The 134677-nt window shown below is 49.6% G+C and overlaps 13 protein-coding genes and 1 non-coding gene across 26 annotated transcripts in view; 5 read left to right on the forward strand and 9 right to left on the reverse strand.

Annotated features, from left to right (window-relative positions):
• The first annotated feature begins 1017 nt into the window (after positions 1 to 1017).
• LOC127587990 (fibroblast growth factor receptor 4-like) lies at positions 1018 to 10780 on the forward strand. 2 transcript variants are annotated; one of them, XM_052046472.1, is made up of 20 exons: positions 1018 to 1236; positions 3215 to 3384; positions 3455 to 3605; positions 3704 to 3754; positions 4175 to 4435; positions 4575 to 4664; positions 4745 to 4911; positions 5007 to 5130; positions 5922 to 6112; positions 6200 to 6338; positions 6421 to 6614; positions 6686 to 6831; positions 7063 to 7184; positions 7281 to 7391; positions 7473 to 7663; positions 8926 to 9048; positions 9312 to 9382; positions 9455 to 9592; positions 9687 to 9792; positions 10098 to 10780. In XM_052046472.1, exons 1-20 carry the CDS (start codon positions 1146 to 1148, stop codon positions 10272 to 10274), a joined length of 2814 nt encoding a protein of 937 aa, XP_051902432.1. In that variant the 5' UTR covers positions 1018 to 1145; the 3' UTR covers positions 10275 to 10780. The 2 variants fall into 2 exon arrangements, with proteins under 2 accessions (XP_051902432.1, XP_051902433.1); XM_052046473.1 differs by lacking the exon at positions 3704 to 3754.
• A 13669-nt stretch (positions 10781 to 24449) lies between these two features.
• Positions 24450 to 28803, reverse strand: LOC127588038 (zinc finger protein 346-like). Its single transcript, XM_052046531.1, has 7 exons — positions 28683 to 28803; positions 27712 to 27815; positions 27521 to 27616; positions 27121 to 27259; positions 25651 to 25902; positions 25468 to 25570; positions 24450 to 25231 (listed from the first exon to the last, which is right to left on the reverse strand). Exons 1-7 carry the CDS (start codon positions 28783 to 28785, stop codon positions 24940 to 24942), a joined length of 1089 nt encoding a protein of 362 aa, XP_051902491.1. The 5' UTR covers positions 28786 to 28803; the 3' UTR covers positions 24450 to 24939.
• A 527-nt stretch (positions 28804 to 29330) lies between these two features.
• On the forward strand, positions 29331 to 29403 carry trnav-aac (transfer RNA valine (anticodon AAC)). Its single transcript has one exon. It is a non-coding gene; the product is annotated as a tRNA-Val (tRNA).
• A 566-nt stretch (positions 29404 to 29969) lies between these two features.
• Positions 29970 to 33077, reverse strand: LOC127588020 (15-hydroxyprostaglandin dehydrogenase [NAD(+)]-like). The gene is made up of 7 exons (XM_052046509.1): positions 32865 to 33077; positions 32195 to 32318; positions 31099 to 31205; positions 30844 to 30940; positions 30602 to 30678; positions 30366 to 30523; positions 29970 to 30242 (listed from the first exon to the last, which is right to left on the reverse strand). The coding sequence occupies exons 1-7, from the start codon at positions 32955 to 32957 to the stop codon at positions 30104 to 30106; spliced, it is 795 nt and encodes a 264-aa protein (XP_051902469.1). The 5' UTR covers positions 32958 to 33077; the 3' UTR covers positions 29970 to 30103.
• A 3806-nt stretch (positions 33078 to 36883) lies between these two features.
• On the forward strand, positions 36884 to 53411 carry LOC127587984 (la-related protein 1-like). Of its 4 annotated transcripts, XM_052046467.1 has the most exons (22): positions 36885 to 37595; positions 43490 to 43554; positions 44165 to 44230; positions 45860 to 45931; positions 47349 to 47502; positions 47835 to 47957; positions 48031 to 48180; positions 48782 to 48944; positions 49161 to 49305; positions 49515 to 49683; positions 49822 to 50006; positions 50090 to 50173; positions 50262 to 50588; positions 51124 to 51247; positions 51332 to 51537; positions 51626 to 51732; positions 51810 to 51967; positions 52054 to 52198; positions 52277 to 52386; positions 52638 to 52765; positions 52877 to 53046; positions 53145 to 53411. In XM_052046467.1, exons 1-22 carry the CDS (start codon positions 37220 to 37222, stop codon positions 53155 to 53157), a joined length of 3240 nt encoding a protein of 1079 aa, XP_051902427.1. In that variant the 5' UTR covers positions 36885 to 37219; the 3' UTR covers positions 53158 to 53411. The 4 variants fall into 4 exon arrangements, with proteins under 4 accessions (XP_051902424.1, XP_051902425.1, XP_051902426.1 ...); XM_052046464.1 differs by having other exon boundaries at positions 36884 to 37595; positions 51124 to 51537; XM_052046465.1 differs by having other exon boundaries at positions 36884 to 37595; positions 50093 to 50173; positions 51124 to 51537.
• Positions 53412 to 55409: 1998 nt separating this feature from the next.
• Positions 55410 to 60190, reverse strand: LOC127588012 (fatty acid hydroxylase domain-containing protein 2-like). Its single transcript, XM_052046500.1, has 9 exons — positions 60040 to 60190; positions 59584 to 59615; positions 58737 to 58834; positions 58496 to 58599; positions 58289 to 58410; positions 56907 to 57112; positions 56646 to 56751; positions 56137 to 56303; positions 55410 to 56066 (listed from the first exon to the last, which is right to left on the reverse strand). Exons 2-9 carry the CDS (start codon positions 59611 to 59613, stop codon positions 55910 to 55912), a joined length of 990 nt encoding a protein of 329 aa, XP_051902460.1. The 5' UTR covers positions 59614 to 59615; positions 60040 to 60190; the 3' UTR covers positions 55410 to 55909.
• Positions 60191 to 61482: 1292 nt separating this feature from the next.
• Positions 61483 to 67767, forward strand: LOC127588005 (core histone macro-H2A.1-like). 4 transcript variants are annotated; one of them, XR_007958937.1, is made up of 9 exons: positions 61483 to 61899; positions 62922 to 63121; positions 63352 to 63458; positions 63531 to 63722; positions 63812 to 63919; positions 64387 to 64486; positions 64875 to 64965; positions 65671 to 65760; positions 66058 to 66124. XR_007958937.1 is itself a non-coding variant. In XM_052046491.1 (9 exons), the coding sequence occupies exons 2-9, from the start codon at positions 62950 to 62952 to the stop codon at positions 66819 to 66821; spliced, it is 1101 nt and encodes a 366-aa protein (XP_051902451.1). In that variant the 5' UTR covers positions 61516 to 61899; positions 62922 to 62949; the 3' UTR covers positions 66822 to 67767. The 4 variants fall into 4 exon arrangements, 2 of the variants coding, with proteins under 2 accessions (XP_051902451.1, XP_051902450.1); XM_052046491.1 differs by lacking the exon at positions 64387 to 64486 and adding an exon at positions 66656 to 67767 and having other exon boundaries at positions 61516 to 61899; positions 66058 to 66232; XM_052046490.1 differs by lacking the exon at positions 64875 to 64965 and adding an exon at positions 66656 to 67767 and having other exon boundaries at positions 61517 to 61899; positions 66058 to 66232.
• Positions 67768 to 94269: 26502 nt separating this feature from the next.
• Positions 94270 to 103183, forward strand: LOC127588006 (pituitary homeobox 1-like). 2 transcript variants are annotated; one of them, XM_052046492.1, is made up of 5 exons: positions 94270 to 94408; positions 94825 to 94869; positions 98996 to 99220; positions 100257 to 100501; positions 102209 to 103183. In XM_052046492.1, exons 2-5 carry the CDS (start codon positions 94836 to 94838, stop codon positions 102812 to 102814), a joined length of 1110 nt encoding a protein of 369 aa, XP_051902452.1. In that variant the 5' UTR covers positions 94270 to 94408; positions 94825 to 94835; the 3' UTR covers positions 102815 to 103183. The 2 variants fall into 2 exon arrangements, with proteins under 2 accessions (XP_051902452.1, XP_051902453.1); XM_052046493.1 differs by having other exon boundaries at positions 94276 to 94408; positions 98640 to 99220.
• A 3019-nt stretch (positions 103184 to 106202) lies between these two features.
• LOC127588032 (pterin-4-alpha-carbinolamine dehydratase 2-like) lies at positions 106203 to 112509 on the reverse strand. 3 transcript variants are annotated; one of them, XM_052046524.1, is made up of 4 exons: positions 111741 to 111821; positions 111534 to 111665; positions 106689 to 106769; positions 106203 to 106529 (listed from the first exon to the last, which is right to left on the reverse strand). In XM_052046524.1, the coding sequence occupies exons 1-4, from the start codon at positions 111804 to 111806 to the stop codon at positions 106434 to 106436; spliced, it is 375 nt and encodes a 124-aa protein (XP_051902484.1). In that variant the 5' UTR covers positions 111807 to 111821; the 3' UTR covers positions 106203 to 106433. The 3 variants fall into 3 exon arrangements, with proteins under 3 accessions (XP_051902484.1, XP_051902485.1, XP_051902486.1); XM_052046525.1 differs by lacking the exon at positions 111741 to 111821 and adding an exon at positions 112311 to 112509 and having other exon boundaries at positions 106205 to 106529; XM_052046526.1 differs by lacking the exon at positions 111741 to 111821 and adding an exon at positions 112090 to 112231 and having other exon boundaries at positions 106205 to 106529.
• A 457-nt stretch (positions 112510 to 112966) lies between these two features.
• Positions 112967 to 115329, reverse strand: LOC127588037 (thioredoxin domain-containing protein 15-like). The gene is given in 6 exon segments (XM_052046530.1): positions 112967 to 113257; positions 113345 to 113475; positions 113912 to 114075; positions 114169 to 114306; positions 114367 to 114664; positions 115122 to 115329. Coding segments are annotated over 6 exon segments (1023 nt in total). The 5' UTR covers positions 115217 to 115329; the 3' UTR covers positions 112967 to 113060.
• Positions 115330 to 115924: 595 nt separating this feature from the next.
• LOC127588024 (UPF0461 protein C5orf24 homolog) lies at positions 115925 to 120308 on the reverse strand. 2 transcript variants are annotated; one of them, XM_052046517.1, is made up of 2 exons: positions 119990 to 120308; positions 115925 to 118858 (listed from the first exon to the last, which is right to left on the reverse strand). In XM_052046517.1, exon 2 carries the CDS (start codon positions 118853 to 118855, stop codon positions 118238 to 118240), a length of 618 nt encoding a protein of 205 aa, XP_051902477.1. In that variant the 5' UTR covers positions 118856 to 118858; positions 119990 to 120308; the 3' UTR covers positions 115925 to 118237. The 2 variants fall into 2 exon arrangements, with proteins under 2 accessions (XP_051902477.1, XP_051902476.1); XM_052046516.1 differs by lacking the exon at positions 119990 to 120308 and adding an exon at positions 119142 to 119231.
• Positions 120309 to 120659: 351 nt separating this feature from the next.
• LOC127587987 (probable ATP-dependent RNA helicase DDX46) lies at positions 120660 to 128127 on the reverse strand. The gene is made up of 23 exons (XM_052046469.1): positions 127991 to 128127; positions 127563 to 127733; positions 127024 to 127146; positions 126848 to 126935; positions 126562 to 126733; positions 126223 to 126488; positions 125901 to 126008; positions 125656 to 125821; positions 125456 to 125576; positions 124881 to 125056; positions 124676 to 124797; positions 124503 to 124581; positions 123859 to 123941; positions 123621 to 123785; positions 123336 to 123498; positions 123062 to 123255; positions 122850 to 122987; positions 122628 to 122777; positions 122284 to 122511; positions 121958 to 122176; positions 121698 to 121842; positions 121026 to 121099; positions 120660 to 120951 (listed from the first exon to the last, which is right to left on the reverse strand). Exons 1-23 carry the CDS (start codon positions 128005 to 128007, stop codon positions 120904 to 120906), a joined length of 3216 nt encoding a protein of 1071 aa, XP_051902429.1. The 5' UTR covers positions 128008 to 128127; the 3' UTR covers positions 120660 to 120903.
• Positions 128128 to 128781: 654 nt separating this feature from the next.
• LOC127588014 (guided entry of tail-anchored proteins factor CAMLG-like) lies at positions 128782 to 131931 on the reverse strand. 2 transcript variants are annotated; one of them, XM_052046502.1, is made up of 4 exons: positions 131571 to 131931; positions 130759 to 131192; positions 130614 to 130679; positions 128782 to 130429 (listed from the first exon to the last, which is right to left on the reverse strand). In XM_052046502.1, exons 1-4 carry the CDS (start codon positions 131737 to 131739, stop codon positions 130184 to 130186), a joined length of 915 nt encoding a protein of 304 aa, XP_051902462.1. In that variant the 5' UTR covers positions 131740 to 131931; the 3' UTR covers positions 128782 to 130183. The 2 variants fall into 2 exon arrangements, with proteins under 2 accessions (XP_051902462.1, XP_051902463.1); XM_052046503.1 differs by having other exon boundaries at positions 130759 to 131189; positions 131571 to 131930.
• A 1002-nt stretch (positions 131932 to 132933) lies between these two features.
• The window catches only part of LOC127587986 (protein transport protein Sec24A-like), a 10634-nt gene continuing 8890 nt past the window's right edge, over positions 132934 to 134677 (reverse strand). The window contains exons 20-23 of the mRNA XM_052046468.1: positions 134560 to 134664; positions 134198 to 134290; positions 134004 to 134107; positions 132934 to 133916 (exon numbers count right to left, since the gene is read on the reverse strand). Of these exons, the coding sequence (XP_051902428.1) occupies positions 133802 to 133916; positions 134004 to 134107; positions 134198 to 134290; positions 134560 to 134664 (417 nt within the window). The 3' untranslated portion in view covers positions 132934 to 133801. The remainder of the gene's footprint in view (positions 133917 to 134003; positions 134108 to 134197; positions 134291 to 134559; positions 134665 to 134677) is intronic.

Raw genomic sequence — 134677 nt, forward strand, 5'->3', positions numbered from 1 at the left:
GGAATCCGCACAAGAAACGTGATTTTCTGGTCGCTCCTTTTGCTTTGAAACAGACACCGGTGGACTACCCAAAAACGAAGCTAAATGAGGATTTCAGCATTTCAGGACTGGACTAAGGAGTGAGTCCTCCCCAAAAAACAACAACAACAACAAAAAGAGCCGGTAAGCAAACAAGAGCTTCAACGTGTGCTTTCATTCATTTCCTCACCGCAAACTTCACCCGCCGTTTCAAGTTCATTTGCGTTGAAAGGCGAGGCTGGTTTTTGGCAAATCCAAGCCAGCGAAATGAGCGCCGTAGACATTGAACCCGACCTGAAGAGCGCCGGGCTGCAGTGCGCGGAGTTTGGACTTTTGGCACGTTTGCACGCTTCACAACTGTGAAAAAGTGTCACCAAAAAAAATGATGTTCCTCCCGACTCGACTCTTCTTCTCCGACGCTTCAAAAGTTATTTTCTTGTTTCTCCTCCGATGCGCTTTTTGCTCCTGGAAACCACTCGTTTCATCACGTTCTGAGGCCGATTGGCCGCCTGTTGCGACGAGAAGGGCCCCGGATAACTCCGGATTTGGCATTTAAGAGAGCCGAAGTGTCACGTGGACGGAAAACGACGGATCCCGTCGAGACTCCGATCCCAGCGCGGCTATTTTGCAAAGCCGAATATCAGCCAGAAGGTTTTACGGCGTCGCCGTCGTCGGTTTGCCTCAAAACGTCCACGAGAAAGCGCGCGGATTGATCAATTAGCGGGAGGCGCTTCATTGACCTTCATATTCCTCGTCTCCCTGGCAAGTTTCAAGTGTTTTCTTCCCCCGCGGTCAGGGGTCGGCCCTTAGCGCCGTCCATCGACAAACAACAGGAGGTAACAGCTCGGCCCCTCGTTCATGACGCAGAGGGGAGAGCCCTGGACAATGTAGGACTGAACAGACGAGCGGGGACAGCTCGCAGGACATCTGGTTCAGAACGCAGCTGCTCCCAGTCCAAGCAGTCGCTTCCTTAAGTTGGATTGGGTCCCAAATTTTTCTTTTGCCTTCGCAGGTTCCGGGACTTGAGGACCGGCGGCGTCGCCGATGCCAGGAGCCGGCGGGTGAGGCCAGGTCCGGGCTTCCCGCGTTGACGTCGTAGCCTTGGAACGAGCCTGGAGAAGATCGGCATGGCGAGGCTGTGCGCCTTGTGCCTGCTCCTGCTCTGCTGCTCAGACCGGGTCTGGGCCAGGTCCCGCGACGGAGCGGCAAGAACCAAAGGTAAAGAAAAGAAGGAAGGCGACGGGACTTTTGTCGAGGCGGGCATTGTTTTCACCAGCGGGAGATGTCTGGGTGACCGGCAGCAGAATCTCTGACACCGAATTGGCTCTTCGATCGGGTACTGGCACCAATCTATCAGCTGGAACGCTTTGCTCAAGAGCCCGAAGACAATGCCGAGTTGGGTGGTTTGGATCTCTGCCTCAAAGCAGGAAGAACGCCGCTTTGGTTTTCGGGTTTCGTTCCCGCGTTTGTTTTCTGTCGCCCCCGCTTGGGGGGCCTTTACCACCCGACCTCGGGAGAGAGAGGCGCGGTGCAGCCTAGACTTGGTTTTCAGACACGATGCATTGACGTTCACACCGATGTACAATTTCGAGTCTTCGGTGAACCCGACGTGTGTTTTTCCAATGCGGAAGGAAGCTGGAGTACCCGTCGAAAGCCACCCTAAGCGCCGAGAAAACACGCAGACTCCACACAGCGCGACCGGAGCCCAGATTCAAAGAGGCACTCAGAATCGTGAAGCAGACGTGCGAAGCACCGGGCCACCCCTGAGTGAAAAACATGTTCATTTCCGCCCAGTTCCCTTCACTCAACCACAATCTGGATGCGTTCCTGCATGGCAAAAAGGAGATATGTTGGATGGAGCCGTGGGGGGGTGGGGGTTCTCCGCTTGGGTCTATTCCAAAGTAAGTTAGGTGCTTCCACTGTAAATTCCAAGTCTCGTCACCTCCTGCGAGATGGAGAGCGCAGGGAGCAAAGTGTGTTTTGGCTGCTGGGAAAAGTGCTACCCGATCTGCCGCCAGCCCTGAGGATCGGAAGTGTCAATCTGCCAGGTCGCACGCCGGCTGCGGAGGAAGAAGAAGAGGAGGAGGAAGGCGGCAGTGATGTTTTCCACAGATGGAATTTAATATCGGGTGTTTTTGGGGTGTCGACGGGACCGGCAAAAGACAACGTCGGTGCTTGCTGGGTGGCATCAAGCACGGAGGCGGGGCTAGCTGGGGCTTGATCCAGAGACACCCAGCCGGTCACTTTATTTGCAAGGGCCATGAATGAAGATGGATCAGAGACAGACCAGGACTTTGAAGATGCATTCCAGCCTTCCGCGGGAACGTGTTAGAACACAAGCAAAAGTGGGGAATTGGAAATTGCCAAGTCAACCGGTGGATCATGGCTGATGGACTTGGCGATGGAACTGCCGGCCCTCCACCCGGTCGCCTCTGTCTCGCAGTTTGTTTGTGTTTGTGCCTTGTTTCGCTTGCCCCCTCGCCTCTGGGTGATTATTCACACCCCGCCGCAAGTTCAGCGGCGGGGCACGGCTGTCCCCGCCCCCTGCAAGTTCATTAGCGCGAGTCCCGGCGCGGCGACGACCCAAGCGACGACCCTGAACTTTGGGAATCAACCGATTTGTGTTTCCGTGCAGTCTGCCGTTTTGTTGTGGGTTTTTTTTTTCCTCCCCCTGCAAGGCTCAATGTTGCGATTGTGCATTTTGTTCCCGAGTACATTAGCGGCGTGTGTACTTTGGGGCAGTTGGTCCGCACTTCACTCTGACAGGAGAACAGATTGCCTTTTCACCAAGTGCTCGCAGGAAGCAATCAAACAGAAAATTGCCCTGGAAAATTGCTCGTTCTGAGTGACTGAGCGGTAATGGAGGTCCCCGGCCGGGGGGGAGCGCATATGCTGCGAGCGCAGCGAGCGAGCGAGCACATGAATGGAGCGAGTGACCCGATGAATGGAGTCCACTGTGGCCGATGGTGACACGATAGGAGCCGGGTTATCTGCGCACTCTATCGCCACTTCCTAGTGGCATGAAGCGGCCTCAGTTGGATAGGAACACAATGTTCTTCCGCTGCCGGATGTTTGGGGGTCGGGTGGGCACCTAAAACTGGCGGGATGTGCAACAGCGGTTTTGTTCTTAACACATGCAGGTACCCGGATTCTAACAGTAGCTCTAACATTCAGCATGTGTTTTTTCACCTTCCAGTTCTTCAGATGTCCAGACCTCTGATCGTGGCAGGTTACCCGGAAAACATCACAGCGACGGTGACCGGTCAGGCCAAGTTGCTGTGTAAAGTCCACCGGCCGGCATCCACTCGGGTGCAGTGGCTTAAGGTGGAGCTCGAGGGACCGGGCCGGGGCCTCAGACCCCTGACGGTGAGCGGCAAACCGCAAAAAAAGTCGCCTCTTACCCAAGGCGCCTATCTAAAAGCTGCCTTGCCTTCAGCCCCTGCGGAGCAACGCATCCAAGTTGAACGCCTTGCATCTGTCCGACATCCGCCGAGAGGACGCCGGCGAATATGTCTGCGTGGCCGAAAGCAAACACAAAGGGAGAACCGTGCAAGCCATGCGGTCGGCGTGGCTGGAAGTCCTGCCAGGTAAGACCTTAAGGACCTTAAGGACCTTAAGTCCGCTGGCTCACTAAGGTTCAGACATCAACGGCCGTCACTTGCAACACGACAACCCTCTAGCGCAGGTCCCATCGTTCCCAAAATGGTGGACATGACAGAAACAATGATCGCACAAGGTAACGTCGTGCGTCAAAGCTTTTCCCAAACTGAAATTAGGTGGACACGTTCATCGGAAATGTGAGAGGGACGGAAACAAGTGAGACCTAGCGGATCTCCAGTGAACCTTCACCACCCCGCCTCCTTGGCTTTGCGCTCGGTGTACTGTCACACTGCGACATGTTCATTGGCTTTATTCTCTCCTCCTCACTCCTTGGCTCTGTTTGTTTAAAATGAACTGAGAGGGGAGGGAGCTTCACGGCGTTCGCTCGAATGCTCTCCACAAAATCCACAAAATGAAGCGGCTCAAGGGAGCGGGTGGCGGTAGTGGGGTCAGGTCGTTCGGTCATCAAGTAGTTGATGTCCAGTCCTGAGGTCAAACCGCATTGTCAGCCTCGGTGGGAATTGCACCCTAACCTTTTTGTACTCATTCTAAACAGACGTCCTGATTGGGGACACGGCACAGCGTGTCCTGCTGGAGCCGGGCCAAGTCCTGAAATTGCGCTGTGACACGCCCACTCGGCCGGGCATGGCGGTCAACTGGTACAAAGAGGGAAACCGTCTGGTGCCCGCGCCCCGAATCCAGCTCCGCGGCGCTGTCTTGGAGATCGCCGACATCACGGACGAGGACTCGGGAGTCTATGTGTGCACCCTGCGCGGAACCAGAGGGCCCGTGAAGAACTTCACCGTCACAGTGACCGGTAAGACGCAAAAGGAAATAACCAATCCGCACCTTGGCGTTCGCCGTACAGTGCGAGTCGTATCCGCCCGGGACGCGGTCGCTCAGGAAATCACGCCGTGGCAAAGGATCGGCTGCCATTCACTCGTCTCACTTTGTAGACTCGCTGGGCTCAGGAGACGATGACGAGGACAACGGTTTGGACGACTCATCGTCCGAGATCGAAAACGACCAAGTTGACCTCTCGAGAGGTGCGTTGGTGGTCGGCGATGTAACTTCTTTGTAAAGTCCACCCAAAGCTGGAACTTGATGCGCGGTCTGGTCTTGGCAGGTCCTTACTGGACCCACACCCAGAGGATGGAAAAGAAGCTGTACGCCGTCCCGGCGGGCAACACGGTGAAGTTTCGTTGCCCGGCCATGGGGAGTCCTTTGCCCAGTATTCGGTGGCTCAAAAACGGCAGGGAGTTCAGAGGCGAGCACCGTATCGGGGGCATCAAGGTAATATGATTTCCTTTCTTCTTCGGATCGCCCCTTTCAGGACGAGTACGAGTCGTCGCCTGATGTTTTTTGTTTGTTTTGGTTCTTTTTGCAAGCTGAGGCATCAACACTGGAGCTTGGTGATGGAGAGTGTTGTGCCTTCAGACAGAGGAAATTACACCTGCGTGGTGGAAAACAAATACGGGGCAATTTCTCACAGCTATGTCCTTGATGTCCTAGGTAAGGTTCAGAGATTTGAGGTCAGTCCGGGCCGGGGGTCGGTGCGTTGTGGGGGTTCGCCCCCTAGAACATTTTTACAGCTTCGGAACTGGCTGGTGCATGCAAAAAAGCTAAAAAGTAATGTTTCCCCGGGCTGAGGTTATAAACACTCGGTCCATAAAACGAATGGGATCTTAAAAGTTTGGATTTCAAGGCAAGCCGTGCCATCTGACTGAGCGTATTCATGGCAGCTCCAGTGGCGGTCATTACTTCGCTCTGGTGGAAAAAGCATCACACCTCCAAATGAAAGCCTCCAGTGTGAGGGAGAGGATAATCGGGCGAGGGGACGGGGGAGGGGGGGGGGGGAAAGGCGACGCCGCGCCTGGCGTCAGCCGTGGCGCGCGGGATGCGGACAGTCAGGCGTCCAAAGCAGTTTTCTACCTGACCTGTGACTGGAGATAGAGGAGGGTGGTGGGCTTGTTTGCTCATTTGTTGGCCCTGCATCCACAGCGGGGTCAGTTTCCCTTTCCCGGCTGGCTGGGGGGTTGGGGGGGGACTAACGAGACACTTAACGAAATCAGAGAATGAGACCAAAGGGAGCTGGGTGGCCTTTTTGTTTTTAATTCCCCAGCTTGAATGTGACCCGGACAACTAGTTGAGGAAGACCGTGACCAAGTCTGAATAGTTGTCTTTCACATTACACCGCGGAGCCCTGCGATGAGCGGTATTTCTGAAACCCTGCCCCCAGAATCCCTTTTCAACCCCAAATAATGAAGGTAGCTCGGGTTGGACCTTTGCTCTTTTGCCTTCAGAGCGCTCGCCCCATCGGCCCATCCTGCAGGCGGGTCTACCGGCCAACACCACGGCAGTAGTGGGCAGTGACGTCCAGTTCCAGTGCAAAGTCTACAGTGATGCGCAGCCACACATCCAGTGGCTCAAACACATCGAGAGGAACGGGAGCCGATACGGACCTGACGGGACACCGTACGTCCAGGTTCTCAAGGTCGGTGGACCTTGGCATGCCCGCGGGTCTTGTGCTGCGGCAAGCTTCTGGGTTCTCACCTCTCTTTTGTCTTGGACATTTCACTAGACCGGCAGTCTCAACATGTCTGAGGTGGAGGTGCTCTACCTGTCTAAAATCACCACGGAGGACGCGGGAGAGTACACCTGTCTGGCTGGAAATTCCATCGGTTTTGCCTACCAGTCGGCTTGGCTCACCGTCCTTTCGGGTAAAGGCAAAACCTCATTCTCGGCCGATGCGACAACCCCTTTGGGCGCCCCGTTTGAATAACGGTTCCCAACTTTCCGCAGAGGAAGAAGCCGCAGACTCCCCGGACAGCATCGAGACCAAGTACACGGACATCATCATCTACGCCTGTGGCTTCCTGGCTCTGATCATGGCCGCCGTCATCGCGGTTTTGTGTCGGATGCAAGTCCACCCCCGACGGGAGCCGTTTGACGCCCTCCCGGTCCAGAAGCTTTCCAAGTTCCCGCTGCGCCGGCAGGTGCGCATGGTGGTAAAAGTTGGTCTTCCTGAGTCGACAGCTCAAGAGCTCAAGTTGCCTCTTGCTTTTAGTACTCGGTGGACTCCAACTCATCAGGGAAGTCCAGTGCGTCTTTGATGAGGGTGGCCCGCCTTTCATCGAGCTGCTCTCCCATGCTGGCCGGAGTGATGGAGTTTGAATTACCGCACGACCCCGACTGGGAGTTCCCCAGGGACAAGTAAGATAACCCGAGAGGACGTCTTCCATTGTAGCTTGTGCTAAAATCGCTAACGTCCAATAGCTGCGTCTTGAGCCTCAAAAGCATTTGTCTTCAAATGTAAATTGCAGCTCATGCGGCGGGACCTAAAAAGGAACCTATGTTTGAAGAAATCGTAGCCCCAAATTATGGCGGCGCAGAATTTTCAAGCGGACGCTCTTATTTTTAACCAACTGCCGTCCTGTCCTCCAGCTTAACGCTGGGGAAACCTCTGGGGGAAGGCTGCTTCGGCCAAGTGGTTCGAGCCGAGGCCTACGGCATCAACAAGGACTCTCCGGACCAGGCCACCACTGTGGCGGTGAAAATGCTCAAAGGTAAGAATGTTGCATTTCAAAATTCCAACCTGAAGAGATTACTTTGCGGTTTGTGCCTGTTCAAAAAGCAAAAAAGGTTTGTTTCGACTGCTACAGACGATGCCACGGACAAAGATCTCGCTGACCTCATCTCCGAAATGGAGCTGATGAAGGTGATGGACAAACACAAGAACATCATCAACCTGCTTGGAGTCTGCACGCAGGAGGGTGAGTTGGCGCCACGATGACGCCCCGAACACGGGGCGGCCGCGGGCTTGAGCGGTTTCCACCTTCTCTTTGCGGAACCAGGACCCCTGTACGTACTGGTGGAGTACGCCTCGAAAGGCAGCCTGCGCGAGTACTTGCGAGCGCGACGGCCTCCGGGCATGGACTACACTTTCGACGTCACCAAGGTGCCTGAGGAGCAGCTCACCTTCAAGGATTTGCTGTCTTGTGCCTACCAGGTGGCCCGAGGGATGGAATACCTGGCCTCCAAACGGGTACGTCTCGACTTGAAAGAAGATTTGGCCCAGTTTCTCAGTACAGTCTGCCAGACTGCCCCCATTTTATAGTGGCGGATACGATCCGAAGCTTTTCTAGACTTCCCAAAATCGGTGAGATGGCGGTTGCCTGAAGCATGAGCCACAAGGCTGTATCGAGTTTGGAGATTTTAAAAGTTGTTTATGTAGCGCAGAAGCCGGATGTTTTCTGGTCGGTGGTTTTGGACCACTGGTTGCGGGATCCGATGCTAATGCGACCACTAGAATGCCTTTATGAGCCTGGATACCAAGCGCAGCCAACGACGTGGGAACACGAAGCCTCATAATTGGATGGCCCGAAAGGGTCAAAATGCACAAAAGTGCTCTAGTCCAGATGGGTCTTTTTTGCAATATTCTTGATACCCCCCCACCCCCTCCTCCCATCTTTCTTTTCTTGTCATTTTCACCAGAGTGCCCTCTGCTCTCACTCATCAACACGCTTCTTTGTCTGCCAGCCGCCGTCTCAGACTCCAGTCCTGTTTACTCTTCTCCGTCCATCTGTCCGTCCCCGCCGTCTTCGGGCTTTTGTCCCTTTTAGCACCGCCATAAATCTGTTAGCAAACAGACTGTCTGGGCGGAGGCATCGGGTTTCTGGGCCGTGAGGCCACTGCCGGAGCCTCAAAGTAACCCTCCATTATGGGGAGGCCCGCAAAAACCAAGGCCGCTCTTGCAAAAAAGCAAGAGTCTATTTCCAACGAAAACCAAAATAAACTTAAATGATGGCCATTCAAGTCGCATAAACCGGGTCTTTCAAGCCCCCACGCCCCCCTTTTCCTTGACACTCACGCATTTCTCCATCAAGGTGTTTGCCTTGAGTACAAGTCGGCCTGCTTGATGACATTTCGCTTGGCAGTAAAAATAAATAAATACATAAAACACCAATTTGACATGAACCAGTCGTAGACCAGGGCTCGGGTTTAGCACATGGGCCTTATAGTTTTCAGTTTCTGGGTTCGAATCTGGGCCGCGGCCTCCTTGTGTGACGCTTGCACGGTCCGTCCGTGTCCTCGTCCTGCCACATAACCGTCGATGTCTTCGGTCAGTCCATCTCAACATAACAGGTCGAGACAAACGGTCGCCCCATAGACAGTCCCTGGGTTCTGCTCTCGGTTTGTTAGTTCGAGGGAGTTTTTCTGACCCTTCCAGAGTCTGAAACGATCGCCCCTCTGCCCCCCCGCACCCCCCCCCCCGCCCCTCCCATCCCTCTGTTTTTATTTTGGCAGTGCATCCACCGAGATTTGGCGGCCAGGAACGTCCTGGTGACCGAGGACAACGTGATGAAAATCGCCGACTTCGGCCTGGCAAGGGGCGTCCACCAGATCGACTACTACAAAAAGACCACCAACGTGAGTCTTGGCTCCTCCTACTGTACTTCCAGACGCCAGTCAGACGTTGAGCTCTTGATTGGCAGGCAGCGGAATGGGACGTAATTAGAAAGGAGGGAAAGGCGCAGGGGGGGCTGGCTGGCTTTGGCCAGACTTGAGCAGGGACGCCTCCCTGCTTTTTTACAGTCAGACAATGAAAGTCGGCGTTTTAAATGCTCGCAGCTGTGTTGGCACGGCAACCCGTGGAGGAGGGGGGCGGCGATCTAATCTGTATCTGTGCGCAGGGACGCCTGCCGGTGAAGTGGATGGCACCCGAGGCCTTGTTCGACCGGGTCTACACGCACCAGAGCGACGTGTGAGCGCCACATACCGCCGACCGTCACAAACGAACCGAGTGTCATTCAGAAGCGCTCACCTTATTTGGCAGGTGGTCGTTTGGCGTGCTCACGTGGGAGATCTTCACCCTGGGGGGCTCGCCATATCCCGGCATTCCCGTCGAGGAGCTCTTTAAGCTGCTGAAAGAAGGACACCGCATGGACAAGCCCTCCAACTGCACCCATGAACTGTAAGCTGAGAAAGGGGCCAAAGGGAAGGTGTCGGTTCGCTTTGTCTACTGGTGAATATTTATTGGGGGGCTTTTTTGCGTGTGTCCTGTGAAGCTACATGATGATGCGCGAGTGCTGGCATGCGGTTCCCATCCAGAGGCCCACCTTTAAACAGCTGGTGGAGGAGCTGGACAAGGTGCTGCTGTCCATCTCCGATGAGGTAACCGCGACGTCTGCAAGGCTAAGATGAGAGAAGGGGAATGTTAGCTAACTGACGCAACGCGATGAACCGGTTTTTCAAATTGCATCTGCCCATTACAGCGAAACCAAATGAAGCTAAGCTAACTAGCTAAAACACAAATCGTTAACAATTGTACACGTTGCTTTTACAGCTGAGCCCCCCCCCCCCCCTCGACCTATTAGTTTGCAAATCCAAACGTAGCCGTGAAGCCCCCACCCGAAATGTGCCCACTTCTGGCAACAGAACCATCCAATGGTTGTTTCCTCTTTGCGGTCTCTGTGCAGTACTTGGACCTGTCGACACCCTTCGAGCAGTACTCGCCGTCGTGCGAGGACACGTCCAGCTCGTGCTCGTCCGACAACGACTCGGTCTTCACGCACGACGCGCTGTCCACTGAGCCGTGCCTGCTGGGCTACCAGGTCGCGCGCCCCCGCGGGGACACCAAGACGGCGCCCCGCTAAGGCCCCTGTGCCGGCAGGACGCGTTTTGGCTTTTTGAACGGAGCACTGAGGACAGATGGATTTTGGACAGCAACCGCCGGGACGTTTTTGGTCAACTGCGGCACAAACACACAAAAACGTGCCACGAGGAGCTCGGAGCGGGGGGGCCCGCCACCACTCGCCCGCCTCTCCCCCAAATGTTATTTTGAAAGACATTTTATTTTAACAAGGAAAAAAAAAAAAAGATAAATAGATTTATTTTGCTATGTTAAAAAGAAGCGATTGTTAATTATAAATCTCTCTATATAAGATGATTTTACTTTCGTCTTGCTTATTTAAAAACAAAAAAGTCTTAAAACTCAGGATCTCTTGTGCTAAAAAGAAGAAAAAAAAAGTTGGAGGAAGTGTCTGAATTGATGATTTCCTGTGAATATATTAGAACAATAAAATATTGTATGTATATATCATCAGGCGGTAATGCAAATACACCTTTAATGCCTTTATAAATTATTTTGTATGACACAAAATGGAGTGAGCCTCAAATGTTTGGACCAAAAACCTCCACGAGAAGTTTTTTTTTTTTTGCTTCACCTTATTTTATTTTTGTTAATAATGAGGTCACTGATTGTCTGCAGTAAAGGTTTGGGGACACTGTGAGGATCCCAAGCCCACTGCACCCCTCCAGTGTGTGTGCATGGTGAGGAGGGAGGGGGGGGGTGTTTAGGGTTGAAATAGAGGAGCATAGATGGAGGAAGGCAACGGGGTGGGACCGGTCAGGCGGGGGCGAGCTGGGCTACCTCCTTTGTGAGGCACTAACCCTTCACCCAAGTCCCCCCCCGAGAGCCACCAAGGGGGTCGCCGGGCGAGAAGGTTCTCGGGCTGCTTAAACAATGAGGGCCTTTAAAATGGGCGTGCACGTGGGCCCGTGATAGCTTATGTGCAAATGAAGAAAGGGGCTCTTTTTATGCCCCCCCTCCTCACCAACACACACACACACACACATCCAGACCCTCAAACAAGCCCCGCATCTTCATCAAGGGCGCCATCTTTGAAATGTGAAAAACTTAATACGAGCAGCTGCATTTTTAGTGACTTTTTAAAAATAGCTTCTTTTTTTTTTTTCTTAAAAATATTTATGAATACCATTTAATATTTCATAAATAAGATTTTTTTTAAGTTCCTGAAAAATATTTTAAATAAGATAATTTATTAGATTTGTTAAAAGTACTTAAGATTGTTTTGGAATATCTGTTTTCAAATATTGACATTTTTGATAGCATTTAGTTTTTATTTTTTCTGAAATATATTTTAGGTTCATTTCAGCAATTTTATTTAAATTATATTCTGTGTATTTTTTCTATTTTATCATAAGATTTAAAAAAAAAGTTTGATTCTTGAATCTGAATCGGATTTTCATAAGAATGTTCATGAATAGCAATCATTGTTTTTCATTAATAGCAATGTTTTTTTTAGACCACTAAAACCTTTTTCGTAAATGAGTGGCCAAGTGGCGTTTGTGGCACCGGGAGAAAGCGGGACAACGCAGCTTCTGTGCCTGCGAGGGAGAAAGAAAAAGCAAATGAGAAAGAAAGTGACACGAGGCAGACGAGAGGCAGACGGGGCCCTCGAGAGGGCGAAACGGCGCGACGGGACGTGGGGGGGGAGGGAGAGCGGCGGCCAGGGGTCAAAGGTCAAGAAGCGGGCAGTAGCCGTCGAGGCGTCCTCGCCGGCCGGCGGCTTTCCGTACGCCTGCGCCTCGTCGTTGGCTCTGTGTGTGCTTCGCGTGAGCGCATCGGAACACGTGTGCACACACACTGTGTGGTCCTCCGCCTACGTGTCCGCGCTTGCGCGTAAAAGCGCTCGCGTACGATAAATGTTGGTCTGTGGGCACCCCGGGGTCTTCCTGACTTCCTGACAGCCCCTCCATTATATTTTATATAGATAACCCCCCCCCCACCCCGTTTCCTTTTTCTTTACTCGTTACCATTATATTAAAAAAATCAATCAAAAATGTGCGGTTGTATAATTTCGATATCAAATGCAAGTAAAGCACGACCGCACGTTGAAACCATTCAATGGGGAAGAGGGCCCGTCGGCCATTTTGGCTCAACGCCCGCATCGCGCCAGAACGACACCGTTGTCAACGTTTGGCATTCCCGGTGTTGTCGTTTTAGCACTTTCGGGAGCTGGGGAGAGAGAGAGAAAAAAAAAATAGGGCATGTCGAGTTTGAACAGAGTGCAGAACACGTTGGACAGAAAGCTCAAGCCACATCCTCTCCGCTTGGCTTTTCATCTTCATTTCCTGCTTGGCTTTTCTTCGCAACCACTTATTTCAGCCACACGCATGCAGCATTTTGCTCACTTTGTAAGCCATGTAGCAACTTGAACATCCTTGATGGCTTTTCGTGTAAAAAAAAAAAAAAACTGGAAAAGTTCCCTCGAGCAGGGCATGGGGTTGGGGGTGGGCCCGAAATTCAGATATCAGGGGGCTGATTGTGTCATCAGAAGATTGGAACAAAGAGACGGGGACACTGGAAGAGTCACAGAAAGGGATGGATAAGATGAGATGTGCATTTTGCCCCTTTGGGGTTCTTGGAGTTTTTCCATCCAGATCACGAGCCATCACCTTTCCGGCAAATTCTGGGAGGCTCCATGAGAAGTTTGGAGAATTATTTGAGGGAGAGAGAGAGAGAGAAAAAGCCCTCAAAGGCTGTTGGACTTCAGAACATGAAATTTTCTTGTCAAGTCGCAAAAACTGATGTCTGGGGGGAAAAAAAAACCCCAACAACCCACAGGAGGTCGGCCATTTTGTTTGAAGGTGCCATTGCGGAGTCATTTTGGCCTCAATGGAATGACGGCAAAATTGGCTCAATCGAGCACATCCGATTTGTTTAATTTGGACACAGGTGGCAGTTGCACTGAACAAGATGAGATTTGGTCGGGACGGTATGTCGATCATGAGGAGAGGGGGAAAAAAGGAAAAAAAAGTTTTTTAAGAACAAATCTCTGACTTCACTTTACAGGCAAAAAAGACTTGATTGTAAAAGTCCTTCGTCTTGGAATGTGAACAGTCGCCAGAAGTTTTAGGAGTCATTCAGGCAAAAAAAACCCCAAAAAACTCTTGCGGCAAATTGGAATGTTGCGTAAAGCCTCGAGTGCCACTTTTAGCTTCTTAGTCTGTAAGAAAACAGCCAAGAACATTTTGAAGCCTATATTTTGGAGAAAGGAGAAACAACACGCTCAGTGTTTTGGTTGAAAGTTTAAAACAACATGTTCCACTGCAGCGTGCGTGCGTGTGATTTTACAAGCCTGTCATTATGCTTCCATGTCTGTACGTTCGGGGGGGCCAACCCAAACAGCCTTTAACTTACATTTCACGGTCGCCAGGACGGCCCAAAATAGCGCGGCGGTCCCTGGCGCCGTCTCGCGTGCGAGCCTCCGTTTTCATTTCGGTCGGCCAATCACAGGGCGCGCACGGCGCGTTACCGAATTTGCACCAATAGACAATTCAAAGAAGCTAACGCGAATGATTTTTTGGAACGAGAAAGATTCCGACCCGGATCTCTGGACTGCGAGGCGGGTGCGGTAACCGCAACGTTGTCGTGCTGCGATGCGGAGGCGTTGCGGTCAGCCACGAAGGTCAGTTTGCTGCGCCCGCCTTCCTGTTGGCCTGCTTAGTCATTGTCTCCAAGACTTTGGGAACATTTTGAGCCGGGATCTCGGAGCTGTGAGGCGGACGTGCCAACCGCGAGCCAACCGCGCCGCGCCGTTGCCTTACAATACCGCAGTGTTGCTATTTCGATCGGAACGCACGAGTAAATCCACTCAATAGGAATGCCGTTGGAGGTTGGAGACCCCCCCACCTTGCTGACAGGAACCCCCCCCCCACACACACACCTCCCAGCCGTCACCGTGTCGGCCGACTGCTCATTTATTGCTGTGTAATTTCAGCAGACCGATTCATTCGGGGCGTAGGCAGGAAGTTGGACAATAAGGAAGATGACGACGACGACGGGGGGGGCTTTGAGCGGACAACGAGTGTCGAGGCCGCATTCAGGTGTCGAGAAAAAAAACGGAAAAAAAAACGTCCAACTGCCTGTGGTTTGCTGACATTTGGGGAAATGAGACGTGGAGTTTTATCGGCCTAATCGGGCGGATCTGCGCTTCCTCTCCGCCTCACTTCTTTGGCAGGAAAACAGGAAGGCGGGATTAGTCGCGACGCGCGGCGGCGTGGGGATCCGGAAGCGCTCGCTGGAATGCGCACACACACACACGCACACACAGTCATCGCGTTGACATCTCTGCTCGAAAACAATCATTGCGACTTTAGCCAAGAGGTAGCCAAGCTGCCAGAAGTGCTCATGACGGACATTTTAGAACAAAGGCAAAAAAAAAAAATGTATATTAAAAATAATAATAAATCATTCATTCATTCATTCATTCATTCATCTTCCGAGCCGCTTGATCCTCACTAGGGTCGCGGGGGGTGCTGGAGCCTATCCCAGCCGTCTCCGGGCAGTAGGCAGGGGACACCCTGAATCGGTTGCCAGCCAATCGCAGGGCACACAGAGACGAACAACCATCCGCACCCACACTCACACCTCGGGACAATTTCGAGTGTTCAATCAGCCTGCCACGCATATTTTTGGAATGTGGGAGGAAACCACAGCACCCGGAGAAAACCCACGCAGGCCCGGGGAGAACATGCAAACTCCACACAGGGTGGCCGGAGCTGGAATCGAACCCGGTACCTCTGCACTGTGAAGCCCACGTGCTAACCACTGGACTACCGGGCCGCCCTAATAATAATAATAAATCATCGTCATCATTTTACCCCAACCCCCTCCCAAAAAAAAAAAGCAGGGAAAAAAGGAAGGCCCACAAATGGCAACAAGTTATCTGGGACAAGATATGCGTGACCTTCAGAGGTCTTAATTGAGTGGAAAGGAGAAGGGCATAGAGAGGATACGCACACAGTACACACACTCACACACACACACACACACACAATCTGGCTTGTGTGTGTGTGTGTGATGATCTCATAGCCTGAGCACTCCCGCTGGCCGCACAGAAGCATGACGCGCATCTGCCTCGCGTTAGCCCACAAATTGTTACGACAACTGCGCGTCAAAGGACATTAGCGCACATTTTGCTTCTCGTTTCAATACGCAAGGAAAAAGGCCAACGTTTTTTGGGGGGGGGGGGGGGGGGTTTGCTCTTTAAAATCTGCCCCGGCCTCCAAATGTCAAGCCCAGAGACGCCCGTTTGTTGTGACGTCATCACCGGGGAGGCACTTGTTACCGTGGTGACCGTGCCACATTCCGGGGCACCTCGCGGATAAAGTTAGCAAAAGATTATTTTTTTTGTTTTTGTTTTTTGCCGGGAGTAGAAGATGGTGAGGAGGAGGAGTTTGGAGGACTTGTTTTTTTTTTTGTAGGATGCGGGAGCACGGTTAGCATCTTTTGCTAACTTTATCCACGAGGTGCCACGGGAAAAAGGGGTGCGCTAACTCCGTCAGGGTGTCGAAAGCGGAACGTCGCTTAAAGAGTCGGGGGCAAGACGGTCGTGCAGGTTGCGCACGGGGGGGGGGGGGGCTATCTTTGGCTTCAAATTCGAAAAACGAAGCGCTTTTGCCAAATGTTCACATTCTGACACTCATGGTTGCACCCCCTTACCTTTTTGCACACCCCCGAAAAAACTTGCACCTCAGTGTTCAAGCATGTCCAGAAAGAATCATTTGTCACTTGTGCACTCAAAGCCATCTTTGGCAATCAAACAAACAGCCTTTTTTTGGGGGGTGGGGGGTGGGGGGGGGGAATCCCACCCCCCGGGCACAGGCCACCTTTCATTAGCGTCCAGCCCCGCCGACAGCGGTGCAAAAATCGCCTTGTGAGGTTGAGCATCCAATGAAGGAGATGATTCATGATCTCAACGAGTGTTCCGTGACTATGTATGTTTTCTTTCTTTCTTTCGTTTTTTTTCTTTTTTTTTTTTGGTGGAGAGCAAAAATAGCGAGCGCTCGCCGGCCGGCCGGCTGGCGAGATGTGTCAAGTGGGTGGTTTCCGACTAAATAAGGCACTTTAGGGGTGCGAGCGAGGCACCGCTCGGAGACTGGAGGGCCTCTGTTCAATGGGCCAAAACTCATTTCAAAGTAGTCACTGTGCCATGAAGAAACAAGCCCCCCCCACCCCCCCCCAAAAAAGGGTTGCACCTAATTCGAGTATAAAATTAGACTCGCACTCACTTGGGCAAAATCTGATTAAAAAAAAAACCAAAACAAAGACTACATTTCACGTGTTTGATGCAAAAAAGTCAGGACGGGGGGGGGGGCTGGAGTCGGCTCGTGCCCAGCAGCCGCCGAGGGGGTCTGTTTTTTTGGAGTCTCATCTCGCACGAGGCTGGAATTGCGCGGCGGCCGCTTCGTTGCCGAAGGTACTTGGCCAGCCTTCGGCCCGCTTCAAGTGCCGTGTTGACAGTGAAAACAAGCCCCCCGTGGGGTGGGGGGGGCAGCAAACGGCAGGAGGGATCTCAGGCTCTGGACCTTGGCACGGCTTTCCGGGGTTGCAACGAAAGTGGCGGCCAGAATTTGGAGCCGATGTTTTTGTTCAATATTGCGGCTGGACTCTCACCGGGAAGTGCGGCGGGATTGTGGACGGCCGCCCCCCCCCCCCCCCCCCCCCCCCCGCCACCCCGGAGGGGCGGCGACCCGCCAACGCTTCTAATGTACTCGCACTGAAGATGGGGGACGGGAGGGGGTCAAATTTTTCAAAGGGGAATTCAGTATCGGAGTGATACAGGTACCCGGTATCAGTACCGGGTACCTGTATCGATCCGATACTACGCACGGTATCCCGAGTACAAACACGGGACTCCGATGAATACTGCGCTTGTAGAATACGAATGAATATCGTTTTGATCTGTCTCTCGAGGGGGGGGGGGGTCAAATTTTTCAAAGGGGAATTCAGTATCGGAACGATACAGGTACCCAGTATCAGTACCGGGTACCTGTATCGTTCCGATACTACGCCCGGTATCCCGAGTACAAATGCGGGACTCCGATGAATACTGTGCTTGTGGGATACGAATGAATATCGTTTTGAGCTGTCTCTCGGGGGGGGGGGGGCATCTGGAAATGGCCCTGCGTGCGAAATTTGCGACGCGCGTCCTCAAGTCAGATGCCGCTGCTTTGTTTACTCGTTTTTTTTTTTTTTAATGGCCGCGGGAGAAGCGGAAGGGCAACGGAAGACGTTAAGGTGCGGGAGGTGGACCGAGGATAAGAAAGGAGATAGAAAGAGAGGAGGAGGAAGGAAGGGAGGAAGGGAGGAGGGGTGAGGGGGGGGGCGGTTGAAGCCCGAATCGCCAAGGGAACAAAGAGGCACTTATCCAAGCAACAGCTGAAAACATCTCGAGGCCCCCGCGCGCCAATTCATGTTTCAGATATTGAGCAACTGCTCCGACAAGCCACTCCGTGGCCACTTCATTAAGTACACCTCCGCGATGGTCACGTTTTTTTTTTTTAACCGTCACCTGATTTAAAGATATACGGTATCATTTTTGGAGGCAAAATAATAAGAATTACCAAAATGAATAATGAAGAACTCTTACGGCACCGCCGTATTAAAAAATAAAGCAACCCCGCTGGGAAAAAAAAAAAATCTTGCGGTGAGCAGTGCAAAGCGACACGAGGAGAGCGAGCGTACCTCGTCGTTCCTTTCGGCTTTGGCCTTGCCCTCCCCTCTTTGCTTATCTGGCCCCCCTTCCTCCGACGCCAGCTGTTGTTTTGGAGGCGGCCAGCGTCGCCGGGGTGCGCGGGTCAAGACCTCCGCCTGGACAAACGAGACCATTGTAAGTTGAAGTGCGCGGTAGGGGGGGGGGGGGGGGGGTGAGGGGGGCGCTAGGTGTCTAGCATGTGTGCTTCTTGTCGGAATCTCCGGCGCAGCAATTAACATCTTTTACGCGCGCAAAGAGGAGATGACACAAGCCGTCGAGCTTTTTTTTTTTTTTTTCGAACGCCCCCCCCCAATTGAAACATGCGACTTTGTCCCGTCGAAATGAGCGAGTGACCTGCTTGGATGCAGACGACAATTCGTTTTGGTGGAAGCAGAACGCCAACGACTCCGGCGCCGGATTTGTGGCGGGCCGGAGGCAAAAGGAAGGAGTGCGGCTGGCTGACCTTTGACCCCCGAACCCTTTCCGGAGGTCACAGGGCCCCGGAAGCCATTTCGGAAGTCGCGGACCGACGCGAGAAGTTAGATTTGGCCGGTGGTGCTCGCCATCATCCAATCTATCGGTGCGCCGCGGCTGAAGGCCGCAACATGAGCTCCTGTCCAAAATACGCAGGAGGGGGTGGGGGGGCGGGGGGGCTTTTCTCCGGTCCATTTCCCCTCTCTGATTGTCAAACTCGAGGCTCGGCGCTTGTGCGGCTAGATCATATCTTTTGGTTTCGTTGCATGACATTCCGTCACGTGCTTTCGTACAAATAATAATAATAATAATAATACATTTTTCTTTTTAAGCCTTTCACAACCCCTCAAGGACACTTTACAATCAGGAACAAGAACAATAAAAGCACAGATAAAATGATAAATAATAAGAGATGAATTTAAACTTGAGAATGCGATACCGCAGGGTTGAAAAATTTGATCCGATTTGCAAAAAAAAAGAAACTGACTGGCAAGTGTTTATGACAAATTTCAAACGAGGTATTCCCAGAATTCGAATCCCAAACCACATCATCATCATCATCATCATCATCATCATTTTACAACTTTAAGCAGGCAAATAAATGATCATTGGATTTTTACCCACAAAAACTCTTCTTGTCCCTTTCCAACGGGCCACATGTTTCCTTTTTGTTTTGTCTCAGTGACCGAGATGCTCTCATTTATCATCACACTGTTTTCAGGGGGCCCATGTTCTACTTGACATGCCCCCCCCAAACCCCAAACTCACACATTTAAAAAAAAGCTCATTTTCTCCACTTTTGGGTCAGAAACTGGGATTTGGGGTGAAAGAAGAATCTATTCTTTCTCTGCTTGTATCGTCACCGAAGATGATATTCCGTCAGTCGTGAAAATGCTCTACAGCGTCCGGCGGATTTTTATTTTTCTTTAATCCCTATTTGCGAGTGTGAGTACTTGTCGAGCAACCGAGAGCACAGCTGAGAGAGGAGAAAGTCCAGCTGACGGACGCCATAGGTCCACCTGTTCCCTGTCCTCAGAGCTGCTTCCTGGTCCCGGATGTGGGAACTTGGGAATACAGATGACTCCCACCAAAAAAAATAAAATAAATAAAAAACAAGAGCCTTTTGTTGTGTTTTTTTTTTTTTTTTACAATCCCACGAGCCCGTTTTAATAACCCGCCGGCCCGGAGTTTTTGTGGCAAGACGTGGCAGCGGCGCAAACCTCGGTGTGCCTCAAAAATGCCGGAAATGGAATCGATTGCGTTTGCGTTGGCTGGTCGAGCTTAAAAGCATTCAACGGTGGGTTTTGGAATTCATGCTTGGTGGGCCCTCAAAAAAAAAACAACAAAAAAAACCTCCTTCCTCTGTGGTTGCACAACTTCTAACATTGTGGTCAACTACGCGGATTTTCCTTTTTGCTTGAACAGCAAAAAACACAAACAGCATCAACGATCAGTCCTTGTTCAATTTTACTCGCCTTTCAGCTGGATTGTGGTTAATGATTTTTTTTGGGGGGGGGGGTCTTTTACTTTTTGTAACTCACATCAATGCTGTGACAAACATTCCAGTTTGTATTCTTCACGACTGCTTTTACAGTGGCGCCATGAGATATACGTTGAAATTTGTTCCGTGACCACGCTGGGAAAGAAAACGCTCTCAAATCGTCTTCCGCCATTGAAAGCAATGGAAATGCCATTAATCCGTTCCGGCCCATCCGAAAAAACAAAAAAAACTAAATTTGGTTTCCTTTTTAATAAGAGAAATAGCAATCCATAAGATTTGGTTTGCACTCCGAAATGATTAAACACGCATCAACGTTGTCTGTTCTGAGGGGGGGGGCGGGGGGGGGGGATTGTTGTTTTAAGCTGCTTTCCATCTTGCGTCTTAATCATTTTACAGGCGAGGCTGGCCAGATTCAACAAACCAACGGCGGCGTGTCGAATGGCCTGCATCATTAGCGATACTGTCAGCACCGGCGGGTCAGGAGGGAGTCAGGGGAGGGGGAGAGTTGAAGGTGCGCTGGTTCGGGGAGGGGGGGCAGGGCAGATTAGGCAGTTAAAGAGCTTGCAGAGGAAGTGGAGTTTTAATGCTGACAAGGTTCCTGTGGAGCGTGTTATGCTAATCTGCTCGTGTTAAGCGCTACAAAATGTCTGCCGTGGAAGAAGGGGGGAAATGCACCATGAAAACATCCAGCTCCGGCCAAGGAAGGAAGGGGGGGGCACATTGCGTTTTTTTTTTGCCTTCCTGTAACCTGCGAGGGGATTCGAAGTCCCGATTTTTCGCCAATCACGATTAAATGAAGCCGATTGCCGGCGAGATTCGCATTTCTAGTTTGGGCTCTGCATCCGTTACATTTTAGTAGAACGAATGATTTAAGATTCACGTCACTGCCTATATAACGAGCGCTGCTGGCACGCCGGAGCGGAAAAGCCTCGAGTCACTTTGGGGGGGGGGCTAATGGGAGCGAGTCAAAACGAGAAAACGGATCAAAAGTAGCACTGTAACTAACGGTTTTTCATCATTCATTAATCTGACGGTTATTTTTCAACTCATTAATGAATCCGAAGGGTTCTTTTGTCACCCCCCCCCCCTTTATTCCAAATTTCCATTTAAAATTTGACGATGATTCACCAGGCTGGTCAGAAAAATTGGCAGAAATGTTGATCTTTGTTCTCCCAAGTAAAAGCAGATGATCACAAGTCTGCTTCTTTCCAAATTTACTGCGGAGAGGGCGTAATTCCGCAAATCGCCACCGGTTGAAACGCCCGCTAGCCGACATCAAACACGCTCGAGCCTGAGCCTTCCTGTCGCCGTCATCGGGGAGCCTCATGGAGGCTTGTCAGGCCTCGTTAGGTGGGCAGGGGGGGCAGCGGGACGGCGGGGGGGGCGGAGGGTGTCTGCACACTTCAGCAGCCAACCAAGCGTCCGTCCGTCCGCAAGCTACGGCCTGCGCCTGACTGTCGCCACCCCGTGACACGTGCCTTTCAAACCGGTGCCGACTGTCACAACAAATCAAGAGGGGGCAAGATATGTACGGCCTTCTGTTGATTCGGAATGCCATTGTTCAAAACAAAACGTGGAGCCTAACCCGGTTAACTTTAGCCCAGAAGCACGGTACACCCCTGGGCTCATTTGGGTTGCGGCTTGGGGGAATTAGGGGTCATTGGGTCAAACCCGGGTCTGGCTGGCTGGATGATTTCGTTATTTGTTTTTATTTTTTTGCAGAGAGATGCAACGGAGTACACCCCGGACTGGTTTCCAGCCCTTTGGGCTTGTCGCCCCCCCCCGTGACACACTACTTCATTCTGATGATGATGAAAGGATGAAGTGCGATTTCATGAGAATGACAGGGTAGATCGTACCAAGATCTCCCAGGATGCTTCGGGCCCTGAGCTATTTTGCCGGCGGCACTGTGCGCCCTCCTCACGAGTAAAATGAGAAAAGTCAAAGAAAAATAAATCAAGCCGACCGTGTTGCTCTCACCTTTTGAGTCGCGGTTCGGGGACAGGGGGGGGATTCTTTCGAGTGTCCTCAACGGGGCTGTCTGGCCTCCAGGTAGTAAAAATGGCCCTGAAAGATCAACAATAAGGTCCAAAAAGACCAACAAAAAAAAAAAAATGTCATAGCACAGCTACGGAAAGTGTTTCTACGGATTATAAGAAATTCTGCATCAAAGCCGACCTGAATAATTACATACAAAAGTGTAAAGCCCCCTCTCTGGGCCACCCCCCGTTCCAAATCACCGATGCACCTTTGAAAAGTCCGAGTGTGGACGGCAAGACAGAAGCCTGTGAAGTATTCCTCTCACATCTTCACCAGATTTATCATTTGCAGACCCCATACATAAAGATGAGGGGGGGGGGGGGCATTCAACAGTTCGAGTCATATTGTGTGTGCGGTTTACTCCGATTGTCTCAACACAGAACACACACACACACATTACGATTGTCTTCCAGCACAGGTTTTGGAACAAGTTCTCCAAGGCAGAAATCATCCATAATTCCCCCCAGCAGAGGGTTTAGTCATCACCCCCCCCCCCCACCCCGCCTTGGACAACCCGACGGATGGACCCGACTTGATGGGAGGGTGGACCTGGCAAGTCCAGCTGGGAGCGGAAACCCGAAGAGGAAGCGTCCAGTTGATGCAGCTGTTTTCTCCCTCTCACGCCTTCTTCCCCCCCCCCCTCCCCCCCCCCCCCCCCCCCCAACGTATCAAGTGTCCGAAAGGGGGTGGTGAGAAAGGCTGGGGCACGCAGTGGGCTTGTAATGGTGCGGGTGCAGGCCAACAGGTGTTTGACAAGTCCAGCAGACTGCCGTTTGGTCAGGGGGCTTGTGCTTGTTCCTGCACGCATGGACTTGCGTGGGTAAACTTTTTACTGGAATAGTAACGCAACGTGTCAGCCGTCCGTGGCAAAGCATCGCGGCGAATGACGAACACGTTTTACAGCCCATGCCTGGGTGTGGGTTTTCTCCGGGTACTCTGGTTGCCATATTCTCAAAGATTTCAGGAGATTTCAAGCTGTCCGAGGTGGGGGGTCGGGGGGGTTCAAGAGATGCAAGAACCTCACCCAGTCACTTGCCTGCCATCGACCGTGAACCTGGGCCAACGCGGACTGTGCGCAAGACACACGCACACGCGCGATCGTCACGATGGGAGCTCAGAGGCGATCGCACTCGGGCCTGCCGCGATATGAACTCCCCATTGGAGCCAAGCTCCTTCTGGCGAGGTGCAAGGGCGCCACCGTGTGGTCGTGGTGTCAACCTGAACTGAAACACTCCTTTCTACTTGTTGGAAATGAAAGCAATTAAGGAGAGGCAACAAAACTGTGGGAAAGTTTTGTTTTTTTTAATGTAACGGATCAGGATGACACCAAAACGTACAGCGGAAAATAAAACAGCACACACACACACACACACACACCCAAATAGCGCAAACATTCGGTTGTAAAATATTGCAGCAAGTCGAGAGCCGGCAAGACTTACTTGATGATACTCACTGACATCACTTGCCTATTTTGACATCACTTGAAGACGATGTGAAATGCAGGACTCGTTTGTTATCGATCGCCATTGACTGCAAAAGTGGAATAAAAACCAAGTCAACCAGACAAGAAAAAAACGAGTGCAGAAGAAGCGCAGCTTGGAACGATTTTTCTTTTCGGTGACGACGATATTCCGGTGTGAGGGCATCACGATTGAAAGCAGGACACATTTGAATGCGCGAGTGCACAAAAGCACAATTTAATTATTATTATTATTTTTAAAATGCCACTTTTCCACTGCTCCATTTGCTGTTGCTGCTCTTCAAGATGTTCTTCCTGCCCGCAATCTACTCTCGGACACACAGGCTGATAATCTGTACGATTATCCTGTGGTGGGGGTGGGTCAGAGTGATTTTTCGTCTCTCATCTGCTCGGAAAACGGCCGAGGGCGACAACTGTCAATGTTAAAGGGAAGGCCAAATTTAAGCAACAGCAATCAAAGCCAGCAAACGTCAGATCGGAGGTCTCTGAAAGATCATCCGTTGGTGTGTGGTGTGTTTAGAGTGATCTTTTTCCCCACCACCTCTGATCTGTTCTGCAAAAGGAGACATGGGTTACACTACCACTGATAATTAGTATTAATAATAAAATAAATAAAATCTTTTTTTGGACCGCTTCCGATCAAAATCAGCAAAAGTCCAATTCTGGGAAGTCTCTGAAATCTTATCGTGAGGGATTATCCGGTGGTGTGCGTTGCGTTTGCCGCTTTAAGGAAATACAGGAGACCCCTTGTTCTCCTCCATTGTTGTTTGTTAGCACATCTTGTGGCGAGCGATGCGTTTCAGTGCGGCGTGGTTTTCGCAGTTTCCCCACAAGGCCTGGGGAAAAAAAACACCTTGTTGGTGACGTGCAGCAGAAAAGATTTTTTGTTTCGAGTACGTTTGCGCTACCTGTTGGGGGGACACTGTCAATTATTTTGGGTTTGGTTTCTTAACATAATTGCGAAAAAAAACAAAAAGGAAAACCAAAAAACTTTAGATGTTAATCATTTTAACACATCAAGTTTCTGAAAGACTTACAAAAAAAATAAATACAAAAATAACAGAGATAAAAGCGTTCCACACAACTTTAAATCTAACGGAATCTGCGCTGTGACACGACGACGGAAGTCGTTTTGGTAAAAGTAACAATATCCAACAAATTTATCGTTTCATACGCTGACTTTTGGGTTCTCCACTAAAACGATGGTGAGGTTTTTTTTTTTTTTTCCCCCAAGGGGAACGCGTCTTCATTTAGCGCATGCTGAGAGACCGTCACCAAAAGCCTTTGGTTTTAAAAGACCTTGAAATAAAACGCAATTAAACTTCACATTAGGGGTTCAGTTAGAAAAAGATTCTTTTTGTGGGGGGAGGGGAGGGGTGGGATGCGGGGAGCGTTCCGGTGGGTTTTGTTATTGTTCCAGGTCCTGACTGAATCCTCCATAGTCCAGCGCGAAAACCCAGTCCGGCGGGTTCTCGTGGTACTCATGAGTCAAGAGTGGCGTACGAGCTGTCCTCATCGTATTGGTCATCTGCCGCGGGGAAAATGTCGCCTCCGATCCCAAAGAAGTTGTCTTCCGTCTCAAAAAGGTTGTCTTCCGTCACAAAATCTTGGTCCTCCCCCGACGCCAGAAGCCGGCTCGGCAAGCCGCCCTGGTAGGAGCCGTTGCCGGGCCGCTCGTGGTCGTGGTTCTCGTCGTTGCCGGCGGACTGGCGCTGGTTTTGGGGAGCGGACGCCTGCCGGCTGTCAGACGGGGTCAGGCCGGATTTTTTCATTCTGTATTCAAGTTAGAAGGAGTGTCATTCGGATCGTGTAACGCCGACTCATTCACGACTGTCCCGCCCCCGATACTCCATTTTCACCTTCTTACAACGGCTTGGCAAATACTACGAAGCGTTCGATACTTGATGTAACGCTTTGCGGAGCGCGGGCGTGCGTACGCTACATCCAACGGGTTGTTTTTCCAACGCGGCCAAAAGTTGAACGAGAGAAAGGCTGCGGGGTGCACGTACTGGTTCTTGTGTTTGGCCCCGCTGATGTGAGACTGGTACTGATCCACGGAGTTGAGCTCGATGTTGCAGACCGTACAGGGAAAGCCTTTTGCTGTGGACGCCGCTTTTAAAAAAACAAAGAAAAAAAGTTAGATGTCGTGATTTCTTCTTCTCCTCATGTGACAATTGCGTCAAGGTACTGACTCGGAGTGGCGGGCTTGCCGTAGAGCTTCATCAGGTCCTGCTTGGCCAGTTGCTTCTTGTGCTTCTTGCCCGCGTAGTGCTGCTGGGCCATCAGCGTGTTGTTGAAGGACGCCTGGCAGATGGAGCAGAAGCGCTCGGGGTCTTGGTCGCCCCCGGGACCGCCGTTGCCAGTTGCCGCCGCCGCCGCCGCCACCTCCACCTCCGCTGCTTGCTTCTTGGATTGAGATGGTGCGGCCTGTTGGCCTACTGGTGAAGAACAACGGTAAAAGCGCAAAAGAGTCTTCAACAGCCATGTCCAAAGTCCGGCCCGGGGGCCAAATCCGGCCCGCGGTCGAATTTCATCCGGCCCTCGGCCCCCGTCATAAAATCAGTGCCGTCTGGCCCGCAGGTTGGGCGCAATGGAACACGTGTTGCATTGACTGAGGTCTCGTAGACTGGTGAGTGATGTTTCATAGAGTACTGCTTCCCTCTAGTGGCTAAATGAGTAATAGCATTCACTAAATGAGTAATAGCATTTAGACACTAGAGGGCATCACTCACGAGTTAACAAGACATCACTCCGTGTTTATATTGACTGATATGTCATATTTCAAATTCCTGTTTCAAATGAACCAAAAGAAATTCTTACGATTGTTGAAATTAAAATAAAAATGGAAATGTGAAACAGACTGGCTTACTAAAATTTGCTGAACAATATTGTTGTTCAATGTAAAGAATGTCAGCCAAGGTCGGCCCCCCGACATTTTACCACATAAAATCTGGCCCCCTTGGCAAAAAGTTTGGACACCCCTGGTCTTCAAGATGATTATGTCACGTCCCGTGTTTGCCAGCAGGGGGCGGGCTTTCTGCCCGCCGTTTACACAGCTGTCACCCATTTGGCAGTAATTGCTCAGCCTTTATTTGAAGGCTCTGGCAGTCTACTCACAACCGCCGCGCCAATATTCTCTCGCTAAAATTACTATTTGGATTACTTGTTGCCTCTTAGCTTTGTGGCTGTGATTACGCGCCATTATTTCCTATTACATACAAAATGTATATAATCGTCTAATCAGACTTCCTTGCCATTTGTTTTCCGCAAGCGTTTTCTGTTGTTCCCTTTATTCTATCCCTGGTCCTTATTTTGACCAGCGTTTTTTGTTATTCTCCCTCTCGGGTATTTTGTGTTCGTCATTAAAGACTCCTTTTGTTCTCTGACAAAATCTCTTTTGTGTCTGCTATTTCGGGGATTCACCTTTCAGTTATTTTGTTGTGCACGAAGGAATAATTCCATCGCTTCGGGCACAAGGTGATAGATTAATGCCACTCCCAGTCCAGTTTACTGTCAAACAAAACAAAACAAAAAAAACAAAGAGAAAAAAAAATGTGTATTTCAAATAACCACATAATTCGGTCTTACTTCATCGGGGGATGAGATGAGTGATCTGAGTTTCTAAGTGCGATTCTTTGTTGGGTTGGTCGTGTACGTACAGGTCTGAGGGTCCACCGATTTCAGTTTCTTGGCGTGGATCTTGCCCTGGTAGTGAGACTGTGCCATGACGGGGGACGTGAAGGTCATCTTGCACATTTCGCAAGCCTTCATCGGGTCTGACTCGCCATTGTTGGCGTCGTACTGAAAGACAAACACAAACAGTCAGTCAAGTGACACTCTTCCAAATGCAAACAGACCAAGGTGAGGCATGTTTGCTATTCGCGACTCCCGAGGTAGTTTAGTTATTCGCATCTAAAGTTTCCCATTTGGAATAGAGCCAAAATATTGAACATTCGGTAGAAATTTTGAGGTCATTTTCCAATGTCCAGTCCTCATCTCACCTGCACGACAATCGGCTATGTGTAAAAACAACCACAAAAAATAGAGAGCGACTTTGCTTACGCTGACAGAGGATAGCGACTTGAACTTTTTTGTCTCTGGCTCCTTTTCATTTTGGATGGAAAGGTAACGTCGCACCTTGTTGCCATGTTTCTTACTCTAAAAGAGAGCAAAATTACCAAGACAAGTTAGAACGACCCCAACCGGTGATCCACAAGGACAAATGCTCGCCGCTCAAAAAACAGGACGCCGACCTGATAGTGAGCCAGCTTCTGCGAGTCTGAGATGAGGACGGCATTGCAGACGCTGCACAGGTTGTCTGTGAACAGGTTGCCGTGCTCCTTGATCATCTGATCGACTGCGGCGGAGAGAACAAACGAAAAGAAAGACACGAAAGACAGTTTAAAAGAAGACAATGCCTGAGAATTCAACATTCAGATCAAGGAAACGAAATCGAATGATTTTCATGAAACAATCAGTTGTGTTACGTTCCATTTTAGGAGAATCATCAAAATGTACGAGTGAAGCGGTACTTAACTGTGTAGAGTGTAATAATAGTGTGACAAAAAGGTTTGGAGGTAGACGAGCCCCCCCCCCCAAAAAAATAGGTTGACAACCAAACTAGATCTTCTGTTTTGATAACCAGGTGGTGTTGCTAAACTGATTCGATCATCCCGTTTTCTTGTAAATCAAATAATCTTTTCGATTTTACACAGATGCCTTGTTCAACCCCCTCACAATCCCGAAAAGCACCCGTTTAGCTTGACCAAAGCCTCCACATCAACCTCAAGTGTGACTGTGAGTGTCGAGGGTGACAATAATACAGCAAACGAATGGAGGTTAATTGCAGCGAGCCAGCGGAATTCAACGTGCGGTGAGCGAAACCGCGTCATCGGCCCGCAAGTCGCTCGTCAACGGGGCTAAACGCAAAACATTTTTTTTTAAAACGCCAGCGAACGCGAGCGGGCGCCGAAGCACCGCCGTTCAAGGCCATTCGCCGTCATTGGGCGAAAGCTGCGACCTTGACGACCAGTCGGCTGCGGTTAGCTTAGCTTATCGTAGCTCAGATCACACAGTCGAGCATAGCATCGCATAGCTTAAGTTAGCTTTATTCATCCGGACTTCGGCAACAAACGACGCGCGGGTCGTGAGAGATCCAACAAAGAAGGCAAAACATTTTTTTTGGGGGGGGGGGGTGTTTAATCTTCAATGAGAAAGTGGTCACCTTGGTCTGGCCCCGACGGCAAGTAAGGCAATTGATCAGTGTCCATAGCGACCGCCATCATAACTTGAGCTCGAGGTTCGAGCCAGTGCGCGCAAGTGCGCATGCGCAGAAACTGGCTTGGCAACGCAGTGGAAAGCTCGAAGAGGAGCGGAATTTGGCAGGCGCCTGACATTTTTGGTTTGTTTTGTTTTTGGGGGCTTTTTGGAGCCATGAGCAATGTAAAAAAAAAACATGCAAAAAAATGAATAATGATATTGTGTACAATTGAAACAAATTCACAAAACTCCACAGCTTCTTGTTTCTTAAGTCTCCCTGTTGCAACACTGCTGCTGTTGTACACGCGCTATATAAATAAAGATGAGATGCATTTAATGTGCGCGTGTGTGTTTTTGTGTGTATTGTTAGTCTGAACAATAACTCGCACCCTTGCGCATGCAGATAAACATTTGACCTGTAAGTGTCGCTGTTGTAACCCTTAGCTGTGATGAATGGAAATTCAACCCCTTCACTTTCATTGCTATTTCAAAAAGGCAATTGACGATAGCAAACGTACTACACAGTAAAGGACCGGCATCGGTATGTCTACAAACCGAACACAAAATGGTGTTTATTTTTTTATAAATACACTTATTAAAGACATGTCCATCAGTTTCCGTAGTGTAGTGGTTATCACGTTCGCCTAACACGCGAAAGGTCCCCGGTTCGAGACCGGGCGGAAACAGTCCTTTTAAAAATTTTCAATTTACGAGGCAAGTTCAAAAACTATTTCTGACACTAAAATAAAAATATTTTCAATTTAGACGACCTCAATGCCCACGGAGAAAAAAAAAACATGGCAAAACGTACATTTTATGTCAATTTCAATGCATGTTGATGGGCAAAGTGGACACATTGGAATCCATCTGCAAGCCTTTTTATTTAGCAGCATTAGATTCTTTCCCGATTTTAACTTTTACAGGAATAAATGGGTCCTTGTCTTACTCGGACTAGTTTTTCATCTATTCGTTTTTACAGTAGATATGATAATGGATTGAAAATGTTCCGCAATAAGCTCATTTACAGTGCTCTCATGCTAGCACTGGTATTTTGAATTTATACTTCCAGAGTGAACCTAAAATGTTTTCTTGCACCATTCATTAATGGGCTATACTATCCCAAGGGTAGGACAGAAGAGACGAAAGTGACAAAAAAAAAAATTTTGAATCAACCGACATCATACAGCAGTACAACTTTTTGCACTGAATGAAATTATGGCAATTATAATGAAATCCAATCATGTACCTTCTTTGAAGCAAGTGATATTTAATACAGCGTTCAAAACACATTTAACATCCATCCAACTGGAATGCCACCTGTGGATAATATTGTACAAGACAATCATACATTCAATAAGCAGACGCGTCAAATTGGACAATGGAGCACTACGAGCGCTCCACTTCGAGGGGAGGGATAGAAGGAAACGTGGCGTACATCTTTCCATTGGTGGACACCATCAGGGCTTCTCCGTTCTTGCTCTCATCCGTCACCAGCTCCAGAAGGCACTCTGCCACATCGGACGTCCTGAAAATGAATAATGGCACTGGAGGAAGTGACGCTTAAAAATGACCACGGATCTTCGCCCTACCTAGCTTGTAGTGAGGTAAATTGGTCAAACTGTTACAACAACACACTCCAGTAACTTACTTGATCACGCCATGAGTATCTAGGAGTTGTCGGGTGGGCTGCTCCAGCACGGTGAATTGTCCCAGTTTTTGTGTTAGAGTGGCGAGCAGCTCAGTTTCCACCAAAGCCGGACAAATGGCATTAAAGCGAACTCCGTAGCCCGCCATGGTGGAAGCCATCTAGTAGATACACACGAAAAAAAAAAAAAAAAATACACATTGGTTGTACGGCGTTTCATGTCGCTGATAGAAGCTCACCGCCAGGGCTCTGGCAAAGCCGATCACGGCACTCTTGGTGGCACTGTAGACCGGGCAGCTCGGTAGTGGTTTGATACCTGCGATAGAGAGCAACACGTTCTATTACAGTTTGCTTAGAGATGTCAGGAAAATGCCTACGAGTTTGTAGTCTTGAGAGGTCAATTGAACCAAAAATGACATGTGCTATAGACTTTTTCCAAGAAATAATCATTAAAAAAAAAAAAGTCAAGTGAGACCTTCACCTGCCATTGACGCAGTGTTGACAATGACACCTCCTCGACCGCCATTCAACTTGCTCATGTGTTCTAGGGCAGCGTAAGTCCCCTTAATGACCCCCACCTATGGCAACAAAGCCATAGAAGGCAACAGCGGTTTGTTGCATATGAGGAGTGAGGACGTAAAAAAAATTTTTTATATTCAAAAAAGCCCGACAACATGCTGGCTCTTATTTACAAGACATAAAATTCAGCAGATCTGTCTCATGAATATGTTCTTACAAAGTTGATGCCCACGGTTCGCTCCCAATCTTCCTCGTTCAGGATTCCCGCATTGTTGCACAGGATGTCAATTCCTCCGAAGGTCTCGGCGGTCGTCTTGAAGGCAGCTTGGCCGTGGGTGGAAGGAGAAAAACAATTGCAGTCAATTATAGTCTGAACAGACCAAGTCAATCTCCAGGCTGAGACCAGACAGAGGAGTGATTCCCAAGTGCAGTGTGACAAACGAAGAATACCAAAAAAACTGAAACTCATTTTATGTGCTCCCTTGTGTTAATTAAAAGGTGGTAATGCATCATCTTAAAAAAATTCAAACTTAACATTTCTAGAAAAGATCGTTTGTAAGCCAACCAGCCCGATAAAAATGTTATCTGGCTTCACATAGCATCATAGCACAATAACAGCTATCCTGAAAGTGAGAAAGGATACATGGCTGATCTGTGCTGCAACATTTATTGGGTGGATCACATTTATAAAGCTAAATTTATAATACAGTTCCTCATGGCTCAATCTTAAACCCACTAATATTTTATATAGACTTCATTTAAATTAGGTTTTGTCTAATCATCCCAAATGCAATGTGTGTGCAGTATGTGTGTTCACAGTGGCGGGGTGAGCAGTGGCTATTTGCATGAGATTCGAGCACTCAGTCAAAACAGGCCGAGTTAATTGAGGCCAAAAGTTGTGCTCTACAAGTTTTGGGGTTATTTGACCAAAGAAGGTTTTTAGACCGTTGCAAGTGGTTTCAAATAGTGACAAAAGAAAAATGTCTCATTTATAATCGTGTGTTAAATACAACAGAATGGAGTCTAAGCAATTCTTCAGGGTTCTCCTTTCCACCACCCCCCCCCCCCCCATTGCTCATCAGTAACTCACGAGGCACACTTTCTGAAGATTGCGCGCTTGCCGCTTTCGATGCACTATGGGTAATTTAGAAGGCAGGTTTGAACAGGGAAAAGAATGCAAACCAGTCAAACGGACACCTTTCTTTCCATTCAAAGGCAATAGGACATGTGCTCCTGCGAGCAATTTCTCATGCTTCATCCCGCACCATCTTTTTTTTGAGTCTTTGTTGCAATGCAAAGTGAGTCGACACTACCTTTCAGCTGCTCCTCCGACTGGACATCGCAGCTGAGGAAAAGGGCTCGATCTTGCCCGGCCTCCTTGTTGAGGGCCTCCATCACACCCTTTCCGACACTTTCGTTCACGTCCAACAGAACAACCTGGCGAGATGCATGCGGTTGTCAGATCAACAGTTTTCCCCATGACGTCACTGCAGAGGTCTTCACATTCCTTCCTCAGAGGATTTCATCAATCGATATTGAATCGGTTTATATCCGAAGGGGCAAGTCTGCACTTGTCAATGAAATGAATGAATGTGCAGCAAAACAATTTTTTAAAAAAGTATTTACGCTCATCTTTGGAAACAGTTAAGCAGTGAGAGATGTTTGAATACCTTCGGGATCGTAGTTGTTTATGAGAGCGACTGTGGGTGTGTGCGTGTGGACTTTAATTCTTGATACGTTATATATTTTGCCTGAAGAAAACACACCCGAGAACGGTGTGTGTATAAAGATACGCACACTTACGCTGTTGTGTAGAACTTATGTTAATTTATTCCGTTTTAAGAGGTTGTTATCAAGCCAGCGCAGGGATGATAGTTAAAGAAACTGTTTTAGTATCCAAGTTCAACTTACAAATGAAAACCAATAAGTCCTACTCGAATAATTGCAGTCTCAAACGCCGCAATTCTCTTTCTTAACGTTTACCTTTGCGCCATTCCTGAAGAGGATCTCGCTGAAGGCTTTGCCAATTCCTGCTGCAGCTCCCGTCACCACGGCTACTTTTCCCTCGAGTGACATTTTGCGTGCTTCTGCTTGAAAGAGAGGGTGCGTGGTCTGGTCAAGGTGTGTGCGCGGTTATAAATGGGGTGGGTGTGCGTGGACTTGTAAGTAAGTATTCACATCAGGCACCACCCACAAAGCCAAACTCGGTGACCGGAGGATTGCGCACAAGCAAAAGCTTGTTTACCTAATTACTGTCAATGTAAAGCAGTTAGTATTTAAGTGTGACGGCTTTTAGTAATGCCGAATTGATTTAAATATTTTACATCTGTAGAATCTTTTCATGTCATGTAATAATAACGAGCTATGTGACGTCCAGCATCAAAAAAGGCATTTTTAAAAACGGAGTTTGGTTCAATCCGTGGGCTGGGCGTGTGCTGTTCCACGAGCAACCGCAAGAGGACGCTAAAACGCCGCAACAGTGATCCACCTAGTCCTAGTGGACTCTCGACTGCACTCAGACTTATATGAATACTGTACTAAATCCGCGCCTGCAACGCACTCAGTGGCGTGGAAAGCACACTACATGCTTGGGGAGGGGGCATGATTATGACAATGTATCGACAGGGCTCAAGGTACCACTGCAGAAGTTGAATAAAACGTGTGCCTTAATAAATGTTTAAAAACAATCTATCCAACATCTTTAAGATGAAATAAAAATGTTTTCAATTCAAAGTGTAATACAACAGAACTGTTGATGTTGCCTCGATAAAAGTGTATCACAACTACTGTGCTGGAATAAAGTCATCTTGAAAAATGGCGCCACGTTTACATCGATTCCCGCGTGTCACACGGCTGAGCATGTCAACAGCCTATCGGGAAAAGATCACATCGCATTTAAACGGGTGACCGGAAATCTTCAACCAAATCGAAAGGAAAAAAAAAAGTCACCATGTAAATATTGAATTAACCATAAATATGATTAGCAGTCATGAGGTTCATTTCAGTGAGGTCACATCAGGGTGCCCTTGTGCTCATTTGCATACTTTTGCGAGTGAGGGTCGTTGGATCTCAACTCCTATCAGCTTCTTTCAGGGAGGACACTCCCTGACACTTGCAACACACACACACACACACACTCACACACAAACAGAACCTAAAGAAGCGAGGACGTGTTGCTTCAAGGGCCACGCAGGTTGAAACAAGCTTGGCAAGACAGCACAAGTCACTGCCTCCATGGCAACTGCACGGGAACGCGGCCATCTTTTAGCACACCTCCAATTCGACAGGTCTCGCGTCCTCTTCCCATCAGAAGACGCAGTTCAACCTTTAGTGAGAATGCAGCAAAATGCTTCCCGATAAGCACACACATTTAATGTGAATAAAATCTCAAATAATCGTGTCGCTCACTTTTATATATTGACAAGTCTGAAGTGGATGTGAGCAAGGCTGCGCACCCAAATTTTGCTTATGATTGATCACATTTTTTCAGACAATAGATGATAACCAGGAAACAAGTTTGCAATGCGTGCCTCCTTTCTTCAATGACGCAGTCAGGCTGATGTGTGGAAATTAAGCAGGCCCCACCCATGAATTAGGGCGCTCATTAACATGTGCTGAAAGTAGTCATAAAAAAAACTGACGTCAAAGATCACTTGACTTTGTCAGGAGGGTCAATTTTAGTGCTGATAGCATTTTTATTCCATTTTATTCCTTAAGCGACAAGAATCAGCCCAATCAAGAGTCCCTTTAATGCTACCGCCGGCCGGGCCTTGGATTACATTCATTCATTCATCTTCCGAGCCGCTTGATCCTCACTAGGGTCGCTGGAGCCTATCCCAGCTGTCTTCGGGCAGTAGGCGGGGGACACCCTGAATTGGTTGCCAGCCAATCACAGGGCACACAGAGACGAACAACCATCCATGCTCACACTCACACATTGGGACAATTTTTTTAGAGTGTTCAATCAGCCTGCCATGCATGTTTTTGGAATGTGGGAGGAAACCGGAGCACCCGGAGAAAACCCACGCAGGCCCGGGGGAGAACATGCAAACTCCACACAGGGAGGCCGCAGCTGGAATCGAACCCGGTACCTCTGCACTGTGAAGCCGATGTGCTAACCACTGGACTACCGGGCCGCCCCTTGGATTACAGTGGGAGACAAAGTGACCCACCATCCACCATTTACAAACTGTATGTTGGGCCGCGGTGGGAGTTGTGTATGTGTGTGTGTGTGTACATAAACCCCCACCCGACCCGGTCCTGCTTACGGGGCAAATGTGCCATTTACTGGCTTTCAACTGCGACTTGCTGACCAGCTGCTGACTTGTTGTGTTTTCACTGGCGATTACGACTCCAAAAAAGGTGCGGCACCGGCGGACAATGGCACCGAGCTTTACATGTCCCTGGAGCGGTCGCACACAAAGAGCGCAGCGCGCCCACCATCCCAGTCCCGCGGCCACCCGTTTGCCGTCCGGGGGCCCTCGGCGGGAGAAGGAACAACCTGGATCTAAAGCGTGCTTGCAGCCTGAGAGTGATTATTGATTATCCACCATTGGCTGTCTTTGTTGTGCTCATTGAGTCCTTCATAATGTAACAAAGCAATCATACGAACAATGCAGGCAGAAATCAAGTGTCAACAATAAAGCACTGCACATGTACACCCACTGTGTTTGAAAACAAGTGTTAATTGAGTTTTTTTTTTAAGTGCAATCGAATCCAATGAGAAAATGCCGCTGATGCCTGAAGGTGTCATGTGACTTCCATTTATTTTGGACTCATAGATGTTTTTTTTCTGGTTTACATGCAGTTTGGACTCGCCCTCTTTTGTACAGTGTTGGGAATCAATTGTCTTCCTTAAACCACTGCCTCTAAGTTGAATTCCGCCATGACCTTGGACTCCAGTGAAACGCACTGCTCTGTACTGTCCACTTTGGCCTGCATGACCCCGTGTACATTACATACAGTATTACATAAACCAGACATGTCTAGCTCCGGGTCTGGAGGGCCACTGTCCTGCCTGTCTTCCAGGACACCGGCCCTTGAGGACCGACTTTGGACACTCCTGACATAAACCCATTACTAAATTATGCTTTTTTTTTTTGCACCCAGACACTCTTTGGAGTGCATACAATGGAACATGACAGGATGCTTTGTTGTCATTGTGTTACTGGCGATTACAAAGTACAACATCAAAACATCAAGACAACAAAAATTGTGTTACTTTGAGAGAAATACGCACACGGCGTGGACACGTGCTTGGTTGGGGGGAGGAGGGGGGGGGATCACGAAAGAGGCGTTCATGGACACGCTACTTCAGATATGTCAATTCTGTACTTGTTTATTCAGTCAACGTCCAACAAAGGGTTCGCCTGTTCCCATTCCGTTGTGTCAGCTGACTTTTTGTTAAAGTAATTAAAGTGAGTTATAGACGCGACAAATTCAAAAACCGTTTGGCGCTGCGTTGGACCTATAAGAGACAATACAAATTTATATACTGTACATGTAAACTACCATTACTTAACGGGATTACGTATCAGTACTTCCACGTTAATGGAAGTATGTATAGTATAGTAATTTAAAACGAGCAGTTTGCGAACGTTGTTGTTTATAATTAAAACAGGATTGGTCTAAGGGGGGTTTCAAAATGGAAAAGAAAGTTGCAAAAAAAAAGGTTCTGGAAAACTGGGGGGAAAAATCGCATTCTTTTTACCCGAGGACAGTGAACGTAGCATTACTATGACGTGTGCCGAAGCTTTGGTGCTGCGTTCGCACGCTCAGAAAAATACACTTTTAAATCAACTGCGATTTGTTCAACACGATTACGGGGCGGCAGACATATTGTGAAAGTTGTAATTTAAAGTTACACATACATGCGATAACTCCAAAAGCGTTTCAAATTGGATTCGATTCCTATTAAAAGGGCTTCATGTTTGAAATTGCGTTTTCTTTTCACCAGAAAACGATGAACGCAGCATTATTATGACGTAGCACGTATGCGCGCTCCCGACCGGACGGACCTACTCCCCCAAGACGACGTACATGCGCGCCCCCTGGAATCGCGTGGTGGAGAGCGACCATATTGCTGCTATCGGCGGAGATAGGGTTGTTTCCCCCCCCCGTAAGGCCTATCGGACGCGGTTATTTTTGCTTTTGTTCATGTTTGGAATAACCGTGGACGTGTCCGTGTCTTGGACTGAAGCTCGGTTCGTCTAGGAGCTAGGAGTGCCACACTCCCGCCGAACAACTTCACTTTTCCCCTTCGAGCGTATTCGGACTGGGGGGGGAGGAGGAGAGGACTGGTAATCTCGAAGGGGGTGGGAGAACCACGGCGCTTGCAAATGGCCACTCAGGTGGAGGCTCTCCTGCCGGCCAACGCGCTTATCAAAGCGGAGGAGCGGGGCAAAGTGAGACACGGCGAACCGGAGTCGGAGCTTGAGGTCGACGGGGCCAAGCGGGGACGGGCGGGGAGGGTATGTGAGGAGGAGGAGCTGGAGCCCGGCAGCGACAACGCAAACAGGCTCGGAGTGAACCCCGGAAACCCCACGCGGGACACGAAGGAGAACGAGGAGGGCTTTGACAGCGAGGTCAAAGCCGACGAGGACGACGGTAAAAGCCGGAAGGACCTTACGGAGGCCCCCCCGCCCAAGGTGAACCCGTGGACTAGGAAAATGAACGCCGTGACCGTGGTCAGCGTGAACGGACAAGCACATCACGGTGGGTATTCCTCCGTCACTCCCCACCCTCATGTTTATTACCCCCCCTGTCACTCGCGTATCCGTGGGTCGGTCCAGCAGCTGACTTTCAGGTAGGCCAGGTAGCGTTCATGCCGTTTAAATGTCAAGCCCTGCTGGATATATTCGAAGCGCATGCATACACCCCCTTCTCCACTCGGGGAGTCTATTCCTGGAATTCAGGGTCGGTCAAACGTGCCCATGGGGTGTCTCGTTGCACTCGGAACGCCATCACACGCGCACACTTTTCAGAAGTGACTTGTTAAAAAAAATTGCCTCAAAAGTTGTGATGCATGAAAGTGCTACGTCACAACCGTGCACGCAAAATCGATAAAAGCAGGACTCGAGTGGACATTTCGTCGGGAATGACACCCAAGTTGAATTAAACTAACTGACACGCAGGGTGAGCTCGAGTGGCCGTGACTGTCGGGAGTCCATCTTTAAAAGAGTGGAGACGCCCGCCCCGGCTAACAATAGCACGGGCCTAGCTCAACCCACCCGACCCAAACATTTGCTTTCATTGCCACTCTCTACTCTGAAAAACGGCTCCCCGTCGTAAACGCTCTCAACTTTGCGCTTATTCCTCGATTATTCTGCCGTTTAATCGTCTCAAAAAGCTGAGCAGGTTTGTTATGAGACATCACGTGTTCACCGCACGTGTGGAAGGCATGGTCAAACTTAGCTAGCCGACACGAGCTAGCTGGCTAAACGGACCTGTGCTGCAATCGCGCCCTTGTTTTATTGTTTTAGCATCGGTTGTTTGCCCCCCCTCTGGATTTATTTACGCGGCTGTCATGTGGCCTGTGCGTCGCCAACCTCTCCCAGGCTACCAGTTAGCCGGCGAGGCTAACGATGCTAGGTGCAAGTCATCCTATTTCGCTCACGAACGCGCCACATCGTGATCAGTAACGTGGTTTTGGTGTTGGTTTTGTTTTAGGGGGAGGGGTGATCGGGAATCGTGTTCGTCCAAACAAAGTTGTGCTGGTCGAGATGAGGCGCTTTTAAACCTTCCAAAGGGGCCTCGTGTGCGGAAAGACAACGTGTCTCTCAACCATTTGCCCACCCCCCGCCACGCTGCCGCTTGTGTTGGAATTGTCCAGCTGTTTCATGAAGCATCTGGCAGTCTGGTGGATTTTGAATGTAAAATCGCTGAAGATTGAACTCTTGCGGCATTGCCAAGTACATCCGACGTATTCTCCGAGTATATTCTAGTGTAATAAACTCGTCACTGACTATGTTTTGACATCTGCCCTCCCCCACCCCCTTTTTTCTGTGGCCACTGATTATTCACTGGTCAGTTGGGAGCCAGACAATGCCAGAATGAATTTGTATTTGATCAGAATGATGTTTGTGTTCAAATGTTACATGGAATACAAACACTAAGCTACTTTGCGCACATTTGGACACGCTCCGCTCGGAAAGTGTTCATTAAACAGGCACACACTAACCGACTGCAGTGTGCGCGTGTACACCTTTGTACTTTTGCATGTCTGAATATTGAGTTGTGGGCTCTCCGCTCAGGACCGTTTTTTTTTTCCCGCAACCCTTGATTGGGGACGTGCCATCTATCCAATTTCAAGCGAGTCCAGTCTTCTGTGTCAAGTCATACGGTCTCGCTGAGTCACGACACACGAGTCGCTTTGGATTCAGTATCTGTGCCCTTGTTAAGCTAGCTGTGCTAACGCATTCACAAAGGGAGGTTTTTAATCGTTCGAAAACCAGTCGCAGCACTCGGCGTCACAGTATGCCGGTGAGTTGCCGTGGTAGTGAGTGCTGACGACAACAAACAAACAAATTAGATACGAGCCAAAGCGATAAAAAGCGAGTGAAATTGTATTCAGGTGGGGCACGGTGGTTGCCTGGTTAGCGGGTCCGCCTCACAGTGCAAAAAGGGGCCATGGGTTTGAATCCGGGCTCCTGTCTCCATGTGGACTTTGCATATTCTGCCCGTGCCTGCGCCGGTTTCCTCCCACATTCCACAAACATGCATGGCAGGTTCATAGAAGTCTTGAAATGGTCCCTGGGCGTGACTTGGGTGCAAATGGTTGGTGGACTTTGTGTACCCTGCGGTCGGCTGGCGGCCGATTCAGGGCGTACCCAGGGGCCTCCTGCCCCGAGTCAGCTGGGAGAGGCTCCGGCACGCCCGTCACCCTCCTGAGGAGAAACACACTAGAAAATGGATGGATGTGCTATGTTTAATCTTGTATATGTATTTTGGTGTTCCGGAATTTTCACAACAGCAGAGTTTTAAAAAAAAATTGAAGGGGCGATAGGGACGTAAAAGCGATGTTGCAACATTGCATCAAAGCGCACGTCAGGCATCCAATCTGATTGCGATTGGACTTTTTTTTTTTCCTGACTGTGCAATAAGTGAGGCTTTGCCAACCACACACACACACACACACACACTTCCATCATCCATTTCCTCCTTTTGTAGCCATCCACTTCTTCTCCGACAATCCTGCCATGTTTTGGTGGTTCGGTAAACATAATACAATTGTAGTACGTCCGAGAAGATGGCAGACTTGCCGTTATTGATCTCCCACTTTTGCAGACACCCCAGAGCAGGTTTTACAGCGGAGAAAACGGCGATAGTCAGATGATCGCACACGCGAGCTCAGCCGCTGTTGGCAAGTTTGGGAATTCCACGTTGACCCGCATTAGGGCCGCTCCCCCCATCTCAACATTTCGAGTTATTACACGATGCAGACAGGAATTCAGGCCTTTTCCAAGTCCAGATTAAAATCTTTTAGTATTTCTGAGACTTGACTGACTGGACTGGATCGGATCGGCAGATATTTAGCATTAGCATTTTCTGCTAAATCCTTGCTCGGGTATTAGGTCCTAATTAGCAGATCTGGTCAATCAAATCGGTGAAAAGAAACATGAGCGTCCAGATCGCAGGTGACCCCACCCGCCCATCACACAGCCCCTTTGACTGCGGAGTTTGTGTGCTCGAACCAGCAGGCACAAGAACAGTTTATACCAGCAGGCTAACGTGCTAACTCAAAAGCCAAATTCCATTTTGAAAGTGTCATTTGACTCCACCTTTTGCGTGCACGCAAACACACACACACACACACACACACACACACACACACACTATCAGCTGTTTGAGACGAGTTCTTGTGTCAAGTGATTCCGCTCAGGCTGCTTTATCTGCCGCAGGCTGAGTCTGCGCTCGGCGATAGAGCTCGGGTGGGTGTGGGCCGGTCACACCGATGGCGTGCCGGGTCGGCTCGGTGTCGGCATCGAGGGACCTTCCGGGGCCCTCACTGAAGAGCTCGAATGCAAAACGGTTTTAAAAAAAATAAATTAGGATGTTTGTCCCTCTCGACTGACCTGCAAATTGATCGCATGAGCATGCGAGTCATTATCGGACATTTTGAAGCGATTGCTTGTTCGTGGGGGTTTTAATCGTTTTACGAAATTTGTCAAATGTGTAAGATGTGTACTTCAAATGCATCAAAAATCCTCCCTCAGCCAATAATTTCTCTTTTTGGGGGGTAGATGGGGGGAACCCCACCCTCCCACCAATTCATGACTGAACTTCATGCCCCCTCCCTCGTCACGGCCGTTTTGACACGCCGTCGAATCCTTGCGCCACTTTGTCCGCCAAATGAGAAGTGACGAGGCGATGTCATCACGTGCCGTTGCGACTCTGGCGAAACGGCCCCGTCCGTCGTAACTCATTGACTGTTTCGTCCATATTTGGGGCTCGCGAGCCAGGGGAGACGGACCCGCTTCCCTCCCGACGGCGTTGGAAGTGAGCGTGTTTGGCCTGAAAGCTGCTCCGCAGGTATCACCTCTGCTTGTTTAAAATAGTCGATGTTTACTCCGTCGCTTCCAGTTGGCTGAATTGCGGCTTCCTAGCGGCTCCGTCGTCATAATCTCGCCGTGAAGCCATTTCCAAACCGGCGCGACCCTTTTAATGTGACGTTCCGGCACGGAATAGCAGTGCAAAAGTTTCTTTTGCGGCGCTGATGAAAAAGATCATTCCAGCGTTTCTAAGCCGCGACACGCAGGGGATCCGGCGAGACAAAGCGCTTGTTTGTTGGCCGCCGCGTTGCGGAATGCGCGCCGCTTGCCAGCACCGGCTGGCGTTCTCGTGCTTCGCCGCGGATGTTCGGCACTGCCGTCACCTTTTTCCACCAGCCTCGCTCTGTCCTTTCCTGAACGTCGTCTTCGGAACGAGGAGCGAACGCCAGAGGTGGCGGCCTCAATTTCAAAATAATCTGCTTTGGTTTTGTCCCCAAAGTGTATTTCTGGACTTAGCGCTAATTCACGATTTTGGTCCTAGCCAAAGATGTCGCCGTGCGTTTCACGATATTTTTCGTAGTGCATACCAATACCATACAATATGCTCGCAGGGAGGGAAAAAAAACTCACCACGTCGTGTTTTTTCTTACATTTCTTGTTCATTTTCATGTCATTTTAGAAAGTTACATTTCGATCAATTTAGCATCGAGCCTCGACGGAAATCGCGCTTCTGTGTAGCTCATGCTTTTTAAAAAAGACATTTGTGTTTGGCTGGTCAGGCCGGCTTCCCTCAAGCCCCCCCCGTGGTGGCTCGACGCGGTGCCCTACTGACGCAGGGCCATCGGGCCGCTGTTATTGCCGGCCCCTTAAGATATATTTCGTCTGCCTTATTCATTAACAAAGCGCTTGTATTCTATTTTCCTCCATGAAATATTTGTCATTTGTCTTGCCAAGAGGGGAGGTACAGACTTGATTCCGTCTGCGAGGGCTGGCCCGCGGGGAAAAACAGGTTTTCAAGTGACTCTCCGGTGATGCTCGTGACGTCGTGAGTGACTCATAGTCGCGGCGCCTCCCAGGCGGGAGGGAGGCGATCGATGGCCTTCCATGACAACCTGCCGTTCCGCGCTCCGCGAGTGCGTTTGTCGCAAACCAGCACCTCTTCCCGCAATTTCGCCGCCCTTCATGTCGGACGTCGCACCCTCGGGCGCTATTCCGTCTTTCTTCCCGCTCGACTTTCCGCCCACGCGCGTCTTTTGAGTTCCTTTTGCGGGAATCCCAAAACGAGACGAATATGCTCTGAGAACCGGCAACTGTTTTGAAGTCGTCAAAAAGTCAACCCGGTGCATGTCGAGCCCTTTTTTTTTTTTTTTTGGCCGAGACTCGTCGTACGTGTCAGGAAAACGAGTTTCCTGTTTTTTCCGCCACCAGATTATTGAAGGCCCCGTTTCGTATTTAGTTCTGGAATGTGAGGAATGATTGAGTCCGATAAGCTGATGAAGAAACAACTCTGCTCCCAAGATGTCTCTTAAACCGCAAGCGTACCCACGTGCGGGACGGCGAAATGACGTCGGCCTTCCAAAGATTCTTTGTGGAAGTCGTTTTGAGGGCCGACGTGTTCCGTCGGTCACGCCGACATCAGAGCGAAAGCCCGACAAATTTCCAGCAAATCTCAAACCGCAGTCTTGCTTGCAGTATTTGAGGGCAAAGAGCATATTTGTGCATTTTGTCTGCAGCCAGAACAAACTTTAAGCCCCAAGCGAGTACGTAACGTCGCCGCCAAATCGTTTTGCAACTGATAACCGAGCACAAAGGTGGGCAGTGTTGGCAAAAAAAAAAAAAGGATTTCCCCATTTGATAAGTTAAGCAACTTTTTAGCAGGACCTTGAGTATTTCTTTTCATGGAACCTTTAGCGGGTCAAAAAGGAACCTGCTTTCGAGATGGCCGGGAACCACAACTCGGATCTTTACGGCTTGAACCCCAGATTGAAGGGCTGAAGTCCAGGGAACTCGCATTTCCTGGAACTTTGTGGATCCGCAAGCCGTCGTAGTGGTTTCTACTTTCGGGGGGGGTTGGGGGCTGCCATTTGGGAATTTAACGCCCGCGTCTTGTCTCCACAGAGTTGACCGGTCCCGCCAGGGTGGTGAGAGCAGGCAACCCTCCCAAGGCCAGACGTGGAGGCAAGGTAGAAATGGATTCTTCCGTTCCAGGCTCTTCAAAGTCGACATTACTCCGCATGCATCTCCACTCAACTCGAGTGTATTTCGAGAACACTTGAGAACAACCAAGCGCTAGCATAAAAGCTGTCAAACTAAAAATCATGTCTCATGCCGAGTCAAAAAGCCAAAGAATAAAATTGAGTTTTAAAGAAGGGCAGCCAGGATTTTTGATTCCAAAAAGAGGGAGCGGCAACGGAAAAGGCTCCCTCAGTTAGGTCTCGGTACGTCTACTGGTGTCCGGTCCGCAGACCTGAGATGTCGGGCCTTCCGGAGGAGCCTCCGAGAGGTAAGGTGGGGCCAGGCCAGTTTCAAGATTTGAAAACAAATCATTAGATCTTCAAAAGAACTCGAAAATGAGCCAGGGAAAGGGACGCCAGCGCAGGAGTTGCGGCATTCAGGAGCAACTGGAGACACTTCATGGAGGATCAATCGGCTAACTCCAAAAGAAAGTCCTCTGGAATGTGTTGGAATTTGCCAAAGCGCCGCCATCTTTGGCACTTTCCCCCTCATTGTTCCGCGTTGTCACCTTTGCCGAAAGGACTCACTCAGACCGCCGCGCTTTGCTGTGTTGCTCAGGTCGGAGACTTTGGCGACACCAATAGTTGGCCCACCCCGGGGGAGATCGCAACGAAAGACATGCAGGTAGGCTTTTCATGGCTTTTCATGTTTGAACGTGGATTGTGGCCCATGGGTTTTTGCCGCCCTTGCCGAACCGTCGGTGGAAGGCGATCCCCACAACTAATAGAGCGTTTATTGATGGCCCTTGTCCACAGTGCCCGGGTTAGCGCCAGTTCTTTCTTTTTCCACAAGCTCTAGCTGTGGCGCTCAAGCTAGCGCCGATAATTTGTTGGGCCAGGCTCTGGCACCACCTGTGGGTGGGAGACGGCTGGCGCTAACCCGGCTAGTGCCCGGGTTAGCGCCAGTTCTTTTTCCACAATTGGCGCGAGCTCTAGCTGTGGCGCTCAAGCTAGCGCCGATAATTTGTTGGGCCGGGCTCTGGCGCCACCTGTGGGTGGGAGACGGCTGGCGCTAACCCGGCCAGTGCCCGGGTTAGCGGCAGTTCTTTTTCCACAATTGGCGCGAGCTTTAGCTGTGGCGCTTAAGCTAGCGCCGATAATTTGTTGGGCCAGGCTCTGGCGCCACCTGTGGGTGGGAGGACTGCTTTATCGTGACGATCACCGATGGAGAGGAATGACGGCCTGGACACGCGGAAGTTTTGCACAAACTTGTTGAGTGGTGAACTCCGCCATCGTCTGCAACGATTAAGAAGGACGCGTTTGCTGATCGCTTGTCTCTGATTGTGACATACGACAGACGAGTTGAATGGATGCTATGCTAAGTTGCCTAGCAGATTGTGACGGCGCACTGTTGTTCTTATTAATGGCGCAGACGCTCTCGGGTCAATGTTGACGCCAGCGAGGAACGTTTGGATGCTTTTCGATGACGGCATGACGTCACTCCTACTCGGCTCTTTTGCTCCTCACGTCTCGACGCAGTGACCCCCCATGCCCCCCTCGCCTTTTGGTCGGAGCGGTCTGCTATTTTTGATCCCCGGATCGACTGGCGTGTCAGCCACGGCGCGCACAAGCCGGTCGCTCGGCAGGAAAATGTGGGTCGGCATCATCGGAGCCCGGAATAAATGGCGCTTGGGGCGTTTGGGTGCGCCGGCCAATGCTGCGGAAGGTTTGTCCTTTTTAGGGATCCCCCCCCTCCGTCGATGATGCCGCTGCTATTTTGGGGGGACTGTCCGAGCGTCGCGTAATAGGAGTGCGCGCATGCTGACGAGAAGGTTGATCTTTCGGAGCGGAGCGCGGCGGCTTTCGGAACGCTGCCTTTTTTTCTCTTTGGCTGCGTAGCGCCTAGTTGAGCTTTGTCGCTTGGATCCGTGTCCCAAACTCGCATTGTTCCCCCCCCCCAATTGAGGGTCCCCATTGCTTTCTGTTTTTCTCATGACATTTTCTCCGCCGTCCCACCGCACGACGACGGCGCTCGCTGTACTTGCGTTACTGAGCGGCGCTTAGCTTAATCCTCGGCAGTTAGCCTAATCGCCCGAAGCTAACGGGTGTCTTCTAACGGGCAGGCGTTAGCTTGACATATTCCCCCCCCCCCCCCCACTCTCCCTCATCTCATTTGTGTCTGTGAACAATTTTGTTTTTTTTAATTTGGGGGTGGGGGGGGCGCATTGTTGGTGTGTTTTGTTATCCCGGTCCACGTCATTGTGTCCTCTAAACTGCTCTTCCCCCCCCCCCCTCCCCCCCTCCCTCTGTTCAGATCGAGGCAGTGACACGGACCGTGTCCTGCCCACCGACTGTCAGGCAGGGCAAAGACTCGTGGAGATCCACTGTAAGTTTCAACCGGCAGCCTGCCTGTTGAGAGGCCCCCCCCCCCCCCCCCCCATATGATTAGTACACCGGCTTTATATTGTCGAGAGAAGCTGTTGGCTCGCATTCAAATTGAAGAGTATCAAACTTTGGAAGAAATCCTTCTCTTTTTTTTGCCTGTTTTCAAACTAACTCTTAATCTGTGAGACATCTTCCGAGCGTCGGACTAACATGAACAAAGACGTCCCGAGATTTTTATTTTTATTTTTTTAACATCTAGTTTGGTCATCTCTCCACAGTACTGTAAAGATTAAAATGGGCACACTTATTTCTACTTTGGTGCCAATTTTTGTTATTCCCAACTGAGCCCTGCCAAAATTGGTGGCCTCCCCCACCCCATAAAATGGATTTAAAATGCCGCCGGATGACAGAAAAGCACTTTTTTCTTAGTGCGGGGTTTAACTGTACTTGCGCAAACGGTAACTGAAAAAGTTTTCAAAGTCTTTCAGTGGTGAGCAAAAAAAATTACTTTGTTGCGTACGTGAACAAATGTCACAGGCAAAGTAAAAAAAAAAAATCCTTCCTCGGGAATAACTTTAGGCAACATGACATCAGTGTCTTGAATTTGACTTTTTGACCTTTGAACCAGCTTGTTTGGCAAGCGCTCAATCGCTGAGTCGACACCCCCCCCCCTCCTACTCCAAAGTTGGTGGTCATTAAAACCCCTTGACTGTTTCTCCTCACCTTCATTACTTGTATTCACCATTCACCATTCCAAGCGTGGACGGCGAGCTGCGTTTCACGGATTACGGCGACTGGACGGACGCATGCTGCGGTTGAGATCATCTGCGTTGCGTTGGCAAATTAGATAAGATAAGATAAGATAAGAGTGGCGGCGCGCTAATCCCGCTGCTGCCATTTCACGCCAGGTCTTCCTTTTTCGTGTAAATTGTGTCGAACGAGATGCAGTGATAAACCTTTTTTGTTTGGATGGCTGCCGATTGGGGGGGGGGGGGGGGTCGTGGCCCCGTAATGTGTTTTTGGCGGGATGTGGATTTGTTGTGTGCATTCAGGCCCTGTACTTTAATCCACTTGGGGAGAGAACGCCTTGCATGAGTTCCTGTGCGAACAACTTGCATGTTTGTCGTGTTTGTAGTGTCGCTGCTGGCTGTTTAAAAAAAATATTAAAATTTTTTGGGGGGGGGCACACTAGGCCTAATTAAGGGCTCTATAGCCCCCGTCAGAAATCTGTCGTGCCAGTAAAGACCCTCCAGCATTTTATTTGATATTCTAAAATCTACTACTACTAAAGGCATTTTTCTAATTGAACAAAACGGGGGGGGGGGGTCAAACTATTTTGTCGTCAGCCCACTTAGAGAGCAGGACACGCCAGCCCCGCTGAGTGTCTCTCTTTAACGTCGGCCTTTTCATCCCATCAGGCCCACAAGAAGATATCCACCAAGAAGGAAAGCAAGGAGAAGCGCGAGAGCAACGAGGAGAGCAAGGAGAACCTCAAGACCAACAAGTTGGACGACTCTGGGGAGGAAAAGAACGGAGACGACGAGTCCCACAAGAATGGCCAGAAGAAAAAAGGTCAACTTGGGTCAATGAAACCCAAAAAAATTTGGGACAGGGGGGGTTCTGCGTCCAAATTTGAATTATTATTGTCATCAAATATCAAAATGACATATTTTACCATGGCGGGTTTCACTTTTCTGGTTGCTACGTTGCTCCGCCTCCTTCCAGATTAGTAGACAAAGATGAGTGCCACGTCACTGGAAAGTAGCTGTGTCATTCCCTTTGTTTGTCCTCGTCGTCACCGCAGGCTCCAGCAGATGCCGCACGCCCCCTGCTGGCCGGCCGCGGTCCTGCAACACACGCGATCATTGTTAATTTGCCTCAACAACTTCTGTGACCGCATACAGGAAACAAACAGAAGTGGGTTCCGCTGATGATCGAGGGGCCCCGGGAGCGTTCGGCTTCCCGCAACAACAGCAGGCAGAACGAAAACCCTCGCCTGCCGCCCAACGCCAGGAACGACCTGCGAGGTGAGCGCTCGGCCGCCGAGTCGACCCCGCCGGGAAAAGTTTGGCGGCGCTGATTGCGCAACTGTCGCCGCAGACTGGCACAGTCAGAAGTACGAGCGGGAGTGGCGCGACGACCACGACGAGGTGTCCAGCGTCAAGAGCGAGGGGGCGCCGTTCCGCGGCGGCGGCTTCAGGGGACGCGGGCGCGGCCGAGGGAGAGGCAGGGGACGGGGGAGAGGCAGAGGTACGGCAAAGATGGAGACGCTTTTTCGAACCGTCAAGCCAACATTTTGACCTTTTTGTTTCTTGTCTTTGCTACTCTTGTGCTTTCTGTCATCTAAAACAAAAAAGCCCCGCCCACAATTCCATGACGCATTTTGATGACCTCAGAGCTGGAATGCTCTCTGAAATAGATTTTAACAATGTCACCTTAGAATGAGTTTGGATCAAACCCGATGATAACATGAATTTTTTTTATTATTATTTTTTAAATCTAGAATTGCAGATGTGCTGCAGACGTGATGAGGTGTTCATGTCTCTTCTCTGACTCAAAATCAATGGAGAGGACTTTCACAACTCTGATCTCGTGCATATCTCGAATTGATTTATTTATTAGTATTTTAGATTTGAACAAAAGTAATTGAGACTCAGATCAGTTGCGCTCACAATGCAGGAGAATGCAAATTTCACATCGCAAAATGGCCACCATTGAAAATAATTTAAAAAAACGGCTCATCTACTCTTTGATGGCCTGACTATATCCCAACAGGATTTTTTTTTCTCTCTCTCTGAGCGTCGAGAATGTCATTTCTAAACACGTCTGCCCCCCCCCCCTTCCCTCCCAGGCCACTACGACTACCACCAAGGCTACAAGTCGTACAACACGAAAGACGCCCCCTACGGGCAGAAATTCAGCAACTCGGTCACCTACTACTACGACAACATGAGCAGCAGCGACCTGTACTCGGTGGACCAGGACCTGCTGAAGGACTACATCAAGAGGCAGATGTGAGCTCGGAGCGGTCGCCGCCGCCGGTCGCTTTTGTAAACCGCGGCAAGAAATGATGAGCATTTTCATGTCTCTTCTCTGACGAAAAAAAAAAAAAAACACACGATGAAGAGCGCTAGTTGAACTCTGATCTCTCCGCGAGGGATGCGCGTCGTTGAGAGAACCAGCGGCAGGGATTTCAACTCTTGGCTCGTTTCTTTGTGCTTTGCCCGCAGCGAGTACTACTTCAGCCTGGACAACCTGGAGCGGGATTTCTTCCTGCGGAGGAAGATGGACCAGGAAGGCTTCCTGCCCGTGGGACTCATCGCCAGCTTCCACCGCGTTCAGGCCCTCACCACCGACGTCGCCGTCATCCTGGAAGTAAGGGGGACGCTTTTTTGCTCCTCTCGTCGTCGGCGTTCTCGCGCGGAAGAACTGATGCGACGTTCATGTCTCTTCTCTGACATCGCTGGAGAGATTTTTTTTTTTTACACAACTCTGATCTCCGCACGGAAAACCAAAAAAAAAAAAGGCTATTTCTCATCGAGCATCTGGCGTAACGCGTCCTTTTCTTCTGGCTTTCCCGGCAGGCTCTGAAGGACAGCAAAGAAGTGGAAGTGCTGGACATGAAGATCCGTCGCAAGTTGGAGCCCGAGAAGTGGCCCCTGCCGGGCCTGACGCTGCCCAACCACACCGACTTCTCCCAGCTCATCAACTGCCCCGAGTTTGTCCCCAGGCAGCCCGCCGAGGAGGCCGCCGGTAAGGACGCCAGCGCGTCCGTTGATTGACGTTTTAGCCACGCCCCTTTGGTGCCGCTTCAAAAAAGAAACGAGATAAATAAGACAAAAGAGCGCTAATGTCGAAAGGTGATCAAAATGGCCGCCGTTTGTCTTTCAGGGTCTCTGGGGGCCTCGAGCCTGACGCCACGCCCGCCCAGGGCCGAATGTGACGCGCCCTCCAACCTTAAGACGATGCCCAAGGGCCTCTCGGCGAGCCTGCCCGACCTGGACTCGGAGTCCTGGATTGAGGTCAAGAAGAGGCCCCGACCTTCGCCGGCTCGACCCAAGGTCAGCCCGGAGAAGGTGACCCCCTGGCGCCGGAACATTCCGTCGTTTTGCAATTTTTGCCCCGCCGTCCCTCATTTTCGCCGGCGCCCTCCTCGCAGCAGCAGCGGGAGAAGGACAACGCCGGCCGTTTGCCGCCGCCTCAGTCCGGCTCCTCGTCCTCCCCCGCCGTCCCCGGAAACAAGGTGAAAACGTCAACCGGCTTTGCGTGACCTCGCGGTCTGATAAAGCGAAAAGTCCGGACGCCGGTCTCATCGGACGCTCCCAATGTAGGAGAGCGGCGAGCAAGATGAGCCCGAGGAGCTGGACTTCATGTTCGACGAGGAGATGGAGCAGATGGACGGGCGGCGCAACACCTTCACCGACTGGTCGGACGAGGACTCTGACGGCGAGATCGACGACCGCGACGTCAACAAGATCCTGATCGTGACGCAGACGCCGCCGTACCTGCGCAAGCACCCCGGCGGCGACCGCACGGGCCACCACACGTCCCGCGCCAAGCTCTCCAGCGAGCTGGTCAAGGTGATCAACGACGGGCTCTTCTACTACGAGCGGGACCTGTGGGACGACACGTACGAGCCCGAGTACGCCACCATCAAGGTGAGCTCCTGCGACGCTTCCAACGAATCGTCAACGGTTCGGTTCTCGTCTGTCCTTGAGGAAAGTCCTTAAAAAGCGAGTCCTTAATTTTTTTTTTTTTTGGTCCGCTATGTTGCGGTGTAAGAGAGGCAAAGGTCGGTCAAGGTCGCTTCTGAGTCCTTCCGCGTTGTGGCCTCCGCATTGGAGACATTTTTGTCCCAAAAGCCAACACCGGAGCCCAAAAGACTCTCCTTGGCTTTTGAGCGGTTTCTGGATGCGGCAACAGAGCGAGATTTTGTTTTGGGCCGCTCCCCTTTTGTTTTCGGGCTCTTTTGTGAGGCTTTCACGTGCTCGTCCAGTGTTGTGTGGAACAGTTGGTTCCAGTAGATAAATAAAGCGGAGCGAACCAGGCGTCGACGGAGGTTCGGGCAAAGATGGACGCTCCGCGATCCCGAGTCACTCGTGTAGAATTATTTATGATAAGAATGATTTCTTGAGTGTTGTGCCCCGTGAAAAATAATCTTGACTCGTTTTCTTTTCCATCCCCCCTTTGCAGCAAGAGGTGGAGAACTTCAAGAAGGTTCACCTGATCAGCCGCGAACAATTTGACTGCCTGACCCCCGAACCCCCCGTCGACCCCAACCAGGAAGTTCCCCCGGGGCCCCCGCAACCCCATCAGAGTAAGTTGATGGAGATGAAGCGGCTCGTGCTTGTGCTCCTCTTTTGGGAGAAAAATCACATCGTCGCCCCCTTTTGGTCCTCAGTCCCGACAGACGCCTTGGCGAACAAACTCTTCGGCGCCCCCGAACCCTCGTCGATAGCGCGGTCGCTCCCGACGACCGTGCCCGAGTCGCCCAACTACCGCGGCGCCCGCACGCCGCGCACACCGCGCACGCCTCACCGGAAAGACGCCGCCGTGACGCCGCGCTTCTACCCCGTGGTCAAGGAAAGTCGGCCCGTGGACGCCAAGGTGAGAGGCGGTTGGGGGGTGACCTGCTGCTAAAATGGCATTTCTGGGCCTATTCGTTTCTTTCTTTGAAACTCTTAATGTCCTCTAGACCCCGAGGAAGCGCAAGACCCGGCACAGCTCCAACCCGCCCATGGAGTGCCACGTGGGCTGGGTGATGGATTCCAGGGAACACCGCTCCCGAACCGCCTCCGTCAGGTGACAGCCGCGGTTCCGCCGCCGCCGCGTTGAGCCGCGTCCCCTGTTCGCCGCCGCTAACTCTGCGCCTCCCCCAGCTCCAACGCCAGCCCCTCCGAGGGCACCCCCGCCCTGGGCAACGTGGGCTGCACGCCGCAGTCCCTGCCCAAGTTCCAGCACCCATCCCACGAGCTGCTCAAGGAGAACGGCTTCACGCAGCACGTCTACCACAAGTACCGCCGGCGCTGCCTAAACGGTAAACGCCGAGCGGAACGGGGGGGGGGGCGGCCTGGGCCGGTTGTCGCCGGCGTACGAAACTAACCCCCGCCACTCGGATCGCAGAGCGCAAGCGGTTGGGGATCGGCCAGTCGCAGGAGATGAACACGCTCTTCCGCTTCTGGTCCTTTTTCCTGCGGGATCACTTCAACAGGAAGATGTACGAGGAGTTCCGCCAGCTGGTGCTGGAAGACGGCAAAGAAGGATACAGGTGAGAGGGGGGGGAGGGCTGAGGAATGCCAGCCGGGATGCGGAATAACGCCCCCGACCCCCCCATTGGCGCTTGCAGGTACGGTTTGGAGTGCCTGTTCAGGTACTACAGCTACGGTTTGGAGAAGAAGTTCCGGCCGGACATCTTCAAGGACTTCCAGGAAGAGACCATGAAAGACTACGAGGCCGGTGAGACCAGAAACGGACGCTTACTTCTTTTGGCTACAGATTCGTGCGAACGCCTTTCATAATAGTGCCCACGAAGCTGATCTTGTGAGCGATTTCACGAGTCCTCGCAAAACAACCTTAAACCTCGCTCGTCTTTTTTTACGACCAATCACCAAATGACACCAAAAGACGCAAACCGGCGCCACATCCAATATGGCCGATGGGTGCAAAGTCTCGTTGAACTGTGTGGCGAAACGTTTGCGCCTCTGCAGGTCAACTGTACGGCCTGGAGAAATTTTGGGCCTTCCTCAAGTATTCCAAAGCCAAGGCCTTGGACATCGACCCCAAGCTGCAAGAGTGTCTCAGCAAGTTCAAGCGACTGGAGGACTTTAGAATCGACGTGAGTCCAAATATTCCACCTGGGCCCAATTGTGACTTTTGCGACCGATGCAACTACAGTTAAAAAAATAAAATAAAATCCGGTCGGTCCTGTCTTGTCGCTCCCCCGCAGCCCCCCATGGAGGAAGGAGGCCGCCGGAGGCACTCGTCCAGCGGGGACGGCCGCCGCCGCCACCCCTCGCATCCCTCCAGTCGCCCCCACAGCCAGAACAGCAGCGGCTCCAGCCCCCCCGCCGCCGCCGCCGCCAAGGACGACGCCAAACTTGACACCAAGACGCTCAAGTAAAGAGGGGGGGGGCCTTGCACATAAATATCAAGTCACATGACGCCGGTTCTTCATAGACACGTCACTATTTTTTTTCTCCCCCCCCCCCCTTTAGGGTTAAGGAATGAGGGCGAAATATATCATGATGTGCTTGAAGAGGATGAGTTACATTTGGGAGATTTTTTTTTTTTCTTAACGAGGCAAGCAAGCAATGAGGTGTCAAACACGCATTTTTCTTTGCACATCGTTGCCAGTCCACCAGGTGGATGTTTTTTTTTAAATGGTTATCCAACCACAATTTTTGTTTCCTTCCCTTCCGAGGATTGAATTACATATCTTTTTTTTTTTTTTTTTTTTTTTTTTTTTTTTTTTTTTTTTTTTACCGGGTGTGGGGAGTGCGGCATCCAGAGACAATTTTCCGAAGCGCACGTACGATGTCGACGACATCCAAGCGGACCAAAGCGCCTTCGAAAAAAATATTTGATTTGCTGGATTTTTTTGGGGGGGGGGGGGTGAAGAGGAGGAAAATAACCAAATGCTTCAAAACGAATATAGAAGAGGTGGACGAAGAGACTTGGTTTGAGGAGTTGCCTTATCTTGAATGCTTTTGAAGTTGTTGTGTGTCCCCCCCCCCCCCCCCCCCCCCCTTCTGAGCACGTCTTGCCAACTGCTTGAATCGTCTTCCCAGTGTCATTTGGGTCCTGTTACGAGTGCTGCGAGTCCCACCTTGGCTTTTGTCGCCTGGCTTTGTTCGTGCTTAAGCGCATCCGCGTTCCATTGGAGGAGAGTCCCGGACCTTTTGAGGGGGGGCGTGGGCGGGCGGGGGGGAGGTAGGGGCGGCGTTTCCTGATAATTGTTTTCGTACACATCCCATCCATGAGCTTCATCCATCCATCCGTCAAGGACTGGAAGAATCAATAAATCCGGATTACTTGAAGAAACAGGAAGTGACACAGGTGCTCTGGGCGGATATTTTGGCGGAAGGGGGAGGGGGGTCATCCTCTTCCTGTTTGACTGACACCCCCCCGACCCCACCCCCCGCACCCTCCTCCACACACACACACACACACGGACGGACGGCTCCATGTCTGTGGCCAAGTGGACTCCTCGCGGACGCCCTCCCATCAAAATGTAAATGTGAACTCGATCGATGAAGAAGAGAACTTTTTGCCGGATGTATTTTTTGCCTTACACGTGTACGTACTCCTTAACTTGCTAATGCTTCTGGATTCTTGGGGGTGTGGGGGGGGGGTGGGCAAGGAGGTAGCATATGTTTGTGTGACATGGGCAGGATTCCTTGGAGGGTGGGGGTGGGGGTGATTGTTCCTTTTGACATCTGGAACATTGAATGTGTATTTAAATCGACAAAAGGGAACGGAAAAAAAAAAGCTCAAGCAAATTTTGTTTCATGTTGAAATCTCTTAAATTTCCCTGTTCCCTTTTTTTTTTTAATTGATTGGCACCTCCACCACAACTGGATTCAATTTTCTGGGGGTTAACGTAGAGAGTCTTAAAACATATGTGTGTGTATGTCCCTGTCCCATGTCAAAAAAAAAAAAAAAAAAGCGATTATTTGCCTTCTTCGTGTCTTCTGATGTGGACGTCGCCCTCATTTTATCTTCCAACGCAAGCAGAGCTGGACTTTTTCCTTCCCGTTCTTCTTCAGGGAGACTCGATGTTTGCATCAGTGCTTTTTTGTGGCGACTTGACGACAAATGAGAGCCGGAGGTGTGAAAAACAAACAAAATGGATACAAAGATGAAATTGCGCTCACTGCTCCACCTCTCGGGACATTTGGAGGATTTCGAGGCCTTGTGGGAGTTGCCCACCCCCCTCAAAGAAACTCTAGGAGGTGCCCGCAAAAAAAAAAAAAAACGGTGGAAGGGTGACAAAAACAAAAAACAAGCGTGTGAGGATTATGGCTGTTTATGATGTCTGCAGACTGAAAAGTACAAAAATGTCATAAAGCCATATGAATATAAGAAAAAAAACTGTATATGAAGCGTTGAAATTGTTCACTGCATCACTGAAAAATCTCTTTAGGCTTGTTATGAGGAAAAAAAAAATGTGAAAATGCCCGGGGGGGAAAAAAAGCAAGGAAAAAAAAAACAAACTAAAATGGAAAAAAATGTAAACTACTTGAATGAAAACGTGTATTATAACATTTAATATTCGCTATCCGCTTTGTAGGCTGATGTGATTGGCTATTATTATTATTAGTGTTATTTGTAATTTGTAGTAATTATGCTTTTTTTTTTCCTTTAATTAAAAAAAACGGACACAAAAAAAAAACGCCTCAAAAACCTTGGCTGCCGAGTCATCATTTCCTCACTCATATTGTCAAAATGATCGTTTATTGACAGATTTGTCAGCAAAAAAAAACACTTATTGACGGATTTGTCATTAAAAAAAAAAACAATCGGAGCAGCAACGTGGGCTTGTAATACGCAAATGGTTCATCGTTACAATTTCGACAGGTTTTCACCACGTGTACAGCGCGTCCACAAAGTTGTGCAAAGGCCTTGATTGTCTTTTGGTTTTTTTGAGCGGGTATCCTCGGCTGAGGAGTATTTTGCCTGAGATGACTGAGATGTGAGATTCTTCCTCCAATGATCAGCTCAGAAAAATTGCGCGCGACAATCATGAATGTGGAACTCGGTTATGCTAACAAATTAGCATTGCGATTATCGCAACGCTTAAAGATTTAGCGCTGGATTGTGTTGAATTTTTTTTATTCCCCTCCACAGTTTTTCCCCAAACTGTGAATGGGTGTCAGTCAGTAAAAACAAAACAACAACAATGATAGTGCAAAAGAATTAAACAAAAACGGATCAACAGCTTTTAAAAGAAAAAAAAGGAATCAAGATGGCGTAACGGCGGTCAGTGGGACTTAGTGGGCGTGTCGGGAATGCTCTCGGTGAGCGGCGTCAGTCCCAAGAGCAAGGTGTGGCGTTCGTACTGCTTGGTCTGCCGGAACTTGGCGTCGGTGCCGTGCAGGCGGTCCAGCACGCCGAAAACGCCGAAACACTGGTTGAATCTGAAATCAACGGGGCCGGGTTCAAAGTCAGAACATCACCACGACCCGGAAAGTTCCACGGAAAACTGACCTGAGGTGGTGAAAGTCGTGGAACTCTGGGGAGGGTAGAAAGGGCAGGTGGTACCCGCAGTGGGAAACGGTGGTACTGACCAGCGCCAGGCAGTACCACACGCACGTGCTGGACACGTGCGAGCCCAACAGCACCGGCCCGATCACCACTGGCAGCAGGTTGGAGAACTGATGGCGCAACAGAACATGATCCTCTAGCTAGGTGGCTTAATGCCTTTTTGTGACTCCTCCAGTTTCTCTCTTTGACGCAAGCTGCCGGTGACGCACCGAGTCCCTGACATCGGGATTTTGCTTTGATTTATTGCCGCTTCTCTCCCCGACATGACACCAGCGTGGGCAGCTGGTTGAAACGGTCGTTGGAAGAGCCCTTTGAGCAAAAGGGGGGGGAAGCGGCAGCAAAACAGGCCAAAATCCAGATGGCAGTGACTTATGGTATCGCCGGCGGCTTTGCGACATTTTCAGGGAGAACTGGAGCAATCAGAGAAAGACGTGAAGAAAGTGCGCATTTACCAAATGTTCCAGCGGGTGAGCGTAGGTGGCGACCACGCCGATGGGGGCGGTCCACTCGTGGTGCTGCTTGTGGAAGCGCTTGTACAGGCTGGGATGATGGAACAGTCTGATGGCAAGACACCCAAAGTAAGAATTTTTGTTTGCATTTCAACATACAAGTTCCTCAATGGCGGTGACTTCAACCTTAAAAAAAAAATGCTTACCTTGACCATAAATGAGTTGCAAACAAAATGTAAAACAAATGCAGTCGGTGTTTGCTACCTGTGCGAGTAGTAAAAGAGAACTTCCTCCAGGATGGAGAAGATAGTGAGCTCGGCGAGGGCCCAGTGGAGGGTGGGCAGCTGGGGTCCGCAGGGGTCTCCTCTCCAGCGGGTCAGGTGGTAGGCGGCCACCACGGTGGGTGCGGAAATGAACATCTGGTTGAACAGTACCGTCTTCAAAGCGTGCCGCAGCTTTTCCGGGTCCACCTGGACACGGCCGATCGTCGGCCAATCACAACACCGTTTTTATTTTATAAACCGTGGCTCTATTTTTTTTTTCATAATGATGTAATTAAAAAAAGAAACTGTAACCACTGTAATGCAAATCCATGTATCATCTTAAACATGTTTTATCTTATCATTACAGGGCGTAGATGATCGGAAAGAAATGGATTGACTTGGCCTTCTACCTCCAACTAAAAACATCGAAGGACATGTCACGTATGTGAATTCTTATCAAAATTAACAATACATGTTTTGTAACCAGAACGGTGTTTATTAATCCATCGACGTGAAAAGGGATTTTAGATGGGACACACTCAATGTGGCCAGAAAATAAATCGACTGATCAATGTAAATAAGCTAGCGACGGACTTTGCTCCGGCGTCAATACTGTCCTCGACAACACAGACTCATTGGCTCTTGTTTAATCTGAATTTGACAGCCAATTTGGTAATATTGCGGCTGAGTGTGTGTTGGGGGGGGGGGGGTTGTTGGGGGGGGTAGGTGGGCGTAACGTCGTAAATCGAACCGAAACAGGCGCTGGCGAGGCTCACGTTTCCGGGTTTGTTTTCCTTACGGGTCCCAACACGTCAGCCCCATAGTAGCACGTCGCCCCCTGCTGGAATGGCGTGTCACAGCACCAGCAGCTTGCTTGCCTTCTTTTTTTTTTTTTTTTAAGTCTTGCTTCGTTTCGGGGAGAAAAATAAACCTCTTTAATTCGGCCAGTGAGGTAAAAATACAAATAGGGAAATAAATAAAAGTCAATGTCTACTCTGATAAGATAACGCTTGGAGAGTAACCTCCGGCACGCGTTATCAGACATCGATCATGGAGGAGATAAAAGGACTTTGAACTTCTATGCACAGGCGCATGCGCACAAACACAGAATGAGTCATCGCAATATTTGTTTTGCAATTTGGTGTTACTAAAAAAAAACAAAAACTTATGATTGTGATTTCTTATTTTGCTCAAATTCCCAGTCTCAAAGTAGCCGTGCAGTACCTTGAGTCACTTTCATGCTCCATCGATACCGACTAAAAATAAACCACCCGTGCAACTTTCTAACCAGAGTGACTCAAGCATGACTGAGCGCACTGACGCATCACGCTGTTGCATCACATTGGCTGTACGTAGTCCGAGAGGGGCGAGCCAAAACCTTACCGGGTCGTTCTTGTCGGCTTGGATGCGGTAGCGGGTGATGAAAGCCGGTTTCCCCGTGGTGTCCGCCAGTAGCAGCAGAGCGTTGAATGTCCACAACACCACCATGGGCACCAGCATCGTGCCTGCGGATGTCACGCTATTACGGCATTTCTTTCTTTTTGTGAAATAAAATGACCACACATGACCAAATCAGTCCATCCTCCTTACCCATGTAGAACAACGCCTCGTTGTGGCCCTCAAACATCACGTAGACTTTGGTCCACAGGTTCTGCCAAAAGTTGCCCGAAGCTCCCCAAAACTTCTGAAGATGCCTGCAACAAACAAGACCCCCGCTGTACCTCGTCGGCCATCTTTCTGTAATGTTTCCGTGTTACGGCAATGGGATTTTTTTTTGTCCATGACTCTGACACCCAAAAAGTTGCTGTGCGGCCAAGGAAGGAAGTCGCACCATGTCAGCGAATTACCAAACGCCGCCAGGAACAGGATTCCGGATCCGATGACAATGACGGCTTTCTTCACGGAATCCCACAGTCCTCCCGAGGCCTCCTGAGAAGACCAAAAAAAACCTCACATTTGGTCACGTAACATCAAGTACAAGCGACAAGTCCCTTAGCCTGCCCGATTCCCGTGGCATCTGGATTTGGGTCTGCTTTACTGGTGCTTCACTTTGAAAATTCTGAATTGGGCGCTCATGATCCCGAAGACCACCGCTTCCCCGTTTTTGGTGGTATTGTGAAGCCCTTACGAGACTCTCGAGAAATCAACTTGATGTTGTTGCGCAACCGTGTCTATTCTTTCATCTGGCGGGAGGGCGCCACCTTGCAGGAAGAGTCCAAGCCCAGGTTAGGGGAAACGCACTTGGCGGAGCTATTGTGTCGAAAACAAAAAAGAGGTTTTGCTGGGATGTTGTTCTATGAAAAGTGATCAACATGCTCATGTGCCAGTCACAAAAAAAAAAATAGAAAAAAAAATGTGAGGGTGGTTTTCCGAAGAAATATGAAAATCCCCACCAGCGAATTGACTCTTAAACATTTCATCATCCATTTCTCTGCCTCCGGACCCCCTCACAAAAGTTCAGGACTTTGGTCTTTGGGATGCGATTTCAGAATGAAGCTGAAATGCACTCTGGCCAAGGACGGCCGCTCGTGGAGTCCGCTTTCCAGTCGCCACGAGTGTTGCAACCCGCCGATGACAGTGGCCAATTGTGATGAAACCCAACAAACCTGACAGTCCAGACAATAAGCGACGTAATCATAATAACTCAGGTGGGCGTGTGTGTGTCAAGAAGCGCTTACCTGTCTACTGCTCGCTTGTGCTCCCCTCATATCTAGAAACACCAACAAATAATTAGCAGTTCTCGATTTTAGACATTTTCATTGATCCAAATGTAACATTTGACAACATTTGTCGCGGGACACTTCATTAGGGACGCCTATCATCTCTTTGCAATTCTTTGTGCCGTTACAAAGATGTTCAGATAATGTACAGATGGATATGTAGTTATGGAGCACAAATGCACTATACATAGACTCCGTTTAGGCCTCACATTAAAATGGATATTCAAATTGCTTTCACTGAAGAATTTTTGTTCATTTTTAATGCAAATATTCAACCACCACAAGCTTGGATAGTCACACGCGCGCACAATTGGATATTGTAGCTATGCGACTATACGAATGATATTTAGGGCCTTAAAAAACCGACAAAATAACGCCAAGGGGCCGATGTGGGCACGTTTTGGAGTCGCTCACCTGCGCGACGCCTTGTTCCACCGCAGTGTTGCTGTTGTTGTGTGTTGGGACTCCGAGTCCGGGCAGTCAGCTGGCTTTGACAGCGCTTTGTTGACAGACAGCCCAGCGACGCGCTGATTGGACCGCTGCGGGTCAGCTGACCGGTGCCGTACCCGGAAGTAAAGTCTGGCCCGCCTCTCTTGCAGCCTCGCTCGATGTTTGTTTTCCTTTCCTCGACTTTTCTTTTTAAAAAAGAAAACGTTTTAACCTGCACATTTCAGAAGGACCGGTAAGGTAAAAATTGAAATACTTTACAGGAGTAACTTACATCATGTGCTTACTCGTTAAACTCATAAAGAATAAAGTCATGTTCAACGGGTGTCAACACACGCCCACCCGATTATCGCCGAAGTTGTGATATTGCGTTTCATGATCACTTTATCGCTATAAACACGTGTTGACAAAGTACTTTGACAAGATAGATAGGTATACATAAAACACGATCGGATCTTAATCGTCAGCAACAATCCCCAAATCAACTGAAATAGCCTGCTCTGTATTCGTTGTATTATTGGACTCTATTCTTTTATCTCATTAAATGATTGACTTGTTGTTCACGATAAAGACCAAAAGAGTCAAATCAACCGTTGCATAATGCACATACAATACATTGCATGTTTTCTTCAACAATGGGTTCACTCGTTATTTTTTAAATGAAACTGAAACGAGGAGTCGTTCGTTTCTGAAATGACTATAATAAATAATCCAACATAAACAAATGAGATATGCATGTATATCAATGCAATGTATTGATTTATCATTTCAAGATGACGGTTTCCGTGCACATTTAAAAAATACAATATTTGAACTTCATCTACGAATGAGCAGAGCAGGTCCCTTTGATTAAATCATCTAATTCGGCCCTCGAGCGCAACGGTCACCCCTTGGCCCAGGATTATGTTTTTTCCTATTTCGGTTTGTGACGACAAGCATGTTTGCTCGCCCAAAACAAGCCTGCCTGCAAGGTCCAATCTGCTGGCTGCATTCACTCACTGTCGTCACGCTACTCAGGTCTGCCCCGCAGTGGCCGTTTGTTGCCACTACAGCTGTGCCATGATTTCCCAAGTATACAATAGAACGCATCTTTTTTTTTATAGAACGCTTTCGCAACAGCTGGAAGTGTAACAAAGAACATTTAATAAAAGAGAACAATAATACACATTGACAAGAAACGTGCTGCGATTGGTGTCCGAATAAAAGCTCTTTGACATGACAATATTCCGTCAAAGCAACGTGTCACCGTGGCAACCGAGGAGAGAGTTATGTCGTTATGAGTTTGATAAACAACGACCATTCAATACACTCACGATCACACTTCGGGACAATTTTATCGTGTTCCCTGAAAACCCACTAGGCACCGGAGAGTCTCGATACGGGCCTATGTTGGTCACGGTCACCATGCATCCCAAATTTCGACTTTATTTGAAGGGGGAGAAAAAAAAACCTTAACATCCCATGGAAAGTTACCAGAAACATTTTGGAAATGTACTGCAAAACGTTCCACTGAGCATCGCGTTCTTTTTGCCATTCTGAGCCTTCCGTCGGAATTCACGTGTTTGTGCTCTGCATTGTTGTTGTTGTTTTTTTTTGGGGGGGGGGCGTTGGTTGAAGAAGTACAGTAAACGGAATCCACGGGTGCCATGGGGCAGGTTGAGCCGGCTGCTCCCCCGCTGAGTGGCGTCGTTGGGCGGCCGGCAGCGCTCGGCTCGTCTCGCTGTGGATTGTGGGAGGCGACGGAGCCAGCCACAGCGAATCGCCGAGCCGAGCCTTCGCAGTCACCGGGAGACATTTTACGCCCTTGTACTCGGCTTTGGGTTTCACGTAAGTACGCCGCGGGCGCTACAAGGCGTCGCGGTTGTGTCTTTTTGATTTAGATATATATTTTTTTTAATTTAACCGAGCGGAAGCCGAGCGAAGGCCGAAGTGGCGAGCTCTCGTACGGGGGAAGGGGGGCGGTGAGACGCCGCCGCCGCCGCCGTCATGAGCACAAACCGTCAGCGCCGCTTCAACTGACATGTTGCGGAAATGCTTGTGAATGTCAGAGCCCGGTTCGGACGTGAACGAGCCAGGCTTGCCGTCAATCTGTCGGGCCGTCGGGGACGAGGCCACCTCGCCCCCACCTCCGTTTGCACCTCCGCCGGGAGGACACGCAAGCGGGCGTCTTGCTAACCTCGGCGTTCGTTCCCGCTCCAAAATGGAGCCGGCGTTGGCCTCCACACTTGACGCACATGAATCGCGGTAGCTCCTCTCGTGATGCCATATTATCCCCATTGAAGAGTTTTAATTGCTATCAATGACGAAACTTGCGACTATGGTGACATTTAGGCTTCATTTGAATATTGGCTCATTCGTGCGCCAACGCGCCTCGTAAATATGAACGTTGGCGTATTCCGAGTCCATTTATACAGTCAAGCTGACAACCAATCTGGCTAGTGAAACGGCTGCTAATCTAAAGGCACGTCAGCGCTATTAATGAACATGCTAATGAAAAGGTGCAACGAGGCGCCGCGCACAAAAAATGACAACAAATGTATCGAGTGAACGAGTCTCCACTTATTCGGCCGCCGTCACATTTGAGAATTTACCGATTGGCATTGTGTGGGGGGTGGGGGGTGGGCACTTATTTGCTAAAAAGCTCACCTATTTATTGTTTGTATTGAGAAATGGCGCCCTCTGGAGGCATCCTGGTGTCAAGGAAATGAATGAAGGAGTTGAAATGAGCCCCAAGTAGCGGCTGACCTGCAGCATTTGGATTCCATTTCTAAATCTTACAAGGAAGTGCACTTGCTTGCCTTTCTGTGACTCTTCCCGTCTCTCGGCGTTTCACCCCCCCCCCCCTGCAGGAGGCCCCAGTCGCGTCGCGGTGAAAGCATGTCGAGTCGAGGAGGCAAGAAGAAGCTGACCAAGACGTCGCGCTCCACCAAGGCGGGCGTCATCTTCCCGGTGGGCCGCATGCTGCGCTACATCAAGCGCGGCCTGCCCAAGTACCGCATCGGGGTGGGCGCGCCCGTCTACCTGGCCGCCGTGCTGGAGTACCTGACCGGTGAGTCGCTACTCCGCCCGCTGCTCATTTATCGCACTGCAGAAGTTTCAACTTTCATTGATCCAAATATAACATTTTACAATATGAAACGTTTGTATGAGACCCCAGTCGCGGGACACTTCATTAGGTACGCCTATCATCTCTCCTGGAAGTGAGGGGGGGGGGGGGAAAAAAAAAAAAAGAAAGACGCCATGTGCGTCGATCGATTTACTTTCCTCCTCCCCCCGCAGCTGAGATCCTGGAATTGGCGGGCAACGCGGCCCGAGACAACAAGAAGGGACGGGTCACGCCGCGACACATCCTGCTCGCCATCGCCAACGACGAGGAACTCAACCAGGTACCGGAATTCTTTCTGGGGGGGGGCAGGCAAAGCGAAGAGTCCGAACATTTTTTTTTTTCCCCGTCGTAGCTCCTGAAGGGCGTGACCATCGCGGCGGGCGGCGTCCTGCCCAACATCCACCCCGAGCTGCTGGCCAAGAAGCGGGGCGCCAAAGGCAAGATGGAGACGCCCCTCTCGCCCGCCCCCGAGAAGAAAGCCAAGCCGGCCAAGAAGACGACCGGCAAGAAGATGGGCGGCAAGAAAGGCGCCGGCAAGGCCAAGGTAGGAGAAGAAAGCCCCGCCTAGGTTGGGACGCGCCCCCCCCCGAGTCCCGCAGCGCCACCCGCCGGTGACATCTCGCCCGCTTGCAGAAACAGGGCGAGGCCAGCAAGACGGCGTCGGCCGACAGCACCACCGAAGGCTCCCCGGCGGACAGCTTCACCGTCCTGTCCACCAAGAGCCTCTTCCTGGGCCAAAAAGTCAGTTGAGGCTGCGGCCGCCTCCGCCGAAGGGAGGATGCGATTATGCCCCTTTTCCTCTTTGCGCCCCCCCCCCGGAATTGGCCAGTTGATTTCATCGGACGGGGAAAGCTCATCAAAAAGGCTTTTTGCGGCTGATTTAATTCCCGCGGTTGCTCTTTTGACGCCGCTGTGTGTTGGATGGGGAACTCCCAAGGCCTCATTTGGGATCTCAAATGAAAAAAACATGTCAAGTCTAACAAGATAACCAAACAGGATGTGGCCTGAGCCTTAAAAAATAAAAAAAACCTCAATTGAATATTGCACGTCCTTCAGATCGACTTCAATTTGCAGGTCGAAGGCGCAAAAAAAAAAAAGTCACGACATCCTTTGAGGCTCAGGTGGTGTCAACTTGGTTTTAACGGCTTTGCTTCCTTCCTCCTTCCGCTGCATGACCCCCCCCCCCCACCCCCACCTCCCCCCCGCAGCTCAACCTCATCCACAGCGAGGTCAGTAACTTGGCTGGCTTTGACGTGGAGGGGGTCATCAACCCCACCAACGCCGAACTTGATCTAAAGGATGATCTAGGTGAGACGCGCCCCCCCCCCCTCCTCCCGCTACCGTCAAGTGGCCACAGCAGGGCTTTGAAACGTCAAAGTCCCGGCGGCCGCGTTTGCACCCCCACCTTCGGGCTGACTTCCTGTCCGGCGGCCATTCCATCACTTGATCCGGACTTCCTGCCTGACAGGAAGTTGAGCGCCCGCTTCGGCTCACTTAGTCAGAAGCCCCCCCCCCCCCACACCCCCAGCCCCCCAATGCAACAATTCCAATGGACCCCGGAAGCCATTTTCTTGGGCGTTCTGACTAAACGAGCCCCCGGCTCCCCGTCGCCTGGTTTTCCCCGGCATGTCGCCAGCCGGCGTCGTCGTGGCCGCGTGTTTGTCTGACCGCCGTGTTGTTTGTGGTTCATTCGTAGTTGCAAGTTGTCCAAGCCGACATTTCCGTAGTGGAGAGCGACGGTGTCGTTCACCCGACCAACTCGGCGCTCTATTTGGGCGGTGAAGTAGGTAAAGGAACCAGTCGGCTTCCGAAGGCTTCGGGCTTGCCCAAAATCTGTCGCTGCTGCTAACGCTACTCCTTCTGCTAATGCTCCTTTTGACACCGATCCAGTGATCCCGATTCAGACCACGCGACCTTGCCGACCTTGTTTAGTTTTTAACCACTTCTATGCCACGGAGAGAAGCCTGCATACCAACAGCGCCCCTCGGTGGGCTACGCTTGCACTGTAGTTGACGTGGACACTCTTTTGACCATCTTTGACTCGGCATTTGCAACTTCACCAAACATTTTACTCCCTCAAAACTGTCACGTCAAAGTTTAAATCCAGCCTTCGGGCCTGCAGGCTCCCATTTTGAATTTAATAACAATCATGATGCCAATCCGCTTGCTCCGTTTTTAGCTCTCGCTGCTCCGGTCGGCTCATTTGCGTTGTTTCGTGATACCGCGGTCAGATTGCGACACCTGATTGTGTCGATTCTGACGTCACCTCCCGATTGTGAGGTGGTACCTAAACCTGTCCTGAGTCTCCCGAAGGAAACCAGAGCCCCCGCGAGAGGCAAACGGGATCCCTCAGAACTAGAGAGCGGCAACATCTGATGATTGACGGCATCTCGCTTTGGCATGCGTCCACCCGCCAGCATGGCCGCCGCCGCCGCCACCTCCGTGTGTGTGTGACTCTCCCGCTCGTGTGATCCCGACTCCTTCCTTCGCAGGTTCTGCACTGGAAAAGAAGGGCGGCAAGGAGTTAGCTGAAGCGGTGCTGGAGGTGAAGAAGAAGAACGGGCCGCTGGATGTGGCAGGAGGCGAGTGGCTCCCTTAAGTGGGATTACTAAAACCATTTTAGGGCCATACAAGAAAATACAAGATGCTCTTGAATGGCGCCCTGAGGAACTCCACTGTTGATAGTGGACAGATATTCTTCCTGTGTGGATGTTCAAGTCTGCTTTTTCATTTGAAGCCCAGTGGGGGGGAAGTGACATCAGTTGCGCAGCACATTGTGATTATTATTATTATTATTTTATTTTATTTTTTACATTATTTTCCCCAAATGAACCTTTGCGGAGATCTTACAATTTTTTGTTGTCTTTTCCACTCCTCAGCTGTCTTGACCGCCGGCTTCGGCCTTCCCGCCAAGTACGTTATCCACTGCAACAGTCCGGCGTGGGGCTCGGACAAGTGCGAGGACATGCTGGAGAAGACGGTGAAGAACTGCCTGGCGCTGGCCGACGAGAAGAAGCTCAAGTCGGTGGCCTTCCCGTCTATCGGCAGCGGAAGGTAAGGGAAACGGAACCCCCCCCCCCCCCTCCGTGTCTTTGTTTTGTTTGTATTAGTCAGTGCTCAGGAAATCAATTGGGAGTTTGGAGAGTTTTCCATTCAGGTGCCAAAACCAGTTTCATGAAGCAACGTGAAATTTGGTCGGCACGTCCATCACGAGTAGACCCACTAAAAAGTCTCAAGAAGCCCCGCCTCAAAAACACACGGCAAGAAAAGCAAACTTGACTGCACACGTGAAAAAGTGCCCCCCCCCCCAAAAAAAGCCCGTCTCACATATTGTCACGGCAAGAATTTGGTGGGCGTGTCTATCATGAATCGACTCCCCCAAAAAAGTCTCAGGAAGCCCAGCCCGAAAAGACGGCCAATTTGGTTGGTGGTTGGCGCAGGCTAATTGCAGGCCCCCCCATCCGTCCGTCATTCCAGGAACGGCTTTCCGAAGCAGACGGCGGCCCAGGTGATCCTGAAGGCCATCTCCAGCTACTTTGTGGCCACCATGTCCTCCACCATCAAGACGGTTTACTTTGTGCTCTTCGACAGCGAGAGCATCGGCATCTACGTGCAGGAAATGGCCAAGCTGGAGGCCAGTTAAAAGCTTGCACACTCCTTTTTGCTTTCCTAGCGGGACGAGATGAAGCTCAACTCGTTTTTGCGTTACGTTTGTATTCTTTCCTATTTTTTTTTTTCCCCTCCTAAAAATTTGCTTTCCGGACGTAATTGCGCACTGAGCTGACCTTTGGACGCAAACAGCGGCGACTAAATACGAAAAGAGGTTTAATTTTCTGAAACGGGTATATGCATGTTAGCAGCTCTGTCGCTAGTTAATTTAAAAAAGGCAAAAAAAAAAAATCATCATCTCGGTAGCGCTCATAATTGTGTTTTTATCGTGTCGCCTTTTTTCTGTCGAGGAATCTCTCTTTAAGTTTGCTTTTTTTTGGTGTGTTGTGTTTGTTTGCTGTGTGCCCTGCAGTTTTACTCCCCCCACCCAAAAAGGGGGGGGGGCGTGGGGGGGTCAAATTAAGTGTCAACTGACTGTCCCTCATCATCAGGCGAATCACCATTGAAAGACAAGTTTTAATTTTTTTTTTTGGGGGGGGGGGCAGGGCACTGCTGCTTTGCAAAGGCGTGTTTCTATCAATGTTTCTAGATGGAGTATTTGTGGAAAAAGTTCTTGTTGAAAAGAATTATGTCGTATTTTGAATTTGCACATCATGAAAAGGCACGCTCGGATTTGGAAGCCGACCGCCGGCCCGCGTCGCTCTTTGTCTGTGTTTTGTCCTCATTTAGCCGTACAAAAAAAAAATAACTTTGAGGGGGTGGGGGGGAAGGGGGTAAATACTGTGGCCGCTAGGTGGCGCACTAGGATCGGGAATGGTCAGGTCCTTTTCACTTGGAATTTGGTTTTGATGGATGGAAACGCTCAAAAAGGATTTTCAACTTTCTTATTGAGAGGGGAAAAAAACGCTTTCTAAAGAATGACTCTGGACACACACAAAAATAAATCTGTACGCACTCGGAAAATAAACTCTTTGAAAATACCCCCAAAATTGAAGGATTGTGTTGCCTACTGGGAACAAAACGGGGCTTCCTAAGATGCACTGCCAAAATTTGGAATTTATTATTATTATTTTTTTATTGTTAATCTCTCCGTCTTTTTCATATAAAATCCGTTGTAATAACTTTGATTTTATAGTTCCCATGAAGTCATTTTCATTATTTAATTTGATTGGAAGTCTTGCAAAAAGAATTTTTAAAAATCCTTTGAAGTTCCCCAGAATTTTGAAATTTATTTTTTTTAACTTAATTTTTGTTCTTTTCCTTCAGGTTGCAAATGTTTGGATCTTATTCACACATTTTATTCCTTTTTTATTTTTTATTTGTAAATTTGGTTTAAAAAAAACATAAAAATGTCACCTCAGCATTTCTTTATCAAAACAACTTTAGCTCACTACCCTCACCCCTGCGCAAACTTAAAAAAATATTTTTTTAATTTGCAAATTCAGTTTTTAAAAAGCCCCCAATTATTTCATCAATATTGTGATTTTTTTTTTTTAAGAGCTCATTTCGATGCAAAATACAGAAGTTTGTCAACTTTTTTAGGCCGGCAAAAAAATGAATTGATTTATTACATGCTAATATACAGTTGTTTAAAAAAAAAACATTTAAATGAATAACACATTTTCATTGTTTACTTTTCAGTCTAAAATATGACCCCCCCCCCCCAACCCGAACAAAATGGTGCCATCTTTTGAAGCCTTTTGTCAGTTGCTCAGGCGCGTTTGCGGCCGGACCGAGAGGCCTGTCAATCAATGACTCCAGACTTCACTTGACCCCCGGTGAACTTTCGGCCAGGAATTGGCCCTTATCCTTCAGGTTATTGATTAAAGCCGCCCGTCCGAGCGACTGCGCCGCGGACAAGAAAAACTCTTCTAACAACTTCTCTTTAAAAAGGTGCTCTGGCTTGCAAAATCCGTCACGGCAGCAAAGTTCCCACGGGGGAGAGACCAGGAATTCCATCACGAATAACTGGCTCGTTGAAACAAGATGTCATCGCTTGATGACTTGCTTTTAGTATATGTAGCCAATTAAAGTCCCTGTCAAATGAAAAGAAACGTCTTGTTAATTTGACAACGCCAAGGAGAGCGTTGTGACCCACCCGGCCAAACTCGACTGATTCAAAACAGACAAAGCCAAGTGTTGAAACTCCTGAAACAACGCCCCGCTAAAATGCCGACTGTCAATCGAATGCCACTACGCCTAGCGTCTTTGCTACGCTTGCGCACGGCCTCCCGTTGATGCCGGTGGCTGGAATACGTCCCGCCGAGAGTCGCTAGCTCAAGAGCTAACGGGCTTCGATGGCGGCCGAAGCCTCCCTGCTTGGGAATTTAAAGAACGGCTCGGAGATGCATTTTCGGGTTAGCTCGCTAACGACACGCCGTATTTTTTTAATGAGGAAAATAGCACTCCACAAAATTGAAAAACACACCGACGAAAAATCATTCAGCCGAATGCGACGAACTCGACAGTGTCTATTCGTGATTGATTGCTACGATCCAATTTCTTGTGCTACTCCTTCTGCTGTGCCTGCCTTGGCCACCGGAGGTGATATAATTCAGTCGCGCGGACACAAACGAAGTAGAATGGCAGTCGTTGTGCCGCCGCCGTCGAGGACTCCGTCAAGGGCTGTGAAACGAGTCGTTTTTTTGTTGAGGATAAAGAATCTATGCTTACTTAAAAACTGCAACTGTCGGTGCCGACTCTTCAGTGGCATTTGACCTCACTTGTTAGCATTAAGCTAAGCGGATAGCATTCCTTTGGAAACTGCTGTTGTTTGAAATACTGAACGTGTAGCAGTCTTTGAGTTAGGTTTAGTTTTAGAGTAAATGAGACGTGAGTGGCATGAAACGGCTTGAATATTTGCCAAACTTGAGGCAACGGTAAAAGTTGGCCGATGGACCGCTCGCGTGCCCAAAAACTCCAAAGTGGCGTCACTTGCGTCTCAGGAGGCGCTTTGCTATTTCAAAACAAATGCAGCAATTGATTTGATAGCAACTCTGAATCAATGAAAGGCAAAGAATGTCCACGAGGGAAGACCGAGTGGGCAAATTCGGCGGAGTCAGACGGGGGTCATTTTCCCAGCCATCCAGGGAGGCCGCGACCAGAGACCCCCTCTGAGGGCAGCCCATCTGAGGCCTAATCCCCAGGAAATACATGCAGGTTTCAGCTGCTATTTCCCCCCCCCCCCCCTTCCCGTCCAGCCCACATCCATCCCCACCATCCAACCACACCTCCGCCCCCTCCCCCCCCTCAAAAAGCTCCTTAAATTCAAAGCATGTGTCCCAGGCCAATCTGAGGCTTGTGTTTCCCAGAGCCCGTGCTGATGAAATTTTATTCTTTGCACGAAAAATGGAGCGAGGGTGGAAGGAAAACATGAAATAAAATAAAGCAAACATTGAAGGGCAGATCAAGGAGGAGGAGGAGGAGACTGCAAGAAGCTGGCCAATGCTGGGGGTGGGGGGGCTTATTTAGGAGTGCTTTCATTTCTCTGATCTCCAGATATCAACGCAAGAGCTTTTTCACAGGACGACAACAAAGTGATGTCGTTTTTCAGGAAACCGACCCCGAACCCTTCAAATTAAGAATTTGCGACATCCGCCCTAGACTGGTCGCAAGGCAACTCCATGGTCCATGTGGTGAAACAACCATTCACGGTCACATGATGGCCAAATCGGGACCCGTCAAACAAAATTGGAGATGACCAAGAATTGCGCTCTGAGGGACACCAAAGGACTCCACCTACTCATTATCTGATTGGCTTCTCCTCACGAAACAACCATTCGCGCTCACAATCGCAACGAGGGACAATTTTGAGTGCTGCATTAGCTTGCCGTGCACGTTTTGGAATGTGGGAGGAAATGGGAGTACCCGCAGGAAAGCCACGCAGGCACAGGGAGAACATGCAAACTCCACACGAGAAGGAAAATTTATTTGCGGGCTTATGCCCCCTTCTTGGGTCGAAATAAAATAAAATGTGGGTCGAACTAGACAGTTTTTTTGGGGGGGGGGGTGCTAACGAGCTGGGCTGGCGTCCCTTTAATAATCCCATGATCCTCGGCCATTAAAGCGGACTGAAGACGGGATCTCCAACATAAGGCCAGAGAGTCAGTATCAGCCCCCCCCCACCCACCCCCGTTCCCTCCATCCCTCATGGCAGCTTCTGTCCCCCCCCCCCCCCCGCCTTTGCTGCTCTTCGTGACACCCGAAAAGGGTTAAATCCCTCCCCGGGCAGGCCTCCTCACACTTAGCGCAGGCAACCCGATAGCCGGCCGCCTTTTGATGGCCTGATTCTCCAGCTTAGGAGAATAAATTAAAAGAAATCCTCCTCCTCGCAGCGCACCGCGGCTGCTGATTTAGGATTTTCATCTGGAATGAGAGCGTTGGACTCCCTCCCGTAACCCCCCCCCCCCTACCCCCGGCCCCGGCCCGCCCTTCCTTCCGCCTCTTTGGGCAGGCTGTATATATTTGGATCAAATACGCTCCTAATGGAAGGCCGGTGCGACTGTCAATCAAACAAAGGGCGCTCCGAGCCGCCGCATATTCCGTCCCGATCCCACGTCGACGGGCAGAACCTTCATTTGTTTTACGGCGGGGCGAGGGCCACGTTAGAATCCCGAGGCGTGAATCGGGTTCACCGGCAAAAGCAAGATGGCCACTCACGGATTCCCACGCCAGCGGCGCCATCCGACTCGGTTCCTCGCTATTTTACGCGCCTTCCGCTAGCTTAAATGCTAGCTATGCAAAACGCCAGAGACAGGCTCGCGTAGCTAGCAATGCCCCCATCCTTTAAGCAACAAATACAAAAATTATTCCCCCCCCCCCCCCCCCAGACCCACCCCGGTGGCCTCGTTGCGTACGACAGAACGGTACAAATACCAGAGGAAAATATGTGGGGAAAAAAAAATCGACCTCACCGCGGTCGCCGCATTCTGGGCGTACCTAATGAAGTGTCCGGTGGGCGCGCGTGAAGGCGAGACGGCCATTTTGTGAGAAGACGAACCACAAAGCGAGGGTCCTTGAACGCATCGGCGCAAGCCGTAAATGGCCTTTTATTGGCGTCGGCCCGCTCTCGGGGGTTATTGGGAGGTTATCCGAGGCCGTACGCACGCGCGAGCTTTTTTTTCCCACAGCAGATAGAAGATTGTTGCGCACACGCACGCGCGACGACGACGGGTTAATGTGAGGGCCGCATCGGACGGGGTCAAGCCCGGCAGATAAACTCCGGCCCTGGAGGTTTCCAGCCTCTCGGCGGGGATCTGCAAATCATTAAGCTCAAGGTGATTCACGGCGGCTTTGCCCCAGAGGATTGTGGGATTGTGCCCCCCCCCCCCTCCATCGCTGACTAAGGCGAGCCACTCAAAAGACACCTCCGAAGAGACAAGAAGCCTCGGTGGTGACAGGCCAGGGGATCTGCATGTAAATCGTGCCTCCTCGCTCGCTTCCGTGTGAGACTTTGTGTGTGGGAGGGGGGGCGGCGGGGGGCACAAAAGCGGCAAGAAAGCAGAACTTGTCCCTGCTTGAGTTAGAACCCTGACGGTGTTTAAAAAACACGCAAAGTCATGAAAGAGCATCAAAGCCTGACGACAGCTTTAAAAAAAAAAAAAGGGGGGGGGGAAGGGGGTGCAAAATCTTTTTGTCCAGCTGCTTTGGAAAACTGTCCAAGGGGAAATCTACTGTGGAGCTTCAAACGTTCCACTCGACGCTGTGTTTCAATTAACGTCCTCATGAAGGAATACATTCCTCACCTCAAATCGACAGCTGGTAGCACCCCCCCCCCCCCCCCAAGAAATCAACTTGTACTCGACAACTCTGTTGAGATTATTTGAACAGAATCCGACGCTCTCATCTCCAGTCCACACAGCCCGAGATCAAAACAACAGTTGGCGCCGTTCGGGCAGCGTGCGACTCTTTGAAGTCCTTCGCTGCCATTGACGGCTCGAGACGTCAACCGCGGCGGACCGGCATCCCAACCTGCCCGAAGGCGGCCTTGCACCTTCAAGCTTTCGGATATCATCACAGACACCCGCCCCGGATGAAGGCTCCCCCCAAGGGCCAGCTTTGCTGACTCAGGGAGGTTTCGTCATGGCCCTCGTCTTTTGTTGGCCGCCTTCCGCGCGCAAATTCGGCCCCCGCTGACTCACTGCGTGTTTGTCACGGAAGTCGCTAAGTCACATTAGCTTGACACCGATGGTGTTCGTTTTGGGGCAGATACGCTTCCAGGGTTTTTTTTTTTTTTTGAAGCCCCCGAGCCCCACGGACGCCAGCCGACCTCCTCGCAGGCTTAGCGTCACATGACACGAGGCTTTGAAGCCGTCTCCGTGGCAACCAGCCTTCCAAACCCGATAGCACGATGCACGATAGCAAACACGATAGCATGTAGCCTAGGAAAAAAAATGACCTGCATTTTTAGGGCCTGAGCAGCAAACACTGCAGGGAGCCTAACCGTTCGTTTTTTTTTTTGGACATTTTTCTTCTTCAAGCATTTTCAGATTCAGATTATTCGTCAAAGTCACCCTGCTTGCCATTTGGTTGGAAAAGAACACACACACTCACACACACGCACAATGTGGGAAGGCGGCAGCAAAAAGGCCCCAAATCCTCCTGTAAGCTCCTAATTGCGGCGCATTGTCCTGATGGACTTTGAACTCCAAATGGGGACGGACGACGCTGCGGGCCCTCAATCGTTCTGTGGGTGTGCGCGCACACGCAAGCGAGCGGGCGGGGGGGGCAACAGGTCGGGGCCGGAGGTCCCGTCTTCCTGAAAGTATCAAGGGCGACGACTTAACGCATCAAGAGCAAGACACCCAAAACACACAGCTCAAAAGATGGACAAGTCTGGCGCACATAGGTGTGAAAACTTGCGTGTGCACACACACACACACACAAAAAGTATCGCACTTTAAGTTCCTTTAAACCGAATTTGAACCCTATTTTGAAACCCATACCCCAAATTTTGAAGATGATTTTTTTGGGCTGGAAAAAAAAAAGCCCTTGCGATACATGCTCGTTTGTTACAGCCAAAAAAACGACCATTTATCAAGGTGTTTTTGATAACTGAAACAAACGACGATGTATAGTAAGGCATTTTGAGCCGAAAAAACCGACCATGTATATAGTAAGGCGTTTTTAGCCGAAAAAAAACAACCATGTATAGTAAGGCGTTTTTAGCTGAAAAAAATGACCATGTAAAGTAAGGCGTTTTTGACCCGAAAAAAACGACCATGTATATAGTAAGGCGTTTTTAGCTTTAAAAAAACGACATAGTATAGTAAGGTGTTTTTCGCCCGAAAAAAACGACCATGTATAGTAAGGCGTTTTTAGCCTATACATGGTCGTTTTTATCGGCTAAAAACGCCTTACTAAACATGGTCGGTTTTTTTCGGCTAAAAACGCCTTACTATACATGGTCGTTTTTTTCGCATCAAAAACGCCTTACTATACATGGTCGCTTTTTTCAGCTAAAAACTTCTTACTATACATGGTCGTTTTTTCGGCAAAAAAACGCCTTACTTTACATGGTCATTTTTTTCAGCTAAAAACGCCTTACTATACGTGGTTGTTTTTTTCGGTTAAAAACGCCTTACTATACATGGTCGGTTTTTTTCGGCTCAAAATGCCTTACTATACATGGTCGTTTTTTTCGGGTCAAAAACGCCTTACTATACATGGTCGTTTTTTTCGGGTCAAAAACGCCTTACTATACATGGTCGTTTTTTTCAGCAAAAAAACGCCTTACTATACATGGACGTCTTTTTCGCGTCAAAAACGCCTTCCTATACATGGTCATTTTTTTCGGGTTAAAAACGCCTTACTATACATGGTCGTTTTTTTCGGTCGAAAAAAGCCTTACTATACATGGTCGTTTTTTCGGGTCAAAAACGCCTTACTATACTATGTCGTTTTTTTCTGGCTAAAAAACGCCTTACTATACATGGTCGTTTTTTTCCGGCTAAAAACGCCTTACTATACATGGTCGTTTTTTTTCGGGCGAAAAACGCCTTACTAAACTGGGTCGTTTTTTTCGGGTCAAAAAAACGCTTTTCTATACATTGTCGTTTTATACTTTGAAAATGTGAAACTACTGTATAAGCCTGATCTGAAGCCCAACTTGGAAACCCAAGTGGTAGTGCTTGTGCTGTATATTGTGAGGGATTGAGCCCGCGTCCCTTTGCGAGCCACCCCGCAACCTCACAGCATTGGTGAATAAAACGGATGATGCTAAAATTGCCTTTATTATGTGAAAAACAAGGATCAGTGCATTGGCAACAAACAAAAGGTCAAGTTCACAATTCCAGGTGGTGGCGTTGTTTCCCGTGGCTCAGTTCCAAACGAAACCAGACCATTAGCAACAAGACGTGCACGCGTACCGCATCCTGGAAGTCCAAAATAACCACTCGGTGAGGGTCACGTCCTTCCACCACCAAATATGGCTCAGTGCACAAAAAGGGAATGGACGCTTGTAAAGTGTGGACGGACGCCGGATGCCGAGGCTGAAGGCCCCGCAGGGACTCTGTGTTGTTGTGCTCCTTCAGATCCAGCAGCTGGATGAGGACGACGGGGTCGATGTCCAGGAGGCCGCCGCCGGTCGCGCAGTTGGCAGCGGAAGACGCCCCGCCTCCTCCGCTGTCGGCCCGGCCAATGGCGGAGCCGAGAAGTGCGCAACGCAGACAGGAGCCGACGCCGCCTGAGGAGGAGGCAGAACATTGAACATTAGCATGGTCCGATTTTTCGACAAACACACATTGTGAACGACAACAACCAAGAAATTGCGGCTGCCAGAGTTGCTCTCCCTTCCGATCAAGTCCATCGCGTCGGTGGTCCCGCTTTGGCTTTGCGGCTTCCAAAAAAGATCACGGGGGCCTCGGCGGACTGAGTGCTGTTTACGCTATCGCACCTTTGACGTGTCAGCGTCTGTATACGAGCGTCCATTCATCTCCGCTAGGAGGTGGACCGGATGAAAGCGCCCGTGGACATTTGACCTTCCGGGAGTGCACGTTCGGGTGCCATTCAGAGGATGAACCGTCAGCGACACCATTAGCGCGTCTTCGTTTTAGCCCCTAATGACCCGGCCCGCACCTTTTTATTTACTTTGACGGCACGTGAACCCAAATTCATCACGAGCTACCAAAGGCGCTTTGCCGCGGCTGAAAATCGACATTATGTTGTACGATCTAGCAGAGGAGTTGGAGCAAGTATGAACTGAGAAATGTCGATATGAACACCAAAATCTGCTTAAGCCTTCAAACAATTGCTAGCTCAGTGCTAACGCATATTGTTCAAGCATACCGACGGGCTAACAGAAATTAGCATCGACGAGATGCTAATTGCTTCAAACAACTGCTAGCTCAATGCTAACATGCGTTATTCAGCCTGTCCCGGCTGGGGGGGGGGGGGGGGGGGGGGCATCGTCGGCCACTTCTCAGTGCCCCCCAGGGATGCCGTGGCCGAACGAGGTACTACATCCGACGTTACATTTGAAAGCCCATCAAAAATGAAAATGCGCGGCGGATGAGTCGCAACCGGGTGGGCGTCGACCCGATGGCGAAATCAAGGCTCGATTTTCCTTGACGGGACACGAGACGGAGATTGTAAACAAAGTGGACGGCGCAGGAAGTCAGCCCAAATGAGACAACAAAGAGAGCAATCCGAAAATGAGGGTCTCCATTTTTAGGAGAGGGGTGGGGGGGGGAAATTGCGCTATTTGTAATTAATGCTCAATTAAACTCCAGGCGGGCGCCCCCAAATCCCTGGTAAGGTCCCACATGAGCCGCCGCAGCTGGTCCACATTGGAGCGCCGAGCTCTGGTTACCTTGTTAAGGTGAACTGGCTTCCTCTCTCTGATCCCGAACTGCAGATTGGCCTAAAAAAAAAAAGCCACAATTATGTAAGATGTGTAATCGTTCGCTTTGTGTGTGTATGATTATAAAAAATGAGCATCCCGAACCTTAAATGGAGCTCTGAGGCCAGTTTCCCAGGTGCTGCGGCCCCTGCGGCAAACTCCGCCCCCTGCGAAGGCAGTCGTCTTCGCCCACGTCCCCCCCGAGGGGTCGAGACGCAGCCGGCGCCGGGTCCGCTTGACACTTGGCGTGACGTGTCGGCGACGTGGGCCGCAGCCTCCTTGGCACCAGGTGGCGCTGACATTCGTCGCTTCCTGCGCATGTCGCCCCGCCGAGAACTGGGAAAGCAAATTCATTGGTTAATTTGCTAAATTCTTTCATTTCGACCATCAGCGTAAAAACCTTCCTCGACGTTTTGTTTGGCGAGTGGAACGACCCCCGTGGCAGGTTTCGGATGCTTTTATAGCTGGCGTTCGCACGGCGATTTTCTTTTGCTTGCAGCCTTGAAGCGAGCCGGCCTGGCCTCTTTTAGGACACTCGCACCCATGTCGAGTCATTCTTCGAGCCAGTGCGAAGCGACCGCCTTTCTGTTTTTATCTCATGATGATCGAAACCGAGTGAAAGGCAATGAGAAAAGCCACAGAGACGAAGATCTTTTGAAAAAAGGAGTTTAGCGATAAAGAATCTTAGCCAAATTTGCGTTGAGGTTATTTGAAAGGCTTGTTCATGCAATGTAAAATAACAAAAAAAAATCCTAAGTCACAGGAAAGCTTTTTTGTTTGTTTGTTTGTTTGGGTCCCCCCCCCCCAAAAAAAGAAACTTGTGGTACGAGACCAAATAGTCCCCGGCTGCCGCATTGTTAGGCTAAAGACTTGTGGAAACAATGCTAATGAGCGGCTGCTAACGAGCAGCTAATGTGCAAAGTGCCATTAGCTCGTCTTGTTATCTGCGCGCGCGAGTGCGTGTTTGCCCCGAGGGGGGGCCGCCGGCTAATCCGTGTTGACCGGAGGGCTCCGAGCGCCATTCCAGGTCACGGCTCCGCACCGCCGATCAACAAATTCCTCAGTGACGAAGGTGTGAGAAGAAGAAGCCGTCACACCTTCCTCATCCTCGCTTGCAGGGGCGGATTCGGCCGCGGAAACAAAAAAAGCTGTCGGTGATTTTTGTATTTAGATTTTTTTTTCCATTTGTTGTGATTCTATTGGGGGGGGGGGGCTTGTGTTTTGGTACTTGCTGTTGTGCTTATTGATTTGTTTTGGGGCGTTTTGCACTTCAGGGCCAGCACACGATGGCGCGGCCATCCGACGTCGCCGCTTTATTCCGCAACAGTCCAAAAGGGCGGCGACAAACAATCGCTCTTGTGATTGACAGTTTGGTGTCACGCAGACAAACGTCAACGTGGTTGCGGCGGCACGGTGAGAAAGCTTCGGCGGCGTCGGACAACGCGGTTGAGCTCCAAGTCGTAAAGGCCGCGCTGCCTTACCTGAAGTGGAAATCGATGTGTGCGGGCCAAAAAAAAATCAACAGCGGCGCTCCAAAACCAGCTCGTCTTTCCGTGCGTGCAGAAACAACAGGTCGCCGAGCGCGCTTGATGAATGGCACTTTCTGCACGGTTTACTCTGCGGCGAAAACGCCTTGGAGTGACTCATTTTTCAGACTGAAAGAAGAAGAGGAAAGAAAAAAAAACATGGGCACGGTTGGAAGACATCACAAATATTAGCCGCATGTTTGAATGGGCCACAAAGAAAAACTCGCGTTGATTCAAAAGTGGCCTTTTGTGTTGCCTTTTGTTTGTTTTGGCTTCTTCAACTGCACCTTTTCATACATCGAGGGAGGAAAAACAAAACAAAAAGAAACGACAGCCTGGTTAAGGGCCTGTATGTTTGCCAATAAACCCCCAAAATGAGGGCAAAATTGCTAATGCTAAAAACAACCGAGTAATGCCATCATTCAGATTGATCAGATCAGATCAAATCAGGAGGAATTGAAAAAAATAAACCAAAACAAGCTGAGAATTCAAATAAATCAAAGAAATGCGCTGCTGTGTGGAATCAAAAATGTATCACCGTGACCGAATCCAAGACAATGTAAAACGTAAGATTTTAGAAAAAAACCCACCAAAACCATAGACGCCATAAGGACATTTTTGTGAGCAAAAATCCCAAATAAATTTTCCTTATCTTATGACATGATTATGGTAGCGGAATTGTTGAGGCCGCTACATTAGGGACGCTTTGTAATACAACCCAAATACAGCAACAACGAAAAAAAAATTCTTTGAAAGATTGCATTGAGTGACAAAAGTGTGTACCTTCTTTATCCTCGACATGAGCTGACCTCTTCCCCCACACATTTCTGCTCCTTTTTGCAAGGGGAAGAAATTGCATTTGTGCCCACGGAATGCGAGGCCTTCTGACCTCATCTCGCACACATCCCAGATATGAGCCGAGCGACCTCTTTCCAGACTTTGGGGGGCGGGGGGGGGGGGGGGGGGTTCATTCTTGTGAGGAGGAGCAACAAATGCGCTGCTTCTGACGAACCGATGTCACATTTGGACGAATCAAACTGCCTCACCATCACAAACTCAAGGGGAAGCTAGTGCACAAATATCTGGCCTTGGGCAATGAGCCACGTGCTGCTGCACCAAGACATCGCCAAGGAATGAGAAGCCATTCAGGTTTTAATCAGTGCGTGTCGGATGGGTTGAGTCCTCGTACAAAGGCGTCAGTGTGAGCGCGAGCGTGGGAGCTGCTCTGTTTAGCGAAGGACCGACTACCTTTTTCTCCGCTCTTCACGTCAACACCCTTCCCGAGTGATTACTCATTTGCCCCCGCTACCATGACGACAGCGCGCATGCACTTGTACAAAGTCAACTCACCGGACTCGGATGTCATTCAAATGACGCTTTGTCTATTTAAAACAACTTCATAAATCAGCCTTTTAGAACGTTCGCACGGCTTCACGCCAACAGCCGCCATGACACGGGCTAACCGATAGCATCCATGTCTGTGTGGTACTGCCCCCCGGTGGCCAACACGCACAAGACAGAAGGAGCAGCACGATGTCCGCCGGAGTGACTTAAAAAGACATAAATAAGCCATAAAATTAAAAATGATTTGAAAAGATTGCATAAGTGTCAATGGAGAACGATGACATGGGATGAAAACGTGGAACGTTGTCCACCGACGTACCTCAGCAAGCAAGCCCGGAAAAAAAAGAATTCAACATCAGAACGTTCTGGCAGCCACACACACACACGCTCGCACACACACACGTCAGTGCCGAGTACTCGTTGCCCCGAGAGACGTTGATGAAGAGCCTCATCAGGCTTGTAAAGAGGAGATGGTCCACTTTGAAGTGGGCCTGACACTGTCCAGAAACAAGCGCGTGTGTGTGCGTACGCGCACTTAGTTCGTTGATGTCTGTGTTTGTCATTACACAGTTATAAAGGTGGATGTAAACACAAAAAGGAAGAAAGCGAGAGAGAGAGCGGGACGCCTGGCCGCAGAAGCGCTCATATGCTGAGTTAGCAAGCAGGAGGCAATTTTGGGGGGCAGGGGGGGGCGGGGGGGCAGTGAGCCGAGTCCATCAAAAAGCGGGCCCGAGCATAGCAAGCGGATTGATAAGCCACAGAGAGAAGAGAAACAAAAACAAAACTTTAGAGCAAGCAAAATGTTTGCTGGGGGGGGGGGGGGCGTATTTGCAATTGGATTCGGGGATCAAACTAAGCGCATGTCAAATTAAAAGTAATGCGTGATGGAACGTCACGTCAAAATCATGACATCGCGGGACACATTTCTGAATAAACCCCCCCCCGCGCGTGCCATAAAAGGCCCCCACCACTCCACTCCCCGGGGCCACTTGACGGTTATTGAAGAGGCGAGTGTCAGCGAGCGTCCCCGTCACTTCGTAAGTCTTGCGGCGTCTTCCTCGGAAGGGGCCTAATGCGTTCCGTTTGACCTTCCCCGCCGTAAATCGCGTTTCGGGCGGGCCTCAGATCTCCAGAGCGTGCGCATGTACGGGCGTCCGCGTATTGCGCACGTGTAAAAGGATTAGCGGGGGGGGGGGGTATTTTAAGCGGGATTAAAAAATAGCAAGTGTAAAGAATCAAGCGGTTTGGTAGACTCGGTGAACGTTGTGCACTTGGTCACTAGGGGGCAGAATACAAGATAGGCGGTAAGATAACCTATTTTTCCTCCGCGTTTGTATTTTCTACCCCTTTCAGATTGGATTCCTTTATGGTTCATTTTCTTACACTAAGCGGGATCCAAAACGGGGGCTTTTTTTTTTTTCAATACCATTAGCGAGGGGAAAAAATAAAATAAAATCAAGCGACGTGTTGATTTCCACTCATTTATGAAGTGGCAGCACAGTCGGGCCAGCATCAGTCAACTTCAGGTGCCGGCCCCGGGCCATCGGGCCGCTGTTAATGTCGCACCCTGCTTAAAACTGGCTTTTTGTTGTCGTTTTTAAACATCTTATTTCAGATTAGTCTTTTACAATCCCCCAAAGGCTTATTTTTCCACTTCCTGCCCGCACATGCGGCCGTTTTGTAACAAATGTGCAAGTCTAACAACAATAACAAGCCGAGTATAAAATGTCCAATGTTAATGTTAGCATTTTGACTACAAACTTTTTTTTTTGGGGGGGGGGTGCCGCCGCCGCCGTCCTGATTCGCACGTTTGCTCCAAAGCGCAACAGCCGATTGCAAGAAAGATTTGCAGCAGCTTCAGGGGCCCCCGGTACACTCGAGAGGGGGCACTAGTGGGCTGCTCCGGAGCATGCCACTGTGTGTGTGTGTGTGTGTGTGTGTGTGTGTGTGTGTGTGTGTGTGTGTGTGTGTGTGTGTGTGTGTGTGTGTGTGAGATATAAATAAATACTAGGGATAAACCTTATGAATAAGAGTCTTTTTTTTTAATATGAAGGGGATCATTGACAACTGGATGAATAAAATCACAAAATCTGACAGGAAAACAAAATTTGGGGAGCTGTAAGGAATCAAACGCAGTTTTGAAATGACCGAAGCCATCCTGAATATTCTTAAAAATGAAAACAATTGCATCAGCTAGAGTAGAAATTCGGATGAGAAGAAAATTAAAAACATTTGGAGATTTGGAAACAACCAAAACATTTGGAGAGGCAAAAATATATATCTTGATGAATGTGTTTGTTTTGTTTTGAGAACAACATTTTTTTTAAATGGAGTTTTCTTTGATCGTCACGGATATCAACAGGAATGACGCATTTCGGGCTGCTAAAAGCTCCTCAAAACAAGACAAATTGTGAATTTTCACAGATTCGTTTTTCCTCTCCCAAAAATTATATTGTAATCAGAAACTTTTCATGACAGCGGTGCCTTGCCTGTCATTTGCAACGATTCCTATTTTGATAATATATTGGTTTGTTTATAACACAGTAATTATAATGTGTCAATTTGATTTTTTTTTTTTTAAGAGGACCATGTTGAAAATTCTTCTCCCTCAGCGTCTTGCGCAACCCAAATTTGCATTTAGCGTCTCGTGGAAACACGTCCAATCGCAGAAAGTGAGAAAATCAGCCTCGGCCGCCAAAGTTTGGCTCCAGTCGCCACTCAGACGAGAGAGGAAGCGCTCGTATCTGCTTCCAATTTTGGGGATTCTTTATGGGGGGGGGGGTCAAAAAATTCAAATAGGTGACGCGTGGTTTCCCTTGGACTTCAATGAGTCCGAAAGTTGGTGAGGAAACCGTGACAAGCACAATCCAAAGCTAATTTGGCCTCCTTTCTTTCTATCCACAAATGACGCGTTTGCCTTTCAAATGCAAACTCATTTTTGAAGAAAAAAAAAAAAAAAAAAGAACAAGATTGCTGTTCACCAGCGAACGGTCGCCGCAGGCTGTCCAAGCCTTAATTGACAATGTGGTGCCTTTTTGGGGGGGTGAGTCAGGATGAGTCAGCATCCGCACCTTCAAGGATTCGGCCGACCCGCACGCATCTCAAATTCGTATCTTCTCTTGCGCTAAAAACACGCCGACAAATCTCATCTCGGTTTCGAGCGAGCGCCCCCCTCGGACCCGACGTTTACGTGAGGGGCTCCGAGTCATTCCTCGGCGTGTCCCCGCGGCCAAGACGGACGCCAGCCGGCGCGATGTCGTTACGAGGGGCGGGTCTAGCAGGAGACAGGTGAGTCTATAGAGTAATTGGTTTCCTGGAGAGGATTAACTTGTCTGCCTCGGGCGTCTCCCTTCAACAATACGCAGGTAGTGTGTATCCCCCGGTTGCCGTGGCGACAAGAATCTTTTGCCACACTCTTTGTCCCCTTCGCATAGCAAACCTTTGAGCAGGGATGTTCCGCGCACGTTAATTCGGACGAGGTTTACGTGCGAGCTAGCGCGGGTGAGCTAGCGCCGCGTTAGCATCCTAGCGCTAACCCTCTTGCTAGCTTAGTCACACTTCAAAGCCCAAAATGAGCGATTGACTTGTTCAATTGCACGCACGGAGACTTTTTTTTTTTTTTTTTTTGGCGGAAGCATTAGCTCGTCCGTGTAAGAAATAAAACAGGGCTGGGCCCCCCCCGAGCGGCTCTCCTTTGCTATTATCAAGGGATTTCCATTTGATTGACAGCTGGAAAGCCGAGTGACACATTGAGAAAAGGGCGGCTCGCCGCGGGGCGCGAAGGCGAAGCGGGCGCGCGAGTTTCCCACCGAGACGGCCAGACGCCTTCGCGTCGTGTCTCAACAAAATCCCGGCGAGGAGCCGCGCGCGCCGGCGAGAGAATGCCCCCCCCCGCGGGCGACGTGGCGCAGATTTTCCCCATTCCGCTTGCTTTTTGACTTTGTTTTTTTTTTTTTTTTTCCATTTATGGCGTGTTTGTCACTGAGAATGCCCCAATGCAAATTGTTCTCACAGCGCGGCCGATGACGCCAACGCTTTGCAACGGCCCGGACGAGGCTCCACCCTGGCGCGGCGCAGCCGGTTGGCCGCCGCGTGCGCTCGCTCACCTTGATTTGGGCCGCGCTTTGTTCCGATGTGAATGAAGCCATGATGGTCCGATTTACTCCGCCGCCGATGCGTCACAGGAATGTGCCACAGTTGGTTTTCGCCTTGCCCGCCAACGCCCCGAAAGAGCAACGGGCGATTGACGGCAAGCCGCCCGTGAAAGCTCCCCGACACCCATGCGCCGCGTCAACTGAAGAGGCTTCCGCTCGACCGTGAAAGTCCTGCCGAGAAGGCCGCGAGTCAAAATATTACAAAAGCGCTTCTTTTGCGATGCGACGCGTCGACGGGCGCAATAAGACGCGTTTGTTCAACTGATGCCTACTTGAAAGTGTCAATCAAAAGCCCTTCTTATCCGCGCATCATTTTGCATAGGGATGTGTACCTAATGAAGCGGCCAGTGCAAATCAACTATTTTGGAGAAAAAAAAAAGGGCCAATACACTCTCCAAACATGGCCGACACAATGCCAAAGACCCCACAAACATGGCCGCCACGCCGCCGCAGTGCCGATGGAGCGCATTCAGGTGTTCCTTCCATTCAAGCCCGTCAAGCTCATCTCGTCTCGACAATTACAAACCGCTGAAGCGTTTGTTTCGCCGCGGTCGATTTGACATGAACTGATTGTTATCGCCGCTCCGGCTACGAAGGCGCAAAGCACTCCGAGAGGCCGACGGCAGCGCTAACGCGTTTGCGGCCGCTGCCAGTTTGCCTTCCGGCGGCAAATGAGTCATTCGGATCGAGGAGGGCTGATTCTTGTCGACGCTCCGAATTTGCTCGCCGCGGTTCTCAGACGAGCGGCTTGACTTAAGTTCAAAACGAATGGAAAACGGACTCCTTCACAGGTCGATTTGCTGTCGCGCACGCAGCCGACGCACGAGGAACGAGCGACTGGCAAAACACAAAAGGCGACTTGAGGCGGACTCGACGGACACAACAACGAGATGATTAACGATGATTCAGCCGCATCGGCAGGACGGAGTTGAACTGTGCCCTGAAAAGCTTTCAAATTCAACAATTGGACATTTGTTTGAGGAAAATTTCCAAGCCAGAAATCAGAAGAAAATCATGCGGATCTCCTGCCAGGCTGCTTAACGATCGTCACGTGTCAAGCTAAGCCAAATGAAGGAAGTAGAAAATGGACAAAAGCACCACAAATACAAACGTGAGCTGATTTCCATCTCGCCAAATAGACACGTCAAATTAGCTTTGACAGCTTCTCATTTGGATTCGATTTGGAGCATGATTTGAGGGGGTTGAGGGGTTTATACCCCACCAGCAATAAAAAAAAATAAAAGCAGTTTCATTTTATCACCACTTATTTTTCAAACTCATTTTTATTAAAAAAAATAAAGAGCATTACTGTCCATTCAGTTGCTTGACTGCGGTTTCAGTGCAAAAAGCTAATTGGTACGACTCATGATGAGATCGCGTTTGATGGCGATGACGCGACGTGTGAAGCGCACCTCTCCGACGAAATCACTGAAGAAGTCCCCCCACCCCGTGCCGCCGCGCCCCCACCTCGTTTGCTCTCTCGCTTCTTCCGACACGAGTTGATCCCCGCGTCCGCCCGAGACGCTTTTATGCATTCTCTACGCAAGAGGCGCAGAAGGGCGGGCGTGGGGGGCACTCTAAGTGCCCCCCAAGAGAGCGGCCCGGGCCAGGGAGCCGACAACCTGCCAATTACCCCCGCGAGTCGTCCGAAGAGCAAAGCGCGGCGGAGGCCGGCACACACAAGCTCGGAGGTGACATCATGGATATGTATGACACGGCGCCGTGATTTCCCCAGGTAGCCTCGCGCTAAGCCCCCGCGCGAGGCGCGGATTTGTCCGACACCTTGTTTAACACAGACGTCAAAGAAAAGAAAGAAATAAAGAAGGAGAGAAAGATAGAAAGCCGGCTTACAACGCGGCCGCTCGAGGTTTGACGGAGGTGCTCACCTCGCTTTGATTGACGGCGGGAAGGCACTCGGTGGTTTTCGTAACATCCGCCGAATGAGCAAGTGCGGACGGAGCCGCGAAGGCGGGCGCCCGTTCGGAGAGTCCGAGGGGGAGTTCTCGCGCGGGAATGCGCCGCCATTTTGTCGATTTCGATCTTGACGGGACGGAAGTTGTTTCGCTATGCTAGGTTCGACTAGCGGCACAAGAGGAAGTTTCGGTCCTCTAGACGCCGTCTTGAGTTGCGTAGAAACTCAGGCAAAAAAAAAACAAAACAAAACAAAAGAAAACAGGTGGCGTTCGGACGGACAAAAATTGGAACACAAATGGTCGTGCTTGGCGTTGTCCCGTCGGGCCCCTCGGCGACGCCAGACCAAAGCAATCGATCGAGCCGTCATCCGAGCTCAGTCAACCAACGGCGCAAAAATGAGGATGCCGCCGCGGATTTGGTGACCTTTTGCCGCCGAATCTTTTTTTGATGGCGATAAAATTGCCTGTTAGTCGTTCAGATGCGGCTCACATTTGCTTTCACTTCACGGGGAGAATTTCCCACTCCACCTGCAGGTGCCTGAGGTGGAGTGTCTCACCTTTGACCCCGAGGCGCCGCTGTGCGGAACTCCTGTCAAACTTCGCAAAAACAAACTCCTGTCTGGATTCTTCTGCAATATGCAATGCAGAAGACGGCAGGTGCTTTCTTCCGGCAAATCTTCAGCCAGGCTGTCAGATCTGGATTTTCTTGCAGGTGTAATTAGCAATAATGTAGACCTAATCAATATGGTCAATATCATTTTCTAACCTGATCCATCTCGCATGGTCATTTGATAAGTTTTCATTTGAACGAGATGATAGCGTCATCAGTGTCACGTTATGCTTTTTATTTTTTTTACAGGGAGCTTTTCACAGGCTAACGTGAACCTTCTCATGTTATGCTAGCACGATATCACATTTTTAAAAAGATTGATTTGTTTTTTGCCGGCGCTGCAGCAGCAATACGCCTTCCTCCTCGTCTCGCCCGTTCCACTCGCAAACAAACGAAGAGCCGCCACGCACCGACGATTTTGCCGACAAGGCACCTGGCAGCGCGAAACAAAAAGACATCCCGAAGAGCCGTCAAGTTTCCGCTCGGCAAATGGCGGGGGTGGGGAGGGGGGTGGCCTCGCCGGCCCCAAATTGGTTTGCTGAGAAGACGGGCGCGGCGCAGGTAATTATGCAGGCGGCGCGGGGAGCGGTGACATCAGAGCTAAAGCCCAGAGATGGAGCTTGTTAGCGGCCAGCTCCATTAAGGCTCGCCCCCCCCGGCCCCCGGACGGCATCTCCGTTCTCTTCCTTTGTCTTCCCGGCAGAGCTAAATTGGCTTCTCCCAAGCCGCCTCGGCCGCCGCCGCCGCGCTCATGTATATACATGGCAAATCCCCCGCAGACACGGGCAAATGCGCTCGCCCCGGCCCGACTGAAAAGCCACGCAAAGTTTGGGTCAAGCGTCGGCCCCTCGCCGGAGCGAAGAGGCTCGGGGGTGCCAAAAAGCACCTCTCCCGCCACCGCCGCGGCCGGGCCTCCCGTCTGCCGGAGGAGTCAATTAGAGGAGGCGGCCAAAAAGCAATCGCCCGCCCGACTGAATCGCAGGGACCCCAAAGTCCCTTCCCGGCAGGACTTGGACCCGCCCGGCAAATCCCGAATCGTCACGCCTGCCGAGCGTCACGCGTGACTCGCCAATCACGGTCAAATCATTGCCGCTCGCCATCGGCCGACACGTGGAAATGACAAGCGGATGATTTCAAAACTTTCGGGTCAAGTCTGTGAAGACGCTAACGCTAGATGAGAAAAACAAACAAACAAAAAAAATAAAGTGTCGCTTCTGTGTCGCTTAACAAAAATTTACCCGGATATTATTTGGCGGAACGGCGAGCGCCATCTTAGCATTGACGGCTGGCCTACATACCGCAAGCGTGACTCAAAAGCTCAGATCGGATTCCGCGGGCGGCATCGATTCTTCTTCTTTTGTGTTGTTGTTTTTTTTTTTCCTTTCCTTTCGTAATGGCCTCCATTTGGAACGACTTCCAAAATGCTATTACAGCCGCTTAAGTGGCTCGCTTCCAGCGCCACTTGTGTTAGCGCCAACCGCACTCGGCTGCTTTTTAAGCCGCGCGGCCGCACCGCAACGGCTCGCCTCGCGCTCGGCTGTACAAAGAGGGGGTGAAGGTGGAACCCCCCCACCCACCCCCCCTAAAAAATGGAAAAACGCTGATACTGGAGACGGTTTATTACAAGAATCTGTCCGCGCGATGAAGTGCAGATGGCGCTTGCCAACGCGTGACAGGCTACTGTACGTGTCGGCGCACCTTCGAGGTCCTGATAAAAAAATAAAATAAAATAAAAATTCAAGACGAAAAAAGTGACTTTTTTTTTTTCAAGAAACAAGTTGGTCCAATTTTTGGACAGGGTTTATTTTGTGTGATTATTTTTGAATTTTTCGGAGGGGGGAGCGCAGACTGGATTTTTCATGCATTATGAAATTTGTAGGACAAATCATGTACTATGAGTCGTATTTCTGGAAAAAAAAATTAACTTTGATGAATCCTGTTTAGTGTCGACATTTTCAGATTTTGACTGGATATTTTCCGCCTTTTCTATGTGAAAAATCTCCGACTGAAAGCTGATGTTTTGTTCAAATAGCGCTCGTATTTGTTGAGGGGTTTTTACGCGTCAAATGTGAGCGCCCCCTTTTGGAGTCACAGCGTTCGATCAAGTCTTCGGGGCGGCTAGCCCCCTTCGCGGAGCCTGCGGCTAGCGTGCGGCTAGCGTGCGGCTCTTGTGCTTTTTTAGCTGCCTGTAGGGAAAAGCCCGCCGCCCGCCGTCCCCCCCCCCCCCCCCTCTCCCGGTGACGAAGATGCCAAGTGATCGATGGCTCGCCGGCAGCGCCCCTCCCGCGCGCTGTTTTGCGGTCGCGCCCCACGCCCGCGCAACCTGAAATTATCCCCAGTTTAGCGGCGTTTATTCACATTCTGACGGCGGCCGGGACACACGATCCGCCTTGGCCAGAATTTGTCCACTTTCCTGCGCTCAATGACAAGCTTTGGGAAGCCCGGCTGGCTTCAAAGCGCCCCTTCAAGGTCCATTCTGGCGCGTGCCTCCGATACGCCCCCCCCACCCTCAGCCGCCACACCCCACGAGCGCGTCATCGACGGCGGGCGGGCATGAAATATTGGCAGGGGCTCGGCGCCGTCGTCGCTTCGCTAACGGCGGTGCGACGAGGGTGTCAAGTAGCCGTGAATCTTTCGGGGCGAGCGGAGGGAGTCCCTACGAGATGCCCGAGGGGGCAAATTTCCCCCTAAAATTTCCCCCCGAGCTGCCGCTCGCGAGGCTTTGAATGCGCGCCTGAAAGTCAGAATTGGGCGTAAACGTCCACGGTGCTCCCTGACAACCGTAGCGGGCGGCCGCGTGCCTCGTTGTTGTCACCGCTGGCGTGAGAAGAGTTGCGGCTTTGCCAGTGAAGCGGACGACGCGCGTTGACGGAGCCCGCCGACGACCGTGTCAACTCTGCCCTTGGCTGTTGTCACTTGTCACCGCGGCTTTGCACACCGCCCAGTCACACTCTTGATGACTGGTGGAGGCGCGTGTGGCACATTGACAAACACACACACACACAGAAGAAAATTTGCCAACAGCTCGACCTTTGACCCGGGTCTGTGATGTCACAAGTTCTTTTCGTTTTATTTAGAGGTGAAGTTTTTTCAAGGGGTCCTAACTTGACTTGAAGATCCCGGCCGCTCTTTTTCCGCCGCATCTCGGCCGCCGCCTTAGCGAGTTAGGCTAAAAGTTTGCGGTTATTTTGTGGGCTGGTTCAAGGTGTGGAGAGCCTTTGAAAGCGTGGCCACGATAAATCATGTCGCGCAACATATTTGGCGTGACATGACTCGCGAGTTACAAGCGCCAGTCGACGCCTTCCCCATAATGGCGGGCGACAAACGCAATTAATCAGGTCAAAATCTTTTGGCGCGCTCTTTTTTTTTTTTGCCAATCCAGTGTTTCTTCTTTTTCCTCCACTCTCTGCTCAGAATTGAACTGATTTCAAGTAACGACGGGCTCTCGGAACGGAGACAACAGCCGTACTCGTTTATTTCAACCGGCGACCAATCGGGGCAAATTTGGAGCAATCACAAACTAGAAATGAAGACAACAACAAAAAAAACAGAGCGAGATCATTGATTTTCTAAGTCGAGCAGGGCGAGAGCACCAGCTGTGTTTATTTGACCTTTGACCCCCCAGGGCCACTCCAATCTCAACAAGAGCTTGGGCCTGACACACGCACGCATGCACGCAGCATGACTGGACCCTCCCCAATTAAAAGACAGCAAAGGTCAGAGCAGCAAAGACACACTGGGAGTGGAGAAACGCACGGGGGGGTGGGGGGGTCCAAAAAAGAAAAAAAAGAATCCACAACGAGGCAATCTGTGATTGCTAAAATGACGCTGAACGTTCAGAGAATCAACCAAAATGGACCAGAAAATGCCAAAAAAATTGACACCAAAGTCGAGATAAAGAAATACAAAAGGTCAGAGGTGTTTGGGTTTTTTTTAGGGGGGGGTGCGGGGGGGCTGGGTGTCAGGTGAGGGAGGGTGTGTCGGGCAAGGCTGAGAGCTTTTCTCAGGTAGGTCTGCCCAAACACGACAGCCTTGTTTGCCTGTCAGCTTGCGGCTTTTGTGCGGGGCCTCCCACGGGAGACAAAGGAGGGAGGAGGGGGGGGGGGGGGGCCACGGCGGCGGCGGCCCGAGCTCTTCGGACCACCGGTGGAGATGGAGACGTACGCGGGAGAGCGCCCTCTTTGTCAACGCGCGCGGGTTTAGCTTCAACATCCTGACGTGTGTGTTTGCGTGTGTGCGTGTTTGCGCACACGCGTGTGTCCGAAAGTGACATGTTGTGTTTGTTGCCGGGCGGGTTTGTGTACAAACGCAAACACGTGTGACTAATTCACGCTGGTGAGCGACGTGGGCGTGTCGAGGTTTTGCCAGTGGCCGCTTTTGCGTTTTCTTTCGATTTCTACGATAGGAGTTCGTCTCAAGGCGCCGTTGATCAAAAACGCTTCATTTTGGGATTAGTTTTGAGGGGGCTGGGGGGGGGTTGTTTGTTTTTTTTCAATGGAGCATTTTTCAAGTACATGATTTAAAAAAAAAAAAAACGGCGTAATAAAAATACCAAAAAAATAGGATCCGCTGAACAGTCCCTTCATAAACGATCGAGGGTGCCGGGGGGGGGGGGGGGCGTCTCTCCCCCCCACACACACACACACTTTTGCACGCCACTGACCGGAACAGTTTGTAACAAAATTGGAAACATTGGTATCCTTATGGAAATAAATCTATCCGTGAGCACCAAAATGGACCGAGTAGCTCAGTCAAGTTTTTTTCTCCTCCTCCTCCTCCTTCTTCTTCTTCTTCTTCATCTTACGTGTGTGTTCAGATTCTGTCGAGAAAGCGAGCGTGCGTGCGTGCGTGCGTGAGCTACCGTGGGAAAACTCCCGGGACCTGAATGAAGATAACCAGAGTCGCAGTAGCTCATCCTCCTTCCATCCATCCCGAAAAATATTCCGCACAGATGGCGGCCGTGTCGCTAAAACCGCCAAATATTGCAAACACGCAAATGACTGACCTCCGAGCACCATCGCTAGCTTGCGCAATTACAATTGCCATTTAAAAAAAAAAACGTGCCTGCATTTTTTCACACTGATCCCCTACAAACGCAGAAATTGAGCACGGGCAACTGCGCTATTGGGCAAACAAAACGTTATCGGGCCGCAAAGCGCGCGACGGTGCAAAGCGGGCCGCTAACATGCTAACTGGTGACTCACGCGCGTGTGCAGAGAAGCTTTTTCCCGTTTTTATCAGAGCACGGAGATAAAAGTGCCAGGCCGCTATTCCCACCGGGCGTCCTCCATACCTGGAGCGCCTGGAATTTCCAGAGTAGGGCCGTAAATTGCGCCGTCGGCGTTGTCCGCTTCCCTCCTCCCTCTGCTCGCTACATGAACGAGACAAAGAAGAAGAAGAAGAAGAAGAAGAAGAGGAGCTGGTTGACTTCTGAAAAACACATCCATCACTTTGCTTCTGAGGGAGGATGTGGCAATGAATTGCGTGCGCGCGCATAAATAAACGGCGGGCGGGGCCGGCCCACGACTTTTTGCGCAGCAACTCGCACCAAGAAGAACCAAAACACTCCACAGAAATGGCCGATATTGGGGGCCAATGCAATTTGCCCCCGCCCCCAAAAAAAAGTATGGCTGCCTTGACGTGCTGCTGCGTTTGCACGTGCTTTTTGTCCACCGGTTGCATTTCGTTCTCCACCCGCACAAACCCGACTAGCGGGAGGCTAACACCTTCCATAAAGATGGCCGCCGTGCCTCAGCACACTCGGCGATGTCGCGGCGGTTGAAAAAATGTGCTGAGTGGTCGCCTGCGCGCCGCAAACGTTGCGCTTAAGAATCCGTGTGGTCATCACGAGTCGTTTTGATGAGGCCCCTCTTGAAAGGAAATTCCTCAAGCTGCACTCCTCAAGTTCGAGTGGAACGCGACGCAACGCAGCTCAAAGGACGGAAAACTGGATGCCGTCCCGGAGACGAGGAAACGCTACGTCGGATGCTAATGCTGAAATGGGGCCGCTCGGAAGAAAATTCCTCGTGCGGCTAGCTCAAATGCTAAGCAACAAAAGCTACTGAGAGGTGAAGCTAATGGCAAAAATATCTTTTGTTGTTTCCAAACAAACAAATGTGTCGCCGCGACACTCAACAAGTTCATTTTAAAGCAAAAACATTAGCCTGTGGACTTCAACGTCGGTGTAATGCTAATCAAGGCAAGTTCTATGCTAAATGAGGCCGCTAGCAAAATAGCGTTTGCTGCGTAGCCGTGATGCTAAACAACATGAGCTCATGCCAAACAAAGCCACGATTAAAAAGAGGCTTTGTTTGACCCCCCAAAAATTTTTTGTCAGCATGTGAACATAATGGTAATGCTAATTAACGCAAACTAATGCTAGAATTGAATGCTACTTTTAAAAAATAAAATAATAATTCCGAGCATTTTAACTTGAATATAAGCTTTGATGCGGAACGCGCAAGCTAATACTGAACTAAGCTAAGTCAGATAAGTTCCCAAGGATCCCAAGCAACCAATGCTAATGCTAATGCTACAACGGATAAGGGGACTTTTGAGTGACCTTATTTTGACAGATTTTTCAAAATGACATCAGATCTTAAAAGGGGGGGGGTTATTTTAAAGGGCCGGCGCGGCGCAACACGATCCCGTAAAGCGCCACCGTAAATCTCCTCCAAGCTCGACCTGTTTCTGCTCCCGTTGAGCCCAGCGGCATCCAGATGTTGAAAAACAATTCATCAACCGCATGATCTGAAGAATTTTGATCGCGCAAAGGGAGGACGAGCCCAACGAGCAACAGGAAAGGGAGGAAAAAAAACAGCTCTTAATCCCCTTGGGAATTTGTTGCTAAATGCAAAACAAACTCGCGGCGACGCCGATGTTAAATCTTTCGTTACGCGCCGAAACGAGAAGACGGCGCGACGGTGCCCACGTTGCGGCCCAAAAACCTGCATTTTTCAGTTGCTTGTTATTCGATATATTTGAGCGTAATTTGCCTTCATTTTCAACTGGAATACACTCCGGTCAAAGTGTTTTCTTTTTTTTGCACAGTTAGCTCGCAGCGCTCTACCGCGCGGCCCGCAGTCTCCTCACGGATAAAAGGCCTTCTCCTGCCGTTTGTCTCGTTCGGAATTTTTTGCTATTTCAGGAAAGCTTTTGTTTGGGTGCTGTCCTTTCCCAATAATTATTCTCTCTTACACGCACGCAAAGCCCCGACCAAACACGCACACACACATTCACCGGCGCTAAAGGGCCGAATAATCCCTTCACCTATTTGCACAGTGGCCAGACTAGCGCAGGCCTCACCTTCGGGCTAGTACTTAACTCCTGTTGCCACTCGTTGAGTAATGGCACTATTACAGCTGCCAGCTAATCTGCGGGTGTGCGTGTGTGTGTGGCCTCACAAGTCGTCAGTGGCCACAGGACCAAATGAGCACGTCCGCCGCCACTTTGCGTCATTGTGCCCCCCCCCCCCCATCACTTGCATTTGCACGGCTTGAAGCCACTTGTTGCACTTCAAGTCGGTTTGAAAGTTGATGTTCATCTCTTTTGGCTTTCAGTAATCGATTTTGGGCCAGTCAGCAATGCAGAGACAAAACAAAACATGTCAAAATTTTATTCAATAATTGGATGGGGGGGGGGGCTCCTCCTTTGACTTTGGAGATTTTGCCAGGATGTGATGCAAACATGAACGTTTTCATTCATTGACTTCTTTTCATATTTATTCCCGCCCGCACAATTGGTTTTGGATGACCGACTATTTTGTGATTTTGTAAGAAACAGAAAACACGATTCAACTGCTATGCAAAAAAAAACCCAAAAAATTGTTCCTACAAAACTGTTGATGTAAAGCCGGATTTTTTTTTTCTCAAACGCTGCTTGTCCTTGGAATTGCTCGCTCGTTTAAGAACGGAAGGAGCGAATTTGTCCAATGCATAAATGGGTGGGGGTGGGGGGGGGGCGCAAAGTCTCGCCGGGATGAGGAAGCTGGGGAAGATGATGGCGACAGTGGGGTTGCAGTGAGGGGAGAAGGGGCTCTGTGACGTCACCGCACGCCAAGAAAAGGGACGAACCGCCGCACGAGCTCCAAAGCAAACAAGTCGATGCGCGAGAACGCACCGCCGTGCGGGTTGGACGCGCACGGGGGAAGCCTGACATTCCAAATACGGTTTTTAAAAATTATTATTATTCATATTTATTATTATTTATTACGCTTCTGCTGGGAGACACGCAACCGGTAAGGTCCAAATATTTTAACGCACTTTATATTTTGAATATGTATTTTGGTGACTTGGAGGAGTCCGAAGGAGGGCGGGGGGGGGGCAGTGGAGTGGAGCATCTTCTTCAACATAGGACACCTTTGGAAGTGACTCTAAAGGCGCGCGCGCGCGCGTGCGCGCTTCGAACAATTAACACGTAGCGTTTATTGGTGCAAAACCCCGTTGCAATTAATGACAATTTATCGTTCGTCGTTCCATTTTTTTTCCATCGACACGTTTGGCTTCCAAGTTCCTCTGACGATAACCGCGGAACATTTCGGCATGCTTTGTCGCCACCAATTCAAACCATGAAACGACCGAATTCGGATCTTCGTTTCATTGATTCCAACGTGTCTTTCTGCCCCCCTCCTCCCTCGCCCCCACCTCCATGCAGGCAGCTGGATTATGGAACTGAATGTCATTCCACGCGCGGGTGCAGGTACAGGCCGACTCCGAGTGTTTTTTTTTTTTGGGGGGGGGTTGCAGTGGGATCACAGTTTGGATGCGGTTGCATGCCAAGTCAGCGACTTTGCAAGAAAAATCCGTTTGGGATGCTCACACGCGCAAATGTGACGCAATTTTCTTTTCACCACTTTATTTCTTTCACTCTACGGATTTTTATCGTCAATTTTATCGGGGGACGGGGAGGATCGAAGAATCTTTCCCATAGCTAAAATCGTTTATTCTGTCAAAGCCGTAAAAAGACCACGAAAGTATTTCTAGAAAACCACATCCACCAATCCACATTTTCGAGCATTTTGCCCTCCGATTTGCGCTCGAGTTTATTTTTGCACCAGGCGACATGCGGTCAAGTCATCGGTTGGTTAAAAAAGAAAAAGAGGGGGGGGGAAAAAAACGATCACCAAGGTAATAATCAGCGTTGTCCTTCTCCTGTTACGCGCCAGGCGGGCTCCACTCTCCGCCGAAGTGCTTTTCGCTTTTGTTTGGGAAACTTTTTTTTTTTTTTTTGCAGAACATGCGCGCGCGCGGCCTTTTCGCTTCTTTGCACTTCTCGGCCTGCAGCGACGCCGACCTCTGACCCGCCGGTGCCGGTGGCGCATGCGAGCCTTGTTGAAGCCATCCATCACGCGCGGGCCGAGTGGGATGCGGGAAGCGCGACGACTGCGGGGAGGCGGACTGTTTACACGAGCGAGCGCCCATCTATCAGCCTGCAATAACCGCGCGCGCGAGGGGGGTGGGGGGGGGACCGCTCGCGTCCATCCTGCGGGGTTCCCTCGAGCGAGCGCCTTCATTAGGCCGGTCGTGAAGTGGAAGTGCTAATAAGACGTCGGATGGCGCGCTAGGATGCAAGGGCGGTGGAAAGGGGGGGGGGGGGGTGTCAATCTAATCTAAAATCGGAAGTCTACGGTAGATTAAGCCGTGCGTAATTGCTCGTCACGCAGCACTTGCAAATTTAATAGTTCGGCCGCATCTGCATTTTGACGCGAAATTCAAATGGAGATTTAGGACCAAAAAAATGAGCGCCCTCTTGTTCGCTTTTGAGAGCCATGCGCGGCGTCATCTACACGCAGAGTGGATTTTGACAGCTTGTCCTGCATCGAAGGGCCTTGGGGGGACTTTTCCGGTCCAACTACATGGGATTCCCCCCCCCCCCCCCCCACCGCAAAAAAAAAAGTCTTGCAAGAGGAGTAGTCGTGGCGCCGTTGACAAGACAATAGTCTTGTCTCGTGACTAGACTAGACTCAAGTCGCAAAGTTTCCCAACTTTTCTTGAGCCAAGGCGCGTTTTGGGGCGTTGGAAGAAGTGTCACAAAAAGACGACGCATTTGTCAATTTTATACTTTATGCCATCGAAGCGAAGGTCATTCATTTGTTTTTTTCGTCACTATAAGTTGCTGGCACAGATCGATGGACAAGGGTACATTCTTGGTGATTCCAAAATAATATTCTCACCAATCAAGTGCAATTTGATTAGTTCCTGCGGCGTGCAAAGGTACCCCCACCCCCACACACACTGATTGGGAATCGCTTTCAAAAATCCTGCGTTCGAAGGCTAAAAATAAAATGGACGAGCTAAGCATCAAATAACAATCAAGCAAACTTTTTAATTCAAGTCTCAGTACCCCCCCCCCCAAAAAAAAGAAAATAATTACGTAGCTCTCCAAGTACAAATAAACATTCAAATATGACGCCCCCAGAGGCCTCGCTCGTTCTCAAAAACAAGACAAGTTGTCATCCTGAAAGGAGACTATTATCGAAAAAAGATCAATCAGTTGAATCGTTTGAATTTTTTTGTTTCTTAAATTAAAGGCCACGATGCACGCAACGGAGCGAGATAAAAAATGAATAAATTTGAGTCAAGTAGAAAAATTGACATATTGGAGCAAAGTGGACACTTTTTAATCAAGCTCGCATCAGAGGGGGAACCCCGCGTTCCATTCGGTCACCCTTCAATACGCTCCGAAAAACATAACATTAAAGTTGTCATTCACCAAAAAAAATAAGTAACGGCGAGTTCAGTGTCAGAAAAAAAAACCGCCTTCGTGCACAACACCGCCGTCAAATGTCAAAGGGTCACCCGGAATTAAAGGCCGTGTGCAAACCCGAGTCGGGTGTAAATGTTACACTCAAGTGACCGTTCAATAAAAACGAATAAATCTCAGCTCGAATCTGGCATTCATCACCCCCTCCCCCTAAAAAAAAAGTTTAAAATGAGTACGAAGTAGTCCCTTTAAAAAAAAAGAGCCCATCTGAAGCGATGCATGCTCGATGGAAGCGCTCCAAAACACAGAAAGGGGTCACCTGGAAATGGTGCATTCAGGGACCGATCAATAAAACGCGATATACCCAAGCTCAAGCCTGGGCTTTACTTGTACAAACAGCAGGTCAAAAGTTACAACGAGTTCAACAGAGTCATAAAAAAAAGTTGTAAAAAAAAAAACATCTGAGGAGGTGCGTTCAAGGCCCGCTCGATAAAGTTAGCTACTCAGTTGCCAAATCTTGACGTCATACGCAAATTTCTCCAAAAACAGCACCGCGTGTTGTCACCGAGGAGGCTCGGGGTGGTGGTGGTGGTGGTGGTGGTGGTGGTGGTGGGGCGGGGGGGGGGTGTTCTCGTGCAGTGAGACAAAGTGAGACTTCCACGCGAACAGGTGGCATGATTGGCACGGTTGAACGTTGCGTTCAAGCGCGACTCCGTACAAGTATGAGCGGGTCGTAAAAAAAACACTTGGTGCTCATCTTAAAAAGGAATCTGGAAGCGCTGTCATCAAAAAGGGCTCGGGAAGAAGAAGGGAAAATATATAATATATAAAAATACATAAATATATAATATATAAATATTTTATTTTATTCTTCCTAAAAAACGTCTTATGCTAGGTTAGTGGTGCATTTGGGCACTCGGAAGTAAATGTGAAAAATACTTAAATTAACACTTATAGTTAAACAAGAGGCGGCCTGGCTCAAAATGAACATTTGGGGACTCGGATGTAAAAGTCAAAAACTAAATCTCGGTTAAACATTTAGAGTCAAATAAAGGCTACATTATACATTTGATATAAATCGCGACGATATGAAAAGATCGTCCCTCGGTGAGGCTCGCGGTTCATTCGTCAAAGGGGGGGGGGGATATTTGGTCACCCCGATGTCAAAGCTACTATTTAATATAAATTAAAAAAAACAAATGTTTTAAGATCGACCCGCCTCGTTTCTCGAACGCAAATAAACACACTTGAACGCAGCATTTCTTGGACTGAAACGTTCGTGAAAGGGCGCCATGTGACGCATTCAAGGACGGCTGAATAAAATTGGGAAAAAAATAAAAAAAAATAAACCTCGCCGTGACCCCGGTTGGCATTTATTGGAGCTAATTGTTTCCTCGCGCCGCAAAAAAAGGTCAACTGGGGTTGCGATAAGGCGCGCGGGCCATGCGCGTGCACGCTTACGATGCGTTTGTATCGATTGACGAGGGAAACAGTAACCGGGCGAGCCCGTTTGGAGGGCAAATGTTTGCTCAGCTCGGCACATACGCGCTTATATACGGGCCTGCGTGGGTGTGCGATCGCTCTGCACACATTACAAGCATGCCTACGCTGGAAGAAGTTGGGGGGGGGGGAGCGCGTCTCGCATCGGAATGACGGCGTTCTTCGTGTGGATTCTGCGGGCGAATCCGCATTTTGCGCGGGAGTGTTTTTGTTACACGCCGACTTTTAAAAAAAACAAAACTGATTTGCGCGTTGCTCACTTTTAGGTCTAGTCTGGTGACGTCACGCCGGGGGCAGGCTCGAGCGTGGGCGGGGCGGCGTGAATTTGGTCCCACGCAAGCGGAGTTCGACCTTCTTCTCCTTCACTATGGTCACGACTCGCGTGGACGCAGCTGCGGAGAAAACAGAGAATTGCTCCAAGTTGCCCCCCCCTTTTTTTTTTTTTTTTGGTTTGTTTTAGGATTCTAGAGGAGCCTTAGTCTCTCCTTCCCTCCCATGTCGCCACGCGCGTCCGCTTCGGCGTGGACTTTTCTGCGCCTCGCTTCGTCGGAGCCACGCGCGGCGCATGCATCCGCATCGCGCGGCTGACTTTTCTGCATCCGTCCTTGTAATCTCCTCCAAGGTGTCATGAATTTGGAGAGACTCTCCGAGGCCGCGGCGGCGGCGCGGGCCCACGCCAATCCCAACCCCCCTCCCCCTCCCATTCCGCCTCCCCCTCCTCCTCCGGCGTCACGCGACTTGGGCCCCGCGTTCCACTTGCAGCCCAGAAGCTCCAACATCAACACGAGCGCTCGCGGAGGGACTTTAGAGCATTCGAGCAGCGAGTCTTCCGACGCCGAGTTGGCAGGTACACCCGAGGAGGGACGGCTGGGGGGTGCCGGGGGGGGGGGTGGGGGGGGGAATCCGTGGCGAATCGTTGCAAATGACGTCACTGCGCTTCCTAAAACGGTGACAATTGTATTAAAAGAATATGATGCTGCAAAGCGTTCCGTTACAAATGTGCTTTTTGCTTTTTTGGAGGGGGGGGGGGCGTTTGGTGGAGTTTATTGACGAGCGTTTTCAGGGGTAAAAAAAAACTTTCAAAAATGTTACTGCCAAGAAATTTTACATCTCTGAACTGTCATTTCAAAATGCCCCCCCCCCCACACGGCTAATTTTTTTTCGTCATAGTAATTGCAAATATTAATATGGCGCTGCGTGATGCGCTTCATAGGGGGGGGGGGAATCTTGGGAAATGGGGAATATTAAAGTGTCGTTTAAGGGAGGCGGAGGTCATTTTGTTCGTTGGTTGGATTTTTGGATTTGTTTTTAGGGGAGGTGGTGCGTGAAAGTTGGAAAAAAATTCGGGGGGCCGTGTGACACGTTTGAGGCCGCAAAACAGCCACGACAACAGAGTAACGTGCAGGGAACAGTCGGGTTGGGTTTTTTTGTTTGTTTTTTTGCAAAACAACTTCAAAAGTGCTCACAAAGAGCGCTCAATTTGAATTTGGAGTCGAGTTTGGGAAAAAAAAAGAAAAAGCAGTTCTCAATGTGCGAGCATAGCCCAAAAGGCTCGTCCGGTTCTGAGCGGTGGACTCGCCGTAGACGTGACGTGTTTGTGCGTTTCGTTTTTTCCGCAACGGCCTGCGCCGAGTCAAGCGCCTTCAAAACGAGCCGCGTCGACGCGGACGAGAGCGCGGTCGCCTTCCAACGAGCGCTCGGCGCGGCCATGTTGACCCCAGCCGCCGTTTCGTCACCGCGCCGCAAAAAGCAAGAGCCACCCCCCCGCGACAAATCTCCAGTGGCCGTTCTAGTAAACCTTCGGAAAGCTCAGTAAGCTGACGCGCATCGGCGCTTTTTTTTTTAAATTTTCGCTTTGTCTTTTTTTGCTGGCGGGCACGCAGCGGAGAAGGAGCGAGCAGCCGGCGGCGGCGGCGTCGGCGGCGTCGGCTGCGGCGTCGTCGTCGGCGGCGAGGCGCTGGCGGGCCCCGACGACGCCAAGAAGAAGAAGCAGCGGCGGCAGCGGACGCACTTCACCAGCCAGCAGCTGCAGGAGCTCGAGGCCACCTTCCAGCGCAACCGCTACCCGGACATGAGCACGCGCGAGGAGATCGCCGTGTGGACCAACCTGACCGAGGCCAGAGTTCGGGTCAGTTCGCTCGCTTCGCCTCCGTCCGTCGCTTGCATGTGGGCCACGTCGAGAAGCAGAAATTCGCGCTACGATCGCCTCGACCTGTTCCCCGAACCTTTTTTGCTTTCCGAGACAAAATGCTGCGAATTTTGCGATCGCGTGACGTCACTTTTGGCCAGGAATATTTCTCAGAACGCCAACCGCGAGCGCTCCAGAAATTCGTTCGCTGGACTTTTTCACGAATAAATTTAAGCAAACGAAATGTAACATTTTCAAAAGGTGCCAACACTGAGCGGTCACTTTATTAGGCACACGTGGCGTCGCGTTTTGTGGATCGTGAAACGTGCAAAAAATCAAAAACGGATGTCAGCATATTGCACTCCTCGGGCACAAAAAAAAAATGACGGCAGGGCGAGTGTATTTTTTTATGACGTTGGCACGAGGAGACCGAGTTGCGCAAAATGATCATCATCGCAATAAAATTGCAAGAAAATTGCCCACAAATTTCGAGCTCGTTTCACACGACTTGACGTTGTTGATCTCGAAAGGCGTTTTAATTGACAGCAACCGGTGCTCCAAATGTGTGTATTCTTCATATCTCGATTTCGATTTGAAGTGGACGCAGCAGCTCCTTTTTTTTCTTGGCCACATTTTTAATGTCTGCTCCAAATGCTTTTCACACTGGAAAAAAAAGCGGCGTGTCCAATTAATTCCACTTTGAATTTGTCAAGAGGTCGCGCGAAATTATTATTTTTTCTCATCTTTGACTTAATTTAAATGGTATCAATGCAAACTTTTTTTTTCAGTGACTTGAGTCTGCAACGTATCAAAAGTCACAAATTAGTTTTTGGCTTGACAACGACCCGCAAACCCAGTCGAGGAGAAATGCGACGAGAACCGTTTTTCTTCTGGTTTATTTTGCGAAGGCTCGTAAATAAATCGCGTTTTGGCCAGCAAGGCATTTGCCCTAATGAGTTGCTGGTTGCTGATTTATATGAGGTTTCAAAAAAAAAACCAAAAAACAAATAAATACAAAAAGCCCCCATTCGCATTTCAATCCCACAACATCGAAGTGTGCGCAAATCAATTCTTCTATTTGGAATTTATAGGCAAGCGAGCTGGAGGCGCTTGCATTTGAACGATTTATTGCCAGCAACGACAACAATAATAATAATAATCGGATTAATTTTTTTTTTGTCGAGGCTCGTATCCGCGATATCGACAAGTGTCACCTAATCGAGTGCCCCGATTTCAAGGGCGAACGCGCATTGGCAATTGTGACCTCATCTATTGACACGAAGGCACTTTGGGACATGCGCAAAATTGTAGAGGGTGGCGGCATGTGTGCCGAATATTTTTATTTTCCTTTTAGATATCGACAGAATTTCGAGCGGCAGAGATCGAGCCACATTTTAAAGTGCGGCTCGCGTGTGTACTAAAAAAAACAAAAGAAACGCATGCTTTTCTTTCTTTTTTTTAAATGGTAGCTCTTCGATGTCGTTCGTAATTTTCCTCGTGCATATTTTTGGCGCCTAAAAGGCATTTTTGTGGGCAAGGAGGGGGCAGGCGTTGTGCGACTTTTCCAATGAGCGCGTGCAAGCTATTAAAAGTGGCAAGGAGAGAAGTTTGAAAAACGGGTTGTCGTTCGTGCGCGCGGCCCCTCGAGGGGGGTGGGGGGGTTGTGGGGGCCGGTGAGTGACGCTGCGCGTGCGCGGCTGCTTGCAGGTGTGGTTCAAGAACCGGCGGGCCAAGTGGCGGAAGCGCGAGCGCAACCAGCAGATGGACCTGTGCAAGAACGCCTACCTGCCGCAGTTCGGCGGCCTGGTGCAGCCCTACGACGACATGTACCCGGCGGCGGCGGCCGCCTACACTTACAACAACTGGCCCAACAAGAGCCTGCACGGGCCCAAGAACTTCCCCTTCTTCAACTCGGTCACGCAGTCCGTGTCGGGCATGTTCTCGTCGTCGCCGGCGCCCATCTCGGGCATGAGCGTGCAGGCGGCTGCCGCCGCCGCCGCCGCCACCTCCTCCATGCCCGGCATGGGCGGCCCCCCGGCGCCGAGCCTCAACAACATCGGCAACCTCAACCCGCCGGGCCTTAACGGCGCCGGCATGTCGTCGCCGGCCTGTCCGTACGCGGCGGCGGCCGCGGCGGCGGCGGCGGCGGCCGGCTCGCCCTACGGCGTGTACCGGGACAACCCGGGCCTGGCCACGCTCAGACTCAAGTCCAAGCAGCACCACCACCACCACCATCACCACCACCCCACCTTCGGCTACGGGGGCCTGCAGAGCCCCGCCTCGGGTCTCAACGCCTGCCAGTACAACAGCTGACCCCCACCCCGAGCCGCCGCACTTGTTACGATGTACGGACATCCCGTGTAAATAGAGACAGGCTTTTAACGCGTGAAAAATTGTCGCGCCCCCCCCCCCCCAATGCACCCCTCTTGGTGCTGATTTGCTGGCTTTAAAGGACGTCAAACGAAATGCTTCGATTTCGACGGACAAAAAAAGAAGAATTCGAAACAAGCTCCTGGTGTGTGATTTTGTTTTGTTCAAAGTGTTTGTAGAAGTCAAGGCGGGGGCCGGCGGGGGGGGGTGAATCCTTTCCGTACGATATGTGCACAAGCCGCTAAACGCGTGTATGGAAATGGAAAAATGCGGCTGCTGTGTTTTGCTTGAATAAAGTGCAAGGAAAATATCCGTAGGACAGCTTGTCATTTTCGCACATCCTTTTTTGAGGATGTAAAAGAAAAAGAAAAGCTCGCCAAGTAGCCTAATCTAATCTCATTGATACCGTATCGGCCTCGGACCGATATCGATTGTGTGTTTTGGCTGATAACGAGGCGCGGTTTAGCGCGAGGCACCGATGAGAAGAATAAAAATCATTTGGTGCCCATCGGAGGGTTTAGATGGCAAATAAAATAAATTATATATATATTTATATAATAATAGAATAAATAGATAAATAAAGTCGATACTTGAGGATATGCCGCGTTCGATTTTGTGACGTCACGTCGCCCACGAAATGTCTTTTTTGGGGGGTGGGGGTTGAAATGAATTCTGTAACAACTTGGACAACCTGGATAAAATTCCGTTTCATTTGAATTTGGTCGGGAAACTTTCGTTTGTTTTTACGAAAAGTGAATTTTACTTTTATCGGTGTATTTTTTTCCCCTACAAAAATGAGTTGAACACAAAACAACAATTAGGTGGCCGTGTTACAAGCGTCATTTCGGTAGTGGAATTACAAAAATCATTGAATTTTACTTCTCATGTAAACATTTGAATGGGTTGAGGGTTACGAGTGTTTTTTTAATAATATTAACCTCAACGTGGGTAGGCAAACGTGTGTACTTAAAAATAATACAGCAATATATTTCGTGTGACTGATAATTACTCAACTTTCCATGATATAAGCAAAAAAGCAGAATTGCTGCTATTACACGCGTCGACGCATAGATTGTAAGCAAATATGTAGAATCAATTTTTTGATTTGGGATTGCCTGCAAAAAAGTGTGTGTGTGGGGGGGGGGGTGCTGCGTGCATCCCAACAAGTCCCAACAGTGGAAAAAGCATCACATTCTTTACCTGGGCGCGGTACTGGTGCACCGGGTGTGTGTGTGTGTGGGTGGGTGGGTGGGGGGGGCTGCATCATGGGAACCGGAGCACGAGTCACCCACCGACAGAGACACAAACCGCAGGGGTCGCTCGGTAAAAACAAAAGAACCAGCAAAGGAGAAGAAAAGGGAGCTCGGTGAAGGCACAAACCGGGACAAAACGCACAGGCACGCGCACACGCACGCGCCGCGTCAACGACAACACCACAAGTGGGCGACACTTGGGACAAAACCATCTGAGAGGAGTCAACCGCAAGAATAGAAGACAAACTTTTCCGCACAAGCGGTGACATTTTCCGAGGTGGCCAAAGCCAAAGTTGGCTCGCCGCACCAAACGCACACGCGAGGGCCTGCAGCGCCGAGCGCCGAGCGGCAGCGCCGAGTGGCGGCCACCTGCTGGGCCTCAAGCGGGCGCTTCGTCCAAAGACGAGAGCAACTCCCCTTCCGAGTTCACGTTCTCAAGTCCAGCTGCACGCGCACACCCACGCGCGGTCCTGGCTGGTTCCGCCGAAACCCAAACGCGTCATTTAGCGCACAAGTTAGCCTCTAATCAAGCGCTCCGATTGCAGTATTGATGATGATGATTCTCAAAAGCCCCAAAATCGGGAGGGTGGCCTGCCCGCGTCCTTTTTAATTCGTAAGGTGCTTTCCGACCAAAGCCCATTCAACAATCTGCCAATTTAAACGTTTTAACTCCAAATACGTTTGACCGCGGAATAATCTTTTTGTGCTTTCTGTATACCGGAAGCCTTCGGACTTCCCTCGTCAACATTTATCCGAAAGTTGTGCGCAAGGCTACTTGGCACCAGAAGCTAATGACTGACCTCCGTTACGTCACACCAAATTTCGAGGTGGCTTACTCGACTAAACTATTCGAACAACAAGAACACCCACCTTGCTGCGTCTGTACTCTTTCCGATATTCCCGAGTCCCTCTGGAGCTTACATTTGAGAGGATATTTTTCTACAGAGCCCAAACGTCAACTGACTTTTCAACTTTGAGTGCACAACTCTTTTGTGTAAAAATTAAGATGAAGATATACTTTATTCGTCCCACAATGGGGAAGTTTACAGTCAGAGTTAGCATAGCATTTGTCGGCCATTAAGTTTCAGAGTTAGCATAGCATTTGTCGGCCATTTTGTTTCAGAGTTAGCAGAGCATTTGTCGGCCATTTTGTTTCACCAAACGCCACCGCAAATGCTGCTGCTTTCAAACTGGCCTCCGCCGGGTGGGGTGTCGGCCCTTTATAATCATAAAACAAACAATGATTGTGTACATTTAATATACTTATATTGTCATCCTTTTTTACAAAAAAAATATGACACAGGAAGGTTTTTCACTGGAGCCAAGTGGCAAACAAAATGGCCGCTGCGCTCGCAGGTCAGTCAAACAAACAAACAGGTGATAGCATCATGTTAGTCGCAAGGAATTAGGCTGCAATGCATCCAGACCTCAATTTTGCCTCTTTTTCACAAAACAGCCACCGGTCAAAATTTTGAAAGCAGACAATTTTGTGACACAAGCCACTTGGAAAAGGGCGAGCGAGCTGTCTTACCTTAGCTTGTGTTCACTGGCAAAAGGTGGTGGAAGGCTTCCGGAGGCTTCTTGGAGAAACCAATGAGAAAGGGGAGGGGCCACATGACCTCAGGAGGGTCACATGACCCCAATGCCGAAAAGCTCAGAGTGGGGAGTCCCCGCATGTCAACTTTGTACTTTGCAAGGGAACAAAATGAAAATTTTCTTTCATCTTTATTCCCAAGTGTCCCATGGCACCTTCATTTAGGAGTTTTACTCATAAGTCATGAATAAGGAATGGAAATACCACTAATCAGTTCCAGACCCCCCCACCCCTAAACCCACCCACCCCCACCATATCCTGTTACATGCTATCTAGATATAAATGCATTTTTTATTTCAATATAAAAAACAAAAAAATAGCATCACTAAATAAAATGAATGGAAATTCATGAAAACGAAAAGAAATAACATTTAAAAAGTAAAAATTTAATAGTGATTCAAATGATAAAAGGAAAAAAAACAATTAATTTAAATTAAAATAAAAACGCATACCTACAAGGTCAATTCAATACAACTACAAAAAAGTGAACTACTCATGACGACTCTGAATTATAGCGCCACCTGTTGCTTGGCACTTGACAGCCTGCAAAACGCTCCAGTCCGCAGTTTTTGCGGACTGGAGCTTTTCGATGAAATATTGTCATCAAGTGGAATCCGGGCAGTCGCAAGCTGCCGCATCCCCGACAACCAAAGTCCAGCTTAAGTCCAATCAACCAGTATGAGGTTCCAAGCGTGCTTTTTTTTTTTTGGACAATTCACATCGAAAGAACGACCTTGTCAATAAACTTGGCCATCTTGATGTCGCGCTTGGACAGCCCGCCGCAGTCGTGCGTGGTCAACGTCACGTGCACCTGAAACACACACACACACACGCACACACAATTCATTTAAATGGAAAACAAATTACGAAAAGATTTAATTTTTTTTTTTTAATTATGGAGTATGATTAATGTCTGCAGTCAGGTCATATCGCCACGGCGACGGGGGCGCCGATGATCGTCACCAGTCACCTTGTTGTAAGTGTTGAACCACTCGGGGTGATGGTTCATCTTCTCAGCCTGCAGCGCCACTCGCGACATGAAGCCGAATGCCTGAAACCAGTCGCAAACCAAAAATGAAAAAAAAAATAAAATAGGCGGGGTGGGGGGGCTGAGGCCAGAAATATTCAAACATTTTCAGGATCTAGTGCTGGAAATTCAGATGAGAAATGAGTTTTGGTAATTTCACTGACAGCTTTGAACCTTTTGCTTGATCTTGATCTTGAGCTTTTATGGAGATGTGAATTCCATCTAAATATTTTTTTTAATTTCAATATAACTTGGAACTTTGCAAGCCTTGAAATGTAAAAGTCTAAAAATATAAATGCACAGTAGACAAAGAAACCCGATTGAGAAAGTTACCCTATTTGTCATCAAATAACCAAATAAAGAACTGCAAATTATGTGGAAAAACATGAAAAAAAACAAAAAAATACTCTTTCCACGTCGTGACACGTACAAAATAAATAAATAAAAAATAAAAAAATTGGAAATATTTCAAATGAAAGGCTGAAGATAAAAAGCGCCACTGAAAGCGGACTCGAATTCAACTTTTTTGAAGACGCATTTGTAAATTGTGGAGAAAAACGTCAAGCAAAGCCAAACGAGGACAGCGCTTCCCTGCAACCAGGTTGCTTCCTCGCTGTGCAAAAAAAAATTTTTTTTAAGTCTTTTGGGAGCCCGACGCGCAGGCACACACGCTTCCTATTTGGCGTTTGGCATGTGGCGCTCTCCAATCAGCACGCATGCGGCCATTACGCTCCTTGTAATTATCTACAAAGTCCCCAGCGAAATCCCTCGCCGCTGCCCGGCCGCGAGGAACGCGCCCGCCCGCCGGCCGTCCGGGCCCATTTCGGAGCAATTTCCCACTGCAATCTCAATTAAGCCCCTAAACACTTCCTCCCCCGCCTAATTAGATCAACTGAAAGGCCATTGTTTACGCGGCCGCCCCCCCCCCCGCGCCACCTGACATCGCCGAGCGGCCCGACGCGCGCAGGAAACGCCGTGCGGGCGGGCGGCTTCTTTCCTAGCCGCTTCGGTCCGAAGGCGTAAGGTGACCTGGCGGCCAATTGGCGATCAAGCCGCGCCGATCAATTGGGACTAATTGGCCTTTTTCTGCAACTTGACCCGGCTGCCACCAATTTGGCCTCCGAGGGGGTCTGCTTCGTGTCGGCGCCGTGTCAGCCGCTGTCCTCGCTCAACTGGGACGAACCCGTCGGGTCCAGCGCTGCCTTTCCTGTTCAAGGAGGGGGGGAAAAAAAACTCCCCGCGGCGGCCGACGGCCTGTTTGCTTAGCGGAAGAGCCGCCTTTAGCTTAGTGAGCTAGCTTCTTACGCTAGCAACACGCGCCGTCGTTTGCGACTTCCATCGCTGTTGCACTTGACATTTTTCAAACCGAGCCGATGATTAAATGTGACCTCGCCTGCACATCGCTTTCATCGCTACATTGCCAACAGCGCTAGCTCATCTTGCGCCGAGCTACACGGTCGTCGTTTTAAATTCATCGCGTGAAACTTTTTTACCACTTTAGCCGTGATCAAATGCGTCGCAATGGGTACGCTGGTTGTGATCACGGAAGACCAAAGAACAATTCCGCGGCGCTAATCCGCTAGACGCGATTAGCGCTTTGCGCAAACGGCGTTGCCGTGACGCGAAAGCACGTGAAGGGTGAGGTTGTTAAGCTAGCATCGCGCTAGCCGAGCGCGCGGCTCAGGTTCAGAGGAGAGTCCGACGTGAAACAAAAGAACAAGTGCCAGGCAACCTGAAGCCCGAGAAGACGAGCTGGGAGACAGAAATGACGGGGGGGGGGGGGCTTGTCCCAGGTGGGTGGGGGTCCACTAATCCCGAAGTACAAATGAAATCGGATGACGCGGGCCTCCTCCCTCGGGGCCGGTCGTGGGAGTGGCGGGACGCGAGGGCTGGGTGGGGGGTGGGGGGGGGGGGTTCAAAGAGATGAAAATTGTTTTCATGATTTCCATCCATCATGTCGTTGGTGCGTTTTTAAATTCGAGTTTTCATTTGAACTTTTAAGATCTGCAAAATGACATTCCGTCAGCCCTGAGCTACCGATTTGTTTTTTATGCCTTCGTGACGTCATTTGGGCTCATCCCAAAGTCTTTCTTTCAGGTGCGCTACAGGCCCCCCCCCTCGGCGGCGGCGCAGCTGTCAAAGTGCGCTAATTTGACGTGACGCTGGGCAGGCCCCCCTCCTCCAATAATCAGAACCACAAGAGTCGCCCCCGTCAAGCCCCGCGCCGCAGCCCGGCTCCCCATCGGCCATTTTGCAGCTATTACGGCGTGATTGTCACACAACACGGGATGAGACGCTCTGACCGCCGCCGCCGCCGCCGCCTGGAAGGAACACATGTCTGTTATTTACAGATCGGCTTTCCGCCGCCGCTGCCGTCCAAAAGGGGGGCTTAAGACGAGCGCCCGCTCCGCCTTGCCAGGACTAAGTGCATGCAGATTGCGCCGCGCCGACATTCTTGTCGGGACGCCAATCGCGCACCCGACGGTTAGCAAAAGTCCGCACTCCCCATCTGCTCGCCGGCTCGCAGGCAGAATCCCGATTTGCGGAAGATGACGGACAGATGGTGTTGCTCTTCGTCAGAACGAGTTTCGACGGAATGGCGGGCCTGCTCGATGAGGTTTCTCCTCTTAGTGCTGCCGGGGGGGCTTTTCAAAATGGCTGCTTCGAAACAACATGGCCGACTTCCTGTTCAGTTTGGGGCATTTTTTTTTGGCGCATCCTATCATGACAGGCACATTGCGCAATTTTGGTGTGCATCAGTGAAACTGGGGTACAGGGCTATGTTTTTCAAACTTTGCAGGGGGGGGGGGGCAAGGAAAGAAATGGGTCCCAAAATGGCCGCTGCAGAGCAAAATGAGCCACTTCCTGTTCAATTGGAGGCCACGCGTCCTCGAGACTTGACCGCGCATCTCGTCATGATGGACACATGGACCTCGTGTCGTGTCCATCCCCCCCCCCCCCCCAAATGTTCTTGGTGCGCTACTGAAAGAAGAAGAATGAAAGCGAGTCCGAGACTATAGGACGGCTTTCTCGACAAACATCAAACTGCCAGCAGTTCCATCTTGGATGCCGCCAATCAACAAATAAAGTCACGCTCGCTCTTGCCTACGTCGAGGAGCGTAATCCCCGGCAGTTTGCGTGCGGCGTCCGTTCCAAAGCAAACAGTCGCGGCCAAATGCGAAGCAGATGGCGGCGTCGCTAAACAACGTGAGCGCATCAACGCACTTTTCAAAAGGAAGCTGGCGCGACACCACATGATGCCATCCCGTCCCGACGTTTCCACTCGCCGCGGACGCCGCCTCTCGGAAGGCCGGTCTGATGAGGAAAAGGGGGCTACTGGCGGGGGGGGGGGGGGGCGCTCGCCGCCTGACACTTTCCACTCGCTCAAATCGAAGGGAAACAAATCAACTGGGGGACAAGCAAGCAAGTCCAGCTGGAAACGCAGCACTTTTATTGATGGGGAGTGCGGCTCTAACGCCCCCTAAAGGTCATTGAGGGAAAGTCTCCTTTTATTTTGTATACCGGTATATATATATATATATATATATATATATATACACATATATAATATAATATAATTACATTTCCTTTTGGGGGAGGGAGTTAGTGGGGGGTGGGGGGGGTGATTGCAAGCGTTGCTTCTTTGGTGGCGGTCATTAATACCTTACAATCGAATGTAATAAGTACGCAAATTAAAAAAAACAACAACAACAAAACAAAAAACACCTGACAACTATTTGGAAGGGCCCGGCGTGGAAGAAGAATTTTGGTGCATGTAATATTTTTTAAACGGCACCTTTTTAAAGAGAAGATGGACACAAAGGTCAAAGGGGTGTTTTGACATTTGTCATGATTTTATTTTTTCATCCACACTCCAAAACTGTTTTGGCTACTTTTCCTTCTTCCAGATCTATGGTTGTCATCACATTTTTTTTGTTTTTGTTTTTTTGCCCATCACTAATATCCTCCTCCCGTGGTTTTAATGGGACGGGGGAAAGCTATGTCTGACTGTTCTAAACTCCCGTTTCCAAGCCAAAAATTCTGCCCGTGGAATTTGTGGCTGAGGCTTAAACTTCCATGTTGTACTTCTGCGCATCGCAGCCAAATTGGAATTGTCATCCGCCCCCCCCCCCCCAAACTTTTGTTTTGTGGGCAAAGCGAGGCCTCCGCATGCCTGATGAAAATTAATTTCATAATGAGCTTTGCCAACATTTGTCCAGACTGGGACAACTCCAGGCCCGCGAGGGCATTTTTTTTTTCTTTTAAACAATGGCCAGATGAAACTTTTTAACCAATTTGATTTGTTTGCGAAAGGAAGGGCCACCTGGCTCGTGTCAGCCTAACGCGGGGCGACATGCGGCGGTAAGGGGAGAGGAGGAGGCAGCCCGTGCGGGGAGGCCGACCTCCACTTCAAAAGCAGGGAAGTGTAAAAAGGGCGAAAACGGCACGCTTCTCAGGGGCTAAAACAAGCGGCGGGATTAGAGGAAGTCCGCTAAGCGGCCTTGAACGGCCCCACCAAATTTTATACAACTCGGGTGTTTTGTTTTGTTCTTTTGACAATAGTGTTAGCTTATCTCGGGTGCGTCTTTAAATGTCACCCATTAAACTTGATTCTTTGCATTGCTTCTTTTACGGAATATAACCGTTTTTACAGCAATGATATGGCCACGTAAGTACATGTAAAATAATACTTCAACTACTGTATAAATAAAAAAATAAATTGACAGGCAACAATATTACCCTATATATACCCTAAATAATTTTTTGGGAGCAATTTAGCGAACACACCTGGTTGAAGGTTTTAAAGTGAATCTCCTTGTAGATGGCGTCACGGTCCTCCACCTCCATCCAGCCTGTGGCCCTCAACTCCATCACATGCTGGTCCCGGTCCGCCGGAGCAAGCCAATGGGAGTCCGATGACTGCACAAACCACAAGTTAGCACGTTATGTTGACACAACACATATTACAACGGGAGGTTTTTGGTAAATACACACTTGGCAAGAAAGATGCTTTGTGTGTGCGATGCCCGCTGGAGCCACGAGATGGCAGTGCGGCGCCATCAATGATGAAAACCGACACAACAGGCAAGCTGGGACCAACGAACTAATGATCATGAATGACCGACTATTTTAAAGGCACAATAATGTTATTATTATGAATGCTCTGACATTTTTTTTAACAATCGGGGCTGCTCTGTTATATCTTATCACTCGATATTCAATTCGGCGTCGTAAAGATGTGACAAAAAGAACTCGGCAGAGAAAGATATGTACAAGACACTCCCAGTGGTCCCACAGATGACATCGCAACCAAATAAACGTTGAAATATTTCAGTCACCTGACCTCATACATTAGCCGATTTGGACGACGACTCATACGATACCCGAGAACAGTCTCAAATTGTGTTTACTCGCAGTACTTTTTCGACCTCACGCGTTTCCCTTGTTTCAACATCTTTTACCGACGGGGGGTCGAACAGGAAGTATTACGTCAGAGCAGAACCACGCGGATGCATACTTAATAATTCAAAAGACCCACGCGACGCGACCTTGTAATTCACTCACCATTTTAGTAGAGCTCCTGGTGATATGAGACAGGCTCAGGCCGGTGAACGCGAGCCGAGTGCGGGGCCAAAGGCTGCTGACTGCTGCTGGGCTAAATATTAACCAGGACATTCTGTGGCGCTCCGCGGGTTGTCCTCCTCCGCCGTCCGCCACTCGTCAACTCCTTCTGTCCCCCTCGCAACGCCACACACTCAAGTCCTCACTTTGCACCGGAGCTGTTCGCGTCTCTGCCTGCTTAAAATGACCACTGCCGTTACTAAGTATGCAAAATGCCCGCAAGCTCCCACACTGGTTTCGTTGTTGTTTATTAACGTATTGTTGGGCTCCTCCAAATTGTTATGTAAAAACTAACAGGGAGCAGGAGTCCCCAAGCTTTTGGCCAAAAGGGACCGGGTCATGCTCATATTTTCGGCCGTCAATCACTCTGTGTGGCCCGATGCCAAATGGGCCGTAAGAATTGTCCTTGAGGGAGGGAGGAGGGGGCGGCGGCGGCACTGCTCTATAAGAGCAGTGAGACCACACATGCTCAGTTTTTTTCCTCGTCAAATGCAGAATCCGTTAAACGGGTAAAAATCGGTACATGTGTGCGGTGAACCCGCGTGAAGCTATTTTGTGAGCGGCCCCCGCCCCAGTCAGACCAAGTCTCACACACTTGCTCAGCGGCCTCACCGCAGCATCTTTACTCGAAATGTTCTCCGTGAAACCAATCGTGAAAAAAAGGGGGAGCATCCGTTCACTGCGGCGTTTGGGTCAGTCCTGATGTTCGTGCTCATGTCCCGGGATGAGCCAGCGGATGCTGTCGGCGCGGAGGATCCCGTAGGCGGTGAAGCTGGCGATGAAGAGCACGGAGAAGACCAGCAGCCAATCGACACCCGCGACAGGCACGCCGGCCAGCGGGCCCAGGTGGTCGGCCGCCGTCACGTTTCTCTCCGGCCCCGCCTCCAACCCTTGGGAAGAAGCGCGCGTGGACAGAGTCATTTTTTTGGGGGGGGCACGTGGCTTTCGGACATGTGCCCGTTTGATTCGGTATTCACCCGTCTGGTTGGTAATGAAGGAGGCCAGCGTGTCCAGGGTTCTCTCGGAGTGGTTGAAGCGAGCCATGGGTTTGGCCCCTTGGAAGAGGAGGATGTTGGGCACCGCCACCGTCCCGAAACGCGTCGATAGGCTGGCGAAACACACGGAGCGGCTTTTGACGCTCTGGCTCGCTTGTGTTGGAATTGGCACGGAAACGGCCACCTTTCATCAAGCTAGTCAGAGGAATCCATGCATGCCTCCAGAAGGGGGCAGTCACACTCTTACATACGCTCAGTACACACAAACACACGGTCACTGCCCCTCACTCACTCACTCACTCACTCACTCACTCACTCACTCACTCACTCACTCACTCACTCACTCACACAAACACACACACTGTTTTATGCACACACTGTCACTAAATAACTAACTCACTCTGACTGGCGGCTGGCAGCCCTTTTGTTATGCACATTGTCACCCCCTAGAGGATATGAATAGAACTGCACCAACTGTTTTCCAGCCGTTTACTCCGCATTCTCGCCGACACCGAAGACAGGCGGCCGCGTCGCGTTGGCGGCGGTCACCTGCTGTGCGTTGAGGCGTCCAGGGCCAGGAAGTGCATGGCAGGAAAGACCCGAGGCAACGCGTTGAAGTGCGGCGCCAGGCCGGCCGAGAATTGGCACCAGGCCGTGAAGAAGAGCACCACGGAGCACTCGCTGCCATTGACGCTCAAGAACTCCATCAGGTCCTGAAGGGAACACCAAAGTCACCCTTTTGAGGTTGTGTGGACTTTTCATAAGCGCTGAAAAGTGTTGCAGTGTGCGCAGCTAAGGCGCGTTACCTGCGATGCGTTGAGGACGTTAACGGCCAAGGTGTCCACGCTGCTGACGTTTCTCTGGTCGCAGTTGACCTTGAAGGTCTTGGCGGCCTCTGCGTTCTTCTCCTCGGCGGCGGGAGCGTGGACCATTTCCAATGTCACCTACGCCACCGTAATCATCACAACACGTCCACACGTGTGACCGAGGACATCTCGTGGTACCTGCTGAGACATCTCGGCATCTTCGTCCTCGGCGGGGGGACACTCTGCACCGTCGTCACAAGGCGGCGAGAAGCCCGACCGGGCGTCTTGGACGTTCTTGGGGAAGAGAGACTCCATGTCGGACGGGTCGATGGCGGCCTCGCTACCCATCACGGCATCGGCCATCTCGGCCGTTTTGAACTGACGCTTGAGGAACGTCGGATCCTCGCCCTCCGCAAGTTCAGGGACGCCCTCTGGGTTTAAAGGGTCATGGTAAATAATGCTTGGCCATCATCGCTTTTCATGACTCGCGGCAAGGCTCGTTCATTGCATTACAGAAAGTTCACTTTTTGATTGCTTGTCCAACAATGCCTGCCTTGTTTGAGGTTTGCTCTTTATAAAGTTACCAATTGACGCTTTTCAGTTCAATTCAACTCCGTTTTATGGTACTTTTACCATTTTTGAACCGTTGATATCAGCAATTACAACAATTTTTGGATGTCAATTAGGGATTCGATCACAAATGGAATCAAATGAATGAATTTCCGACATAGTTATTCCATCTTTGAGATGTGTTTACACCCGGTTTGTAAAACCTGAGCGTTCAACCGAGTTTATGCCCAATGTGTCCAGTGACGACTGATTCCCAAGACTGTTAGACGCAAACGCACATTACACGTCGCGGCAACTAAGCGATTCAATGAATAATTTGTGCGGAATCACAAGCGTTAAGTTGCCATCCGAAGCGTCACGTCTTAAGCTAAGCTCGCCGTCACTTACCCTGCGATGTCGCCGGCCGAAAGCTCAACACCCAAACGAACAATAACATTGAAGACAGTTTAAAAGTCGTCGCCGAAACAGTCCTCGACATGTTTCTTTCAGAAATGGGTCACAGCTGCGTGCCGCTACAGTTATGACATATTGGCGAGATCGAAGGCTACTATTTAGCGAAGCGGAACTTGGTTTAGGAGCCCGACAGCGGACGACCTAAAATGTGACACCGTCTCCCAACATCCGGTTGTGGACGGATTCTCGTTTGAAGCGAAATTATTTGGTTTCTTTTTTTTCAATTCGATTAACACGTCTTGGATCAATATCCAACAATAAACTAATCATTGAAAACCCCGGATTTAATTAATATTTTTAACATGTTTTATAACTTTTAGTGCATACTGGCAATGACAAACCTTGTACAGTACTCTACATACAAATCTATAATTGTGTCATTCTAGAATCGGAGGACATTTTACGCCCCACCCGTTAAAATTTAAAGAATCCGGTAATAATTTGACGGAAATGCTAGATATACACTCTAAAAAAACGAGAAACAAGTCATTTGGGGGAAGACATTTTCTAATATGGTCATACATGAAGTCATAAAAGTAAAGTAAAAAAATATATACAGCACTTTTTTTACCAACCCCCTTTCACTTAAATTCATAATTATTTTGTGATTTATTATTCAAAAATGGTTTCCCATCATGTCGTGGCATTTTTAAACATTGAAATTATACTGAAATTTCTTTTGTTTAATATTTACAACGGCAGCATAAGCAATAAAAAGAGAAAGGGAGAAAAAAAAGTGTCAGTGTCGTCTTTATTACACAACTTTTGGACATTCCACAACAACCATGCAGGACTAAAATGAACAACTATATAGACAAAGTTGTTTTTGTTTTTTTTTTCACCGAACCGTGTCGACATTATTTACATGTCTTGATGTTATATTGATGACGGCAGCGAGAGGAAAAATGACTTCAAACCAAGCACAGTCCATTCATATCAACGTTTGCTTACAAAATCACGTCTCTATTGAAGAAAATGGCCTTATGTTTCGGCTTAGTTGCATGAGAAAGTTATCATAGCAACCCCACAGCCACTTCTTTGCACCTTTCATTTCCCCCAATGTCGGAACACCACGACCATATGCGCTCGTGGGTGACTTTTGTTGACTTGTTCATGAATGACAAGGACATCTGAGCGGTAGTCCCTTTGCAATTGTGTCTGGGCGTGAGCTGTGGCCAACAGCAGGCCCCGGGTGAGCGTGCTCATTGAGTTTTACCGTTCTTCCAGCTGAAAAATAAAATGCATTGAGAACTGTGGATCTCTTTTCCGCATGCAAGGCCATCAAATCAACTGTTTAAGAAATGTAAAAAAAAAAAAAAAAATTTAAACACCATAATTTGGGGAGTGAATGATGAGCCAAAAAGGGGAAACTGAAAAAGTTGTGAAACTAGGACAAAAAAATAAAATTATACAATATTTAGATTCCTATAAAGTGAAAAAAAGGTTTTTGGAAAAGAAGAGCATTAAAAAAAGTAGTAAGAAGACAAACTAATTAAACGTGAGGTATATTTACAGAATGTTTTACAGCCGCTCCATTAGGTACCTCTGCGCCTAATAAAACGTCAGGCGTGAAGTGCTTTTTATTCTCTTTGTGTTGCCGAAATGAATGACATCATTCATATTCTTTGGTCCAGAGGTGCCACACAAACACGCAACACACATTTCTCAAAACACGAGCGCAATAATACTGCTAAAAACATTGTCTAGTATGAAAGACGTGACAAGATTATTGCACCAAATGGAACATTTTTGGACTCCTGACCAACGTGAAAGGGGCCCCAATGGGCCAGTTTTGCACTTTCGTCATGTCAGCACTGAGTTCTAGATTAAAAAAATAATCATAAAATGTCAACAATGATGTCCTAATTAATGAAACTGCATTTATGGTCCTTAGTGTGGGTTGCACAAAATTGTTTTGCAACTTGGCCGATTGAAGGATGAGATGAAGGGAAAAAAAAAAAAAACACGATTAGAGTCTAGTCAGCTCAAAGATTTCAACGTCGCTGTGTCGTCGACAAGCGGGTTCAAGCCCTAACACTGGAGCATGAAAACACACTTGGGAGCAAGTCTGGGAACTGGGGAGGGGGAAAAGGAAAAAAAAAGAATATAATTTATTTTTACAATAAATATAATTAATGCAATAGTAAAGTACAAAAAAAGTTTCTGAGGACATCATTATTTAAAATTGTAGCGTGTGCATTCCGGCAGATTGTGGATGTAATTCAACATTTTGGCCACTAGATGACCTCGTTTTTTTGTTGAAGATCATCTTTGGTCCCGCTTTTGATGCTGGACTTGAACTTTCAAATGTGCATTTTTGGACACGATACTTGATGTATATTGTCAGATGCGAAGTTATATTGACTTATAGATTACCTTACAAAAGGGATCAGTACACCGTTGGGACAATATTTGGGTTTTATATATTGCTCTTGGCCATGAATGTTTTAAAGTGCTCTATAAAGACAGCCGAGTTGAGTTCCAAAATTATGCCAAAGTCGAGTATCTCTATGATGCCGTATCCTGTTATTGGTCGAGAGCGGAACCCCTGCCATGGAGGCGGGTTGACTGTGGTTGGCACCAAAGCGATACTATTAAATTAGACATGGCTATGGCCTGATCACAAAAACACCAAATAGGTTTTTTCCTCATTTATAACGGATACATCTGTGGACACAAATATGCGGGGAGACTCTGTATTGTCATTAGGTGAACACACACTCACACTGGACCAACACCCCCCCCCCAAAAAAAAGCTACATGGAGCCACGCCCGCGGATCACCAAACTGTCACATCATGCAAAGTCGATCAATGACGGATTCCGTTTCGAACTCCACCATTGGAGCGTCCTAAACTGTTGAAGGCAACGTTCGTGGTGCCTTCACAGGGGGCGCTCTTGCACAAGTGTCTTTTTCCTCAATTCCCCATTGGGAGTGTGTAGAAATATCGTTTGTGAGATAATAGAAAAGAGACACCGGGGAAGCGGATTTATATATTAAAAAAGAAGAAAAAAAAATCCATCATCTTAAAAAAAGGGGGGTTACCTCATTCCGTGGGGGTCTTGTCCTTGCAGGAGGCTTCGCAGACGAGCTCCTTGTGCGCGAGCGGGTACGGGAAAGCGGCTCCGCTGCACGCGCCGCCGTACGGCAGTTTGTTGAGGCGGGAGAGACCCTTGATGCTCCCGGGGGGCCGCCCAGGGCTCACCTTGTAGCCCGCTGCCCTGGTGGTGCCCAGCGGCCTGCCGGGGCTGGTTTTGAATCCCGCGGCGCGGGTGGTGCCCAACGGGCGTCCCGTGCTGGTCCGGTAGCCGGCCAGTTTGGTGGTGCCCAGCGGGCGACCGCGCCGCCCCGTCTTGCCGCCTCCTTTGCTCTTCTTCTTACCGTTGTCCCCCGCTGCCGCCGGGTCGCCGCTTTTGCCGGCAGGGAGCTTGGCGGGGCCCAGGACTTCCTGTCGGGGGCACGCCATGGGCTTGAGCCCGGGGCCGGGCGCCGCCATGGACGCCAGCGTCATTTGGACGGACGAAGGCGGCGGCGGAGGTGGGTAGAACTTGTTGGGCTGCGTGGGGCAGAGGTCAAAGTGTGCGGCGGGGTGGTGGGCATCCTCGGCCAGGCATGACGGCCTGGCGTTCATGCAGAAGTCGCCGCTCGTCACCTGGCGCATCATCTTCTGTGTGGGGCCAGCACAGCTGGTTAGTCGCGCATCATTCACTGAAAACGTTTTTTTCTATTGAGAATTTAGTCCATCGTGAGGAATGTTTGTCTGAATAATTCATGTCACTTTATAGCAATGGGGAGCTCACTACAACAAGCAGAGGACAACATCCAGTTTGCTGCCTAAACGGGTTGCGGGAGAAAGCGAAGGGATTTTTTTGGGGGGGGGACGGGGATTTTAAATAGGATTAAAAAACACATTGCTGTTGACGGCATAAAACAAAGTGGCACATACTCACCAACATCCCCCGAGTTGAATTGACTCAAATGACTTCAATGAACTGCTTTTGTGGATTAGCAAGATTGTCACATTGGACATTCATTCCACATTCTCTGCAGTGTGCACTGAACATGTACAGGAAAATTAATCATACTCCTAGCCTGTACAAGGACATTCACGTTGACATATTCATGTAACATCACGTTTTGCATAAAATAAAAAATATTGTGTATGCTATTTGGATGAATGTGTAGCAAGACATGGTATATACATTTATGTGGGGACGAGCGTCTAATAGTTCAACAGGTATGGATTGGCTATGAACCGCCCATTTGTGAACATGTTCTTTGGTTGATGCTGTGAATTTTTTTTTGAATGGGTAATGTGTGCCTCGGCTAGGTTAGGGATGTTTTTTTTTAAAAACATGACAACTTAAAAACAACAGAAAGGAAAATTCGTCCAAACTTTTTCTTTGATTTGTGCGAGCACTTTCGACATTAAATAACATCGAGAGAAGGACACAAAGAGCTTCTTAATCATTTCAGCAGCAAGATAAACAAGCAGAGTGAGCGATGGGTAAACCGGGAGGTGTGTGCAGGACTCTATTCCTACTTATCTTTAGTGTGTGGGTGAAACTCATTCACAAAAATATGAAAAATAAATTGAAAAAAATAAATCCAAACCGCGGCGCACCGCTCTCGGTTCTGGCATCTTGTGTGACGAAACGGCGAGCAGCGTACAATGGTTCTTTTTCTTCTTTTTTTAAGACAAGCGTTAGCATCAATGCTAGTGTTTAAAAGCCAAGATATAAATAATAAAAACACCCGTGTTCACAATTAGCACTTGTTTAGATGATGACATTCATACCTTAGGTTAATGGTCGTCCGAGGTCCGCGCGTAAATAGTTAAGGAATAAGTCATTAAAAAAAAAGATTTTTCATCCTTCAGAGCGCAAACGGGTTCATTTTTTTGCCCCTTCACGACACCGCTTTTCTTCTTCTTGCCTCTGGGGGGGGAGGCGTCACCGCATCGTACAGCCTTGGTTTCAAATGCTAACACGTGAACTGTGACTAGAAAATAAGGATGGTTATCTTGTATTTTTTTTCCCGAATCTGCTGCTTCCGCGCCTTTAGACTAGAAACGCAGCCATTTTCCATGAAAAATTAATAAGCGGCGAGAGCGATGCCATGTGCGCATGCGCAGAACGGAGACCTTTTGGAAGGAAGCTTTCTTGCTTCCCCGCCCCCTTCCTCGTCCCCACAGTGGACGCCGTATCATCTACCCATAAATTTCCATTTTTACGTCAAAAATCAAAATTTAGAGACACCAATTGGCGCAAAACTAACCGTATTGTTCACCCGTTATACTGTTTTGATGCATTTCAATCGCAACCCGGGTTTTAGACGCCTAGATTAACACCAGTGTGCGCCACCACTGATGAATAATATACAAAGTAGACTCTTAAATAATGGAAAATGCAGTCTGCATTGCAGACACATATATTAATACAAATGAAATGAAAAGAAAAAAAACGCCCTCACCAACATTATGATTTATTAAGGGGGGGTGAAGGGGTTTAAAAAAATTATTTAAAAAGGTAAAGTCATGGAAAATCCATGGAAAGATTCGGTGATGACTTGTGGATTTGGAGCTAGGAGGTATTTATATGTATAATTACCACCAATGAAAAACCTGCAAAAATATAGGCTGGGAAGAAAGCATTATTAAAAAACAAAACAAAAAACACAACCAAATATTCTTTGATGACAAGCAAGTCTCCTTTACAACACTTTGTATCGTCCTTTGCTGGTCGGCTGGTAGGAGTTTTGCTGCAAAAGAAAATATTTTCTAATGAGTAAATGTTCAAGAAAACAACAAGACGAGTCATTAAAATGTTATTTACTAATCTGATGAGTTCTTCCTTGATAAGACGTGTGATCTCCGTTTTGGCTTTCGTCACAGCCAGCTCGTTTGCGCCTAGAAATGAAACCACCATTTAGAATCCACATCGTCTCTGACACCACGACGGTAAAAATCTGAATTTAAGTCAAGACATTTCGCTCCTTAGCTGGTAGAAAATATGTTTCTGGGAGACTCGGTAAATATCATGACCAAATCCCTAATTCTCAACTCTGCCGTTTATGTAAGCAGTGCGCATCAGCGGGGTCTTCGTTTTAAACAGGTAAGCAACAACGACGCAACAATTGGAGGGGGGAAAAAAACGAAATAGTCGAGCCGCTTCTCCTCCACATCGAGAGGAGCCAGATGAGGTGGCTTGGGCATCTGATTCGGATGCCTCCTGAACGCCTCCCTGGTGAGGTGTTCCGGGCATGTCCCACCGGGAGGAGACCCCGAGGAAGACCCAGGACACGCTGGAGAGACTATGTCACCCAGCTTGCCTGGGAACGACTCGGGATCCCCCGGGGAGAGCTGGAAGAAGTAGCTAGGGAGAGGGAAGTCTGGGCTTCCCTGCTAAAGCTGTTGCCCCCGCGACCCGGCCCCGGATAAGCGGTAGAAGATGGATGGATGGATGGATGGATGGTGGCCCAGCTGTATTTAAAGTGCAAATACGTACTTTCAATGGCCAAGTAGATCTTGCGCTCGCCCTCCTTGGGCTCCTTGCCCGGAGGGAAGTAGGTCCCTCTGATGGTGATGGCGGCCTCCGAGTACTCGCCGATCCTCTGCAGGGCTTCCTTGGACGTTACCTTCCACCTGGCCGTCTGCGGAACAGCACATTTGGGCAGGCGTATGATGGTAAATTAATCCATCAATCAAAATATTACATGAACGCGAAGGCGGTCGCGAGCCGTGCGCCAGCCGGCCCGCCCGACTGACCTGCGGGAAGTCGTTGATCTCCAGCTCCTCCTCGTAGCGCTTGACCGTCTCGGACTGCTCGGCCGCCTGCCGCTCCTCCTCCAGCTTCTCCACCGGCGTGTAGTTGAGCTTGGCGTTGATCTTCTCGGCCAGCTGCTCGGCGATGGTCTTGGCCGACACCGACGGCGTCATGATGGTGCCGCCGCGCAGGATGGCGTTGGTGGCCTGCTGCATCACGTCCTGGGGGGCGGGCGTACATAAATGTACAAATATGCCGGGGTCCTCTATATTTGCTTTCTAGTACGGAGTTGACTTGACCACATGTCGCAAGCAGTTTCTTCACATACCTGAGCTTCAGCTCCCAAGTTCTTCTGGGCGTTGATCTTGAGAGCTAGCCGCTTGGCCATCTCCAGCTTCTGGATGTTCCCGGCGGACGTGGGTCCAAGCCCCGAGAGCCCGCTGAGCGAGCCGGACGAAGCGCCCGCCGAGCCGCCCCCGCCCGACCCGGCTCCGGGAGCCATCAGGTCCTTCACGCGCTTCTTGGAGTTGAACATGCTCTCGATCTGCTCCTCGATCTGAAAGGGAATCCATCCGTGTAGGAGACAACTTTGGACGTCAAGGTGGTGATCGCGAGTGGAGGCGGAACGCTTCCAATGCGCGTCCCCGTTGACAACACATTTGAGTTCCTCACATCCAGAGCGCCCTCCTCATCGTCGGAATCCTGCAGTCCCAGCGCCGCCTTCTGCAGCTTCTTCCTCTCGTTGGCCAGGGCGTGCTCGGTCTCGTCGAACTTGAAGCCTTTGCCCGAGAAGCCGCTGCTGCTCCGGATGGACTTGCCCTCCTGCGACGGCGGGCGGACCGAGAAAAGGTTGGGAAAGGTCCCGATTTTCCCCCCGCTTTGCTTTGGTCTTACCGCTTTCTGCTGGTCCTTGAAGGAGGCCCACAGCTGCTCCAAATCGGCCGGGACGGGAGAACCCGACAGCTCTAAAGCTTTGATGATGTCGCCGGCGTATCGGACCTGGTCCTCCGTGATGAAGGTGTAGGCGTATCCCTGGAATGAAACGGGATGGCAAGTGAAGCCCCGCCCCACTGCAGGTTTTTTTTGGGGGGGGACGGGGAACGGACCTTGTTGCCCGCCCGGCCCGTGCGTCCGGCCCTGTGCACGTAGTCCTCGTAGTGGTTGGGGCAGTTGTAGTTGACCACCAGGATGAGCTGCTTGACGTCGAGGCCTCGCGCCGCCACCGACGTGGCCACCATCAGGCGGCAGGCGCCGTTCTTGAAGTCGTTGATGATGCTGTCGCGGTCGTACTGGTCGATGCCTGAGCGCAAAAAGTGGCGTGAGAAGGACGGAGTGGTTGGGCGGCGCGGAGGCCGGGGCCGAAGCGGCTTGGGCGGTTACCTCCGTGCAGGGACATGCAGGGGTACGAGGCCTTCATCAGCTCTTTGAGGAGACCGTCGGCGTGCTCCTGCTTGTCCACAAAGATGATGACCGAGCCTTTCTCCTGATAGTGGCCCAGGATCTCCAGCAGCTTCAGGAACTTCTGGTCCTCCTCGATCACCAGCTGCAGAAAAAAAAAAAAAGATTTACCACCGCCGATGATCCAATTACAACGTGACAAATTCACGTTTAAGAAGGTGGATGAAAGAGCCACTCGAAAATTCATCAACTCTTTGGGACACTTACCACGTGCTGCTCCACGTCAGAGCAGACCACACTGCGCCCGCCCACCTGGATCTCCAGCGGCTTGGCCAGGATCCTCCGAGCCAGAGCCTCCATGGCTCTGGGGAAGGTGGCGGAGAACATCACCGTCTGCCGGTCTGGACGAACGTTGTCCACGATGCGCATGACCTGGGCGCGGGAGCGGCATCGTCGCTAATTGTTTGGAACGACGCGCGCGCTCGAGTGTACGTACGGCGCCCACCTGCGGCTCAAAGCCCATGTCGAACATGCGGTCCGCCTCGTCCAGCACCACGTACGTCGCCCGGCGCAGGTTGGTGACGCGACCTGCCAGGTAGAGAGAGAGAGACGCGTCAGCCGAGCGGCGAAAGCTGGCGAATTCTGCCAAAAGCGATGCGGCGTGGACTATTTTACGGTGGCGAGTGTAGCAACTTTTTAAAAAATGTGACTCTTTTTTTTTTTTTTTTTGTGGTCTATCTCGTCTTGCGTACCATCTTGGCGAGGGACCTGAAAAAGTCAGAAAAGCGTCTCGAGATACAAAACAAGAGACGGAACGGAGCCCCCCGCTCAAGCATTTATGTGACCCGTACGGCTTTTCACCTACAAAGAAGGGGAACAGCACAGATTACCTCGCATGTGTGGAAGCCAGAAAAGCACGATGAGAAAAGCGCAGGTACTTGTGGCACTTTGCCATCTTACGCGCACATTGGCAAGACGGCGACATGCATGCAACGCGTTTCCATGTCTGGCGGTTAAAAGCGGACCGGGGGGCACCTACCTGCTTTTTTTTTGGTTTATTCTCGTTCAAAATTTGTCTGATCGGCGATGCACCGAAAAAAAAAAAACCCTCCCGGTATTTATCGGCAATGAAAACATGGCAGCACTCACCGCTGTTGGCGCCCAACATGTCAATCATTCTTCCCGGCGTGCACACGATGATCTCGGCGCCTCGCTTCAGCTCGGCAATCTGGCAAACGAACGGTCCCCCCCGGGGAGTCCGGTTAAGCGCCGCGAGCTTTTTGCCGGTTTTGTTTTTGTAGATGGGGGGGGGCGCGTTTTACCTGTTCGCTGATCCCCGTGCCCCCGTAGACGCAAACCACGTTGAGTCCCAGCGACTTGGAGAACTTCTTGCACTCTTTGGTGATCTGCAGGGCCAGCTCTCTGGTGGGCGTCATGATCACAGCTGGGGGGAGAACAGCGACACGCCCGGGTTTCTCCTCTCCGTTTTCTACACCGCTGGGGGTTGGGGGGGGGGGTGTCTCTTACCGATGGGGCCCTCGGCTTCCTCCAGAGGCCTCTGGTCCATGATGTGTCTGAACATGGGCAGAAGGAAGGCGATGGTTTTGCCGCTGCCCGTTTTGGCGATGCCGATGAGGTCGCGACCCGACATGATGGCGGGAATGGCCTGGGCCTGAATGGGGGTGGGCTTCTCGTAGCTCTGCCTATGATGAGGGCGAGTAAGAATTTGGAAAGAAATCATCGCGCAATGTGAACGACCCCTCAAAGTGTGGCTGCAAACGCTCACGCGGCTGTCGACCGACGCTGACTTCTAACCCGATTGGCCGGACTCGTTTAACCGCCTCGTGGCCAACGCCGGAGAATTCAAACGTTGATTCGATCACGGCGCTCCATTTTGGAATCGTTCCGCACTTTCTCTCATCGACGCGACGGATTCAAATGGACTTGACATCACGAAGCGATCGCAAGCATTCGGTCCGCCGCGGGCATGATGCTATGTAGTGTAGCATCCGCGACTTTGGATCGAAAAGGCGGGGCCTGTCCGGCGTTGGCCAATGAGAGCTTCCGAGTCGGAGCCATCTCTTTTCAGCATTCCTACTGACTTCTTGAGGGCATTGAGGATCTTCATGGAGACGCCGCACTGCACCCAAGTCTTGATGGGCTTGGGACAGCCTTTCCCCTTCACCGTAATTCCCTCCAGTTCCAAGCGGTACGTGTTCACCTCTGTAAACAGAACGCCGGCGCGTTCGCATCGTTTGCGTTCCCAAACTTTTTCAAAATGGAGCCGGCGCCACGTACGGACCCTCGGGGGACATCCTGGCCAGATCGGGCACCTCCACGTAGAAGTTTTTGCGGTAGGGCTCGTATTGGATCTTGCCGTGGTCCACGGGCTCCAGGATCTTCCTCTGCTTGGTCTGGAAGCCCGTCAGCGCCGTCTGCAAGTCAACTTCCTCCTCCTCCGACGAGTACTGCATTGGCGAGATCCCGTTAGCTTTCTTTGACTTGCGCAGAAAAATCGCCGGTGCCAGAGAGACGTCGTCACCTCACCTCCATGGCATCCTGGTCGTTCTCCATCAGCTCGCCCTTCTTCTTGTGAGTGGGAGGTCCTTTTTTGGTCTTCACCACCGTCACCACTTTAGTCACTGTTGCTCCCTTCTGTTGATAAGATAAATTTCATAATAATCCAATAACAATCCATCTTTGCACACCGTCCCACTCAAAATGGCTGCTCTGAACTGAAACCTTCCGTTCAATTGTGTTAAGATGGACACGCTCACAATTATTGAAACTGGTGCCGGGGTCGGACTTTTTCTTACTGAAGAAAATGAGCCGAAAATGGCTCCATCAAACACAAAAAAATTGGCTTCACCTTGTCGTTTCCTTTGACGCCTCCCATGTTGAACTTCTTCACTTCCTGCTTCACCTCCTCCATGTAGGCGTCCAGCGGATCGATGTCGTCCTCCTCCTCCTCGTCCGGCTTCTCGGCGGGGGCGTTTGAGTCCTTCTCGCCTTCCTCCATCTTTTCCTCCTTGACCTCGCTTTCTTTGACCTCCACTTTGTCTTGAGCCTCTTCCTCCTCCTCCTCTTCCTCCCCCTCGGTTGCCTCCATCGGGACAGGCACGTCCTCGTCGTCGTCTGCAACGACGACGTCCGCGTTACGAGCCGACCGGGGGTCAGGCGCGCGGTGGGCGTCGCGCGCCGCGCTCACCGTCGTCGTCTTCCAGGCTCCACTTTTTGCCCTGCTTCATCTCCTCCAGCTCCTTCTTGATCTCGCCGATGTTTTCGATGGCCTTTTTGCGCTGCTCCTCGCGCCACTTCTCCACGCGCTCCTTCCGCTTCCTCATCTCCTCCTCCAGCTTGTTCTGGTCAAAGTCTTGCTGCTGTGGGAACACATGAAACCACGCTTGTTTGTTTGTTTTTTTTAAATAGAGCCGAGGCTATGGAATACTTGTTGACATATACTAGAATGTTTTTTGGTTTCTCACAAAACTTACATCTTCAACTTTCTCCTCTTCCTTTTCCTCCTTAATTTTCTTCCGGTCTGATACAATATCAAGATTTTCCTTTTCTTTGCTCTTTGCCCTGCAAAGACGAGAGAGAGAGAACAAAGTCCAAATTAGAACTTACTGAAAGTGTGATGTCAGTATTTTTGGCGGGGAAGAGGGCAGACTTTTCATCAGTTTTCTTGCTCTTGCTCGGGGTGGCTGAGCGCGATCTCCTAGCTCGGCCCCTGCTGCTAGACCTCTTGCGTTCTCGGCTCCTGGATCTCCTCCTTTCCCTGCTCCTGGAACGTCTGCCCAGAAGAAAAATGAGGACACTTTATGGCAAAGTTTTTTTTTCCCCATTAAAAAATCTGCCATGGGACTACGGCTGAAAACTGCTGTTTATGTTAAATCCGGCGCATTTACAATGTTGTGTTGATTAATGTGCACAGTTCCAAAGAAAGAAAAACAAATAAATGTAAGTAGGCAAGTTGGTATTTAAGTTCTGCATATACGAAGGAAAATAAATAAAAAAAATATTTGTGGCTGTTCACTATCTGAAGGTGTGTATGGTTCAATTTGTCAATGGCGATTTCGCCCAAGTACTTTTGGCAATATCGTGTACAGGAGAACTTTTTTTTACTATTGGATGCACTTGTAAAAGGACGGAGGGATGGACGGATCATCAGGTGAGTGGAAAATCCAAATGTCATTCATTCAGCCTCACCTGACACGCTTTCTGTCTCGGGAACGGGAGCGAGACCTGCGTCTGTCTCGGCTGCGCGACCTCTCCCTCCGGCTTCGGTCCCGGTCGTCCTTTTTGGAGCGTTTGTCCGCAGAGCGACTCCTCGAGCGGCTACCGGAGCGCCGCGGAGAAGCCGAGCGCTTCCTGTAATGTCTAAACATCAACACAATAGTGGTTTAAAGGCGAACATGAAACCATTGTGTGAAAACTGTGTTCATAGGCGAGCGAGACTTGGCGGGCAATGTATGCTTGTAGTTGACGGCGCAGTTAGCATGCTAACGTTCGCATTTAAGATTATCTTGGTAGAGAGCGCCGTGGGACCATTATAAATCAATTGAAATCACAAGATTTAAAAAAAAGAATGCATAATTTAAAAAAAGAAAATGAATTAAACATGCTCTCGGGCGTACCGCGACTCGCGACCCATGGTAACGTCGTGAAACAAGTTCAATGAGTTCCCGACTGATGTTTGACTTCGTCGCGGCGCCTTCACGGAGGATCTCGGGCTGCTTCCGCTCAAATTCGTTACGTCACCAAAGTGCGACACCTGTTGTGGAAATGTGGCGCATTGCCTGTTCAGCGTGCCACCAAGTGGCGGGAGGTTTTCTTTTTTTGTTTTTTGGTATTCATTTTTCCTCACTAACATTTTATTATCGAGTGACTCAATAATGGATTAATTTACTATAAAACAAAACTAACATGTTACATGAACGGTGTTTGTTGTTTTTTTCCCGCTTTCTACCTACATTCTTGCTGCTGGAGGCTGTAAATTATGAGCATGTATTATTTCGTTAAAATTAACTAATTCGCATAAAATACGAGAATATTCGTAAAATAAACCATTTGCTATTTAGTCAACATATTAAATGATTTGCTCAATCCAGAGCAGTGCTGTATTTGCTGCACGTTTGTTTTTGTCATGATTCAAATTAAATATTTTGCATATATGTCATATTTTATGTGGTTACTAGTGAATACTGTAATTCTAACAGTTTTAAAAATGACAAAAAACATTAAAATAGAAAATTGCAAGGTTGTTTTATTTGACGTTTATGACATAACTGCCTAAATTCTAATTGAACATAAAATAAATAGTATTAAAATGTGTTTTTAAAACGTATCAAAGTTTGTACTGAGTGTTAAGAATAAGTATGTAATAATAGAATGTTGAAAGTCAAATACCGGTACTAAAAGAAAACCATTTGGCTTGACAGTTTTAATGTTTGTACCATGTCAACATTGAATAGTTTCACATGTATATGTATACAGATGAGTGGCCCGGTGGGTCTCGTGGTTAGCGCATCGACCTCAGCAGGCGCAGAGGTCGTGGGTTCGCTCCGGCCTTCCTGTGTGGAGTTTGCATGTTCTCCCCGTGCCTGCGTGAGTTTTCTCCGGGTACTCCGGTTTCCTCCCACAATCCAAAAACATGCATGGCAGGCTGATTGAGACACTCTCAATTGGACCCGCGGTGTGAGTGTGGAACGGTTGGGTGTCCCCCGCCTGCTGCCCAAAGACGGCTGGAATAGGCTCCAGGACCCCCCCCCCCCCCCCCCACCACCATTGTGAGGACAAAGCGTATCGGAAAATGGATGGATGAAGGTATAGAGATCAATTAGTCCGAGTGGTTTCCGGATAAAACACGCACGCGTTTAACATGTCCAAAATCGTCACAGTAATAAGTTAATGAGCAAGATATCAAAAAGAGAGGCATAGGCGACTAGATAGAAAACACGTAAGGCGGAAGCGTGTGACACAAAAGCGAAAAAGTACGCTTGCACCTTGACTTACGAGTTGAATTCCTCTCCGCAGCCCGCTCATAACTCAATTTACTCATATCCATTTTTACCATTGAAATCAATAGAAATGCCATTACAGGGGACCCCTGCTATTCACAAAAAGTTTGGGACCTACCCGGCCCGCAAATTTGTGACATTATGTGAATCGTTGATCAATGCTATGAAAGAGGGAATAATTTGTTTGTTTGCAGGCCGCCCCCAAAAATCTTGAAAAATAAATGGGGGAAAACATTCTAGTTTTCCACAAAAAAAAAAAAACTAAATAAATAAAAATGAAAATACAGGCACTGACCGCACTAAAGATGAATCAGTGGGTGCTACTCCATTCCCCAAAACACCACCATTTTTTAATTATGGATTTCTCATAAAGAAAAAACTGTTTATTGCATTAAAAAAAAAAAATTACACTGCCCAAAAATACCAAAGTAAATGCTGCAAAGCTAAAATGACACAGGCGACTTTGCTATTTGGCTATCGAGTTTGCACGTGTTTGTCCGGTTCAATAAAGTGCCTCGGCGACTCTCCTTGCCCACACGCAAGGGTATTACAGTACCATTAACTACTCCATTTCTTTCCACTTCACTCAAGTGGCGGCGTATTCTGATGCTCGCTCGTCTTGACGAAAAATTAAGCGTCAGTCACAAGCGGCGACTTGTGACTGCAAAACTTTGAACAGCTCGCGCGCTCGCAAGTCAAGGTACAAACGTTGCGTTGGAAAGTTCTCACTTGTGCCATGAAGAAAAAAAAAAAGACACACAAACATGCCCTGCTGCCTCAACAGTCGCGCAGGGGGACGGTTGGGCTCGGTCACTGCGCCGCCGCCGCTGCCGCAGCAGCGGGGACCTCTGCCCCCGCGCCCGGCTCGCTGACCTCGGAGCCGACCAGCAGCAGGACTTGATGGGAGAGGATGAATGTGAAGAAGTAGGCGCAGAGGTCAGCAAAGACGTCGCCCATACGCCGGTACGTGTCCATGAAGCGGTTAATGACCTCGCCGGGGATGCCCGACAGCAGCAGGGCGGCGGTCAGCACCGTGGTCTGCGCCTTCTTCTCCATCTGGAACCACGGCGGTCAAAACCGTTAACTGTTCTGGATTTTGTTAGTGGAATAAGCACTTGGCAGATGAATCCTCCCATCTTCCCATTTTATACAGCACCGCCCCCTGCTGTCAATTTGAATCAACGTCAAAGTGCCCTTGGGCCCTCATTGCAAACGTCACGCGACCAATCCCAGAACTTACCTTAGGAAAGTATTGGGACAAGCCCATAAAGGCCAGTTCCAGCGTCAGAAATGGAGCAAATATCGACTAAAATAACAAAAGGAGAAATAAACCGTCACATTGCTGCTCGAGTGTCTCTAAATCAATCAGACATGTGAGGACTCACCAGATACTTGCAGACAAACACTCGGACAAAAACGGCGAGGAGGACGCTGCAGACCAGCCTGAAGACGGCGAAGGGGTCAAACTCCTCGCCTTCTGCCTCACCCTCACGCGCCGGCTTCTCATTGACCAACTGGCCCCTGAGCTTCATGGCATCGTCAAAGCGAGAGAGGTACTGCTGGAGGCCGCCGGGGTCATCCCCCGCCACCTTCTCCGCCTTGGGCTTCTGCCGGATCCCTCGGAGATGGCCGTCCGCCATCATCGCCGCATCGTCTGGCAGTGGCGAGTCCCTCGTCTCTGGGGTGGCTCCACGGGACAGGTTGACCGACTCCGGCAGGAAGGGAGAGGGTCTGGGGGAGGGTTGGGAAGATGACCATGCATCTGTCCGGTCCAAGTCCAGGTGGAAGCGGGGTTCTGATGGACGCCGGGGTGACCCTACTGGATATAAGTGATGACAATCAACACACTTTTCAAAATAAAGATGAAGAAGAGTCAAGAGGTTTTCTGAATTTGTACAGTATACAATTCCACAAGACAAATGACGTCGAACATCCGGGTATTTCGTTGGGACATACTGTCGTTGTTTGCGTTTTTTTCAAACATACAAAATAAGGCGTTTGTCGTGACCCAGAGACGGGTCTTTTCAAACAAAAATACCAACAAGTATGATTCGTGAATTTAAGTCGCGTATTTTATAGGATTTGATCTCATAAAGGCCTGTTCGCTCATTGTGACGTCACGTTAACATCGCCTGATCGGTAGGGACCAGATGCAGCTACGGCTACTGTACCAAATGTAAGCCGTCAGTTACCATACCGTTATTGTCAGCGTCGTTCTTGGCGTAGCCTACAATTCTCTTCATCCTATCCTCGGAATTCATGAGCAGCTTCCTCCTGCGGATCTCCGCTCGCCTCTGCGCCGCCGACAACGCTGAGCCCGCCGTCGTCGTTTTATCGTCGGTGGTGTGGCCCTCCGCAGGCTCCATGTTTTCAAAATAACGAGCCCACGTCAATCAAAACGAAATAAAACAACGAAAAAAAAATTAAAGTAGAAAAACGTGCGGCGATAACTCTGGACACGGTCAGATAGCTGAAGAACAACACGGGATGGACCGCCGATGTCGCGCGGCGATGCCGTCATCAATAGAGGACACAAAGGGAACGCTTGTAAGCTCGACTTTATGTAATATTAGTCGTATTACATGATGAACATTATTATGAATAGTTAATCTTTTTTTCTGCATTTGATTGGCCAGGTGGTACTTGAGACATAAAAGGGAACCATGAGCGTGAAATAGGGTACTTAAATATTAAATAAAATGTAGGAGAGGAGTTTCTGGGAATTTCTCCATTGTGAGACAAATAAAGGGTTTCTTATTTTAGTACGATCTAATCTGAACAATTATATAATGAGCTGATGATGATTTCAAAATCATTTAGCTCCAATCAAAAATTTTAAAGACCCTTTTTAAAAACATTGTTAGCAAGCTATTTGCAGTTTTGGGCTTCGTGGTTCGAGACCATAGTTTAAAAAGTTAAATTTTAGCTCTGACCCCTTTCACATGCTTTAAAACTATTCATTTATTGAAACGTATGGTAAACATCTGAACACACACACGGGGTGCCATGTGACGTCGCAGAGTCTGTGCGAGTCCCTGGGCAGGAGCAGTGGTGCAAAGCAGCTCGTGTGCTCTGTGTTTTACAATTCTTCTGTTGAATAAAAAGCTATAAAGTGCATCAGCCTCTGTGGTTTTCCTTTCTCTAGCGTGACAGTATTATAGCAAGTACTGTGACTTGACAGGGGGTAGAAAACCAGACTGGTACACCGAATATTTCCACGGGTAATGTACATTTCACCCACACACACAAATGCCGTTTCCATGTTAATCATCGAAAATTACCGCTGTAGTTTTTCACAATTTTTAGGTATGCATGCATTTTCAGTTTTTTTTAGTTTGTGTAGATATTCCATTTTAAAGATGGAAAAGTCACTTGACAATACATGCATAGGACTTGAGTAAGCAGAGTATTTATTTTTTCTGTATCAGACAATTTCGACCCTATTCGCTTGTTTTCTAAATAGGTTTTGCTTTTTGTAAGACTGTACAACAATTACAAATGATCAACTCACACAAGGGGAGGGGAAAAAAGTGACTGCCCCCCCCAAAAAGCCCACTACATTTAAAAAGTCCCAAACATTTTATTTCATTGACATGTCACCTAATCGGTCATACTAAAATGTCATTAGCATCTCTCCACCATTGATATAATGCAGTATTTTCAATAAACAAGTATCAATTCGCATGATTAAAGATCACAATGGCTTTTTCTGTTAGGTCTCGTGTTCACGAACAAAAAAAAAAAAAAAAAAAATCCTGTATTCTATTATATTAAAATATTTTACATATAGTCTGGGTTTCAACAGGAAGCTTGGTAGTAAAAGTAGAGTTCCCCTTCAAGGCAATCATTGAATTTTAATTATATTGGGAGGCTCATAAATTAAACAGGAGGGGTGCAAAAAAAAAAAAAGATTGCAACGCAACATTCAAGTGGGCGCCTGATGCTTTCTTTGCCCTTTTCTGGCATTTGTTCGGCACGCCACACAGAAAGATGAAATCTTCACAAAGAAAAAAAAAGTGATGAAGATACTTAATAACAGTCGGACACCTCGGTTAGCCTGAAATCACACACACACACACACACACACACGCACACAAACTTGCATACACGTGAAGTGTTCGAGGAAACGTTCTGTGCTTTTGCCATCAATGAGCTCACATCTGAGCCATACCTCAAAACTTTGGACATTATTGTTCTATGAGAATAAAAACTGATACTTTCCATCTTTTACATACATATAGTACATGTACACACACACACGCACATATACATGTATATGCATACGTACATATCTGCATGTATATGCGCGCACACATGTACACACAAATATATACATACACACATTTGTTTATTGGATCACCTCCAAGGCTAAATTGAAAGCGTCCATCATGCACTTGCGCTCTTTCCACATGCACGCACACAAACGGCTCATTTGGAGATCTGCTGTTGCAGGTGGAGCAGGAACTCGTAGTAGGAGAGCGCCGACTCGGTGCGGTCCTCAATCAGGTTCTGCATCAACGCTACTTTCAGCTGGCTCTCGTCCCTGGGACGAAAAAGGTTAAAAAAAAAAATCACAAAGACAAATAAAAACGAAAACACGACGTCAAGAGGTTTTAGTGTAGCTGCCCACCTGATGATGTGCAGCGAGGGGAAGAAGGGCCTCTGCTCCCTCAGCCAGCCCACAAACGCTCTGGTCCTCTGAGACTCGGCAGTGTCCAGCTCTGGCAGAAAGTACTGACCACGGGAAGAGCATTGTTAAGTACAAGTGTAAAAACGTGAAAAGTTGACGCTTGCTTTTTCTGTGAGGCAAGAAAGAAACGTCACCAGGTTATCAGGCACGGCGGCGTAGCTGGGGACACCCAGGACTTGAGTCAGGAAGTTGGGGTTGCAATTGCGTCCGATCCACAGATACATGATCTGGATGGAGATTGGCGACATGTTGAAAACGACAACTCGTTTTGGCCCCGCCCCCTCACCATTTTCACAGCTGCTTAAGTAAATGTCAAATTCAAACCAATCATTTATATAGTTTTACGTTTTTCACCCCTCAGTGGCAATTTTCACAGCAAACTTCATTGCGTGTTTAAAATAAGAGCGGCTGCCGTTGACATGGCTGAAATTCATTCATTCATTCATTCATTTTTTTTGCACTCATCACTTTCTTGCGTGACGATGTCATTGCGCACCGTTCCAGCATCCATGAGGAAGGCTCCCTCCCTGCTCAGCTTCTCCACCGACAGCTGCAGCACTCTCGGCTGAGGGACGGTCCGCTCGTTGACGTTCAAGGCGCCCTGGGGGAGGCAG

The sequence above is a fragment of the Hippocampus zosterae genome, chromosome 16 (assembly GCF_025434085.1).
Source record: "Hippocampus zosterae strain Florida chromosome 16, ASM2543408v3, whole genome shotgun sequence".
NCBI lineage: Eukaryota > Metazoa > Chordata > Actinopteri > Syngnathiformes > Syngnathidae > Hippocampus > Hippocampus zosterae.

Excerpts from the sequence above, each read along its gene's own strand:
- LOC127587990 (XM_052046472.1), top strand. The coding sequence starts at position 1,146 with ATGGCGAGGCTGTGCGCCTTGTGCCTGCTCCTGCTCTGCTGCTCAGAC. Across the intron at positions 3,755-4,174 it reads AGAAACAATGATCGCACAAG|ACGTCCTGATTGGGGACACG; the intron begins GTAACGTCGTGC and ends CATTCTAAACAG. Across the intron at positions 4,912-5,006 it reads ACCGTATCGGGGGCATCAAG|CTGAGGCATCAACACTGGAG; the intron begins GTAATATGATTT and ends TCTTTTTGCAAG.
- LOC127588038 (XM_052046531.1), bottom strand. The coding sequence starts at position 28,785 with ATGCGCACTTGCGCGCACTGGCTCGAACCTCGAGCTCAAGTTATGATG. Across the intron at positions 27,617-27,711 it reads AGAAGCTGGCTCACTATCAG|AGTAAGAAACATGGCAACAA; the intron begins GTCGGCGTCCTG and ends GCTCTCTTTTAG. Across the intron at positions 25,571-25,650 it reads CGGCAAGCCCGCCACTCCGA|CGGCGTCCACAGCAAAAGGC; the intron begins GTCAGTACCTTG and ends TTTTTTTAAAAG.
- LOC127588020 (XM_052046509.1), bottom strand. The coding sequence starts at position 32,957 with ATGTCACTCGAGGGAAAAGTAGCCGTGGTGACGGGAGCTGCAGCAGGA. Across the intron at positions 32,319-32,864 it reads TCTTCAGGAATGGCGCAAAG|GTTGTTCTGTTGGACGTGAA; the intron begins GTAAACGTTAAG and ends GCATCTCGCCAG. Across the intron at positions 30,243-30,365 it reads GATACTCATGGCGTGATCAA|GACGTCCGATGTGGCAGAGT; the intron begins GTAAGTTACTGG and ends ATTCATTTTCAG.
- LOC127587984 (XM_052046464.1), top strand. The coding sequence starts at position 37,220 with ATGGCCACTCAGGTGGAGGCTCTCCTGCCGGCCAACGCGCTTATCAAA. Across the intron at positions 37,596-43,489 it reads GAACGGACAAGCACATCACG|AGTTGACCGGTCCCGCCAGG; the intron begins GTGGGTATTCCT and ends TTGTCTCCACAG. Across the intron at positions 51,968-52,053 it reads CCGCCGGCGCTGCCTAAACG|AGCGCAAGCGGTTGGGGATC; the intron begins GTAAACGCCGAG and ends CTCGGATCGCAG.
- LOC127588012 (XM_052046500.1), bottom strand. The coding sequence starts at position 59,613 with ATGAGGGGAGCACAAGCGAGCAGTAGACAG. Across the intron at positions 58,835-59,583 it reads CACAAGCGAGCAGTAGACAG|GAGGCCTCGGGAGGACTGTG; the intron begins GTAAGCGCTTCT and ends TGGTCTTCTCAG. Across the intron at positions 56,304-56,645 it reads CTCACCCGCTGGAACATTTG|TTCTCCAACCTGCTGCCAGT; the intron begins GTAAATGCGCAC and ends TTGCGCCATCAG.
- LOC127588005 (XM_052046490.1), top strand. The coding sequence starts at position 62,950 with ATGTCGAGTCGAGGAGGCAAGAAGAAGCTGACCAAGACGTCGCGCTCC. Across the intron at positions 64,487-65,670 it reads TGATCTAAAGGATGATCTAG|GTTCTGCACTGGAAAAGAAG; the intron begins GTGAGACGCGCC and ends CTTCCTTCGCAG. Across the intron at positions 65,761-66,057 it reads GCCGCTGGATGTGGCAGGAG|CTGTCTTGACCGCCGGCTTC; the intron begins GCGAGTGGCTCC and ends TCCACTCCTCAG.
- LOC127588006 (XM_052046492.1), top strand. The coding sequence starts at position 94,836 with ATGGAACTGAATGTCATTCCACGCGCGGGTGCAG. Across the intron at positions 94,870-98,995 it reads CATTCCACGCGCGGGTGCAG|GTGTCATGAATTTGGAGAGA; the intron begins GTACAGGCCGAC and ends ATCTCCTCCAAG. Across the intron at positions 99,221-100,256 it reads TTCCGACGCCGAGTTGGCAG|CGGAGAAGGAGCGAGCAGCC; the intron begins GTACACCCGAGG and ends GCGGGCACGCAG.
- LOC127588032 (XM_052046525.1), bottom strand. The coding sequence starts at position 112,421 with ATGTCCTGGTTAATATTTAGCCCAGCAGCAGTCAGCAGCCTTTGGCCC. Across the intron at positions 111,666-112,310 it reads CCAGGAGCTCTACTAAAATG|TCATCGGACTCCCATTGGCT; the intron begins GTGAGTGAATTA and ends TGGTTTGTGCAG. Across the intron at positions 106,770-111,533 it reads ACTTTAAAACCTTCAACCAG|GCATTCGGCTTCATGTCGCG; the intron begins GTGTGTTCGCTA and ends GACTGGTTTCAG.
- LOC127587987 (XM_052046469.1), bottom strand. Across the intron at positions 127,147-127,562 it reads CGAGACAGAAAGCGTGTCAG|ACGTTCCAGGAGCAGGGAAA; the intron begins GTGAGGCTGAAT and ends TCTTCTGGGCAG. Across the intron at positions 121,100-121,697 it reads GATCTACTTGGCCATTGAAA|GCGCAAACGAGCTGGCTGTG; the intron begins GTACGTATTTGC and ends TTTCATTTCTAG.
- LOC127588014 (XM_052046502.1), bottom strand. The coding sequence starts at position 131,739 with ATGGAGCCTGCGGAGGGCCACACCACCGACGATAAAACGACGACGGCG. Across the intron at positions 131,193-131,570 it reads GAACGACGCTGACAATAACG|TAGGGTCACCCCGGCGTCCA; the intron begins GTATGGTAACTG and ends ACTTATATCCAG. Across the intron at positions 130,680-130,758 it reads TGTTTGTCTGCAAGTATCTG|TCGATATTTGCTCCATTTCT; the intron begins GTGAGTCCTCAC and ends TTGTTATTTTAG.